The sequence below is a fragment of the Vitis riparia genome, chromosome 4 (genome assembly GCF_004353265.1).
Source record: "Vitis riparia cultivar Riparia Gloire de Montpellier isolate 1030 chromosome 4, EGFV_Vit.rip_1.0, whole genome shotgun sequence".
Classification (NCBI taxonomy): Eukaryota; Viridiplantae; Streptophyta; class Magnoliopsida; order Vitales; family Vitaceae; genus Vitis; species Vitis riparia.
Window position 1 is genome coordinate 4,268,615 of NC_048434.1, and position 144,179 is coordinate 4,412,793.

The 144,179-nt window shown below is 34.8% G+C and overlaps 12 protein-coding genes, 1 non-coding gene and 4 pseudogenes across 21 annotated transcripts; 10 read left to right on the forward strand and 7 right to left on the reverse strand.

The window, feature by feature from the left end:
* Positions 1–7,692: 7,692 nt before the first annotated feature.
* Positions 7,693–27,287, reverse strand: LOC117912664. Its single transcript, XM_034827350.1, has 8 exons — positions 26,246–27,287; positions 24,603–24,747; positions 21,392–21,670; positions 21,077–21,244; positions 18,301–18,516; positions 13,722–13,816; positions 9,366–9,540; positions 7,693–8,146 (listed from the first exon to the last, which is right to left on the reverse strand). The coding sequence occupies exons 1-8, from the start codon at positions 27,139–27,141 to the stop codon at positions 7,718–7,720; spliced, it is 2,403 nt and encodes an 800-aa protein (XP_034683241.1). The 5' UTR covers positions 27,142–27,287; the 3' UTR covers positions 7,693–7,717.
* A 3,742-nt stretch (positions 27,288–31,029) lies between these two features.
* LOC117912342 (DDT domain-containing protein DDR4) lies at positions 31,030–38,736 on the forward strand. The gene is made up of 11 exons (XM_034826895.1): positions 31,030–31,343; positions 31,631–31,741; positions 34,105–34,191; positions 34,283–34,320; positions 34,427–34,508; positions 34,734–34,840; positions 34,920–35,079; positions 35,151–35,243; positions 35,417–35,540; positions 37,388–37,430; positions 37,660–38,736. Exons 1-11 carry the CDS (start codon positions 31,170–31,172, stop codon positions 38,465–38,467), a joined length of 1,827 nt encoding a protein of 608 aa, XP_034682786.1. The 5' UTR covers positions 31,030–31,169; the 3' UTR covers positions 38,468–38,736.
* A 3,893-nt stretch (positions 38,737–42,629) lies between these two features.
* TRNAL-CAA lies at positions 42,630–42,713 on the forward strand. Its single transcript has one exon. It is a non-coding gene; the product is annotated as a tRNA-Leu (tRNA).
* Positions 42,714–46,432: 3,719 nt separating this feature from the next.
* LOC117913488 lies at positions 46,433–51,846 on the forward strand. Its single transcript, XM_034828472.1, has 2 exons — positions 46,433–46,674; positions 50,946–51,846. Exons 1-2 carry the CDS (start codon positions 46,503–46,505, stop codon positions 51,695–51,697), a joined length of 924 nt encoding a protein of 307 aa, XP_034684363.1. The 5' UTR covers positions 46,433–46,502; the 3' UTR covers positions 51,698–51,846.
* An 84-nt stretch (positions 51,847–51,930) lies between these two features.
* LOC117913487 (pentatricopeptide repeat-containing protein At2g20540-like) lies at positions 51,931–53,919 on the reverse strand. The gene has a single exon (XM_034828471.1). The coding sequence runs from the start codon at positions 53,697–53,699 to the stop codon at positions 52,074–52,076; it is 1,626 nt and encodes a 541-aa protein (XP_034684362.1). The 5' UTR covers positions 53,700–53,919; the 3' UTR covers positions 51,931–52,073.
* Positions 53,920–56,522: 2,603 nt separating this feature from the next.
* Positions 56,523–57,338, forward strand: LOC117911988 (EG45-like domain containing protein). Its single transcript, XM_034826388.1, has 3 exons — positions 56,523–56,655; positions 56,746–57,025; positions 57,133–57,338. The coding sequence occupies exons 1-3, from the start codon at positions 56,541–56,543 to the stop codon at positions 57,137–57,139; spliced, it is 402 nt and encodes a 133-aa protein (XP_034682279.1). The 5' UTR covers positions 56,523–56,540; the 3' UTR covers positions 57,140–57,338.
* A 1,112-nt stretch (positions 57,339–58,450) lies between these two features.
* On the reverse strand, positions 58,451–60,101 carry LOC117913521 (annotated as a pseudogene).
* Positions 60,102–61,344: 1,243 nt separating this feature from the next.
* Positions 61,345–69,008, forward strand: LOC117912317 (EG45-like domain containing protein). Of its 5 annotated transcripts, XM_034826863.1 has the most exons (9): positions 61,345–61,433; positions 64,819–65,184; positions 65,286–65,348; positions 65,443–65,589; positions 66,442–66,559; positions 67,549–67,609; positions 67,716–67,995; positions 68,117–68,242; positions 68,381–69,008. In XM_034826863.1, exons 4-8 carry the CDS (start codon positions 65,567–65,569, stop codon positions 68,121–68,123), a joined length of 489 nt encoding a protein of 162 aa, XP_034682754.1. In that variant the 5' UTR covers positions 61,345–61,433; positions 64,819–65,184; positions 65,286–65,348; positions 65,443–65,566; the 3' UTR covers positions 68,124–68,242; positions 68,381–69,008. The 5 variants fall into 5 exon arrangements, with proteins under 5 accessions (XP_034682754.1, XP_034682753.1, XP_034682756.1 ...); XM_034826862.1 differs by having other exon boundaries at positions 65,286–65,589; XM_034826865.1 differs by having other exon boundaries at positions 65,298–65,589.
* Positions 69,009–69,967: 959 nt separating this feature from the next.
* LOC117912721 lies at positions 69,968–70,903 on the reverse strand (annotated as a pseudogene).
* A 26,405-nt stretch (positions 70,904–97,308) lies between these two features.
* LOC117912722 (EG45-like domain containing protein) lies at positions 97,309–97,937 on the forward strand. Its single transcript, XM_034827415.1, has 3 exons — positions 97,309–97,426; positions 97,516–97,795; positions 97,916–97,937. Exons 1-3 carry the CDS (start codon positions 97,309–97,311, stop codon positions 97,920–97,922), a joined length of 405 nt encoding a protein of 134 aa, XP_034683306.1. The 3' UTR covers positions 97,923–97,937.
* A 908-nt stretch (positions 97,938–98,845) lies between these two features.
* Positions 98,846–100,797, reverse strand: LOC117913268 (annotated as a pseudogene).
* A 3,694-nt stretch (positions 100,798–104,491) lies between these two features.
* On the forward strand, positions 104,492–105,345 carry LOC117912723 (EG45-like domain containing protein). Its single transcript, XM_034827416.1, has 3 exons — positions 104,492–104,573; positions 104,671–104,950; positions 105,071–105,345. The coding sequence occupies exons 1-3, from the start codon at positions 104,492–104,494 to the stop codon at positions 105,075–105,077; spliced, it is 369 nt and encodes a 122-aa protein (XP_034683307.1). The 3' UTR covers positions 105,078–105,345.
* Positions 105,346–105,984: 639 nt separating this feature from the next.
* Positions 105,985–107,871, reverse strand: LOC117912812 (annotated as a pseudogene).
* Positions 107,872–108,699: 828 nt separating this feature from the next.
* On the forward strand, positions 108,700–122,367 carry LOC117912813 (EG45-like domain containing protein). Of its 4 annotated transcripts, none has more exons than XM_034827544.1 (9): positions 108,700–108,782; positions 112,114–112,479; positions 112,562–112,644; positions 112,739–112,885; positions 120,275–120,392; positions 120,681–120,741; positions 120,826–121,105; positions 121,235–121,354; positions 121,489–121,595. In XM_034827544.1, the coding sequence occupies exons 4-8, from the start codon at positions 112,863–112,865 to the stop codon at positions 121,323–121,325; spliced, it is 573 nt and encodes a 190-aa protein (XP_034683435.1). In that variant the 5' UTR covers positions 108,700–108,782; positions 112,114–112,479; positions 112,562–112,644; positions 112,739–112,862; the 3' UTR covers positions 121,326–121,354; positions 121,489–121,595. The 4 variants fall into 4 exon arrangements, with proteins under 4 accessions (XP_034683435.1, XP_034683434.1, XP_034683436.1 ...); XM_034827543.1 differs by having other exon boundaries at positions 121,484–121,594; XM_034827542.1 differs by lacking the exons at positions 108,700–108,782; positions 121,489–121,595 and adding exons at positions 108,868–108,961; positions 121,597–122,367.
* On the forward strand, positions 121,592–127,539 carry LOC117912814 (EG45-like domain containing protein). Of its 2 annotated transcripts, none has more exons than XM_034827547.1 (4): positions 121,592–121,684; positions 125,954–126,071; positions 127,045–127,345; positions 127,467–127,539. In XM_034827547.1, exons 1-4 carry the CDS (start codon positions 121,607–121,609, stop codon positions 127,471–127,473), a joined length of 504 nt encoding a protein of 167 aa, XP_034683438.1. In that variant the 5' UTR covers positions 121,592–121,606; the 3' UTR covers positions 127,474–127,539. The 2 variants fall into 2 exon arrangements, with proteins under 2 accessions (XP_034683438.1, XP_034683439.1); XM_034827548.1 differs by lacking the exon at positions 121,592–121,684 and adding an exon at positions 125,765–125,843.
* LOC117912081 (pentatricopeptide repeat-containing protein At2g20540-like) lies at positions 123,219–124,356 on the reverse strand. The gene is given in 2 exon segments (XM_034826543.1): positions 123,219–124,322; positions 124,324–124,356. Coding segments are annotated over 2 exon segments (1,137 nt in total).
* A 6,244-nt stretch (positions 127,540–133,783) lies between the features above and the next one.
* On the forward strand, positions 133,784–136,214 carry LOC117912587 (EG45-like domain containing protein). Its single transcript, XM_034827235.1, has 4 exons — positions 133,784–133,928; positions 134,021–134,145; positions 134,243–134,543; positions 135,918–136,214. Exons 2-4 carry the CDS (start codon positions 134,022–134,024, stop codon positions 135,922–135,924), a joined length of 432 nt encoding a protein of 143 aa, XP_034683126.1. The 5' UTR covers positions 133,784–133,928; position 134,021; the 3' UTR covers positions 135,925–136,214.
* Positions 136,215–144,179: the final 7,965 nt, after the last annotated feature.

The following is a 144,179-nucleotide window of genomic DNA, read 5'->3' on the forward strand; positions in this document are numbered from 1 at the left end:
TCCTAAGCTTCTCGCAATGCTGTCCGACATAGCTTGGATTTTTGTCTCCTGAATACAAATTACATCCACCCTCTGGTTCCTTATGAACGTCTTAATAACTTTTCGTTTAGAGCTATCATTTGCTCCCCTCACATTCCAACTCAGAATTTTCATCTTCATTGGGCAATCACAATCTGACGCCCTTTGCCTTAATGTTTGACACAATAGCATTGATTAAATAAAGAATGATCATACATGCATATAATAAACTAAAACTACTTGTTTTGTGCTTTTTTTGGCATAGGCAAAAAAAAGAGCCTAATAAATTTAGAAAAAATCTGATGTAACCACACCAATTCAGGGATAGAGGATTTTGAATGTCTTATGTCTATTCTCAATTGTATAAATCTTTCATCGTCTTCCCCATATGTGAGAATTTGGCTATTATCGTCCTCTTGACTTATTTTCAATCAGATCTTTCTTCTTAGCCCTATCTAATCAATCCACACCAATTTTCTTCTCTCTAACAAAATTCATATGAAAATTAAAAGCTCCATCAAAGGTCAAGGCATTTGCTTGGTTACTGGCCAACAAGAGGGTTAATACTAATAACTTGCTTCAGATGAGAAGAACTTTCAAAGCCTTTAGTCTAGATCATTGCACTTTGTGTATGGGCAATAGAGAATCCATAGATCACCTTTTATACATTGTTGATGATTGGAGTTTTGGCACATTTTTTTACATTGTTCGATGACTTTAGAGGTTTTTTTTTTTTTTTTTTTTTATAGGAAACAACAAATATATACATTGAAAGAAAAAGAAGTACAAAAGAAGGATGAGGAATCCTCCCACCAAAGATAAAACTAAACAACACAATAAAAGAACAAGAAACTACACAATGAAAACTACGAACAAGCTCTCTTGGCTAAACCATCCCATTGGAACTACACACTGCTAGTCAATCTATTTGTAACATGTTAAGGGGAATGCCCTTCAAAACCACGGAACAATAAGCCCAAAGAGAAGCTAGGAAGTGAATGGAATCCCATAAATTCTTTGAATTCCTAGCTTTGTCCTCAAATATCCTAACATTTCTTTCCCACCACACATCCCAAATTAAAGCAATGCACGCATTTTGCCACAAAACTATCCCTCTTTTGGAAGTGCCAAAACCTTTATAATTGATAGACATCATGTCTGAAATGCTTCTCGGAGGAACCCAATCCATCTTGGCTAGCTGAAATAATTTGTGCCACAACCCCATGGACAAGGAATAATTTTGGAAAAGATGATCTGTTGATTCTCCTTACTTCATACACAACTTAGAAATGTTAGGACTAAGAGCTTTGTAGGGTCTTCTCAATTGCAGCAAGTCATTAGTGTTTACCTTCTTGTGTGCCACTAACCAGACAAAGGACTTGACTTTGAAAGGATGACTTGAGAATTCCATACAAACTTAGTAGGAAAACAAGGAGATAAATCGGGCACTTGGGACAAGGCTATAAAGAAAGACTTGACTGTAAACTATCCTGAAGAAGATAAAGACCAAGATCTCGCATCTGAAGCCGAGGTGGATAAATGCATACAATCAAGAGATCGCATGAGGCATTCTAGATCTTCTATCTCAGAATCGGAAAGATTATGACGGAAATTAAAGTTCCAAGAGAAAGGGCGAGCAGAACCGAGAATTGAAGAAATAGGACTATTTTTATCCGTGACTACTCTAAATAGTCTTGGATATTGGGATTTCAAAGGTTGGTTCCCCCCACCACAAATCTTCCTAAAAGCGAATTCTTTCCCCATCTCCTACCACAAACCGAGTATATTTGGAAAAATCCTAAAAGACTTGTACAATAGCCTTCCAAGGACAACGATGTGACCATCTGACTAAAGTGTTGGCATCCCAACCAATTGTATGTGTCCCATAAATGCTTAGAATGACTTGATGCCACAGAGCTGTACTCTCCCTAGGATACCTCCACAACCACTTCCCTAAAAGAGCGAGATTCCTCAAAGAAATCTTCTCAAACCCCAAACCCCCTTTTACCCCAGCTTACACACTACATCCCAACTAACAAGATGATCTCTTTTACCTTCCCCAACCCCTAACCAAAGGAAATCCCTTTGCAATCTCTCAATTTTTGCAGCCACTGAAGTGGGAATCTTAAATAGAGAGAGAAAGTAGCTAGGAATGTGGGAAAGGCAAGAGTGGATAAGAGTTATCCTACCTCCGAGAGATAAGTAAGCCTTTAGCCACCCATCTAATCTCCTTGAGATTCTCTCAATCACTGGATCCCAAAATCCACAAGCAATTGGGTTCCCTCCTAAATAAAGACCCAGGTAGAGTATGGGCCAATCAAAAGCCTTGCAATCAAGCAACAAGGCTAGCCAAGAGAGATGATTCTGATCAAGGTTGATGCCAAAAAGATTACTCTTGTCACGATTGACCTTAAGCCCAGAAATTTGCCCAAACACTAACAATAAACTCTTACTAGTTTGCAGTTCTTCCGCGCAAGAGTTAGAAAAGAAGATGGTGTCATTTGCAAATTGCAGATGGGACACCCTAGTTCTATTCCTACCTACCCTGAAACCCTCTAACAAACTTCTTTCCTTAGCTCTCAACATCATTCTACTCAACACATTTGCGACGATAGTGAACAAAAAAGGAGATAAAGGGTCACCTTGCCTTAATCCTCTATATGCCTTGACTCACCCTTTAGCATTTCCATTCACTAGAATAGCATAAGAGACCGAAGATAGACAACCTCTCATCCAATTCCTCCATTTAGGACTGAACCCTTCATCTCCAACATGTGATCCAAAAAATCCCAATTCACATGGTCATAAGCCTTTTCAAAGTCAATTTTGAAGACAACTCCTTCCTCCTCTGATCGCCTTTTCTTATCCACTATCTAATTGGCTATAAGAACTGCATCCAAAATTTTCTCCCTTGAACAAAAGCACCTTGAATAGAGTGGATAGTTTCATGTAGTACTCCTCTTAATCGCCCTGATAGAACTTTGGCTATTACTTTATATAGGCAAGTGATCAAGCTAATAGGTCTCAACTTTTTTTGGGCAAAAGAACTATGAAGGAGGCATAGGTGCTTTGATTAATAATCCCGCTATTGTGAAACTCTGCAAACACCCTCACTAAGTCTTCCTTGATCACATCCCAACAATCCTAAAACACTGCTATGGTAAAACCATCAGGCCCCGGCGCCTTACCCCTATCTAACTGAAAAATGGCATTAAAGATTTCTTCTTCGAAGAAAGGGGAATCCAGCCTAGACGCACTCTTTCTGAGATTGGGGACCAATCTATGCCTTCGACTCTCCAAGACTCTCCAGGAGGACTCGAGTAGAGCTTTTTAAAATATAGTAAGATCTCCTCTATGATGCTCTCGGAATTATCCAACACCAAGCCTCTTTCATTCTCCAAAAACTTGATGAAATTCCTGTTTCGTCTACCATTAACCACTTTATGAAAAAAATTTGAATTGCAATCCCTGTCTTTAACCCATTTCACCTTAACTTTTTGTCTCCAATGAATTTTTTCCCTCAATATTAATTCCTCTAGCTCCCCTTTTCTTAAAACTGTTTGAGCAGAAAGATCAGAAGAAAGAACCCCTTCTTGCTCAAAGGCATCAATGTTAGATATTTCATCCAAGATGCTTTTTTTCCTTTCCTTTAGCATTCCAAAAGTATTCTTATTCCAATCTTTCAATTTTGCCTTAACAAATTGTAACTTCCTCATGAACCTATGACCTTCCCAACCATTGCCTTCAAATTCTCTCCACCAACTACTAAAGCACTCTTTGAAACTTGGATGTTAGAACCACATATTCTCAACCTAAAAGGTGTTGGGCCCCACTTAAAAGGATTGGTATCCAAAACAATCGGCCAATGATCGGATGTCCATCTAGGACGAACTTCTTGAAGGCTTTAAGGGAAGAAAAGCTCTCACTCATTTGAATAAAGAAACCGATCCAATTTCTTGCACATTGGTGACTCTTGCATGTTTGACCAAGTGAAAGGGGCATTCCGTAAGGGAGGATCAAGTAATTCACAATCTCTTATAAAACCATCAAAATCCCTCATGCTAGAAGTGAAACTAGAGTCACCCAATTTTTCTGAACTTCTCCTTATAACATTAAAATCACCGCCCACACACCATAATGGAAAAGAAAGGCCAAAAATGTCTAACAGCTCCACCCAAAAACCCTTCTTAAGTAAGGGACTGTTTGGGCCATAAACTGCGGACAACCACAAAGGTCCGCATCCATCCAACAAAAACTTGACTGAAACAGAAAAATATCCAATTACCACCTCCTTACTGCTCAATTTCTTTGAGTCCCAAATGATCAAAATCCCTCCTGAAGCCCTGCACACCAGAAGAGCAGCCCACTCCTTATTCCTAACCGACCAGACACTACCTACAAACCTTCTGTCGCACACCTCTCTTTTCGTTTCTTGGAACATTACTACATCTGGATTCTTGAGCCTTAAAAAATCCTTAACCACCCTTCATTTTTTCCTAGAACCCAAGCCCCTAGTATTCCAACTGATGATTTTCATAAATACAACTCACTGACCCTAAACTTCCAAACCAACGCCAACAGATCTCAACTATCTGTGTAAAATATGTTCTTCCGCCTTGAATACACCTTAATGTCCAGGAACTTAAGACCTCACAGACTTTGGCCATTTTGATGGGGGAAAGGCCTTCAATTTGGAACCCACTCATCGGGGGGACTCCGCATCACCCTGGCTAACTGTAACCAGGTTAGGGGCCCCAAGAGTCGAGTTGGGATTGGGCTTAAAGGATTTAAAACTCTCGGACAAATGGTTCAGACTAACTAACTGGGACACTGCAACATCTCAGTTAGGATTGCCAACAGACCCAAGACAAAAAGCCCCATCGTCATCTTTTTTGGAAAAAATTTCATATATAACTCAAGGTTTCGTAGGAAACTAAGACTGAATGGCTGAATTGGAAGAACGGGAACAGAAGGACTCAGGTGTGTAAGAGCCAAGCCAGAGGGAGGGGGAGAAGAGACAGAGATGACTGAGAATGTTGATAAGAAGATACCTCGAGGTTTTCCACTACCATCATTCCACAAGACCCCATAGAGTTGAGCCCTTTTTCTCTGGTTATTGGATAAGAAGGAAAAACCGCGTCTAATGAGCCATGATGAGGAAAACCCACAAAACCCCTAAAACCTGCTCTGTCTCACCTTTAGAGAAGTTGCGCAATTTCTCCTTCCCTTTTGAAAGAAAAGGAGCCTTAAGAATAGACCTTTGATCCTTGTCTCCACTCGGCGACGACGTTCCTTCCCAATCCCCGGAACACCTTTTTGGACTCCCCGACAAGCGACTTGGACTCGCACTGAAGCTCCGTTCCAACTGTGTTCCCGCTTCGAAAGAATCTTCCTTCGAAAGATCATCGCTAGCTGACGAAGGTCTCTCAAGTGTTAAAGGCTCGCTTCGACTTCGACCCCCTTGTCGGCAACCAGAACTTGGAGGGAACAGGGCATTCCACAGCTTCTTTGAACCACACTTCAACACAGAACCCCTCAATTGAGCTCCAAAATCCTCATAGCCTACCTTCCCCTTTCCCTTTGCAAAGGGGTCATCTCTGCGTAAAGAGCCCTTCGCAGAGATGGGTTGTTTGCCTCCCATTTCTTGGCCAAACAACGAAAGCGGGCCAATAAAAGAAAGACCGTCTCCCCTCTTCTAGCCCAAGTCAGTTTCAACCTGTGGACTGGGCTTAAGAGAAGATTGGGCCCTTTTCCCTTGTTTGGAGGCCTGAAGCCCATCCTCAACATTTGATTGGGCTTTGTCCCTTCCATCACAAACATCTCCATCTTGCCTTGGCCCGACATACCCTGTTCTCAGAATATTTGAATTCAAACTGAAAGACTGGGATGGTTGGGACAAGTTGTTCCCCACTGTCGGTCTTCTCTTGCCACGTGTCCCCACAGGAGCAAAATCAACCTTTTGACAAACTTTTCCCTCTTTCATTCTGCCAACTGCCCCACCAAAAGCCCTACCTACAGCCGTTGATTTAGCCTCCTCAGCCCTCTTTCTGCCACCTGTCCACAAGTGAGGTTCAAGCTTCTGTTGAGTTGACTCACCCATTTCTCTTCCTCGCCTAACGTCTTCCTCTCCAGCCACTGCAACTGAAACTGTGAACTCCCATCCCCTATCTAATACCTTGATCAAAGCTGGGAGAATTGATCGTTCCTTCATTACAACTCTCACCCTTGCCTTGCTAAGATCAAACAATTTCATTGTTCTCCAATCGGTCACTGTCACCGTCCCCCACTACCCCATAATTTTCTTCAAATGTACCTCAGACCATAAATGAAATGGCAAACCCCGTAATTCTATCCAACCTTCTCTGAATTTCCCCTCTATTACTGAATTTTCCTTTGGCGACCATCTTCTTAACAAGACTGTAAGCCCACCCTTGATCCAGATAAACCTTAAATCCCGAAGTGATAAAGCTTCCTCTATGGTTTCCACAAAAAATAATCCTTTTCCACCAGAGAAGGGGATGATAGTCACCACACCTTTATGCCCTAATCTTTTCGCCAAAGCCCGGCCGACCTCGGCCCAGTTAACAGAACCAGCATGACATTCGCACACCACAGCTCTTGCCCATCTCCTGACTGGAACAAGGCCTCCTCTCCTCGGTCCTTCTTCTCTAACTACATTCGCGAAGGATCGGCACAAAGGACCCACATGTTTGTGAAAAGTCCTTTTTTCCCTGCACTGTCTTCCCTTTTCAACAGTACTCGAGGAGGGGACCACCAACATTGAAGACAACGTAATCTTTAGATTTTCTCATCCCCTACCATTCTCTCCCTCAAGTATTACCAGGAAAGTTGACTTTCTATTAGAAGCGAACTTTGAGAGCCTTATAAACCTACCATGATTGTTGAAGCAAACCTCCATTAAATGTACTCTGGTTTTTCCTCTGAATTTTCTGTTGAAACCCATGAAATTCTTCATCTCAATGGCCTTCGTCAAATGTTCTATCATCCAACCAACCTCTTCCTTCTCAAAACCTAAGGCGAAAACAGAGCCTCTACTGTGCTCTGAAAGCGAACACCATTTTCCCCCGGCCTCACCTTCGAACCTAACCAAGAAGGTCTTCCTCTCCACAGAGACCTTCAACGTCCTTGGCATTGTTTGTTACTCCCTGATGACTTTAGAGTTATGGCACAAGCTATTTAGACTAACCAGATTGGATTTGCTTCCTCCTACAAGTATCAGTGACATATTAACAATTTCCTTTAAGGATTTGGGAAGCACTACTAGAGGCAAAGTTCTTTAGCCAATCGCTTGTGTTACACTGATTTGGATATTGTGGTAGGAAAGAAATGCAAGGATCATTGAGAACAAGAGGAGGACTTTAGAGATGATATGGGATCTAGTCTACTTTTATTCATCTTTTTGGACCTCTACTACTACAATCTACAGATTTCAAAGGCATTCCTCCTAACATTATTCCAACTAGATTAGATTTCAATATATATATATCAAAAAGGTTAAAATAGCAGTGTTGGATCATTTTAATGTCTATTGGAGCGTACTTCTTTTCCATTGTTTTTTATCAGGTTTTTTAATTTAGGGAAGGATTTCTTATCCTTCTCTTGTAATCTCATTTTTTTTTTATGAATATGTCCTTGTTTATGATAAAAAGACAGAAAAAAAAAAAAGAAGCCATCAAACTCACAGGTTAAGTAGCTCAGATGGAGCTGCACGCAACACAGTTAATGCTTCCTTCCATCTCCACTGGCGTTCAGATAAAGGTAAAAGACTTTGCAAAATTGACAAGCGCCATTCCCAATCATCAATGAAATGTCTAGCACTTGAGAGTTTCCATTCTAAGGCCTGTCTTCCACCAGTAGTGACACCACCAGCCAATGCATGATCTTGTTCCAACGCAGCAGATGGTAAATTATTATGTAATACATCAAGTAGCAACTCTATGAAAGATGTGACCATTTTGTTACCCCCTTCATAAGTAGAAAGATCAGTACGTTCCCAAGCAGACTTAATGTCCAATTCAGAATAGCTCCCAGGTGAGGCACAATTTGTCAAATTGAGAGAGATATCATCCATATGCAAAAGTGAGACAATAATGGTCACCATCAATATCTGCATTATTGAATAGATCCACCTTCAAGTTAGTGTAGAAAATAAATATTAGGAAAAGCAGAAGAACAAATTTCAAACACTTAAAGACACAACTTGAGAACATCTGGGGGGTTCAAAAATAAATATTCAAATTTATGGCAATCTTAATAGAACATTGTTATACAGTTTATTCAATAGGAACTTAATTTCTAGAATTTAAAGTAAAAGAAATGCCGTTGTGGGAGGAATCCTAAAGGAGAAGTGCTGCAGAAGCGGCTATGCTTGCCATTCTTAGGATGATCGGATTAAAGGAAGAACATCAGGATTTTTGAGGATGAGTGGAAGCCTTAGGAAGGTTTGCAGGATGCTGTCAACTACCTCGGTTCTCTTTGAGATTCACTAAAGAGTTACTAGGGACACCTTTAGTAGGAATTTGCTGGAAGCAAGAGAGGTATGCAGCAATGTTAGTAGTACTCTATGGGTGAGGGCGAAGTGGCTCTCCTATTAGGTTATATTTCAACAGTTATTCATCAGAAAACTCAGTAGATTCCCATTGGAGGAGTTTTCAGAGATCAAGATGGGCAGTAGTGTGATTACCTAGTCAGTTGGCTTCAGTTTGGAATTGAGTTGAAGATCCCAGTATTGTTAGAAGGTTTGATTGACACAACTTCTGCAGGCCTTAGGCACTTCTTGTAGAAGGGCATTCGGCTACTGTTCTCACATGGATTTCAGGGGAAAAGAAAACCTTGAAATTGGATATGCATACTCTAGACACTTTTAACTTCTTAAGAAGCTTTGTTGGTTCCCTTTCTTAGAGGCCTCAGAGACAGATGCTTTGGCTAAAGATTCTTCCATCCCTCAATTTCCCTTATTTTTCCTTCAATTAGATGCTTTGTCAGCTCCTGAATGTTGGTTAGTAGTTACTGGTGTTTCTTTGTCATGTTTGTCTTGAAGAAGAGCTCATGCCCCTTGTGCTTATCTATTTCCTTGATAAATTGTTGTTTCCAGCTTTAAAAGAAAAAGTAGGAAAAGTAAAATAGCTATTAGATAAATTTTTCTAAGAACTTCATCTTTCAACTCTAAGAACCATGTGATTCCATTTTTGACAGAGGTAATGTGTCATTTTCCTTGGTTTTTTTGGGAACTGGACTTCAAACACAAGAAAGAATAAAGAGAAGCACAGCCTTAACAATTCCAGAAGTACAAGACATCCAAAGAAAGCAAAAATCAGAGGGATGACCTTGCGTGGGATATTATTAATGGCCTCCATATGGTTCCTCATGTCTTTCAAATAGTATATAGCTTTTTGGTGGTAGCTTTCTGTTTCATCAATTGTACTCCTTTCCATAGCTCCAAGTGCAAGCACAACAGATTCCAGAGCATATCGCATGTGCATAAGTTCAACATCTTGCATTCTACAAAAATAATTTCACAGACCATATCAGCACATATTGAATGGATAAAGATGTATAACAAAGAACAAAAGCTCTAATGTCAAAGTAGTCCATAGTTGGAAATTTTTCTTGAGCTACAGACAGTAATAGTCAAGTATCCTTTTTGTACAGAAATTTCCACCAGCACATTAAATCAAAATACCATTAACTGTAGAGGCTCACTCTCACAATACTAGGAATCCCTCAAACACACTATGCAAAGACAATACTTTTTTTTTAATTTAAAAAAATAAATAAATAATAAAGGATAGCTCCATCAAAAGTAAAGACCGTGTCTGGTTTCAAAAGAAATAAACAGCACACCATGTCAAAGTAAAACATTATTAAACAAGATTCACAACAGTCAACATCATAAGCAACACTAGCCAACAGGGAATAAAATCTCAACTGAGAAAGCACACCCAACCACCAAGACATGGTTGTAAATAAAAAGCCTAAGGGGTTGATGTTAAACTTCAAATCATATACTTACACTTTTTTATAGTTTTTAATTTTTTTTTTTTTGATAGGTAAATAAGATGATGTGTTAGTAATGCCTAGAAGCGGCCAAAAAAGTACACACAAAGTATACAAACAACGCCCAAGAAACTAGGCAAAAAGAAAGACGAAAACCTTTCTCCTAACTAGACAAAAGCCACTATATAAAATCAATCATGGACAAAAAATGATCCTCTAAATACACCCTACCCCAATTCACAAAAGTGTACCAAAAAAGAAAATTTTAAAGCTTGGTCGAACCATTCCGTTTCATTGAACACTCTTTCATTTCTTTCCTTCCATAAGGTCCACATTAAACAAAGGGGGGCAGCCCTCCAAGCCTTTTCCTTTCTCTTACTCACAAAAGCACCATGCCAACCAATCAAATTCCTTTTGATTGAAGAGTGCAGGACCCACTGCATATAAAAAAGGGAGAAAAGCAAGCTTCATAGCATTGTAGCCTTCTTGCAAAATAGGATCAAGTGGTCACCAGTTTCCTCTTCCACTTTACACAAGTAACACCTATTCGGCATATTCTAGCCCCTTCTTTTGAGCTGATCAATGGTCGAGATTCTGTTCCAAGACGCTTCCTAAGCAAAAAAGCTTACCCTCATCGGAGCCCAAAACCTCCAAATAATACTCCAAGGAAATTGGTCACTAGAAGCTCTTGTGAAGGAACGGTAGAGTGATCTAACATAAAGGAGTTGTTCTTGCTATTCTTCCAGCTCAAGACATCCTCCACATCTCTATTCAAAACCAAATGATGCAGTTTCCAAACAAGCCCTCCACCTCTTCCATTTCCCAATCATTAAAGTGTCTTGAAAACAGAGGATTCCAACTGCCCACCTCCTCGCCCTCCTCCCAAGCATCAAACACCCACTCATCCTTGTTGACCGCCAACCAGAACAAATTAGGGAAAGCATCTTTCTACGTTTGATCCTCACACCACAAATCCTTCCAAAATTTGACCTCTCTCTCATTCCCTATGACAAAGCGGGATCTAGAGCAAATACTTTCTCAATCATTTCTAATAGCTTTCCACACTCCCACACCATAGGCTCCCCTCGCTTCTCTCGAACACCAACCTTCTTCCTCTACCCCAAATTTGTCTATGATGACTTGTTTCCACAAAGAATCCCTCTCTATAGCAAATCTCCAACTCCACTTCCCAAGCAATGGCATTGTTTAGGGCCACAAGGTTGCGAATACCTAAGCCTCCCTGCCTCATATCAACAGAAACCGAACTCCAATTCACCAAGTGCAATTTTTTCTCTAAGGCACCACTGTCCCATAAGATGTCTCTTTGAATCTTTTCAAGTCTTGTACACACCTTCCACGGAATGACAAAGAGAGACAAAAAGTAAATTGGGAGACTTGAAAGAGTGCTCTTTATCGAGGTAAGCCTCCCCCCCTTGGAGAGATGTTGCCTCTTCTACAAGGACTAACGTTTTCTGAATCTCTCTTCCACTACGTCCCACACCCTTGATGATTTGAAAGGGGCACCCAAGGGAAGACCCAAATAAGTAGGAAGTTTCCCAACTCTACACCCCATCACTGAAACACTATTCTCCAAAGAATCAATACTTCCTACAAGGATAGCCTCACTTTTATCCCTGTTCACTTTTAAACCAAAAATCGCCTCAAACCATAAGAACACCCAACTCAAGTATCTCAGCTGCTCACTATTGGCCTTGCAAAATAAAAGTGTGTCGTCAGCAAACAGAAGATGGAGCAAATCCCTTCCTACTCCACTATTACTTCCCACCTTAAACCCCTCAATGAAACCCCCGCTTCTAGCTCTAAATAGCAGCTAGCTAAGAGCCTCCATGACTAATATGAAGAGATAAGGAGACAACGGGTCGCCTTGTCTCAAACCCTTAATGTTGCGAAAAAATCCTAAAGGGGTTCCATTAATTAAAATTGAAAAATTAGTTGTGGAGATGCACCACCTGACCCAATTAATCCACCTTTGCCCAAAACCCATCTTGGACATAACTGAAGGCAATCCCAATTGACATGATCAAACGCCTTCTCAATGTCCAATTTCAGAAGAAGACCAAAGAAATCATCCTTCAACCTGGAGTCTACAGCCTCATTTGCAATGAGTGTAGCATCCAAAATCTGTCTATCCTAAATGAAGGCATGCTAGAACTTTGAAAACACCTTCCCATAGCTAGTTTCAGTTTATTTGCCAAGACTTTGGCGAACAACTTGTAAAGGCTCCCAACCAAACTAATCTTTTTGAAATCTTTCAAATCTTCCACACCCCCCTTTTTTGGGATCAAAACGAGAAAGGTGGAGTTTAGACTCCTCTGAAAAGTGCCAAGGTGGGAAAAGTCACCAAAAAAGGCCATAATCTTGTATTTGGTAAATTCCCAAGAAAATTACCAAAATGCCATGGTGAAGTCATCTGGACCAGGCGCTTTATCACCGGAGAGGTTGCACAAGGCTTCGAACACTTCTTTTGAGAAAGGCACCTCTAAACTTCTGGACCTTTCTGTCCCCAGAACACGAAACTGTAGATCCCCAACTCGCGGTCTCCAATCCTCATTTTCCGATAACAAAGTCTGATAAGCCCTACACACCCCAGACTTGATATCTTCCTCATCAGTAAGAGTGACCCCATTAATTTTCACCTTGGATAAAAAGTTTCTTCTCGCCCTAGCATTGGTCGTCTTATGGAAAAAACCTAGTATTCTTATCTCCCTCTTTTAACCAGGGTTCCCTAGATTTTTGTCTCCAGGAAGTTTCTTCCATTAAAACACAATTCTTGTACTCCTCCAAATCCCCTATTCAAGCCTCTGCTTCCTCAATAGACAGGGGATTAACACTCTCCTTGGAATCCCAGAATTGAATTTGAGAGAAGACTTATGATTTTCTAACAGAGACATTACCAAAAACTTCTTTATTCCATCTTCTTAGATCCCTTTTAAGAGCCTTCAACTTCTCAGAGGCAGTGGCTATTGGACCCTGCAACCGAGTACCCAGTCCACCACTCTCTTACTAGCTCTTTGAACCCATCTGACAAAAGCCACATATTCTCAAGGTGGAAAGGAATCTTGCCTTTTTTAACCCTCCCACCCTCCAGAGAAATGGGGCAATGATCAGAGACAATTCTAGGGAGAGTACATTGAAAGACACCCGAAAAATGGTCCTCCCACTCATCGGAGACTAGAAAGCGGTCCAACCTTGATGCTACTTGAGAATTAAGACCACCGTACCACATGAACTGACCACCAGAAGAAGGCAAATCCTTTAGACTCAGCTCCTCGATGACCTCAGAGAACCTTCTCATCTCTGCTGTCAAACTAAGCTCATTCCTTTTTTATAGTTTTTAATCAGAAAAGTAAATTCTTGCATCATGAAGCAATAGCATGAGAAAGATGAGTAATGAGTCATACTTCAAGAATGGAGAAGTTAATAGCAAAAAAGACACTCTAAAGGAAAGCCAGCGAAAGCCCAATACAAAGAACAAAAAATACTTTATAAATAAAACTCCCCTCCAAAAACCTCTAGCCTAAAAAAACACATCAAGAGTGAACAAATGATACATTTATTCTTATTTCCTATGAATCCAGTCATAAAGGTTGAAAAGTGTAAATCAAGCATCAGGGTAAAAAATAAGCACTTATTAATAGCTAAGGACAACAAATTTGCTTACACACCTCTTCCAGGCTGCTAAATTAGAAGCAATTGGCTGCATACTTATCAGTTCAATAGCATCTTGAAATTTGATGCCAGGGACTACATCGAATAATACCTACAGAAACAACATCCAGTTACAATTCAATACCAAAAATAGAAAACATGGTATTTAATATGCATGCTACATTTGCATTCCAATAGAATGTTTCTGATGACTGCTATGTTCTATACCATCTAACAGATGGCTCCATAAAGGAGCATCTAGTCCAATGTTCACCTGACAGTGTTCCCACATATCATAGGATTAGACAAATCAACAAATAGTTGCTTTCCTCGAGAAGAAACTACTTACATATTTAAAACTAAAAGGTTTTTTTTTATGAGAAACAACAACGTTATAAATTATGTTTGGAATCAAAAGGTACAAAAATAGGATAAGGAATCCTCCAAAAAAAAAACTAAACAAAAGGTATGTAGTAACCTCCAAAGTACAAAGTAAACCTAATCAACTGTGAATAATCACCACCCATATGGTTATAATTTATAACACATAAGGTTTAAGATAGATAACTGTGATAAGTGAGTCATTTCCTCTTCTTTTTAGCAACACAAAATTTTTCAACATTGGAGCTGCTGTCATGGAAATCCAGTAGTGTACAACCAGTCTGAATAATTCAACACCAAAAGTGGCAGGTATATTTTTATAAGCAAATAAGGTCGTATTGAAATGCACAAGCAAAAAAAGGGTTGTATATCCTATGTCAATAGGAAGTATACAAAAGGCCCCAAAATAAAAACCAACTAAACCTTCCACATATACAAAAAAAAACAAGCAATACAAAACCCCCATGAACCCCAATGAGACACTAACTGATGGATGCTTCAATGTAATGCCTCTGTGTTTTTTAAATGGAAATCGATATCAAGTTTTGCTTATACAAAACATGGATGAAAATTTCAACTAATTTCACTGAAATTTTGGTCATCTGGCATGTTGGAAACAAAATATACTGCAGATATTTGGCCGAGTGGAAAATCACTATTTTTTCATGATTCTTGCAATTTTCCCGATTTTCCAGCTTAATCACCAATTTATCAGCGCTTTATCATGTCACTCGCTGATTTATTGGGCACCATGTCAACAAGATTTTAGCTGGCTTTTGAATATTTCAACTGCATGAGTTTGGTGGCAAAGTGCCACTAGGAAAATGTTGCCCCTATTTATATACGTGTGTGTGCGTGCACATAAAAAATATTATATACCTCAATTGTGTCTCCTATTTTTTTTAATATATTCACACAAAAAAAATATTTTGATCATCTTATTTTCAAATTCCATTTAATTGTTTGTTAAAAATATAATAATCATCATGATAATTTTTTTAATGAATCTTTTTTTACATCGTTTGTACACTAATTAAATACAAGAGAAACATAAACTTGTAAATAAAATTATAAATACTTTTAAATGAGCCAATTTAACAAGTCATTCTCGTCTGACTCGAAGATCAAAACTTCAACATTGAGATGCTCAACACTGTCATTCCAGTTTATTGCACAACAATCAAAGACACTTTGGCATGAGCTGGAAAGATAGGTCCCAACTCGACAATGTCAACTCAATCATGTTTATATTGGCAAAAGGAGGGTGGTTGTAGGTCAGGTAGGAGGTTGATTGGTAGTGACGTTGGGATGGTTGGTTTGCCCTTGGTGGCTCAATTTTCCCTGAATCAATAAAGTCTTGGATGCCTTAAACACCCTCAAACACCGGTCAGTACTTTGGCTATTTGTCTAATGTTACTTGCACTAGGCATTGGCTTTGTACCTAGTAAGAAGAGGATTTGGTGGCGAAGATGGAATAGGAGGCAAGAGTACACCATGCTTCTGAGGCTTTTTCAAGGTGCAACTAAATAATCATGCATATATGATCGTTTCTTTTACATCATTGAATACATCCAAACTAAATAGATAATTATTCTACTATTAAACGTGTTTTCAAATTCATGACATAATTATCTAATGTCACAAATTTTATTATGTGTGTATTATTTTCTTAAGTAAAACAACTTTAATATAAGTATTATTGTTTATTTATTATTTCTTTTAGTTTTTCACAATAGCTCTATGAGTTTTAATCAATTTTTGTCCTACCGATATTTTTTTTCGAATTTCCATCTAACATTTTCGTAAAATCCAGCCACCGATATTTTCACATTCTTCGATAATTTGATCCTTGATAAAAAATACACTCAAAGCAAAAGACAACATAAATGTCATACAAAAATGAATAAAAGAAGGGACAAGGTTTTTGTGGCTTCTCTTTTGAGGCCTTTCCTTTAGGTGCCTCTTTTTTTTTTTTATAGGCAACAAAATCATGCATTAAGAAGCACCTAAAATGAGGAGGGTTTCCTACGTATATAGGTAGTATACACATAATAGTCCAAAGTAAGCATCAAACAAAGTTAGCCTACAAAAATAAGGCAAGGCTAACCATGATAAAGAGCATTTAAGAAATTCAACATAGAGGGGTTCTCCAACTCCAAAGAATCCTAAGACCACTTTAAAAGCAATCGTATGAAGAAAGTCTTTAATCTCTAATCTAAAAGCTCTTCATTTTCGAAAGTCCTTTTGGTTGTGTTCTTTCCAAATACACCAAAATAAGTAAATCGGAGCCAAGCGTCAAACTGCTCTTTTCTTCTTATTTAGCCTCTTAAATTTCTATTTTAAGAGGAGATTTCACACTGAAGCCAGAAACACCCAAATCACACTAAATACAGTAAACAAAAAGGTTTATAGTTCTCATAATGAATCAAAATGTGATCGATTGATTCTTCACTATCTTTACAAAGGCTACATCTGTTGACCATTTGACATCCCCTCTTCATTAAAGTATCTACAGTTAAGATCTTCCCCTAAACAACTTTCCAAGCAAAAAACCAAGATGTAGGAGGAGCACAAGATCCCCATATCTTTTTTCTTGGAAAAACTAAGTTATTCTCAACCCTTAGGAAAGTGCAATACAACTTGACACTAAAATTTCCCTTCCTATCATCTTTCCAAATTAAGTGTCCTCTCCTTCTTGCGCTTTTAACAAGTGAAGAAGTTCCAAAAAAGGGGTCACCTCATCTATCTCCCAATCTTGGAAGGGTCGTCTAAATTGAACCTCCCAAAACCCTCCCCCCTCTTCGACCCTTTCTTTTTCTCATAAGATTAAAATTGTAGCATCGTTGTGGGATGTTATCCTAAAAAGAGTAGGGTATACATCTTTCAATTTAAACTCCTTTGCCCACCTATCTCACCAAAATCTTGTATATCTACCATTTCCTCTTCGAATAGAAATTCTCACATTGAACTCTTCCCACCCTTTTCTAATGTCTTTCCAAAGGTTCATCCCAAAAGATCCTTCACCCCTCTAGTAGTCCATCCCTCCTCCATATCCCCGAATTTTCCAAAAATGATCTTCCTCCATAAGCTCTCTCACTCAAAAGAAAACCTCCATAACCATTTTCCTAGCAAGGCTTGATTGAGACCCTCCAACCTTATTCCTAACCCTCCATATTTTTTATCCTTGCACACATCCAACAATTTACCAAATGGATCTTTCTCCTTTCTCCCGAATCTCCCCACAAAGTCTTTTTGAATTCTCGCTAATCTGATCCTCACTTTTCTAGGAATTGCAAAGAGGGACATAGAATAGATGGGGAGGTTTGATAATGTGCTCTTAATAAGGACAAGTCATCATCCTTTGGATAGATACTGTTTTTTTCAAGTAGACAATTTCCTCTTGAACCTCTCCTTGATTGAATCCCACACATCACAATGCCTGTGAGGGGCCCCAAGGGGTAAGCCTAGATAAGAAGTAGGAAATTTTCCTATTCTGCATCCAAAAAGAGAAGTCGCTCTATCTACATCCTCCATCTCCCCCACTAGAATAATTTCACTTTTTTGCATATTTATTTTCAAATCTAACACCAATTCAAAGCAAGTGACGACAATCACTTCCAATATTTCAATTGATCTACATTATTCTCACAAAAAAAAAGGTATCATTTGCAAACAATAGGTGTGAGACTTGAGTCTCTTCTTCCCCTTTACCCTCAATCTTGAAGCCCCTAAAGAAACCTCCCTACTTGGCTACTTGGCCTTTGCAATTAAGCTGCCGAGGGCTTCCATGATCAACACAAAAAGATAGGGTGATAAAGGGCCCCCCTACCTCAAACCTTTAGAGGTGATTAGGCGCCTCTTGTATACATCATATGTACTCCGGAACTTTTTTGTTATGATATCATATATACCTTTCTTTGCTTATCACAAAACTAAAAAATAAAAGAACAAAAATTACTCAACGCAGAAAAAAATATTTTCATTGGAGGCACTCTTATAGATAAGTATATGTGCATAAACATTTTTTGGTTTCCCTTAGATTTTGATTTCCTTCTCTTGGTACAGAAATATGCAGAAAGGGTCTTTTGAGCTTTTTCATCTATGTCAATAAATTTCAACAAAATATATATATATATATAGACGAAATTCTGTTAAGAAACTCACAATGCCAACTGCTTCAAAAGTACAACTAGTTACAATATGATAGATGCTTACCCGCAGAGAACTTTGAACAGAAAGTCTTTCCAAAACAAAATTTTCAACAAAAGGGTCAAACTGATTGTCTTCTTCTCCAATTGCCATAGTTTCTCTTCCAGACAACAGCAATGAGGATTTTGAATTCCATGATTGACCAGAATTGACACATGCAACAAAAGAGGCAAGATCAAGCTGATAACATAAAGAATCGCAAAGATGTTCTATGCAAGATACCTGCAAAATCAAAAGTGATGTGATATATTCTGCCAATTGCTTATAAAAAAAATGACAACACTCTTATGCTACAAGTGATTTGATATATTCTGCCAATTGCTCATAAATCAAAGCACCAATGCCACTTTAATTGCCCTTGTACCAAAAAAAAGCCAATCAACCAAAATTTCAAATTTTAGACCTATTAGATTGGTTACAAGTTTATATAAGATTTTTTTTTTTGATCAGACAAGTTTATATAAGATTGTAGCTCACGTCTTGTCAGGGCACTCAAGAAGAGTGCTTAATGAAACCATTTTTCTCTCTCAAGGAGCCTTCCTTGAAGGGAGACAAATTCTAGACGCAGTGTTGATCACCAATGAAGTGATGGATGAGAAAAGTTGGTTAGGGGAGGAAGGGGTGGTATTCAAAATTGACTTTGAAAAGGCCTACGATCATGTGGATTGGGGATTTTTGGACCATGTGCTTGAAAGGAAAGGTTTTAGCACAAAATGGAGATCTTGGATTAGGGGTTGCTTGTCTTCAATGAGTTTTGCAGTCTTAGTTAATGGAAATGCCAAAGGTTGGGTTTAAGCCACTAGAGGGTTGAGACAAGGTGACCCTCTTTCTACTTTCTTTTTTACCATTGTAGCTGATGTACTTAGTAAGATGATGATTAAAGCAAAGGAGAGGGGTCTGCTTGAGGGTTTCATAGTTGGTAGGGGGATGACTAAAGTGTCTCTTTTATAATTTGCAGATGACTTTTCTTCTCTAAAGCTTCTCCAGAAATTCTACAAAACCTCAAGCTAATTCCGTTAGTTTTTGGGCAATTGTCAGGGTTGAAAATAAATTTAAAGAAAAACACTCTATCTGGTATTAATGTAAACCAAGAGTTGACTTCCAATTTGGCTTCAAGTCTTGAATGTAGAGTTTCAGAGTGGTCACCATCTTATTTGGGTCTTTCTTTAGGCAGGGAATCCACAAACAATAAGATTTTGGGACCCAGTGGTTGATAGAATTTCGAGGAGGTTAAACAAGTAGAAGAAGGCTTTCTTGTCTGAGGATAACTTAATTCATCCTATTTGTCTCACATCCCTAACTATTTCCTATCTCTTTTCAAGATCCCAGCATCAATAGCCTTAAAGATTGAGAAAATGCAGAGGGATTTCCTGTGGTCTAGGACTAGGAAGGGGAAGAAAGATTATCTTATTAGTTGGGACGTGGTGTGTAGACCAAAGGAGTTTGGAGGGCTGGGAATAGGGAAAACTGCCTTGAGAAATCGTGCTCTCTTAGGAAAGTGGCTTTGGAGGTTCCCCAGGGAAAGTTCTGGCCTATGGCATCAGGTGATTTCAAGCATTTATGGGGCATATACTAATGGATGAGACGCCAACATTATGGTTAGATGGTCACACAGATGTCCTTGGAAGGCTGTTGCTCAAGTCTTTCAGGACTTTTCCCCTTACATCCGTCTTGTGGCAGGGAATAAGGAGAGAATCCAATTTTGGGAAGATTTATGGTGGGGAGATCAACCTTTGAGCTCACAATTTGCAGGCCTTTACAAAGTTATTTCAGTAAGAAATATTACCATCTTTGGCATCCTTGGAAATTCCTACTCATCTTCTTAGAATCTTAATTCCTGACACACTCTCACTGATTTAGAAATTGAACTCCTCAAAAGACTCATGTCTTCACTTAATTAAGTGCATTTATCTTTTTCTACCACTAACTCAAGAGTTTGGTCTTTATCCTCCACTGGCTCATTTTCAGTAAAATCTTTTTTCATGGTCTTATCCAAGCCCTCTAATCCAATTCCATTCCTTCCAACTAATTTTGGTTGGAAATCAAAAGCCTCATCAAAGGTTAAGGCCTTTACGTGGTTAGTGGTGCATCAGAAGATTAATACCAATAACATGCTACAAGTGAGAAGACCCTACAAATCTTTTAGTCCTCATTGTTGCATTTTATGCAAAGAGAGTGGAGAATCAATTGATTATCTTTTTCTACATTATCCAATAACATCAGGGCTTTGGCATAAGCTCTTCACTATAGCTAATTTAGATTGGGTTCCACCAAGGAGTATTGAAGATATGATAATTATTTCATTTAGAAGCTTAGGGAATTCAATTAGAGGCAAGACGCTTCGACATATTGCATGTACACTATATTGTGGGTTGTGTGGTAAGAAAGAAATGTTAGGATTTTTGAGGATTAGTGTTGAACAGAAGGGATGTTATGGGATCTTATTCATTTCTACTCCTCTTTTTGCGCTTCTTGTACCGTCGCTTTTAGAGGAATTCCCCTTAATGTTATTCTACTTAGTTGGCTTTCGGTTTGTAATTAGAAAGGGGTAGATAACTTTTGAGAGAGTTTGGTTTTGATTTTTGAGAGATTTTGTACATGCTTTTGTTGGTATTTCTCCTTGTATGGTGGAGGGTATACTCTTACTTTGATCAGGTTTTGTACATTGTGGGAAAGACCTCTCATCTTTCTCTTCAACTTTATTATTATCAACATATATTTTGTTTCTAATCAAAAAAAAAAAATGACAACATTGGTTTTTACTTTTTAAGAAAGAAATTACCTCATCTGATTGATTACCATATAGAGAAGGCTCTTCCAACCGGAGTATTTGGGACTTACTTGTCCACAGAAGCTGCATCAATTTCCTTCTTTCTGCTGTTTTACCAGCCAATAGATCCCAACCCATGACAGTTACCAATGGCTGAAGCCGTGGAAATAGTGTAAGAACCTGTCATATAAATGATTAAAAGAGATCAGTGAAAATAGAAGAAACCAGCAATTCAATTTAGAAAAGAAATTACTGTTTTCATACAAGAATGAACACTATTATTTCCATACTCACATATTTAATTTAAACATATTACTGGACACATACATTGCTAGCTTCTTGAAGCTGCTCTCGCTTTATGGTGGACAGGGCTGTATCCATAACACATTCTAGTACATGCAATTCAGAAACACGAGCATAATGGTACATATCTCTCATGCAAGAATTAGTTGCCATGCTCGATGATGAGATCTTGTCATTCGAATTTGCATCAAGCTTTGATTCTGTAAAGGATCTTTTAAAACGCTCCAGAGGGGGTGGCATTTGGTTGTTATCAGTAGCTCTGTACATTTCAATCTCTTCAGAGAGAAATTCATCTTGAATGACCTGAAGTCACCAAGCTATCAGAAATAAATAACCTGATTAGAAAAGTTCTGTTTATCACAAAATTCAATCCTCTAACACATAGAACTAATATGTCTAACTGTTTTAGAACGATTATCTGTACACAGAACTTTAATAGGTAAACTTTTTTTCCTTTTTAATGTTGCATGGAACTGAACCTAGAACCTTACCTTTCCCAACCCAACTGCTTGCCACTTGAACCAAACACAAGACAACTGTATGCATACAAAACTTATAGATAGTACACTAACTAGAAACTATAGATAGTACGCTGCCAACTATAAGTTGCCAGTAAGCAGAAATTGAAAGAACGTATGGACACGTTGTGTGTTTTCTGGACTTTGTGGAAAAAGAGAAACCGAAGAGCATTTGAAAATACATAACAATCAGTTCATTCTTTGAGGAGTTCGTATGATAAATTTGTTGTCTTAGGATGTACATCGCAGAAAGAACTTTGACTTTATTTGGTTTTGTAGATTGAGTGGGGTCTAATTGAGGGAGGGAGCAGTTTTTTGTATTTTCCCTCATGGTGGCCATGCATTTTGTTTTCCCTTGTATGCAACCAATGTAACTTGGTGTATAGCTTTTTTCGTTAATATATTTTTTTCTCTTGCTTACTTATTTTATATATTTGCTTGAACAGTATAAATCCATCATCCGAAGAGATGACAAATACGAGCTTGAGGAAACTTTTTCTTCGGTCCCTGCTTGAATGGTCTCAACAATTTGGACTTGACTGGACTATCTCTTTTCGATTTTGGTGATAGGGTTGTTTAGCTAATCTTATAGACTTATTTTTCTTTTGTTTTTGGCTTTTGTATACAGCTGTTATTAGAGCCCTGTTTTCTTTTTTTATCTAATGTTCTTTGTCTATCAAAAAAAAATCTAGTAATAAGAACAAGTCTAGAATTTATTAAGATGGTTTAAAAGAACTAGAATGGAATCAGGAAAGTTTTATTGCAGAACAGCTTAGTGTTTACAACGAAAAGACTACTCCCATTTGCAAGAGAAACAAGCAAAGTACCCACCACATTCAACACCCAAGAGTTCAAATCATTCATCCAGGAACCAAAAACCTTGGTTCTCCTTGATGATGTAGTGTTAAAAGACCATTTTAGTAGAGCATCTTAGAAAATGAACTCTACTGCAAGAGAACACAATGTACATGGAAGTCCATTGACCGAAAATCTAAAAACTGAATAGTATTAACACTAGTGGTTTAAACGTATTGCAGGAATGAAGCATTTTTAGAGATGATGTTTCAAAAGAGTAGCCTAATCTAATTTAGTCTAACCCTTGTCAAAACTGTGTCAGAATATTATCGATACAAAGGGACATCATCTATCAATTTGTCAATATATGTCAATATGGTTAATTCTTAACATGAATGCAAGAAAAAGATGCTCCCATGTATGCTGTAACCCTGCCCCCCACCCAAAGGTATACCAAGAGACACACTTCAGATATGAAAAGAAACCTCAAGGGCATAATCTTGGAAAGTTACCACATTTTAAAGCATTACCAGAGCACAAATAATAAGGACTTTCATGAAATAACTCAAATGTAGACAAAAAGCTGAAGACAATTTTTCAATAAAAATAACCTTCTCATTTATAGGTAACATTTATTTATTCCTTTTTGTCCCTATTAGGACTCAAACCTGGGTCCTCCCACATCCTCACTTGAAGCCACATGAGCCAACCCTCAAGTGCAAAGAAATATCCATGTTATTCATGGATAGTGTTAGAGAGTATGGTATGCATTGTGAACTCAAATCCTAATAACTTAAGTTTTTAGGCAAATTAGTTGTTCAGCATGGCATCAAAGTCTTTTTTAATGGGAGGCCTTCCAAAACCTCACAGCATGATTGTTTCCCCAATTATAAAGTCCACATGTAAGCCCAAAGGAGGTTGTTTGTAGTTTAATTGCCTATGGGCCTATATGTCTCTCTACGTGCAAGTATGGGCCATAAGGAATGGTGCAAGAAAACGTGATATACATTGTAAGCCTATATCCTAACAGCTTAAGCTTTTAGGAAACCATATTACCATTATTTTGGCCTTTCTTGGAGCTTAATGGCTCATTTCCATTGTCCCATTTTTTTATGAGAAACTATCCTCGTATTCTTTTAGATAAAATAAGAAAATACACCAAAGAAATAAGGATGATAAATATGTCAAAAAAAAATGAAAAATGTACAAGAATACATAAAGAAAAGGGGAAAAAAGAAAGAAAACCTCCTTTATCATATCTTTCATATTTTATAGGGGTATCTCATCCTTCTTTATACCTTCTGTTTCACTTCTAATAAAAAAATAAGGTAACAAGAAGAGAATGAGAGAAAAGTAAATTGTTCTATGGTGGCAAGTAATGGTGTTTCACATAGACAAACTTTTCTGAAATCACGCAATGACGCTAACAATTACAGCAACTCCTCAACAGTTTGCAACAAATTGGATATATCGATTCATTGATTAGCAAAATCTTCTCTACAAGCACAATTAATATCCATCTAATACTGCTCAGTACAGGACCTTACATTTCCTCAATGAACCAATGTAGAAAGCCACCATTTACAGTCACTTACTCCTCAAAAATAAAACACAAAATGTATAGCCTTCTCAGTATTGAGTCTTGAGAACGTTAATATCAAACCATTTCACTATGTCATAAACCTTTCATTTCTCACAAGAGAACAAAGAAAGTAATTAGATCCTGTCATTGATAAGATCCAGGAAATTCAAGCACAGGTTTTGACCACAGCATTATAAGAGAACTCACTCAGCTTAATTCATCTCCATCATTTACTAGAAAAAGAAATAGGTAAACAAAAAAAAGTTGATGTAATACCAACCATTTTTTTACCAAGAGCTCTACACCAAGATCACATATCAGAAAGGAAAAAGGTTACCACCTGAATCATTTGAACAAGATGTGTACAGTTTGATGAAAGAGCTCCTTCATAAATCTGCAGTAACTTTTCTCGCATCAAATGCCAAGAGTCTCCCAACCCCTCCCTTCTTGACAATACACTCTTGAGGAGTTGTTGCAAGCCCGCTCTGTTAGCAGCAAAAGAAAATGTAATAAATAATAAAGATAAAGAATGGAATAGGAGGGAAAGAAGCAAAAATCCAGTCACTTGTTTTGGGGTGAGGAGGTGGAAAACATTATAAATAAAGGAAAAAATGGAAAGTATAAAGAAGGATGATAGACCATTTAAAGAGAAATGGTGATAGATAAGCAAGAATAGAGTACAAAAGACCACCACATCCAAACCAAACAACCCTCCAGGGCAATACTTCCCCACAAATCTAAACACAAAAGGGGCTCTCCTCGACACAAAACCATCAACCTTTTAATTGGTCAATCTAAGATTCCAAGTGGAAGAAATCATGCCCTTTAGGGTGTACGATGTGGCTCAGCTATCATTGATAAGTCCAAATGCAATCCCCTTCCCTTGGAAGCTCGAGACATGACCACAGAATTCTTTCCACCCTGAGGCTTCCAGCTTGCAGGGCAAAGGTCACTTTAAGGCCCTCTAGCAAAGTTAACAATCCACTTCAACGGCCACCCCAAAACTCATGGGCTTGAGGAAAACCCCATCAACTAAAACACCCATGCTTTCTGATGATAACCCCCAATGCCCAGTTTGCCCATGTAGGAAGTGGGAAGTGGGAAATAGGAAATGCAGAAATGAAAGTAGAAACAATGTCTAAGTCTGGTGTATTTAACAATGCACTTTAAGACAAGCACATGATAATAAAAATGTAGTCACTACTAAAACATATCTTGGAAGGGAAAAAGTGGGGTTCACATCTAGTAGAAACTGAGCTCATGAACTTTTTACAGCATTTTGTACTTCTCAAAATAGAAGAGAATATTGTTCTTCCATTCATAATCCATGGTGGGATGAGCTAAAAAAATACATTCCTATTCTTTGAAAGACAAAGCAAAAATGAATTAGAAGGTATCTATCAAACAAGGGGCACAACCCATGTACACGAACCATACTAGTCCACAGAGTACTATGTTACTATTGTTTTAAATTTTTAATAGAGAAAACATCCAAGCATAAGCATACTAAAAAGGCCATTACCTAGTGCAAGCTCATTTCTGGGGTTCTAAAAGTAATGATTCCACCCTTTAATATTTTTGCATGAAGTGTGGGTGCACATAGATCTTAAGGCTTGGGAAGGAATATATTTCAAGAACCACACCCAAAAGCCACTTTAGATCATTTACTCATTCTTGCATGGTGCAATATAACATACAGGTGAATTCATTCTGGCCACAAATATAAGACCTAATCATTAAAGTTCTTAAGTACACATCCATGTGATTATACATGCCAAAGCAATAGACACAACACCCCGAGGGTGAATAAATCATTAACCTTGATTTTTCTAGCCTGGTTTAAAAATGTTATTGACATCTTATTACTAATAAAAGAAATAAGATCAAAATGAAGAACCTAGGTTGAAGTAGATAGAGTCTTTGCAAAAGTCATCACTATCATAAGCCTTTACTGAGTTTGAAAAGTGAAATAAGTCCATGTACCGATACTCATCCTCTGCTACTCCACAATCAAAATGCAGATACTGAATATGGGAAATTGCCCTGTCCACATCACCCTTTTCCATGCTTTCCTTCATAGCATCCAAATGGGTTATTTGAACACTCCTTAGTATCAAGCCAAGAAACCTAGCATCCCCCTCCTCCAAATCCACCATCCCCTTCTCTTCGTTCCTTATAGTAATTGCTAAACCTGTATTGGATCCTTCGGTCCACTGAAACTGCCTCTGAATATTCCAACACAGTGCATCAAAAATCTCCGGAAATTCTAAAACTACATTCCTCAAACCCATGAACTCCGTTTCCTCAAAAATCGTATCTCCCTGATTTGCATTAATTCCACTGCCATCACCAACGCCTACGTCCGGCTTCAATCGCCTCAGCCCCAAATCCGCAATACGATCCAGAACCGGCACCAAATCCACCAACCCATCACTGGTATCCCGCAATTCTTCGCGCTGCTCCAATAACTCAGCGCGTGATTCAAAACCCTCGTTCAACCCATCCTTTTCAATGCTATCCAAATCAATCACCTTCCTGGCACTCTCCGAAACCCTAGAGCTCACAGTATGAACCAACAAGAGAAATTCAGCGCGAAGCCTCAGGCTTTCGGAATCAAAACTCCATAGAGATGAAGAATCGCTAAATTGGAGGAGCTCGATAGTGGATAGCCATGTCAGTAGAGATGGCGAGGGGCAAGACTGTGACCAGAGGATGGAATCGAAGCGCGCGCCATGGGCTACGATGGTTTGCAGGATGGCTCGGGCGAGGCTAGGGTTTCGGATTTGGAGAGTAAGGAGAGCAGCTCGGAAGGGTTCGAATTGGGCGAGGAAGAGGTGGTTTACGGCTAGGCGCGAGAGGAGTTGAGATTCTTTGTCCATTGATGATTAGAAGAACACTAATGTTCTGGATTTGAAGGCATTTCTGTGGGTGATGTGGCCTGTACAGTGTCATAAGCTAGGTGTTTGGTTCTCGGGAAAATTTTCAGTTCAAGTTTTTATGTAGACGTGGAGAGAAGGGCAGTGATCATTTGAACGTTGTCGCATCTTCTTGCTTCATTCAAAACGCATCGTTTCGATCTACAAGTTAAAAGTTAAAACACGAACTCCGTTTTACCCACGTCCCCCGCTCGTTACGCTGCCCGTCGTTTTTCTATTTCCGCGTCACCCAGAAAACGACATCGTTCTACGTTTTGCTATTTCCGCCGTTTTGCAATTTAATGATTTTCATCCGACAAATCTTATATAGTCTTATAAGATCATGTTTGGTTGTGGAAAAAATTGAGAAGAAATATGAGGGAAATAAAATTAAGAAAAAAATGTATAAGGAAAAAAAAATTCAAATATATATTTAAAATTAATAAATTATTTTTATATAAATTTTTAAATTCATTTTATTTTATTTTTTATTATATAAAATTTAATAATTTAAAATATATAATTTTTTAACTAATTTTAATTATATTTAATTTTTTTATATTTTTTTATCGGGAAGCCAAATATTATTAAATAAATTTTCCTAATATTTTTTTCTTTAATATTTTTTAAAAATCAAACAGACCATGAAAGAATTTTTCAAATGAAGTGATATATTCCTTGTAAGGTAGGTTTAGGTGCAATCAAATAATTTTGATGCCCAATTGATTTTCAACCGCACCATTGACCTTTTTATAAAAAAAATGCTAGACTTTAATATTTTCCATGAAAAAATAATATTGTATTTTTAGAAATTATCTTACCATTTTTTAAAATTAAATTAAGGACTTTATGGAAAGCTTAACATTAAGGATTTATGAGTTGACTACTATACGAGGAGGAAAGTGTAGTCAACTCATAAATCTAAAAAACACGAGTTATTTTTGTCATGCACAATAGCGAACGGGCTATTGACTAGACTATTTGCAACACATGCTTTGGCAATTTACCAAGTCAATTGGTTAAACGATGATTGTTACCCAACAACTAATTTGCATTGAAACTTTATATAAATGACTTCTAAATTCATCAAAGTTATATTTGGTTCTCAAAAAAATTAAAGGAAGATGCAAGGAAAAAATAATAAATAAATTTAAAGTCAATTAATCGTTTTCATATACTATTTCAAACTTTTTTTTTTCCATTTATTCAACTCTTTTATAAAAAAATAAAAATAATAATTTTAAAATATACAAATTTTTTAATAAGTTTAATTGTATTTGACTTTATTTTACATTTTTCATAGTAAAATCAAATATGAAAATTTATTTTTTTAAATAATTTTTTTATTTTCCTAGTACTTTATGATAATCAAACATAGTCTTGCAATCTTCCAGCGATCAAAAGATCTTCATTTTTATTGTAAGATGTTTAAAAATCTTCTAAGTGCGTTTATTCTACCAATTACATATTTAGTTTATTTCACCTTAGGTTTAAAGTGTTTAAAGAACACTTTTAAGGGATTCAAAATATTTATTTGGATCCCCAACTCCAAGTGTATAAAGACGTCGTAGAACTTCAATAGGATGAACCTCACATCAAATGCAACATATAATTTTTCTAATTGTTTGCTTATACAATCTACAAAAGACTCGTTAAAACGGCCTTTAATTTATTATACAAAATTGTTTTGTATTTTATAATAGGATTTATTACACTTTTCCCCCGACTTATAGCATGTTTTGCACATTCCCTCATCAAGTTCAGAATCAAATAATGTACCTTCATCTTTTATAATTACATGTAATGTGCATTTTTTTTTAAAGAGGATGTTATTTTTTTGGACTGAAAGGCATGTGCTCTCTGCGTGACCAAGGGCAAAATGGACATTTTTCTCAATTTGTAGTCCTCCTCTTTCTAATCGACCAACTGTTTCTTTCATTGTTGCTGTTGGTGAAGCCCTAAGCCGAAACTCTCATTCCTCGTTATTTTTCCTTTCGAAGCCTTAAAATCCTAATCCCACAAAGTTGCTGCCACCCCCACATAATTTCTCATTGTCCATTGTTCCACCTTGTCCGTTGGTGGAAATTTGCAAAATTGCTAAATAATTCATCTAATCCTAAAATCCCAAAATTTCCCTTAAAATTTCTCAAAAAATTATTTCACTTTTTTGAAACATAAAACGAACCCTAATCCTCAATTTGATCGAGTTTTATTCTCCTAAAATTTCTCAAATTTTTTTGAAAAATCAAAACAAAACCCTAACCCTCTCTCCCTACATGTTTCTACCCATTAAAGAATTGGAAGTCAACAAATTACCGCCGAACCCTACGTTTTCTCTTAGATGTCAGCTTTACATAAGCTTCCTTAGGGATGAGGGTTTTGACTTGGGCCTTCACCAGGCAACAAAGGAAGAAATGAACGATGGGAAATAAGAGACATGGAATATGAGAATTGTAGATTAATGTTAAAATTGAATGACCCTTTTGTCATCACTTATTGAAAAAATACCATTTCGCCCTTGGTCATTCGGAGAGCACGTGCATTTTCGTCTAAGAAAAAACGTCGTTTTTAAAAAATGCACATTGCATGCAATTATAAAAAATGGAAGGTACATTACTTGATTTTGAATTCAATGGAGTAATGTGCAAAACATGATATAACCTTTATAATAAATCATTAAAAATTTGTTTTATTAATAATTTGCCAAACATATTTTTGAAATTGAAAATTTATAAAACTATATTGTTAGAGATTGTAAAAGATAATTTAGATTTCACATAGAAGACATTACTAACATAGAAGATTTATCAATTTTACGAATGATTGTTGATGCATAAGGTTCTTGTTGTATTCCATATTTTTAAAAGCACCTTATTTATTGAAATGTTTGAATCGGTTTTGTATTTTTGTAAATGGGATGAAAATTGTCGTTATTTTTCTTGCTAGAGATAATCAAGAAATAGGTTTAGATCTCCAAAACCAATTAAGGACATTAGATGGGAGAAGAGAATTCACTTGGCCTTAATTATAAGGCCCATTTACTAGAGTTTTACACTTTTAACTATGAAGATTTTACATCTTTACAATTTTAACCATGAAATCGAAGTAATTAAACCCATCCTCAAATCCAAACCTAACTCTCTAGCTTCATGGTCTACTCCACAAAATAATAATAATAATAATAATAACAAAAGGGCATTTCATTAACTTTGTAGTGGGGAGTTACATGATTTTTTTTTTTAAATATCAATGTGGTATCAACAAGTTTGTAATGTTGATTATTAAAATTATATGCATGCATTTGTATTTTTCATGTGTATTTCAATTAAATAAATACAGGTTGGAGTTGTTATTTATTTTATAAATAAAAGTAAAATTAAATAAATAAAAACAAAAACAAATTATAAGTTTAGGGCAAATTTTGGGGTTTATAATATGGTAAAATTTAAGTATTTGGATGATGATATAAATATTCAAAATGAAAGTATAAATTAGTTGTATTGAGCATAACTAATTGAAAATAAAATAAAAATGAAATTAAAAGACAAAGAAAATAACAAGATATAACTTGAATATAAAATAATAAAATCAAATTATATACATAGTCATTTGTCTCGGTTTTTCAATAGACACTAAATCGAGGTTGACTTAATTTTGACTATTGATAAATTTTGGACGTGATGCTTATAGAAAAACGGAAATTACTATAAACCCTAAAAAACGAGACATATACCATTCCTAGTTTGTTGGAGAATGAGAAAAACTCATTGAAAAAAAAAAAAAAAAAAAAAATGGAGAGAAGAAGTGAAAAGCAACCAAAACGAGGGTAAAAGAAAGCCTGAAATTAACCCTAGAAAACTAAACCCAACCACACCCGAGAGTAAACAAATTTTGGCGGGAAGGCTCCAAAAAATTAACATCACCTGTCAATTTCTCAGCCTCTTCGCATTCTGATTTCTCACCATTTTCTCCCGGTTTCTCGCTACAGAACCATGTCCGGGGTTCGACGCCGGCGCGATGCTGCCGGAAAAGGAAGGCGGCTTGTGAAAACCGATAATGGCGAAGACCCAGCGATCCTTTCGGACTCGCTAGAGTCTGAAACGGGGAGTGCGCGGATTCGGCTTCGAGAGCGGTGGGAACTGGCGTCTGTTCTCAATTTCTTGAACGTGAGTCTTTGTTTTTCCTTGGTTTATTTTTATTTTTGTGATTCGTGGGTCTGTTTGGATTTGAAAATGTGGGGTGTGGTGACGATTTTGGCGGAGGGTTTGAGGAGAGGCTTGTACAGAGAGGAAGACGGAGTTTTGGAGAGGGTTCAGTGTGAGAAGAAAGAGAAATATTGGCAGAGTCCTATAGAGAAAGATTGCGTGATGCATCAATTGCGTGTGACAGATCATGATGAATCAATGATCTGATTTCGTTTTTATGGTTATTCACTTATTTGACATGCCTTCAGGTTTTTGAGCCAGTCATTGGAAGCAATTCAAAGATATCAGCTGAAGAGATTGAGATGGGCCTTATCAAGCCGGATAGTCCTGTTGCTCAGCTTCACATTGACCTGTTGAAGGTTTTTGATTCACATTTTTTGTCCATTTCATTATTTCTTGAGTTTGTTGGCTGTGCACTTGATAGATAGACACCAACCGTAAAGATATTGTCCACTCTGGACCCAAAGGGGTCCTTGTGGCTTTAAAACGCGTCTACAACATTACAATTGGTGATTGGCCTATCAAAAAAAAAAACATTACAATTGGTGATTAAAACACACGGGGAATATACAGAAAAATTAGGAGACTCAAGTAATCCAATAAAGCTATATATTTCATCTTAAAATTTCAAAAGTGTTTATACATTCATGGAATATATAGCAGAATGTTTTGTAAAATAAAATAGAATTGAACGGTTACGTGGTACATGCAAGTAAGTTCATAAAAGTTAAAACCATGCATGGGCGATTGCATTGTCATGGTCTTATTGTTGAAGCATTTGTGCCCTAGGAAATGTTATGCATATATGAATAGAATATTTAGGCTATGTTTGGTTTTTAGAAAATTTTAGGAAAAAATGCGAGAGAAATAAAATAGTGAGGAAAAAGTAGAAGAAAATAAAAAGTAAAAGAAAATAAAAAATAGATTTGAAGTCAACAAATTATTTTTATATGCTACTTCAAATGCATTTCACTTATTTTAACTCTTCTATATAAACATTAAATAATTTGAATTTGTATAAGTTTCTAGTTAATTTTAATTATATTTGATTTTCTTTCGTATTTTCCATAGTGAAACCAAACATAGCATTAGTGAAGTCATGTTTACATGATCGCAGTTGTGAACAAGATGTGTATAGCAATAATAACATACACTATCGAGTTTGAGATGCAGCTGCATGAAACTTTAATTCTTTTGTCGTTGATATTTGTTTACTGGATTATTTTGTTTCCTTCTGGAGACTATAAATTGCTACTTCAGTATACCATAGAATACAGAAAGTTCCAGCTTAATAATTGTACTCTTTCTTTCAATCATGATTGCATGAATAATTCCATTTTAGTCTAATGTTGTATGAGTTAAAAATTCGGTGCACTTTCCTTAGTATTTCTGTCAGATGATGTTCTCTCTTTGTTCAGTTAATTATATGTTGGATTACATTGTTGTTCCTGTATGAAAGCTTTTCTTGATTAAGAGTCAATCTGGAAATCATACCTGAGATTATTGGTGAAGGGAAAACAAAGATGGTTTCATCATACAGTTCTTTATACTTTTTATGTTATTTCTGTGCAATCTCTGCCTGTTTCTGTTGGCAGACATGGTGACTGTGGACACAGAGTTGTGATTATTTTTTCTTTTCACACACACACACACACACATAAGCTTAGAAAATACGTTAAAGGCTCGAATTCCATTTTTTCTTTCTTTACGTATTCATGGATGTTTATTTGTTCATGCATTTAAGTCACTCAATTCTCTTTCATGGGATTTTCTGTTGTGTTTCTTATAATTTGAGATTTCCATATTGTAGCATCGTTTGAATTTGGCAAATGTTCATAATATAGAAACTAGAAGCTATTGTTATTTTATTCTGTTATATCCATTTTTGTGTGAAAGAACTAAGCATCTCATGCATCGTCTGTCAAGACACAAAACATCAACTAAAGGCTCGAATTCCATTTTTTCTTTCTTTACGTATTCATGGATGTTTATTTGTTCATGCATTTAAGTCACTCAATTCTCTTTCATGGGATTTTCTGTTGTGTTTCTTATAATTTGAGATTTCCATATTGTAGCATCGTTTGAATTTGGCAAATGTTCATAATATAGAAACTAGAAGCTATTGTTATTTTATTCTGTTATATCCATTTTTGTGTGAAAGAACTAAGCATCTCATGCATCGTCTGTCAAGACACAAAACATCAACTAAAGGCTCGAATTCCATTTTTTCTTTCTTTACGTATTCATGGATGTTTATTTGTTCATGCATTTAAGTCACTCAATTCTCTTTCATGGGATTTTCTGTTGTGTTTCTTATAATTTGAGATTTCCATATTGTAGCATCGTTTGAATTTGGCAAATGTTCATAATATAGAAACTAGAAGCTATTGTTATTTTATTATGTTATATCCATTTTTGTGTGAAAGAACTAAGCATCTCATGCATCGTCTGTCAAGACACAAAACATCAACTAAATTACTCATTGCTATTGATAATAATTACTATTAAAAACTTGTTTCAAAGTCATGTACATTATCACAAGTTTGTGCATATGATTAACTGGGTTGATAATTTTTGCGTGGACTCATTCAAATAGTTCGGATTTATATAGCGTGAAACCAAAAGCATGCCGGTAAAATTGAGTCATGGCCAAATTCACCAAGATTATGAGTGTTACCTTCCATTCAGTCATCATTACTAATATGACCTAAATACTTACCAGGGAATTCCACCAGTAAATAAAAATTTGAATGGTTCTGATGCATGGGTGACGGTACTTTGCAAGAAACTCACTATGTGGTGGCCATGGGTAGGTCACTCTAAAGTCCGAGTTCCGCAGTTTACTTTCTTTGGTCTTTTTTAAATAGGATCACACTATTGGATTTGGGTGTGTCTTGCAGGTTGCTGAAGGGGAGATTCCGCTAACTGCTAATAAGGGGTACTAATGATGCGCTTCTCATTTTTGTTGACTTCATTTAATTCCTGTTGTTGTTCTATACTGTTGCTGAGGCTATTTGGATTTTTTGCTGCATTGGCTTGTGTAGAGAGGAGATAAACAGATACAAAGAACTTGATCCAACAATTCGTTTACAGATTTTGAAAGCACTTTGTGAAATTCGAGCTGAGGTAATGCATCCACCCTTCTCTTTGGTTGCTCTGCATGCTGCCTCAGCTGGTGGAATCTGTGACAGTTTCTGCTGTAATGCCAAATTATTGTACATGTTTCACATTTGTGTGATTGATTCTATCTCCCATCTTAGCCTCTAGGTGTCTGATTTTGTCCTATATTTAGTTTTGCTAATGATATTCTTTGAATAAACCCTTAACTAACCTATTTCCTTTTTATCACAGCAAAATGATACCGTTTCCTACATCAACGATGCAATAAAACATGGAACTGAACTTTCTTGTTTTCGCAAAAATAATATTGGTGGAGATCGAAATGGAACTACTTATTGGTACTTTCTGAATTTATTGTGGTTCTTACATAATCACTAGCATGATCAATTTCAACAGCCTCTTTATTTTGTAATTTAGGTATGATGGAAATACAGTTCTTGGTCATAGATTGTACAGGGAAGTAAAGAAGTTTGACCCCAAGACAAAAGTTAGGGGAAAAGGTTGTTTGGCTCCTCCACTTGCCAGTTTCAAGTGGGAAACACTAGCAACCAATCTTGAGGAATTTCGTAAAGTTGCGGTAAGATCACAGTTTTTTTTTGTTTCAGGATAAGAACCCTCATTTACTGTGTTTTTCACTGATAATGGCAGGATGATTTCTCATCTAGCAAAGTTACTGTACAAGTTGCTGTTAGTAAGATTGTTCAAACTGATGCAATTCCTGTTCTTGAGGATCTTCAGAAGGTTAGTTTTCTATTTGATAATTTCATCATCAATAATAATAATAATTCTTATTAGGGTATGGCATCAGTGCCTGAGGAATGTGGGCCTAATATTGTGATATTGTGTACTGAAGTTGTAAACAGTATTATGCTTCTAACTTATCTTTTCACATTTTTCCTTCTTACCCTCAACAGAAGAAAGAAAGGGCATTGAAACGGAAACGGAGGCAAGAAATGCTTCTGAATGATTCACAAAATTCCTATAGAGTTGAAAGTACTCGTTCCTGTCGCAATAGGAGGCCTGTCAGTTACACATTTGGTATGATGTAAATTTTTTTCTTTATGACTTCTATGATTTGGTTATTTAAGAAGATCCTAAAATGTCTGTTCAAAATTGGTTATAAACTTGGACATAGTGAGCTCTCCTTCGATGCAGCGCTGTAAATCCAGCATTGGCAGACATGCAAGAATGTTAGGACATTCCATTTAGTCATATCTAGTAATATACATATACAAAAGTTTAATTGGATTAAGTGATCAGATTGTTATGGTGCCTTTATTTCACATCTCAGATTTGGGAAAATTTTAAGAGTGAATCTGAGAACAATTATTTCAAGGACTAGATTCTACTTTTACTCGACCGTAGATAGCATATTTGCATTGAAATATGATAGTTGAAGATGTGATCCTAGATAAAGGGGAATGGTGGAGTAGGATACATGCAGTAGCCAACCCCATTTAATTGGAATGTAAGTGGAATGCATAAAAAATTCTTGTTCATGATTTTGATTTTTACTTACAGACCACATTATTTTCTGCTTCTTCTTCTTCCAGTTTTTTCTTTCTTTCTCCTCTTCCTCCTTCTCCTCTCTCTATTCAAGGAGGCTTCAGGTTGGAACTTGTTTGGTTGGTCAGAAGTGTAAAATGATTGTTTTCTAAGGCTGAGAAAGGCTTGTTTGAAGTTACATCCTTAAGTTCAGCTCATGTTGGCTTATCAGACCTCAGTTTATTCCATGATTGCTTTGAATAGAGGTCATTCATGATTACAGTAGTTCTTCTGAGTAATCAAAATAGGTTAGATTGTAGTTTTGACTATTGTAATTGTCATTGAAAATCTGTCCTCAAATTTCATTCCTAAACCTCCTCTGAAAATTTATATTGTGCTTTCACCGAAAGAAACCTGACAACAGTCTTGTGAGACCATTTTTTGATTTCTATTTTATTTTTGCTAACCTGACAACCCAAAGTGTCAAGACCCTCAGCCACTGAAAAGTTATATTTTCCCTTCAACAATAGAAATCGGACAAGAAACTCCTGAGATCTTTTTTGATTTGTATTCTTTTTGCAAACCCTACTGTCTGAATGGACAAGAGCCTTGTTGAACGGATGCTTGGAATGGAACATGTCGAGTTCAATGCTTGATACCCTTTTGAGACAAGTTTAAACATGCTTGGATAAATTTCTGTCAGGCTTAAGCTTAAGCCTGGGTCGAGTATCGTCTAGGTCAAGTTTGTAAACCTTGATACTTGGCCCATCGCACCTTCCCATAAGCAAATATATTCACATCAAATTCCTCACTGAGACAAGAACACTAAGTATGACTGATGAATGTTGTTCTTGTGCTTCCTAGAAGCCATTCTTCTTTAGAGTTGCTTCCACATCAGTCTTGGTGAAATTATATGTAACTATTATGGGCCTTTATGCTGAGTGGTGCATGTGAAATCTTCCCTCAGTGGTGTTCCATTGATCAAGCACTAGGTTCTATTCATTTGATCATGTTTCTATAAGTGATAATCACTGTCCACTGCAGTTCACAGGAGAAACAGCATGTGAAATGGTATTTTCTAGTCATTGGGCACCCTGTTTTGCTCCATTGTTTTTCAGAAAGAATGCAAGAAGCCTTTCTTGTAGCAAATTCTTTTATTTTCTCATTCAAGTAAATGCATTAATATTATGCAATGGAGTCTTATTTGGTATAAATCATGGAATAGATGGATAATGATCAACCAGAGGAGTCCTTCAGGATTTGGTGATTCTCTTGATTCCAAGATATTGCTTCCCAATTTGAATTGTTATGATTTTTATTTTTTTTCTGTTGGATATTTCCTTGATTTTTTTCTTCGTACTTGTAACGAATCTTTTGTTATTTTGGAAACTCACCTGCAGATGAATATGACCGGACCATTAAGGAGGCTATACAGATGACAAAGTAAGTTTTTATTTTAACAACTGCTATCTGTTTACTTTGCATTTTGTCTCACATCAGGGAAAGTTTTTGTGGATGCAAATATTCTTGCTGCGTTTTTTTGTGGGCCATGGATTTGACATGATAAGAACATTCTGTTATGGCAAATTCAAGAAAAGAGACATTTAAACAGCAGTTAAAGAAATAAATAAAGTAATTTATAATTGATTGTGCCTTTTAACTTGTGTTTCAGTAAAAGAAAGGCTACTGAAGATCAAAAGTGTAATGGAAAGCATGGAAATATGAACGGCATTGCATCTGATGGGGACTCAGACACAGACACAGACACAGACACAGATACCCAGTTAAGAGATAGTTCTGTTAATAGTCGTGACTCCATGGAAAGTGACTCTGGCAATGTCAAGCCTCATGAAGATGATGGTGACTATGAAGACAAGGAAAGTGATGAATATAGTATCAAAAAGGAGGATGAAAATGATGAAGTTGGCAATGATGACAAAAACAATCAATATTACATGAAAACCAAGGATGATAATGAAGATGGTGATGACTACAAAACTGACAGAACTGCAGAATTTAATATCAAAAAGGAGGGAGATGAGTTTAATATCAAAGAGGAAGAGGGTTCTGAAGATGGCAATGATTGCAAAGATGAAAAAGCTTATCAAAATCACATGAAGGAGGTTGAGAATGACGATGGCAGGGACTTGAGCAGTTCCCATAAGAAAATTTTCAATCTCAGCAAGAGGAACCATGCAACAGCTCAGTCGAAGGAGCAGTCATGTTACTCTCCCAGTAAGCCGGGTGGCTTGCGCTGGAGCATCAGACTGGCTGAGACCAGCAGCCATCCTGTTGCAGGAACCAGAAGCCCAGGCACGAAGAACAGGTTGAGGCAAAGACCGACACGCAACACTGCCTTGGAGTCCATCATCATCCCTGATTCAGAAGATGGCAACTCATCAGAAAACACAAACAGTGGGATTCCAGGGGGTGAAACTTCATCTCCAACTGCTGATCTGGAAGAGGAGAGTGATTGCTAAACACATCTAAAAAAACAGATATGGAAAATTTTCCATATGCACACAATGATCTTCCTTGAATTTTCTGGTGCAAGGATCCAACATTGATTTTGTTTCCTGCAATGTGCTTCCAACAATTATGTCTTTTGATTTGTGAGAAAATGGTTAAACAAAATTGGCCTCATTTGGTTGATTTAAGGATATAATCCTTTTAAGTGACTGAGACTTGTTCTTCTGTACAGTGGCAGTGAACGCATGATGCCTTTCATGCATGTTCAAGTTTCTTCCTTTTCTAATTTAGCAAGGAACTGTTTATTCTTTTAATTTTTTTTTCCCTTTAAATACATTTTTGTTTTTTATTTTTAAAATAAAAAATAGTTGTATTTTTTTATATGAATACCTTCAAAGGTTGAAAAATTAATAATTTTAAAAATAATTAATTTCACTTAGTCTTTGATCATGTAAATATAAAGGTATTTGTTTTTTATTTTTTATTTTTTAATACTTAATAAAAATAAAATATTACAAGAAAAACAACTTAATATTATTATATTATTAGACATTATTTAGTTTTAAGTTTTTATTTAAAATTAAATAAAAAAAAAAACAAATACCACCTAGTCATTATTGATTTCATATTTTATAGATTAAAAAATCTATTTATATTTTTCTATTTTTAGTATAAAAAAAATTTATATTAAATATAATAACTCTTAAAGTATTATATTAATAAGCAATGATTTTAAAAACTATTTACAGAAATTGAGATAAAAAAAAAAGATATTATACTTTTTATATAAAATTTATTACCATGTTTTAATTTAAAAACAAGATACCGCAAATATATCTAAAAAGACACTTAGATATTATTTGATTTATTTTATTTTCTATTTTAAAAATAGGAAATAATAATAACTTTTGTTTTTTCAAACTTACAATAAAAAAATAAAAAAAGTAATAAATTTGAAGAATCGGATGGTTCGTCCAGGAGGGCGATTTAGCGCCGATAATAAATTTAAAGTAATAATTTTAAAAAATATAAGGTAAATGTATATTGTTTATATAAAAGTTTATTTTTAAAAAGAGAAAATAAGAAGTGTACGAGGAATCACTTATTGTTTTATTTTTATTAATGGATAAATAATATTTAAGGTATGAAAATGGTTAAATTATTAAAAAATATATATATATTTATTTTTCATTTTTGTTATGATATCTCTCAAATTTTTCTACGTTTAATCTTCAATCATCTGAAAAAAATAAATATTATACCTAATTATATATAGAAAAAAGCTCTTTTCAGAAAAGAGCCATTTCCCAGTTCATGTGTGCTTCTTTTTGTAACCAAAAATACAGAAGGCGTTAGTTCTTGGATTCAACAATAAAACGACACCGTTCCATAATGCGTCGTCTTCCGAAGTTGCGATCGTCAGGAGTGGAGACTAAGCCATTTCCGGTTCTCTTCTTAGGCTACGAACCCCGGTAGCCGCATTCTACAGCGATTTCGTCGGGATTTCGCCGGAATCTCGCCTTGAATATGGCGCAAGGGCACGATGAGGTCCACAAAGGCTTTCAATATATACTTGCGAGCCTCTTTCTCATTCAACTCCACGTAACACATCACAAGCTCCACCAAGTAATCCCAATCAACGGCCAGGTTTTGCTCCAATCTCGACCTCACCATCTCCTCCATCGACCGCCGGAACTCGTCGCGCGGATCCGTCGAGTACGTCGGAACGGCGACGCTGTCCCTCGACATCCTGAGGTGGCTGTCTCTTCCGGCGGGCCCCAGACCGCTCGTGCTGTCGGACAGCCACACGCACATCCGTGCTTCTTCGACGAGTGAGTTCGACTCGCCAATGGTGACGAAGAACCTGTGAGTTCCGTGGAGGCCTGGAGGAGTATTGGTCAATGTCGGTGATTCTAACAGAAACCCCCTCGGCGATTCAACTTGATCGTTGATCTCACCGGTAGCAGAAAGACCGTTCCGTTGGTCTCGCTTCACGGTGATCGATGGGGGTTTAGGGACCTCACATCCAGATAAAGGGCCCTTACCAGAGCTCCACCAGCGACTGGGAGGGGCTTGAGAGCGAGGTTTATTTTTTTTGTATTTCGAACGAAAAATTCCAAAACTTCTGGGCATTTCTGAAATTTACGACAAACTACAATAGGGACTTATGAGTTATGACTTATGAGTTATGACCGATGAAATTGAAAAAAAATGTGAACCTAGGGTTGGGCTTATATACACAAGGCGAAGGGTATAATTGCAATAAAGTTTAATATCCGACGGCCAGAAATCATATACCAAAAATTTGAATTTGTGCAAGGTGTAGATATAAAAAAATTCAAAATCCAAGCATATTGGTGGAGGATCTGTTTGGATTCTGCCCACTGATTATTTGAAGGCTTTAATGTGCATCAATAAGGTAAAAATACAAAGGTGTTTTTGGAAAAATAGTTAAGAAAAAGGTCACCAAATATTGGATATTGATGGTTAAAGTATTTAATATTCTATGATTTTATCATTAATTATATTGTGGTCATTTATTTTTTTTTTAAGAGAAAATTGTGGAGAAATTTTAAGCCATTAAGATCTTGTCTAGAAGATGAAGAAGAAAACTAACAATGTAGGGATTAATTTTATTTTTTTCTATTTCCTTTTTACATGTATCATGAAATTACGAGTGATCTCAATTAGATTCGTCCTCTACCAGGTAAATTTTTTTTTAATAAGAATTGGTAATATAGTTATAAGAAGGCTGATGTGAAATAATTAAAAACAATAAAAAAAAATAATATGATTGAAATGACTATAACTAATAATATTGTATAAAATAACTAAAAATGATAATCTGATTAAAATACCTATAACTATTAACGTTGTCTAAAATAACTAAAAACGATAATCTGATTAAAATGATTATAATTAATTATATTGAATAAAATAATTAAAAACGATAATTTAATTGAAATGACTATAATTAATAACATATTATAAAATAACTAAAAATAATAATTTGATTGAAAGACCATAACTAAAAACATCATACAAAATAACTAAAAACGATATTTTGATCGAAATGACTATAACTAATAATTTCGTATAAAAACCTAAAAACAATAATCTAATGGCACTATAATTAGTAATCCATGATCCTTAATAACATGGAAAATAATATAAAATAGCAATACAAGTTGATTAAAATTTAATTTTGGTTGTAAATTTGTAATGCCCATTGAGAACTATTATTATTATTATTATTTTATTTTTTATTTTTAAGAAAGGGATTAATTATATTCATGTAAGACATTATATTATATTATAAATGGACATATGTAACATGTGTGAATAAAGGTTTTAAATAAATAGAAAGCTATATAACATGTGAGATTATAAAGGGATTACAAAAAGGAGAGAGACATGTGAAGATGATTTGCAAGATTATTGTAATATTAATATTATATTTAAGAGGAGATAAGAATTGGATACTTTTAATATAAGGCATATATAATTAATTAATTTGCTTATGGAAATAAAGATTCTTATAGCACTTTTTTTTAATATAATATATATAGAAATATAATATTAAAAGTGATTAAATATAAGACGATGATAGAAAAATTAATGGAGGGTATTTTTTATCGAAAAAAGGATAGTATCTTAGAGTTTAAGAAGATGGATATTATTCTTAATAACATGCAATTATTTTAGAAATATTTATGATAAAATATCAAAATATTTTGTACTTAAAATTGTAAATATAACATTAAATAAATCAAAATAATGAGTTTTCTAATATGGAAAAATAAAAAATAATAAAAATTGATGGAGGGTATTTTTATTAAAAAAATAGAATATTACAAAATAAGGTTATATTTTAATTCTTTTAATTGAATATATTATTATTATTTAATTCCTTTTAATCAAACAATCCTAATATATATGATATGATTTTATTTTTTACTTTTTAAAAATAAAAAATAATAGTAATTTATAGAAATATAAGATTTTTTATACAAAAATCAAAATTTTTGTAAATTGATATGGTAATTTTTTTTAAAAAAGTTGTATTGAGAAAGCGTATTTGATATCTCTTAATAATAGAATTTATTGTTTTGCAAAATAATATTTTCTACTTTAAAGTCTATATTTACATATTTGACAAGATATAACCAATATGTCAGGATGGCCGAGTGGTCTAAGGCGCCAGACTCAAGTTCTGGTCCTCGTGAGAGGGCGTGGGTTCAAATCCCACTTCTGACAATAATTTTATTATATTTTAATTCAAATTAATAATTCTTTTCTTCTTTATACTTTTTTTGTTTAATTATTTTATGATAATTATTTATTTATTTTCTAATTTTCAACTAATTGCTCATTCTTCTTTACACTTTTTTTTATAATTATTTTCTGATATATGTATTTTTATTTTTTAATTAAATTAGTTATTTATTTATTTTTTACATTTTTTATTATTTTCTGACAATTATATAATTATTTTTAAAATTTTCGATTAATTATTCATTTTTTTTCCTTCACATTTCTTCTAACAATATTTTTATTATTCTTCTTTATACTTTTTTATTTTATTATTATTATCTAATTATTTTTTTAATTAATTTTCAATTAATCATTCATTTTTCCTTACATTCTATTTATTATATTTTTTTTTTCTATTCTCATTACCTTTATATTAAACTTCAAAGGAAGGGAATTATAGGAAAATTCCCTTCTTCTCCGTATCTCATTCTTTTATCCTTAAATGTTCATATTTTTTTGGGTAATTTAATCATGGACAAATTTTTCATAATTTTTCTATGCACATGCCCATAGAGGAGACACTACTACGAGCTAAGTGAGGTTGTATCTTGAAACTGCTATCAATCATTCATACGCACACATAAAGAGACCATTGTGGTTTTAGAACAATGTGTTCTACAAGTGCCTTATCTAATCAAGCTAGTTTACTAGCAATTTCACAAACTAAACAAAGTTGATTATATTTGTCTCTATTTTATGAGCTTATGATATATTTACTAAACTTCAAAGGAAAAGGAATAAAAGAAAATCGGATTATATTGATATAACATTAGTCCACGACTTCATTATTTTTTAGGTTCATTACATTTTGTTGTCACCATAAAAAGGAATGAAAGGAAAATAAATTTGAATGGAAATTTTATTGAAGTGTTTTCCATATTTCTAACTTCATTGCACTTTCCTCTACTTTTATCACCTTATTACATGTTTTCCAAACTTCAAAAAGGAAAGTAAATCTTATAAAGGAAATAAAATGAATGAAAAATAAGGAAAATTAATGAAAGGAAATAGAATTTGAATCAAGAGTTTGATTGAAGTGTCTACTTAATCCATGAACATCAATGAAATTGATTATTAAAGTATTTTGAAAAATCATTTTTCTAACATTTTCATTTATTTAAATCATGATATTATTTTTAAAATTTTGAAATATTTGCTATGAATTTGGCTTTGAAGAATCCATGACATTTTTGCACACTCTACATAAAGTTAGCTATATTCTCAAACTTATAACATAAACACTTATGTCATGTTTGATTGGTGGAATATAATACGAAATAGGATAAGTAAGGAAATAACATATCCTATCCTATGTTTCGTTAATGATGTGATATGATAAATTATCTCATCGTTTATTCTATTTTATGTTCTATTAAATATGAGATATAATAAATGATAACATATGTTATCCACCTTTTATTTTATTTTTATTTTTATTTTTTATGTTTCTATATGTGATATGTTAATCATAAATTAAGATATAAGATATGTACTTCATATATGCCATAATTGTTTTTGTTATTTCTTTTATGTTACTTCTTTTGCAAAATAAAAAATTCTAATTAAAAAATAAATAAATTTGTGCTTAAAAAAAGATAAATTTATAAAATATATTGTTAAATAATACTAATACGTGTATTATTATTATTATATTTTTATATATTGAATAACATAATATAAAAAAATTTATTCATAAATTTTTAAATATTTTAATCAATGAATATTGTGAAACATAATAGAAATTTCATATTTTCTAATATCAAATATTAGAATGTAATATAGTTTTATTTTATACAAATATCCAACATTAATAAGTAATAGATATTCTATTTTATTTATTTATTTATTTTACAAGCTAAATATAAGCATGTCATATCCTGTAATACCTTAGGATATCATGTCAATTCAATATAATATTTAAGGATATCATATCCAATTGACATCCTAGAATATATATTTTATATCTAATGAGATATAATATATAATGATATACATATTCTATTCTATCCTACCTGCCATAGTCTTAGATTATATTTGATTGGTAGAATAAGATAAGATAAAATATACAATCATAGGACTTTCATTTACAACGAGGTTTAATATCCTTAAATATTATATCTAATGAAATAATTTATATCATTGTCATGTTTGGTTTATAAAAATTTGCCCAAAAATATATTGTATTTTAATATTTGATGTTTGTTTAATATAAAAACACATTTTATATCAATGTTGGCTCTTATAAAAATATGAAAAGTCTCTCATGTTTAGTATTATTTGGAAAGCATTCTATAATTTACTATTTAATATCCGTTTAGATTATTACATATATTTGCATAGTATTTGCTATTTTAAAAATATGAAAAGTTCCTCATGTTTAGTGTTATTGGTATATGGAAGGTTAGTTGCGTTTATCAGCTCTTCGAATGTTGTGGGTACTTGGATAAATGCACTAATGTACTATAAGGTTAGTGTATGCACATTTTCTAATAACAATTACTTTTAAGAGGGTTTGTAGCGTCTAATAGGAAGTTACATATTTTAAAATTATTTAATCTTCCTATAAAAAATTTAAAAATAAATAAAATAAATTTGAAATAACATATAAAAAGTAGTTTAATAATTTTAAATTTATTTATTTTTATTTTCTCTCATATATTTTTTTAAAAATTATTTTCTCTTTATTTTCTTTTCCTCGTATTTTTGGAAACCAAATAAAACCTAAATTTTCATTTTTGAAATATGTAATCTCACTTATAAAATCTAATAAACTCCATAAAAGTGATGCACTTGTTCACTAATAAAAGAAACAAATTTATAGACTTATGGAAGACCTTAAAATAGGTGTGCAACTTGGAAGGTTGGCTCAACCCAATTCCATATTTGGGCTAGATAATCATTTTTAATATTTAAATTGGACTACGTTTAATTTCTTTTCCTTTCATATTTGTAAAGAAAACATCACACTATAATTATATTATATACTTTTTATTTTTAGAAAGATTTATAAATATATTTTTATTATTATCTTAAAATTTCATTCCATTTACTATTTAAATTTTGGTAAACAAATAGAAAAAGAGTTTTTAAAAAATGTTGTGGATGATTTTTAAATTATAATTAAGATGATGTTTGTTATTTGGACAAATAGAAATAATCAAAATATTTAATTTTTTCTATTTAACTAAAAATAATACATTAATATTAATCGATATAACTAAATTGAGTTTATTAATAATAAATTGACTTTAATTACATGAATTAATATCAACATGTTATATTTAATTGAATAAAAAAAATAAAATATTTTAATTTTTTCTATTCAGACAAAAAACAAATATTACTTAATCTAATTTAATAAACTTGAATTAAAACCCAATTTAAAAATATGATTTTGGTTTGAATTTGGGTTAGGCAATTTGAGTTGGAAGTCAGGTTGACTCACGATCGGTTGTTTCTTAATTCGAATTGAGTTAGTGAAATTTGAACCCCACCCACGGGTAGAAAATGAGAGCATCAGGTACGGGTCCGTTCAGCCCCGGCACGCAGCCCCTGACCCATATTGTACGTTCAGAGTTCTGTCCACAAATGTTGGGCCGCTTGGAAGTTTGGATTTACTTCTAGAAGCCCAAAGCTCTATTTTAGGCAAAACGGTGATCACCCAAAGGCATAGGGGTCCTGAAACTGTGTACGAGGTTAGCGTTTCGAGTCTTTCGACAGGAAAATTGAATTATGGAATCCAGCAGAGAAGCCAGACGACGTCGTATTTTGGAGAGAGGGTCCGACCGTTTAGCTCTCATCACCGGTCGCATCCAAACCCTGCCATCTCCTTCATCGTCGCCCGCCTCATCACCACGACGATCCGATCAAGATCCCCGATATCCTCTCCCTAGTCCAAGCTCCGGTACCTCCTTTTCTTCCCTTTATTTCCCCTGTAAATTGTTCCCAGAAAAAAAAAAGACTGATTGTTGGTGTTTGCGGCCAGATCTGATTTTGTTGCTTCCAACCGGATGCTTGGAATGGCCTTGAAGCAACAAAACGGCTCTGATTTTCCCCCAATTTTTGTAACTAGAAAGGAGGAAAAGATTGTGTTAGTGTTAGATATGTGCAAGTGTTAAAGGATTTAGAACCTAGAGAATAGTGCTTGTGATTTTCCACTTATTCTGTGACTCAAATGTGAAATTTTAGGGAAATTATATGGGATTGTAGAAGAAATTCACGGGAAAATTTGATGATAAAATTTAGCAAAATCTGTATACTGTAAACCAGAATGCAACCCTTAGACTTCATTCGAATCTTGGAAATAGTGGAGGAAGGAAAAAGTGACAGAGATAAAAGGAGAGTAAATGAAAAACGTAGGAAATTAAAACGTGAGTTTGAGTCCAGTGAATTTTTTCTTTACTATTTATCTAACTTTGTTCTTTCTTTTCAATGTAACAAAGAATCTGGAGTTTTATAAATTTTTATACGATTTTATGTTTTATTTTCCTTCATATTGTTCATCAGAACCAAGATTTTTATTTTTTCCTTTTCCTCATAGTTTCCAAGATCCAAATGGAGTCTTAGGATAATTAGAGAAATGGGATTGAAAAAAAGGAAAGAAATGAAGTAATTTTTATTTATTTATTTATTTTTTATTTTAAAGTTTGAGTTTAACCATTTCTCTCTAATGCTATTCCCTTTCCAAATACAGTATGTAGTGGGCGACGTTTGCGACCAAACAAGAAAGTTTAAGATTTCTTCCAATTTTTTTAATTTTCCTAAATGGAGCTTAAAGTGCATTTGGATATCATGAACCAATGAGAAAGTGAAAGAAAACAAAGGAGAATGACTTCCCATTGTTTATCATATACTAAAAAAAGGGTGGGGAAAATAAAATACTAGTTCATAATAATAAAATTATAATTTGTCATTGTTAGTAGTTTCTAATTTAGTTATTTTTTTCTTACTTCTAAAATTTGACCCTCTCATGGCTTTATCAAATAATTTTTAGCTCTACCATGACTATCACTTATAGGATCCTTTAAAATGCTTAAAATTATAAGGATGTTTCAATAGTGGAAGTTTGGGAGGAGGTGGGAGATGATAGGCATTGGAGCCCTTATTTTCTCGAAAATGTTCAAGATTGGAGGTAGAAATGGTGGAAGCTTTCTTTAAGTAGATCCAAGATACGATAACGCAAAGAGTTGTGAAAACAGTTAGTTTATAAATTGAATGAGGATGAGATGTTATCTCTAAGATCCTATTTTAATTCTTTGGTGCTAGTTTTTGAAGATCCTAGTTTAATTTAAAGAAGTTTGTCATTCTTGGGCTCCTCCAAAGGTGGTTTTCTTTTGTGTAGGAGGTGGTTTGGAGAAAATTATGATATTGGACTAGTTAAGGAGGGGAGGTGAGGTTATAGATAATTGGTGTTGCTTGTGCGAGAGCAATGAGAAGTCCGCCAATCATATCCTTCTTCATTGTGGTGTATCTTATAGTCTTTGAAACCTATTATTTATTTATTTATTTTTGAGTTTTGCCTTTTATGGTGAAAGATGCATTGTTAGGATGGTGTGGGCTTTTTATTTTTATTTTTTTATTCTTTTATGTGGATGTTCTTTCTTGAGTCTAGATTTTGCTAGGGAGTGGCTTGCTTATCATTGGTTGATTTTGTGGAGTAGGTGGGGTTGCACTAGTGTGTTTTTTTTTTTTCCTGTTTTTTTGCTCTTTGACAACCTTTATATACTTGTTATGTTTTTAATAAATTGTTCTTTTGTTTTTGTTTTTATTTTTTTATATTTTATTTTTATAATTTGGAAGGCAAATGGCAGCATTGTTTTAAGAATTGGATCGGTCATTGAAACAAAAAAGTTATTGATTTACGAATGGTCGTACCAGTGGTTGAATTGCAATAGAATTGATGACATCATTAATATATAATTTATATATTGTTAAAATTTAATATTTTAAATAAATTAAAAATCAATAATATCTATTTTTTTTTTATCTTTGATACTATCAAATTAAATCATGCATAAGTATAAACGTATTAATATTTTAAATTTTATTAAATGAAATATGTATAATATTTAAATGTGAATAGATTAAAAATGAATTTAATTTTATAATTTTTTTTTTAAATTATATTATTTTTATTTAATATTATAAATTTTCTTAGAAAAGAATATAGGTTTTTTGTTTGCTATACTAAGCATCAAAATGTATGTAGCTGAATGGTTCTCCATCCTTTGCCTAAGCTTCAGGTCTTGAGCTCAAGTATTTCTTTCATTGATTTTTCTTGAGTTCTATTCTTGTCAATCCCAATCAATACTACATCAGATGAAGACAAGAATAAGAAGGCCCTTAAATATAGTATTCACCCAAGACAAGCTAAACGCGTGAATTCAAGGAACAACCCAACCTAATTTGGGCTTTTGAATTAGGCCTGTTCGGATGAAGAAAAATGGTGGCAATATGGGGTGGAGTTAGGCCTGTTTGTATGAAAAAGAGGGTGCATTGAACTATTTGGTTCTTAAAGAACTGCCCGGTTCATCCAATTTACTAGTCCAACTGTTGGTTCAGGTTGTTTATGGTTTGTTCAATAGCCAAACAATTTAGAAAAGGGACCGGACCAAAAAAGCCACTGGTTGATGGTTGAACCGGCTGATCAGGTCCATTTTCAAAACATTGGATGGTAGTTGTAGATGATTGACTGTAATGATGGAAGTGAAGTGACAATGTATAAATGATTATATGGGGCTGGTGGTGTTTAGGTACTCTCTTTTTTCTTAATGCCAATTTTCTCCTCTAATTTTGCTTCCGATGACCAAACAAGGGAAATTGATCACTTTAGGAACTTATTTTATCTTTCATTCTCTGTGTACAACCAAATAACAGAAAGTTTTTAATTTTTTCCTTTACCTTTTCCTTCCCTATGGTTTTAAAAGGTGTAAGGTGTACCAAAGGTTCAAAAGTTTGTCTCCTATAGTTTAGGCACAAGGCACACGCCTGAGTAAAGTGAAATGTGATCTAGGATGCATATCAATTTTATAAAATATGATTCAAAATCTAGTCCTATAAATTAAAAAAAAATTAAGATTCCAAATATTTAAAAGAAACATTCAATAAAAAAGTAATGAAATTATATAAATTTTAATATAAAACTACAAATTTCAAGAATAAAAGTGTTTAAAAAGGAAAAGTAAAGTCAACAAGATGCACCTTTTTAATAAGTTGCATGTCTTGGCAAGCGAGGTGCTACAACTATAGAGTGGTTGTGCCTTGAGTTTAGGCGCGTCTTTTAAAACTGTGTCCTTCCCTTTGCTTTTCCTTTCACATTTGCTTGCCATTTTCTGCTATCCAAATGAAACTAAAGGATTTAATTTGTTAAGTTGGCTGATTTTCAGCTCATACTGTAAGTTGCCCTTAGGCTGATAGTTGCTAAAACAACATATTTCTTAATAACAGTCCATCACAGAAATGCGTTACTAATGGAATCTAGATGATGTGGCCTTCTGTTTTCTTCTTCATTGAGAGATTGACAAGTGACAATGAAGAAAATATTATAAAAATGACTGAAATTAAGTTTCCCATCTTATAGATAGTAAGTGTCCGTTCGATTGGCCCTTTTCTAAAAATATACTTGTAATACATTTATCACCTTGTGTATATGTGTTAGAAAATTGGAAGTATCAATATGTGCTTATTTCTTATGGTTTTCTAGTTAGCTTATCAACCTGCAATATATCTGAGTCACTAGAAAATGGATACTAGTAGTTTAGTAGCTCACCACATGTTCCAAACAAATCAGCAAAAGAAAAAACCTAACATGTTAAGAATTTGGTCCATTTGTTGAACTTCATTTTTTGGTTGAAAATATCCCAACTCATTGGTTTCTTCAATATTTCACTCTTAAGCCTTATTGAGTAACTTATAATTATTATTTTCCAAGAATATACACACTAACAATTGATTTATCTGGCCATGGATATGGATCTTATGATTTAAGAACCACAAGGTAAGAGAGGAAGACTGTACATTTCATATACTAAAATAGCAGGATTTTTTTATTGCTTGTTGAGATAAAGAAAGAGAAGTTCTTATTATTGCCTTTATGGCTTATTATTGTTTTTATGGCTTGTTGCAAATTGGAAATCCTATTTTTGCATGTTGCTCAGTGTCCTATTCATGCTGCAGTGCCTCCCCATGGCAAGGATAGCTTTCGTCCTACGATGTCAAAAAGTGATTCCAGCACTGAAACAGGCCATATGAATGCCTATAATGGTGGAAGTGGAGTAGAACCTCACTTACGCCATCCTGACACAAGCAATGAAGCCTCAAAAGCTCCTGCTTTGGGACTCAATGAAACCTCAGAAGCTCCGGCTTTGGGACTTGATGAAACCTCAAAAGCTCCTGCTTTGGAAACCAATCTCATAAAGGAGTCACCTGTGGGCTCATCAACCATTCAAACCTCATCTGTTTCTACTGCTGACACACACCAACAGTCTGAACCACATACCCATCAGCATAGATTTTTCACACCAGCTCAAATAAGTTCTGCTGTTGCAGCTTCAGAGAGCACCCGTATTCTGTGTTCAGTGGCAGCAGCCCTCTTAGTAGTTCTATCAAATTTAGGATTTCCTGGGTTGGGCAGCAACATCATAAAGAGCATCACAGCCACCAGGCCACTGTATCTACTTTTGCTGGCCAATCTAACGGTGGTGCTTGCACGGCTTCTTTCTGATAAGCAAGGAGGTTCAAATAGGGCAGGGAAAGTAGTTAATAAGGCTCCTTTGGAAAGCGGAAATGGTTGGGCTGACCAAGTAAGTAGGGCTTTGGAGGCAAGTTTGTTGTTGCAGAAGGTGGTCGATTCAGTTTTCATGGATTGCAGTTTCTACGCAGTAGTTGTCATTTGTGGCCTCTGCCTAAGAAACTTATTCAGCTTCTAAATGCTCTTCTGATTTTGCTTTTACAGATTTACCAGTTCGGTGAACTTGTTTAACTCTTCCTGGAATGTAATTTTTTCCCCTTCAGTTGCTGAATTTGATATTTTAGCATGGTATATTTCATGAGTTCACAAAAGAAATTGTTTAGCATATAGCAGGCACACTGTGTAATTTAGTAGAGGTCAGATGCTGGGGATAATATCACAGGCAGGGTAATGCGAGAACCTCTTCGGTTTCGAAGCAGGTTATGCTTGTTATTTAGAGCCATTGCGGGCTCTGGGTATATGAGCCACAGTTAATGAAATTGCCCAGAAACAATCATACTGGTGGATATAGATAGCATTTCATCCCACCAGACTGTCTTGATTTTAAAACAGAACTAACTTATGTCATGAACCATAATTTCGATGATATCATCATCCATTCTGCTCTGATGCATAACCAGCAGCTTTAGTACCCTATATATAGCTTTGGAAAATGGTTTTGAATCATCACCCGATGCAAATTCTTGAACCATATTGTCCACCTCAATTGAACTGCACCCTGGTGTCTTCTTCATGCTCTTACTTCTCATGAGTTTCCTCATCCTCGATACACCATCCCACTTTCCCAAGTCTGCATAAAGATTTGAAAGCAAGACATAGTTCCCTGTATCGGCTGGTTCAAGCTCTAGCAGATGCTCCATTGCAATGACTGCAATCTCAAGATTGCCGTGACTTCTGCAGGAACTCAATAACGAACCCCAAATAGCTGAATCCGGCTTCATTGGCATCTTCTTTATGAGTTCAAGAGCCTGATCAAGGCGCCCAGAAAGACCAAGAAGATTGACCAAACAACCATAATGCTCAACCCCTGGTTCTATATTGTAATCCCTTTTCATGGACTCAAAGTACCTCAATCCCTCATTCAAAAGGCCAGCATGGGCACAAGCCGATAAAAGACCGACAAAGGTGATGATGTTGGGTTCAATCTTTGCCTTCTGCATTTCTTGAAACAATTCAATAGCTTCATGAGCTCTTCCATGATTTGCTAGCCCTACGATCATCGTACTCCAAGATATCACATCCCTCTCATTCATCCGATCAAACAAGCGACGCCCTTCATCTATACTTCCACATTTTGCATACATTTCGATCAAAGCATTACAAACACAAATGTTGCGCAAAAACCCGGCTTTATCTGCATAAAAATATATCCATTTCCCTAACTCAAGAGCTCCCAGCTGGGCACAAGCTGGTAAAACAGAAACAAGACTGATCTCATCAGGCTCAATACCCACCATTTGCATTCTCCGGAAAAATTCCAATGCATCTGCATAGCACCCAATTCGAGCATACCCGGAAACGATAGCTGTCCAAGAAAAAATGGTCTTGTCCTGCATCTCCTCAAAGATAGCTCTTGCCCTTCTCATCTGCCCTAATCTAACATGCCCTGAAATGAGGGTATTCCAAGAAACTGCATCTCTTTCAGTCATTTCCTCAAACACCCTATGGGCATCATCCAAGCTATCACATTTTACATACATTTCCACAAGTGAATTTTCAACGACTGTATTGGACTTTTGCCCAAATTTGAACACATGCCCATGAACTTGCTTTCCCAGATCATAACACATAAGCCCCGCACATGATTTAACAACAAATGGGAAGGTGAATTTGTCAGGAAAAATGGGGTTTTCACCATGGGAGTGTCCAAGCATTTGCTTGTAAACAGTGATTGCTAGGCCGTAAACTTTGTTATGCTTATAAGCTCTGATCATTGCATTGTACAAGAAAGCATTTGGGTCAGCCACCCTTTTGAATAACAAATTCGCATACTCTGTTTCTGCATGGTGATTACACACATCCACCATTTTTGTGACCAAAAAGCTACTTTGTGAGAGTGAAAACTTGACCATGTGGGCATGGATTTTCTTCAATTCTACTATGTTGGGGCAGTTTTTCAAGATGGGCACAAACATATCTTCCATTTCTCTGATTTTCAAGGCCCTGAGCTTCCTGGCCATTGATGATCATGTGGCCAGTGAGTTCCAGTCTGAATACTGTCAAGTTCTTGAGGTTATCATGGTCACAAAGTTTCTGACAGTGTTTTCAAATGGTTATACTCCATTCTGGGGTTTCTGACAGCCTTCAACTTTGAACCTTCAAAGGAAAACTCAAGAAGGAATCAAGCACTTTGGGCATTTGATTAAAAGGGTGATTGAGAACATGATGTTGGAAGACTGATCAAGCTGCTTTGGAGAATTGAAATATAACTATTTTTGGATACCTTATATCTCATCAAACACTGGTTAGATAAAAAATTTAAGCAAATATCTCAAAATGATGTTATGTATAATTTTCAATACATAAAAAAATGATTTTTTTATAATATTTTATGACTAAATATAAATTACAGAATACAATCCTCTCCGTGTTCAAGAAAATAAATGCCAAGCAACATGTGGTTGGTTGATACGGTATAGGACCAAACCTACGGGAGAAGGACCTGGTTCCATGACTATGTTCCCAATCGTGCCTCGGTCATAATTGACGTCCAAACCCAAGAAGCAAGGAATTCCCCACCAAGGCTTATTATGCTGTTGAGGAAGTTTAAGGGTTACACAGAGAGCAAGAGAAGTTCCAGCGGAGAGAAGGGGGGACTTGGATAGGAGATTCAGCAGATATTGTTCTTAATGAGACCATGGTTGGTGACTGATGACAGCCGAGTACTCAGCAGAATTGATGGGTTCTTTTAGAGCAGAGTAGTAGTTTGAAAGTGGGAAAGAAAAGTTTCATGAAGGAGATGGCACGCATTCGCAGGAAATTGGAACACTTTTGGCCCCAACTCCTTTCCATTCACTCTACCACTTCTTAATACCCGGGTTTTCCTAAAATATTCAGAATCAAAAAAGTTTTTATAAAATTATTACTCAAATGGTAAAAAAAAAATAGTGAAAAGCACGTGTTAATATTTAATTAATTTTAAAAAAAAATTATTCAAAAATCAATAGTTTGAAAATTTTACCACATCAAATGTAAAGAGTGGAAATTTCAAAAATTAAATTTAAAATTAGTGAAAATTTTAAATATCAAATAATTGAGATTAAATTTTGAAATTTTGAATATTAAGTATATTGTGACAATTAATTTAATTATTATTAGGTAATTATTAGAGAATCGTGGGGAGAAAAACTTGGTAAAAATTTATATTATATCGAATTGTTATAATGAATAATTAAAAAAATTGAATTTAATTTTATAACAAACCAATTTAATTTTTATAATTGAAATTAAATTTTATAGAATTACAAAACATCAAACAGAATTGAATTGAAATTAAATTATGATACGTGAATTTAAAAAAAAATATAGACAAAAAGGTAAATTAATTAAATGTGAATTTAATGAACTTAACTTTTGAAAGTTTGATGGAACGGAAGAATTTGACAAATGAAATAAATTAAATAAAGGTTATAACAAATAGTTGAGAATTTGATTTTTATAAATTGAATGACTAAATAATTTATAAAATTAAATTTTAGAAGATTGCTTAAATTTTTGTTGGTAAATAAATATTGGTAAAATTAATGAGTTAAAGTTTATTCTTTAGTTCCTTGGATGTCAAAGAATTATTTTATTTTTTTTATACATTTTACGACATTGATTTTTTTTTAATAGTTAATGAAATCAGGTCCTAAATTAATTTTAGAGTAAAAATGTTTCAGGTAATTAAAGTCAAATCATTAGCTATTAAGAAAAAAACCAAATAATTTTCACAATTTTAATTTTGAAACCCAAATAAAAATAATAATAAAAGCAGAAATCAAATACATCCTAGGTTATATGTTTTTAGAAATTAATGTAAAAATTCTTTTTTTGGAATTCAAAGTAGTGTCTCACGATGATTTTAAGAAACATTTTTAACTTAAAAAGTGTTTTTGAAAAAAAAATATTAGAAATATTACACTTTAAAAATACTTTGAATCTTAGAACACGTTTAATAATATTTTTACTCAAAATGTTTTTAATAAAAATATTTTCTTTGAAAATATTAGAATGTATTTGGTAATAATTTTAAAAAATATTTTAATCATTTCTAATATTGAATAATAAAAATTTTCAAGCATAAAAAAAATTAAAAACGATTTTTAAAATTATTATTAAATAGACTTTTAATAAGATAATCACCTATAAAGTATTTATTCAAAAAATATTATAAGTGATTTTTTAATGTTAAAGTGATTTTTAGATTTTTAAAAATATTTTCTAAATTTTATTAAATACTTATTTTATTTTTTTTCAAAAGCATTTTTTGCATACGCTAAAAGGACTTTCTAGAACCTCGGCCAAACCTACTTTAATTGAATTTCGGTCCAAACATATTAAGAAAATACACATGAAAAATATGAAGGTCAAGAATGTGGAGTGTGGTGTTAACCAAAATATGATTAGGACTAAAAACCACACGCTTCAATGCCTTGAATGAATACTTGCTTTGGAGACAAATTCACTGACATCACAAATAAGACAACAAGTGAGAGAATTGACAAAAATAATAATATAATATTATTAATGTAGAGGATATGATGAGCTTTGGTCAAACCTATGTATTAAAAGAAATATAACATCTAACCACTTTTTTAAACTTATATTCAAATGATTCTTTTTGGTGTCACATAAACCTCATTTAATGCCCACTGCTTCTGACCAACACCACTCTGCATTAAATGCATAAGTTATTTTCGGTAACTGGCACCCTTTCCAATTCCATTGTAGAGCTTCGAGAGAGGGTTACTATCTTTATATATTGGAGATGTGATGAATTTGATAAGAAACTGCCAGCGATTACATTACAAGCTCTCTACATGGCGAAGAATGAACACCTCCAATTGGCGGCCTTGCTTCTCATATTTTTATGGCTTCTTCATGTCTGCACAGGAGATATTGGGACAGCAGGCCAATACGCTCCCCCATATCTGCGTAAGCACCAAAGATCCATATCTGTAATTCAAAGCTTCCACACATTCTTTTTTTTTTTTTTTTTTTTTTATAATCTGGGAATTGATACAGCAACTGCCTGCTACGGCAACGATCTGTCAAAGTTCCCATCAAACAACTTATTCGCGTCAGCCGGAGATGGGCTATGGGACAATGGAGCAGCGTGCGGCAGGCAGTACTTTGTCAGGTGCTTGAGCGCAGAGACTCCGGGGATATGCAAACCTGGTCAGATCATAAAAGTGAATATTGTGGATAAAGCCTCTAGGAATGGAGTGATCCTTGTTCTTTCTACTATTGCATTTGGGGCTATTGCTAATCCTTCTGCTTCTTTCGTTAACATAGAGTATGCAGAGTAAGTGTCATCCCTTTTAATATTAATTACATTGAATCATCCCTTTTAAGAAAATTATTTCTGCTGGAAGTTTTAATGTTTTTGTGGGGCGCTTGATGTGCGCGCAGGGCTTGAGGGTTGCAATGGATATTAATGCGGATATACATCTCGGAGCTTTTTGTTTATCTGATGGCTTGAGGGAGAAGGTTTTTTGCTTTTTGTTATTGAGGTTTCCATTCTATGTCTTTCAATTTCGGTTTCTGTGATCACATCGCTGTGTTTTTTTTGAATCAATGTGAGTGGAGTTCTTTTGAGTTTTTGAAAGAGAGGAATATCCAGAGGCTAACCTTTTCCGATGAGCGGTAGAAGCAGAATTCTTTATATATATATATATGCTTATTGGAAAGATGTAATTCTTTATATTCCAACATTATACAATGCAACCTTAGTAGAAGCAGAAGTTCTATTATTGAAATTTTCTTACCCTGCCTTGGTTGCTTTTTCCTTTCCTGCTCTTAAATTTAGCTAGAATTTTCCTACACTTTGCTGGGTTGTTTCGTTTTTGCTTTCAAAATCACAAATGATTTTTGAGTTTTTGATTTAAATCCAATGCAAATGCCCCCACTAACTCTTTTACAATTAATTTTTATTCTTTTATTTTCGCTTCTAAGGCTGACTGATTCAACTTACTTTATAGCATAGCGTGCAACCAACGCACCGCCCTTCTCCTATTATCTCAGCCTTCTTGTTTTGTTTTTCTTTTGTTATTATTATAATATAGTAAAAATATTGCTTCAAAATAATTCTTTTATATTTTTAGATCTTGATTATCTATTGTTTCTTTTTTTTTTTTTTTTTTGAGAATTTTCTTTATTATTTTCTAAAATTGAATCTTTCAATTCCTTGTTTGGTTCTAAACAATGAATGTCTAAGAATTATGCCAATATTGCTTCTAAAATAGAATCAATCTTTTACATTAAGACATGTATATGTTTTATGATTTTTAGCATATCCCAAAGACATCGATTTGATACCTTTAGGACCTACTTTATTTCAATTAAATAGGCTAAATTTGGTTCTCTTTTTTTTTTTTTTTTTTTTTTTCCAAAGCTTTATACCATAGATGACGACCAATTAGGAAAACTGCACTAGCAATTTCTGTTGGTGTTGTATTCTTTAATTCTATTCTACCATTTTGATACACGCGATGATCAATTAATTAAAAGCCTGACACATGGAAATGTAAGAACCCCTTCATTTTCGAAGCAGGTTATGCTTGTTATTTAGAGCCATTGCGGGCTCTGGGTATATGAGCCACAGTTAATGAAATTGCACAGAAACAATCATATTGGGGAATATATAGATAGCATTTCATCTTGATTTTAAAACAAAATTAGCTTATGTCATGAACCATAATTTCGATGATATCATCATCCATTTTGCTCTGATGCATAACCAGCAGCTTTAGTACCCTATATATGCTTTGGAAAATGGTTTTGAATCATCACCTGATGCATATTCTTGAACCATATTGTCCACCTCAATTGAACTACACCCTGGTGTCTTGTTCATGTACTTACTACTCATTAGTTTCCTCATCCTCGATACACCATCCCACTTTCCCAAGTCTGCATAAAGATTTGAAAGCAAGACATAGTTCCCCGTATCGTCTGGTTCAAGCTCTAGCAGATGCTCCATTGCAATGGCTGCAATCTTGAGATTGCCGTGACTTCTGCAGGAACTCAATAACAAACCCCAAATAGCCGAATTCGGTTTCATTGGCATCTTCTTTATGAGTTCAAGAGCCTGATCAAGGCGCCCAGAAAGACCAAGAAGATTGACCAAACAACCATAATGCTCAACCCCTGGTTCTATATTGTCATCTCTTTCCATTGACTCAAAGTACCCCAATCCCTCATTCAAAAGGCCAGCATGGGCACAAGCTGATAAAAGACCAACAAAGGTGATGATGTTGGGTTCCACCTTTGCCTTCTGCATTTCTTGAAACAATTCAATAGCTTCACGAGCTCTTCCATGATTTGCTAGCCCTACAATCATTGTACTCCCAAGATATCACATCCCTCTCATTCATCTGATGAAACAAGCGACGCCCTTCATCCATACTTCCACGTTTTGCATACACTTCGATCAAAGCATTACAAACACAAATGTCGCGCAAAAACCCGGCTTTATCTGCATAAATACGTATCCATTTCCCTAACTCAAGAGCTCCCACCTGGGCACAAGCTGGTAAAACAGAAACAAGACTGATCTCATCAAGCTCAATACCCACCATTTGCATTCTCGGAAAAATTCCAATGCAACTGCATGGCACCCAATGCGAGCATACCCGGAAACGATAGCTGTCCAAGAAAAAATGGTCTTGTCCTGCAGCTCCTCAAAGATAGCCCTTGCCCTTCTCATCTGCCCTAATCTAACATGCCCTGAAATGAGGGTATTCCAAGAAACTGCATCCCTTCCGGTCATTTCCTCAAACACCCTGTGGGCATCATCCAAGCTATCACATTTTACATACGTTTCCACGAGAGAATTTTCAATTACTGTATTGGACTTTGGCCCAAATTTGAACGGATGCCCATGAACTTGTTTTCCCAGATTATAACACATAAGTCCTGCACATGTTTAACAACAAATGGGAAGGTGAATTTGTCAGGAAATGGGGTTTTCACCATGGGAGTGTCCAAGCATTTGCTTGTAAACAGTGATTGCTAGGATGTAAACTTTGTTATGCTTATAAGCTCTGATCATTGCATTGTACAAGAAAGCATTTGGGTCAGCCACCCTTTTGAATAACAAATTTGCATACTCTGTTTCTCCATGGTGATTACACATATCCACCATTTTTGTCACCAAAAAACTACTTTATGAGAGTGAAAACTTGACTATGTGGGCATGGATTTTCTTCAATTCTACCATGTTCGGGCAGTTTTTCAAGATGGGTACAAACATATCTTCCATTTCTCTGATTTTCAAGGCCCTGAGCTTCCTGGCCATTGATGATCACGTGGCCAGTGACTTCCAGTCTGAAAATTTGCCAAGTTCTTGAGGCTATCATGGTCCCAAAGTGTCTGACAGTGATTTCAAATGGTTATACTTCATTCTGGGGTTTCTGACAGCCTTCAACTTTGAACCTTCATTAAGGAAAACTCAAGAAGGAATCAAACACTTTGCATCTGATTAAAAGGGTGATTGAAAAAACATGACGTTGGAAGAATGATCAAGCTGTTTAGGAAAAATAAAATATAACTATTTTTTGGATAAAAATACAATTTAGTAATTTTTAAAATCTTATATCTCATCAAACACTTATTAGATAAAAAACTTTAAGGATAAATATGTCAAAATGAGGTTATATGTATAATTTTCAGTAGATAAAAGTATATTTTTTAAATATAATTATTGTCCCCTGTTTTTAATCAAACATTTCTTTTAACTTAAAAACCCTAATAATTCTTACCCATTTCTTTTAATTTTTTAATTGATAATTAGTGAATTTAGTCTTGGATGGGAGACCCTAATTCAACCCGATCAAATAAATAGAGAATGGGGGAATAGTTTACCCTCATTATTAAAATATACAAATATAAATAAAACAAAGTATACATTTCTCTCCGCTAGAAGGGCCCTTAATAATAAAAAAAAAAGAGACTTTTTTTTTCTCTCTTCTTAAATACCTGAAAACCCAAAAAGGACATGATTCTTCTTTTCCAAAAACAAAATTCTCTTCTCTTTTGAATTTTCTTTTTTGTAACTCGAAAAAATAATCATATTTTTTTTATTCATTTATAACTTGAGGCTAAAAAATTTATCAGCTAAACAACTTATGGAAATTCTTGAGTATCTAAAAGTTAGAAAATCTTGTTTCAATTCTCATTCCTTTTATTTAGTTTGTTTACTTTCTTTGCCAATAATTTAATAAATATATCCTAAAGATGACCAATTAAATTGATTTTATATTATCTTTTTATAAAAGTAATAATTTTAAAAATAAATTTTTTTATAATATTTTATAACCTAATATAAATTATATAATACAATTCCAATCAGGTTTAAGAGCTCATTTGATCATGATTTTCAAAGTATGTTTTTAAGTGTTTTTAAAGATAAAAATAAGATGTTTAATAAATTTTAAAAAACACTTTTGAAGATATGCATAAATATTTAAAATGATTTGCAGGTGTTTTCTAAGCAAAACACTTCAAAATTTTAAAATATTCCAAAAATGCCCCCAAAAAATATTCCAAAAATGCCCCAAGTGATTGCCGATACCTTCCTTTCCCTTTCCCTCATTCTCTTTTTCCATCGCTCTTCATTCTCTCCTTCGTTCTCTTCATCCATCGCTCTCATCCGAGACTACACAATAGGAAAGACGCTCCACTTTCATTCGACATCGTTGATCTGATCGAAGGTAACCCTCTGTTCTTTTCTTGTTGTTTTTTTTTTTTTTTTTTTTAATGTCTGATTGTCTTGAAATATTAGTTAGGGTTTTGGGTTTTAGGATTGTTTGGTTAGGAGGAAAGTATGAGAAAGCATTTCCAACTGTCTAAGATACATTTCTTCTCTATGTTCTCTCTTGATCTAGTTTTCTCAAGGTACGTCAAGTTTTTCTTGGTTTTTTTTTTCAATCTCTGATTTGATTGTCAGGAAAGATGAGGAAAGGATGAGAAGATTAGGAATATTTGGAATATTTTCCTTCCATTTTCTCTTTTGGTGTTTTGGTTGCAGAAAAAATTAGGGATCCTTGTCTGGTCATTTGTTTGATCATTTGCAACTCATAATTTTGCTTAATAGCTTCTGATTCAGGGTATATGTCAAGGTTTTAATGGTTCATGTTTTCAGAGGGTATTTTGATTTTGTTTGTATGATTCCGTTTTCCTATGTCTTCTTAACAAGCAGGGAAGCATTGTTTTTCTTTTTTGGGATTCTAATGTTGATGCATTGTGTGATGAAAATGACTATACAACTTTGAAACTTCATGAAACCCAAACAAAAGCCAAAACCATGTTTGGTGAAATTAGGAAAGTAGTGGAGAGTAAAAAGATTGCCTATATGTAAGCAGTGAATGAATTTCCTATAACAGAGGATAAGGATTTGTTTGAGTGGGTTGGCCCATTTTATATTTGGGTAAATTTTATTTTACTTTAGGCATTAGACAGATGTTGACAGGCAAGACTGGGAGGAATTTGATCTCTTTTTACTTTGAGTGTCTAGCCTGTGATGCTTTGTTTGGTCTAATGACAGACAGTTTCTGATAATTAAGCTTTGAAAGTGAAGAATTTTGCAAACTTTATTGACTAGTAGAGTCAGTATTTTGCACCTTTTTATTCTTGGAAGTTGAAGTTCATGTTGAAATATTCTGGTATAAGGAGTGAGTTTCTAGTTTTGGAATAGAGTTGGGCACTCTGGATTTGTACTTTCTTATCCAAAAGAAAATGCCTTGATCCATTTCTTTTTTTATACATATGGTTTGACAAAGCTAAGATAAATTATTGCCTTAGCTTTATGCAGTTCCACTGAATTATGATAATGAAGAAACTACTTTATACATATGGTTTTCAGAATTTTTTCATGGAATGTTGTCTTGATTGAACTTTTTCTTGTGCCATTTGGCCTTAACTGTTTCTGGTTTGGGATTATGATTTTTGGTGCAGTTTAGGGCTAAAATCATTTACTAATCAAATGGTTATCTTCTATAATTATCCTGTGTGGCTAATGTTTGGGTTTTGAAAATGTCTCTTGTAGAATGTTATATTGATTGAAGTTTTTCTGGTGCCATTTGGTCTCAAATGTTTCTGGTTGCATAGTTTTAAAATGGTTTATTGATAGTGTTTATATTCATTGTGATGATTCTTTATGATCCTCATTTTTGGTTGATGCTAGGGTTTTGCAAATCCTCATCCTCTTGCTAGGGTTTTTCATGTCATTAACCACCAGTGGGTTTATTTATTTATTTTTTCCTCTCTTCTTATTTCTATGCAAAAATTTCCAACTAGTTATGAGCGCGTATCTTCAATTGGTTATACCATCCACTTGACGTATTTTAAAGCTTTTGTAAGACTATCTCTTGCTAGGGAATTCTTCTTTATCTAAGCCATCAAAGAGATTTTACTGCATCAATCAAACATTGGCCCAGCATGTACCGAAAAAGTAAGATAACAACAAAATTTTATTGTTGCTTCTATATAATTTATGTCAAAGTTCTGCACAAAAATTGAGGTCTCTACTTGCCCCTCTCTTAGAAAAGCAATCTTGATATAATTTCATGGTTGTTTCATTTCCTTATTACAAAATACAAGATATTTCTCTACCAGTTTCCAAATGAAAGTTTTTTTCTACTTCTTTCTACATCCAAAAATGGGCAATATAGTTTATTCTTTTACAAATCTTGAAGAGTCAATGTTTCTTCTGCATCTATCATTCTTTTTTCTTTTTTTTCTTTTTTGGGTGTTATATTGGTTGAGGAGTAGTTGGAACTTTGGTTATCAGTTGCAGTCCAGCTGGAAAATGTTACAAAAGTTTGTGAAGTTTATTTTCCTGAGCTTGTATTGAATTAGCAGGAAATGACTTGTTTGTTAAATATAAATTGTTTAACCTTTAGCAGTCAATGATTACTTATTCATGATAGTGATGAATTCATGTGTACTGCAAAGTATCTTTCTTAAAATTGATTACATGTTCTTTTATGCTTCATTCCTGTATACATATGTACCTATTTTTTCTTTCTTTTGCAAAGATGTAAACAATCATGCTGTCAACTTTTTTATGCTTGGTTGGGGAAATTAAGGCTACAAATGGGAACATAGGTTGCTAGAGTGTAAGGGGAAGTTCATATAGTTTTGACTGCTAGGGACTAAGGGAGTAGGAAAAGATAAATAAGCAAAATCATAATAAAACCAACATGGAAAAAGAAGAAGAGTTATCACCTAAATTAGAGAAATATATCCTATATTCAAATATTTATATATAAAAGGAGAGAGTGAAGCAAAGAGAAAGGGGGCATAATTCTCTTTTAACTAAGGATTTTGGGTATAGGGGCATATCAGGATACTGGGATGGGGTTTGATTTAAAGTTGAGTCAATCTTAGTTTAATCAATCTAGAACAATTCCAAATGGTAGGATTAGTACTTCCAATAGTCTTGTTGTTACTGGTAACATAATGTTGGTGCTGGTTACATAATGGCATATTCCTGGATTGTACCTTTGTAACACAATTATTTTTTGTAAGAGAATGAAGTACAAAGCATTTGCCTGAGGGATTATTCAGGAGGGACTGGTAGGTTTTAACTTCATTCTTTATGACATTTCTAGATAAAAATAAAAAAACCTTCTAAATTTAAACATGTTTAAACAAACATTAAGATTGAAATCTCTTCATAAAGGGGACAGAAATCTTATACATAACTAGATATTTATGGTAGACTAAGCTAAAGTAGCTAAATTGGAAAGTATCTAGTTCTTCTTGAACTTCTTTTGAAACTAGTTTAGCTAGAAACTTCAACTGCCTGAATGAGTGATATTAAGACTGATACAACTATCAATGAGGATTTCTTTTCAACCAAGAATATTACACTTGAGGATTATTTGTTTATTATGTTTTACAGAATCTGCCTATATGATGCTCAATACCGAGTTTACATTTAAAAAATTTAATCATACCAAGTATTGTTTACACTAGATAACCATATTTTCTTGATGTTTTGTTCCTTAATTCTTTCTTTATTCTTCATTTTAATTGTGTGATTCTTTGTTTGAAAATTATTATTTCTCTAAAATATATATTTTTTTTATATAGAGGATGTCTAGCAATATAGTTCAACCATTACAACAACCAAGTGGTGAAGAAAGTGAAAAACAAAGTAAGGCTTATTGGGATGATATTACAATGGATGCTTTTATCAAAGTTTGTGTGATTGAGACTTCGACTGGAAATAGACCAAATAGTCATTTTAGCAAGTTGGGATGGAAAAATGTGATAAAAGCCTTCAACAGTTTGATTGGAAGAAACTATCAATATAGGCAACTTAAGAATAAATGGAGTTCTCTTAAAAAGGATTGACAACTTTGGAATACCTTGATTGGGAAAGACACTGACCTTGGGTGGGATCCTATGAGACAAACCATCAATGCAAGCAATGAATGGTGGGATAAGAAATTGAAGGTATGTTTTTTTTATTCATTAAATTTATTTGATTAATTTATATATTGGTTACGAAATATGATAAATTAATACTCTTGTAAGAGAATCCTGAAAAACTATAGGTCGTTTTGAAGAATAGATGGAGAATGCTACGAGAAATGCATAGTTTTCCTCTTGAAAAACAAGTAAAGACTGTTATTGCTTCAGTGGCTCTTCACAACTTTATAAGGATTAATGCTAGAATGAATATGGAATTTAAATCTTATGATGATGATCAAGGGTTGCTTCCACTTAATGAAGAAGAGAATAGAATGGATTCACTTGTTGAGGAAGATGGTTCACATCATACAAGAGAAATGGAAGAAGAATGTGATCGAACTGCAAATCTTCTTATATCTCATTGATGTTTGATTATGACTCTAATATGTAAGTATATAATTTTCCCCCTTTTTTTGTTATGAAAATATTTGTCATTCTTATTTACTTTTAATTAGAAAAGTTTTTTTTTTTTTTTTTTGAGAAATTAATAGGTAATCATATATTGTTTTACTTTGAAAATTTTTTTTTCAATGTTCTATTTTATTGATTTAGATGTTTTTTGTAAATATTTTTTTAAATTTTATTATAGTGATAAAAAAAATTATTAATTTTAATTAGAAAAGTCTTTTTTTTTTTTTTTTTTTTGAGAAATTAATTGGTAATCATTTATTGTTTTACTTTGAAAATCGTTTTTTATTCAATGTTCTTTTTTATTGATTTAGATGTTTTTTATAAATATTTTTTTAAATTTTATTATAGTGATAAAAAAATATTAATTTTAAACTAATATATAATCAAATAATTTGTTATATCATGATTGATATTTATTTATTAATCAATTCGTTTTGTAAACATTTTTTAAAATTTTATTTATATCATAAATAAAATTATTTTTAGTTTTTTTTAACAATATAAATGTGTATATATATATATATATATATATATATATATTCTTTTAAGATAGATGTTTATATAGTTTGTTCTAATGAAAAGTTTTTTTGTTTATCATACTATTTTCTTTTAGTAATTAAAATTGTATGTCATTTTTGGTAATTTATTAATATTAAAAAGTGTTTTATATTTATACAACATATTATAAAAAAAAAATCATTTATTAATACTAAGGTATGTTAATCTTTTCTGGTTTTTTTTTTTTTTTTTTTTTTGAATAATTTCTTATTGCAGTATTTAAAGAGGAATCATATTTTTGTGATCAAAATTATTTGTCTTCCTGTGCAGGAGATGTCTAAGGCCCAAGTATTCCTCCAATGCCTCCTGCTCCTCCTATGTGCAGAGCTCTTCCATTTCACACTTGCTGATGTTGGTGTGGCAGCCCAATACAGACCCCCATATCTGCGTAAATATCCCTTTCACAATCAAAAGCTATTAACCTTGTTAATTGACCAGGATGCAACTTAGGCAGGTTAACTCAAACCAACCCGACATATAGGCAGGTTTGGATTAAAGTAAACTTTGATAGTCATTTTTAATATTTGAATTAGGTTTGAATTAAGTTTTTTCAACTCAAATTCAAATTGGGTTGAGTTCAACCAAGTTTGGACATACCTAACCCTAACATAGTTTAATATTCATTCAATTTGTTTTAGATTTTAACATTGAGGCAAACTTGAATTTAAGCAAGTTTGGATAGTCATTTTTAATATTCGAGTTGGATTTAGGTTAAGTTTTTTCAACTCGAATTCAATTTAGGTTGAACCCAACCAAGTTTGAACAACCCTAATCCTACCCCAATTTAATATTTTTTTAAAATTTATAATACATAATATTTATTTTGTTTTAGATTTTAAGAAAAATATCTTATTATAATTATAGTTTATATTTTTTTTACTTTTCTAGAAGACAATTTTTTTTTTTTTTTGTAACCTTAAAATTTTGTGTCATTCACTATTTAAATTTTAGTACATATACTTTTTATTTTTTTATTTTTAAAATGATGTATCTTAAATCATAGAATCTGACCAACTTTGAGTTTAATATTACTAATTTGAGTATAACTTGATCAATCTAAACTAATAAAAATGAATACAATTTAAATTGAGTACCTTTAGAAACTGTGTTGAGTTGGAGGTGATTGTTCATTAATATCGGTTGACTTTGGGTTAACCATTAATCCTGTGCAACTAGCCCAAGGTCGGATTTATGGTTAAGCCAAGTTTAACCGGATCACCCTTAAAAAATGAGATTAAATTAAATGATGGTTTATTAATTCCAGTAGAGTTTGGATTAGCCATCAATTTGATTCAATCTGTACAAGTTGCAACCCAATGCTAATTAACCTCCATAACCGAAATTAAACTAAGGTGCTTGCGGGTTTTATGAATGCAGCCACAGCCTGTCTGCTCAGGAGATACTGGCACAGCAGGCCAATATGCTCCCCCATATCTGCGTAAGCACCAAAGACCCATAACTGTAATTCAAAGCTTCCAAACTGACATTCTTTTTTTTTTTTTTTTTTTTTTTTTTTTGCTTTTTTAATCTGGGACTTGATACAGCAACTGCCTGCTACGGCAACGATATGTCTAAATTCCCATCAAGCAACTTATTTGCGTCAGCCGGAGATGGGATATGGGACAATGGGGCAGCGTGCGGCAGGCAGTACTTTGTCAGGTGCTTGAGTGCACAAACTCCAGGGACATGCAAAGCTGGTCAGATCATAAAAGTGAAGATAGTTGATAGAGCCTCTAGGAATGGAGTGATCCTTGTTCTTTCTACTATTGCATTTGGGGCTATTGCTAATCCTTCTGCTGCTTCGGTTAACATAGAGTTTACCGAGTAAGTGTCATCCCTTTTAATATTAATTACATAGAATTATCTTTCAGGTAATTAATTTTTTTTAAGAATTATTTCTGCTGGAATTTTTAATGTTCTTGTGTGGTGCTTGATGTGCGTGCAGGGCTTGAAGGTATCAATGCGGATCTAAGTCTGAGGGAGGTTTCTTTCTGCTAGTGAGGTTTCCATTCTATGTTTTTCTTGTCCACTGCAAACCCTAAGCAAAAGCGACTTTCGAATTTTGATAAAGGTACCAGTTTTAGCTTGAAGTCTTTTAAATTAAAATACATAGATTTTTGGCGAAATTCAACTTCGGTTTCTGTGATTACATGGCTGTGTTTTTAGTAAATCAATTTATGTGAGTCTTGCATTTTGGTGGTTGTGTTAGTAAGTGGAGTTCTTTTGAGTTTTTGAGAGTTGAGGAATATCCAGAGGTTAAGCCTTTCCGATGAGCGGTAAATGCCAGAACTTTCATGATTGTCGTTCATGCCTTTGTCTGATGAAGATCCAGGCCAATGACTAGCCCTAAAGCACCTAAATGCCAACCCACCAGATTCAGTGGTTTTTTTAGGCCTATACGGCCGGATAGAAAGGTACTTTCTCTCTCTTTTTGGCCTATACATTTTGCTGGGTTGTTAGTTTTAATGCTTCTTGTGCTAGATGAATTCATTCTCTGCATAAAATGGTTACATGTGAATGGTTACATACACGCACACACGCTCTCGAGGTTTTATGACACCATATCATAATGTATGCAATTAGTTGAGTAATTTTCGTAGTGATGGTAAAGCTGGAGGAAAAGAGGAGATATTCAACCAATGTCATGCAAGATTAAGAAATGCCATTGAACGTGCTTTTGGTGTTTTTAAGTCGTGTTTCCCAATATTGAAGAGAATGACACCTTATTTGTTTATTACTCAAAACAAAAATTGTCATGACATTCGACAAATCTCATTTGCGGATAGATTATTTTTTGAATATGACAATGAAGTGGAGTTGAAAAGTGACAATGCAAATCAACTTCAAAACTCAACTACAAGCAGTTTTTTTGCAGCATCTGATCAAGAATTCATGCAACAGTTCTGAGACCAAATTGCAAATGAGCCCTTTCAAGTATTTAATTAATTTGTTATTTTTAGCTTTTTACCATTGGAAGAAATGCAATGTTTAGATATTAACATATAATGTGATGTCTTTGGATATTTGAAAATATGTACTTGAATTGTCATGTTTTTTCTTTAATTTGATTTGGGTTTTATCAATCCATTATTTTTCAGATTATCAAGTTTAAATATTTTATTTTACTTATATAAAAAATAAATATATTAATTATTTTTTGTAAGGATGATAATAATAAATTATTTATTACAATAATTTTATGATTTTGAACTTTTTAGAAATATGTTAAATTATATTTTTTAATACATTAAATTATTAAGTGATTGGTATTTAGTACATAAAAAAAATAAATAGGTTAATACTTAATAGAAATAAAATAATAAAAAAACAAAAAACTTAATATTTAATACTATTAAGTATTAAGTTAAATATTACTTCTAAAATAGAATCAATCTTTTACATTAAGAAATCTATATGTTTTATGATTTTTAGCAATTCAAAATGTATTCTTAAATAGATTAAATTTGGTTCTCTGTTTTTTTTCCCATAATTCATAGGGTATTTTTTACAAAGCTTTATACCATAGATGACGACCAATTTGGAAAACTTCACTAGCAATTTCTTTTAGTGTTGTATTCTTTAATTCTATTCTACCATTTTGATACATGCGATGATCAATTAATTAAAAGCCTGACATATGGTAATGCAAGAACCCCTTCATTTTCGAAGCAGGTTATGCTTGTTATTTAGAGCCATTGCGGGCTCTGGGTATATGAGCCACAGTTAATGAAATTGCACAGAAACAATCATATTGGTGGATATATAGATAGCATTTCATCTTGATTTTAAAACAAAATTAGCTTATGTCATGAACCATAATTTCGATGATATCATCATCCATTTTGCTCTGATGCATAACCAGCAGCTTTAGTACCCTATATATGCTTTGGAGAATGGTTTTGAATCATCACCTGATGCATATTCTTGAACCATATTGTCCACCTCAATTGAACTACACCCTGGTGTCTTGTTCATGTACTTACTACTCATTAGTTTCCTCATCCTCGATACACCATCCCACTTTCCCAAGTCTGCATAAAGATTTGAAAGCAAGACATAGTTCCCCGTATCGTCTGGTTCAAGCTCTAGCAGATGCTCCATTGCAATGGCTGCAATCTTGAGATTGCCGTGACTTCTGCAGGAACTCAATAACAAACCCCAAATAGCCGAATTCGGCTTCATTGGCATCTTCTTTATGAGTTCAAGAGCCTGATCAAGGCGCCCAGAAAGACCAAGAAGATTGACCAAACAACCATAATGCTCAACCCCTGGTCCTATATTGTCATCTCTTTCCATTGACTCAAAGTACCCCAATCCTTCATTCAAAAGGCCAGCATGGGCACAAGCTGATAAAAGACCAACAAAGGTGATGATGTTGGGTTCCACCTTTGCCTTCTGCATTTCTTGAAACAATTCAATAGCTTCACGAGCTCTTCCATGATTTGCTAGCCCTACAATCATTGTACTCCCAAGATATCACATCCCTCTCATTCATCTGATGAAACAAGCGACGCCCTTCATCCATACTTCCACGTTTTGCATACACTTCGATCAAAGCATTACAAACACAAATGTCGCGCAAAAACCCGGCTTTATCTGCATAAATACGTATCCATTTCCCTAACTCAAGAGCTCCCACCTGGGCACAAGCTGGTAAAACAGAAACAAGACTGATCTCATCAAGCTCAATACCCACCATTTGCATTCTCCGGAAAAATTCCAATGCGACCATACCCGGAAACGATAGCTGTCTTGAGATTAAATTTAAAAAAAAAATGAGTCAAAAATCAATAATTTGAAAATTTTACCACATCAAATGTAAAGAGCGAGAATTTCAAAAATTAAATTTAAAATTAGTGAAAAATTTAAATATCAAATAATTGAGATTAAATTTTGAAAATTTGAATATTAAGTATATTGTGATAATTAATTTAATTATCATTAGGTAATTATTAGAGAATTGTGGGGAGAAAATTTTGGTAAAAATATATATTATATCGAATTATTATAATAAATAATTAAAAAAATTAAATTAAATTTTATAACAAATCAATTTAATTTTTATAATTGAAATTAAACTTTATAGAATTACAAAACATCAAACGGAGTTGAATTGAAATTAAATTATGATGAGTGAATTAAAAAAAAAATATAGACAAAAAGGTATATTAATTAAATGTGAATTTAGTGAACTTAACTTTTGAAAGTTTGATGCAACGAATTTGACAAATGAAGTAAATTAAATAAAGGTTATAATAAATAGTTGAGAATTTGATTTATATAAATTGAATGACTAAATAATTTATAGAATTAAGTTTTAGAAGATTGCTTAAATTTTTGTGGGTAAATAAATATTGATAAAATTAATGAGTTAAAGTTTATTCTTCATTCCTTGGATGTCAAAGAATTATTTTATTTTTTATACATTTTACGACATTGAAATTTTTTAAGAGTTAATGAAATCATGTCTTAAATGAATTTTAGAGTAAAAATGTTTCAGATAATTAAAGTCAAATCATTAACTATTAAAAAAAATCAAATAATTTTTATAATTTTAATTTTAAAACCAAAATAAAAATAATAATAAAACCAGGAATCCAATGCATCCTAGGTTATATGTTTTCATAAATTAATGTAAAAATTCTTTTTTTGGAATTCAAAGTAATGTAAAAATCGAAATGTTTTTAACTTAAAAAGTGTTTTTGAAAAAAAAAATATTAGAAAAATTACACACTAAAACTATTTTGAATTTTAGAGCACGTTTAACAATATTTTGACTCAAAATGTTTTTAATAAAAATATTTTCTTTGAAAGTATTAGAATGTATTTATGGACCCCGCATTTCGGCTCAATGCGTTTATCACTCGATGACGAGCTCGACTTTTATTTGAAAAATGATTTTTATTGATTAAAAACTGACTTGGAGTCACCACTTATTTTTGCTCTATTTTTAAATGGGTAAACAAAATAAGAAAGAAAACCCTAAGTGTGACTCCTTGTTTTGGAAAAGGCTGTCTGTGAAAAACCGGATCGGGCTTGGGGGTTAGGTTACTAATTGGGAAGGTACGGTATGAACCGTAGCACTCCTCTAAGTCCCTAGAGTCAGGTCTCTACTAATAGAATGAAGCTGACGTGGTAGTCAATAAGAAAGTCAATGGATACTCACATCAATCATGCGTATATGGGAATTAGAATATGTATAGTGAATGATCAAAATGAGTGAATGCGTACCTGGGCAGCAAACAACACTGCGCTATCATGGAATGAGATTAGTGAATAAACACAGAATGATTATATGTATATCAAGGAACAGAGTAAATCAATAATGCATGACAAATAAATAAATAAATAAATCAATCAATTAGTCATGAAATCATGTATGTGGGGCCCCCACCAAAGCCCGATCTATCTTACACGAATTAGTCTCACAAATTCCATTATTCTTGAATTATGAAAATTGCATTCATGCTTATATAAAATTAAAAGAAAAAGAAAATTATTTGAAAACCAAAGTGAAATTAAAATTGTTCGAGTGAAAATTGGATTTTTTGAGGTTTATTTGAAAATTGAAGTCCCGAAGATTATTTTATAATTGGAGCCTTGGGAATTGAATTTAAGAATGAGAATTGGAAGTTAAGTTTTGAAAAGTGGGATCCTGAAGAATTATTTAAAGATTGAGTTTAAAAAATAAACGAATAAATAAAATAATAATGATTAAATAAATCGATATGAAAATTAAAATTTTCGGAAATCGGAATTTAAATTTAGAAATCGGGATTTTGAGGAATTGTTTGAAGATTGAATTTTAAAAATAAATAAATAAATAAGATAATGAGGATTCAAATAAATTGATGTGAGGATTAAAATTTTGGAAATTGGAATTTAAATTAGAAAACGGAATTTTGAGAGATTATTAAAGGTTGAATTTTAAAAATAAATAAATAAATAAATAAAATAATGACGATTAAATAAATTGATGTGAGAATTAAAATTTCAAAAATTGGAGTTTAAATTTAGAAATCAGAATTTTGAGAGATTATTAAAGGTTGAATTTTAAAAATAAACAAATAAATAAATAAATAAAACAATGAGATTAAATGATTTGATGTGAGAATTAAAATTTCAAAAATTGGAATTAAAATTTATTGAGGAATTAATATTTTTAGGAAGATAAATCATGCAAATTGAAAACAAAAGGGCTAACTTGAGGTGGGTAAGGGTTTGGAATGGGCATGGGCCAACTTAAGGTGGGTGAACAAAACATGAGGCCTTCCATCAACACGTATGGGCCTGGGCTTCAACTCAAGCCCATATCCATTAACATAATGACCCCAAACCTAAACGGGCCCAAGGGCCTCACAGCCCACAACTTGCTTTATAATAACCAACTCAAACCATGCCCAATTGCACCTAGGCCCAAGGGCTCAAAGCCAATATGCAAGACCCACAAACAATAAAAAAAACGTCCACTGTAGAAATTAAAATGAGCAAACTTACCAAACCTTTCCTAGGATAAAGGACAAGGAAGTGGGGTGGTGTGGATAGAGGTTGCCACGGTGGTGAGGGAAAATGGGTATGAGACTAGTGGAGCGGGTGATGGAGGTTAGGAAAATGAGAAAGGTGATGAGTAAGAAAAAAGAGTATCAATAATATGATGAGGGAATGGGTTAGTGGGTGTTGATATGGGTATGGTGGTATGGTTCCCGGAAAGCATGAAGAATGAAGGTGCGGAATGAGAGATAGGTTAATGAAAGAATGGGTAAGGTGGGCATGAGAGGGTGGTGATATGCATGGTTCCATGCCTGGTTTCATGCATGTGGATAGGAAGTGGGCATGAAGAATGTGGTGTAGAGAGAGAAAGGTGGTAAGAAAGAATGGGTAAGGTGGGCATAGAAGGGTGGTGACATGCATGGTTCCATGCATGGTTTCATGGATGTGGATAGGAAGTGGGCATGAAGAACGTGGTGTAGAGAGAGAAAGGTGGTAAGAAAGAATGGGTAAGGTTAATGAGAGAGAAGCGGGTTTATGGGAGAGGTGAGGAGTTTGATGAAGCATTAGGATTGAATGGGAAGGGGGTATGATGGTAGAAGAAATGGGTTTAATGGGTATGTTGAGGTATGGGGTTTTGAAAGGTCACGAGAGGGAATGGGTACGTGGTTAGTGACATGGGAAGAATGAAAAAAAAACCGGATATGATGGTGGAGCGGGTTAATAGATATTGGAATAAAGGCTTGTCATGCACACAATGAGTTACTTTGCATCATGGTTGAATAAGAAACGAATGGGTGGTGAACAGGAAAGGATGAGGAAGATGATGGAATAAGTGGTGGTGAGACAAAGTAAGGCAAATCATGGATGGAAAGTATCGAGCATGGGATGATGATTGGTGAAAGGGACACAATGATGTAATGAGTTGTGGGCAGTGGGTATATATGAAGAAATATGGGGATAGGAATGGCGGCCAGGCTTTGCATGATTCCATGCACGTGAATGGGAGAAGCTAGGGGCTTCCATGAAGACTTTGGGTGGATTTTGGGCAGTCGTGTAGAGAGAGAGAAGACGAAAAATCATCATTTTTAGGAGAGCAGTACATGCTGGAATCCATGTCTGCACCAAGCACCACATCAGTGTATTTCCCATCAAAAGCTTCTCGTCAGGCTTCATGGTCACACCAAACTTCCACGACATAAACCATAGTCCCTCATTCTGATCATTTTTACAAGCATTGATGGTCCCAAAGCCTTGCCATCATCTTAGACTTACCAACCAGAACCACTCTCATGACCCACTCCATCAAAACGGAGGCAAATGTGAAATGAGCATTTACAAAATAGAGTTCAAAGACAAGGAAAGCAATGATTCTAGACCCATTTCATTGTTTCATCCATGGGTTTGCAAGAAGGTGGAGAGATCCAGGGGTTCACACAAAAACAGGGGAGCAAGCTTTGAGATATCTCACACTGGAGCTAAAACAGAGCCAAGATCTTTTCAATGAAGCCAAGAGAAAATCATGATATAACAATGACAACAAAACCATAATCGTCCCAAAGATCAGTAAAAGCAAATCTTATGGCCTGAGATTCATACAAAAAAAAAAAAAACAAATAAAGATATCCCGTAACAAGATAGTGAAAATAATGAGCAAAGTCCATACCTCAAAAGCTTCTTTACAAGCAAACAGAAAAAAAAAATGCTTCCTCGGAAATCCCTCGACCTCCTGTAACAGGTATCTCCTTCTCGTCTGAGGATTCTCTCCAAAATCTCTCTAGTAGCTTCCCCCTCTCCCAGAAAACTCGTTCTCCAGACGAAAAATCCCCTTCCCCCCTTCAGTCTTCCTTCACAAGTCAATATCCACTCTACTGTTCACCTGCTCAACACGTCTGGAGCCCCAACCACCACCATAGCTGTGGCCAACTGCTCCACCAGGTGTTCCACGCAGCTCATCTCTCCAAGCAGCCAGGTCCTCCCACTCATTCAAGGCACTAACACCTCTTCCGGTTGCTTCCGAAGTGGCGGGAAAAAGCTAAAAAAAAAGGAATGAATAAATATATATATATATATATATATATATATAAAGAGGGGTCTACAGTAGTTGATAATAATTTAAAAAATTATTTTTAATACTTGAATAATAAAAATTTTCAAATATAAAAAAAATTAAAAATGTTTTTTAAAATTATTATTAAAAATACTTTTAATAAGATAATCATTTATAAAGTATTTATTCAAAAAACAATCTAAGCTAAAAGGGCTTTCTAGAACCTCGGCCAAACCTACTTTAATTGAATTTCGGTCCAAACATATTAAGAAAATACATATGAAAATATGAAGGTCAAGAATGTGGAGTGTGGTGTTAGCCGCCAAAATATGATTAGGACTAAAAACCACATGATTCAATGCCTTGAATGAATACTTGCGTTGGAGAATAATCAACAGACATCACAAATAAGACAACAAGTGAGAGAATTAATAATATAATATTATTAACGTAGAGAATATGATGAGTTTTGGGTAAAAAATGACCCACTTATTAAAAGAAATATAACGTACAACCACCTTTTTTTTAATTTATGTTTAAATTAGTTTCTTTGGTGTCAAATAAGCATTATGTTATTAAAAAATATTATTTTTATTATTTTAGTTTATACCGCAATTATCAATTGATGCTTTATTTTTGAACTAAAATTGTAATTATCAAATGAGGCTCTACTTATTTTTTTTTTAATTTAAAATTTAATTAAAAATTATTTAATTACAATTTAGGATTGAGATTTAAAAAATATACTTAAATAATAAATTATTTATATTTAAATTTAAGAATTTAGTATTATTTCAACAAACATAAATTGATAAATAAAATATATTATTGTGGACCCCGCATTTCGGCTCAATGCGTTTCCCACTCGAATGACAAGCTCGATTTTTATTCGAAAAATGATTTTTATTGATTAAAAAAATGACTTGGAGTCGCCACTTATTTTTGTTTTATTTTTAAGAGGGTAAACAAAATAAGAAAGAAAACCCTAAATGTGACTCCTTATTTTGGAAAATGTGATCTGCGAAAAACCGGATCGGGTTCGGAGGTCAGGTTACTTATCGGGAATGTACGGTAAAGACCGTAGCATCCCTCTAAGTCCCTAAAGTCGGATCTCTACTAATAAAATGAAGCTGACGTGACAATCAATAAGAAAAACAATGGATACCTAAATCGATCATACACACGTGGGAACCAAAACATGCACAATAATCATAGTGAAAGTGGGTGTATCAAACGATTAATGCGCTATCAAGAGAGGGGGGTTAGTGCACAATTAAATAATAATCTCATGCATGTCATAGAGCAGAATGAATCAATCAAGTGTGACAATCAAGTCAATCAATCAATCAATCAATTATAAATTCACTTATGTTGGGCCCCTACCAAAACCCGATTTATATTGCATGAATTAATCCCATAAATTCCATTATTCGGAATTACGGAAAATTAATTCTCGCTTATTTTAATATATTTTTAAAAACGAGGAAAAAGATTTGCCAAATAAAAAATGGCAAGGAAGTTTTATTGGAAATGGGATTCTTGGGTGATCCTAAAAATTCTAAGGATGAAAGATGTGAAATTTGGGATTATTTTGAAAATCAGGATTAGAGAAAGATGTTTATAAAATGAGATAAGAAAAAAAAAAAAAAAACATTTTCAAAATTGAACAATAAGTAAACCAAGAATGTCATATGGCCCAAAGGTGGCCATGCAAGGTTGGTATAGTCTCCTCAATCGTGTGGGCCAGCTGAAAGCTTCGGGTTCAGTGCCATCGGGTTGTCATTTTATAAATTGCAAAAACACCACGTCGTTGACTGCATTCTGCACATAGGAAGGTGCTGCACGTAACGTCTACAGCCACTCAAGTTTCTGGTCATTTCCAGGTTAAAGAACCATGATAATATCTGAGACGCAATTGTGAACGATCTGACCGACATGAAGAAGAGCATTAATTCCGCCAATGCTGATGAAGACACCATGGGATTTCAGACTTCGAACAGTTCCAATAACCTCTGATCCAATTCCAAGCTGAGCCGGGCTGTCTACTATGTAAGCGCCGGGAAAGTTTTCCGGCAATTTTCACCACTAGCCAGCCAGGTGTCTATGCGCATGCTAGTAAGAAACTCCACAAAGTTGCACCGCCCGCAGATCAAGAACATTACGAACCATGAACCTCAACCGCGGTGCAAGTTGGGGGTTTGCCGTCAGCTCCCTCAACTTGCTGAAGTAGAGATCATCAACTCGCTATGATTTTTGGCTCTCGTCCAGCCGCTTGCCAACAGTATTAGAAAAAATCGACATATAGCCTCCACATTCTCCTCAGCCGGGTATCCTTTTTCGAATCTATTAATCTCTGATACAGCGCCCTGGTTCCCAAGAGCAGTAGCTCTTAAAACCACTGAAAGTCTCGCAACTTGATGTGAGCCGTTGTGGAGGTCTCTTCAACGCTAAACCGCTTTCCTTTGCCATCGTGGATGACCATGCAAACTGTCACAATTGGATAAACCCGACTCATGGTCAGATTCATGTGATGCCACGGCTTGCTAACTTCATGCTTGGTTCAACAAATTTTTAATAGGACTCATGCTCACGGGGTTGCTTCCACAGAGGATGCCCAGATAGCCTGCACTTCATTCGGTCATGGTAGGATGGGTTCTTAATGAAGACGTGTGGGTAAGATGGATATTGGAAGGATTGGCAGCATGCGCGGGTATGAGAGGATGGTGAGGTGCATGAAGCATAGAAAGTGGGTATGAATGAGTCTAGAGAGAGAAATGGGTGTATAGGTGTGGAATGGAAGAGGTTCAATAGACTTAGAAAGAAGTGGTGACGTGCATGGGGGGTGAGACATAGGTGCAAGAAGGTGGATGTGATGAATGGTGCATGGGGACTAAGGTCTTGGGGAGTAGCATAAGCATGCATGGACATGCATGGCCATGCAAACGTGGTCGGAATGAACGTGAAAGGCATAAGGGTCGTGCTTCAATGGGTATGGGTATTCGTAGAACTATGAGCTTGGCATGATGTCTCAAGCATGGAATTATTCCACATGGAGCTTAGACATGGCAGAAAATGGACTTCAATGGAGGGCTTGGAGGTGGGTTTGGGGAGGTCCTTGCATGGTGCGGGGGATGGGTAGTGGTCATGAACGAAGATGGGTATATGATGTGGTGAAGTGCATGAAGAGTATGGAGGGTGGCCATGCAAATATAGTCTCCATGCATGTGAATAGGTGGATCTTGGGATTTTAATGGAGGCCTTGGGGAGAGCCTCGGGTGGCCATGCACGCGTGGAAAATGGGTTCAACAGAAAACGGGCATGAGGTTAAAGGTATGGAGGATGGGTATGTAGATTTAGAGAATGAGAAGGATGATAAGTGGGGGAGATGGGTATAGAGATGTTAGAGAGAGAAGTGAGTTATGGGGAACGTAGAGAGAGGAAAGGTGGTGGCATGCATGGGTATCATCCTATTATGAAAGGTGGGCATGGGTTGTGGAGAAGGGTACGTGGTACGGGTGTGAAGGTGGTTACGCATGGCCGTGCATGGCCATGCATGGGTGGGAATTATGGACTTGAGGGGCACTTGAAAGAGAGTGGGTGAGTGGTGTGGTGTAGAGAGAGAAAGGGTGGTGAGTGAAAGAAAGAAGGTGAGGGAATAGGGAAGATGGCTGACATGGGTATGCATGGGGTTCGGATGGGTTAATGGGATGGCGGGTTGGAAGAATAGGGTGGGGGGGGGGGGGGGGGGTGGCCACGACGGGATGTAGGAAATGGGTATGAAATGGTTTTAGAGAGATGAACATGTTTAGTGATACGGTTAGAAAAAAAAATAGGCGTGAGTGGTAGTGGGTATGGATTATGGCCATTACCGCAGACCCTTCAAATGTTCTTTTCTTTTTACCATTTTGGCAACCACTTCCCTTCCACCAAGCTCATCAACATAACTAGACTGTGGACGAGATGGACCCCATGAACCATGAGTCATATGAAGTGAGATGATAAGAACTTTATCAGAATGGTAGAAGCCCTCAGTTGTCTCGTCCATCAATGTTAATAACTGTAACCTTTGCACACCCGGACTTTAAAGCTAACTGAACAACCAGACCCGCATGATTTTAGGAAGCAATATCCATCAACTTGACCGGGTTGAGCATGATGATCAGGAGGTCCGACCAATGCCTATGCAATTTTGCCATGCCCATAAGTATATGCATCTTTGCTGATAATGCAGTACCAGCAGCCAGAAATGTATCATCCCATGACCCAGAATTTAAGAGAGTTCCTGAACAAAGCTCCTTTCCGCCATCCCCATCTGCTTGCACTAGCTCATCTATGCATTCTCTTTTAAGGACACATACCCTATTCTTTAGCCTCTCAGAGTTTTCTGGGTACTTTCCAAGAATTAGATAAAGGAAATGGTTACAGGATAGCACCATTAATTGTCTCAACAGTCAAGCCCAATGAATCAACTCTTTCATTAGTGCATACGGCTTATCAATGGCGGCAAAGAAATCTCCATATTCCATTGCTCCACCATTAACAAATGCCAACTGCATCCAATGTCGTGTCACCTTTCGGAATCTCTCCAGATGCAATCAACTGATGATATTCTTCACGAGTTACCCATTAGTCCAGCTTACATAAACTTTGGTCAAAGACACCTTTGAGCGGACCTCAGCATAGAGCATGGTAACAGAAGTCGCGACGAAATCAGCTGTAGCCATGATGGGAGAAAAACCTCATCTTAATCTTCCATCTACTTGACCAACATTTCGGGTGCCCAAGAAAACGAATGGATGAGGTATTAACAGCTCAGCATTTCCCACGCTGTGCATACATACCTACCAGCGGATTCCTCGAATATAAACCCAAAACCTTTCCCTCTGGCTGATATTCAATCGATCCATACCCTAGATCGAGCGCATAAAAAGAACAACAAAAAAAAGAAAACAGAGCCCAGAACAGAGGAGAGCCAGGAAAAGCAAACAAATAATATATGAATGAAGAGAAAACCACATCTGATGCTTCTACAATGGGCTTGCATTGGTGGGAAAGGGTAGCAAACAGGTTCAAACGAGGAAACATCAATTAATATCTTCACATAGAGCAAAATGAGACAAAACTCTCCCAGGTTAAAACCAATACTAGGAGGGATAATGAATGAAATGATCAGTTAGCATGTGAAGAAACCAGAAAGCGAGGCTACTCAGATATAACTCCTGTTATTCCTAAACAAGCATGAAAGCGGAACCCGAACAACTAGAAGAGAAAGAGAAAACAGTAATGGTAAAAATAAAGCAAAGGATACGTGGTGAGCTTACCTGGATGCTCCCTTGATCAAAATATTTGGATCTCACAAAACCTCCACCTCTATTCAGCCTCCTCTCCGAGAAAAGAAACTCCTCCAAGATCAATGGAACCCTCTAGCTCCCTTCTCTGTGACTTTTTTTTTGGAAAAAATTCCTCTTTTACCCCGTATATGCTTTTTCTCTCCTATTTCTATCTTCCCCCGGAAGCCACTACCAGCTCCACTATTCCTCGCAGCAGCATGGCCCTCTAATCACCAGCATGGCCCCTGCCATCTTGACCTGCTACACATCCCATCTCTCGTAGCTGCTTTCATGTCGAAAGGGAGGTCCCCCCCCTCCTCACTAAATCCCACTCCGGGATCCCCCTTGAAATGCCACCTTGCTTCAAATTATAAAGATAATAAAAGATGGCAATAATAATAAAAATCATATCATTGAACCAATACAATTGGTTTAAAACAGGGTCTACAATTATAAATAAATATTTTATTTATTAATAAAATAATAATCTTAAAATAATAAACTTATATAACATATAAATAATATATAAAATTGTATAATTTATTAATTTAAAATATTTAATTTATTGTTTTTTAAGATATTAATTTATTTGTATTGTGATAAATTTATTTTTATCGAAATAATAATTTAAATATAAATAATTTATTATTAAAGTATATATTTTTAATTTTAATAATAAATTAATAAAAGAGTTTATAGATACAAAAGGATAAAAAAAACATGAAATGTTTTGAGACTTAATAGTATTTGCCTTTTGTCCTTGATAATATTCTTTATAGTATATAATGAAATGTGTGGATCCCCTTGTTTGGCTGGAAATTGAAGCCCAGGAAAATATTATCTTTTGAAGGGAGTGGGTGAGAGTGAAGTGAGGGAGAGGACGGGCAGAAAGCTGGACTTTTGGGGGGAAAAAAATCTGAAAAAGCATAAAAGAAAACAGGGGAAAAAAATATATTTGAAGAGAGGTAGGCGGGAGACGGGGAGGGGGAAAAAACAGAGAGCAGCTGGGGGAGATAAAAGAGAGGACTTCTGGGGCAAAAGATTTTTTTTTGGGGGGAGAATTTCGGGCAGCAGCTGGGAGCAGAGGGAATAGAGAGCAGAAAAGAAAAAAAGAGCAGCTGAAGGGAGGAGTTTTTGGGGGGAAAAAGAAAATCTGGAGAGAGGACGGGCAGCAAGGGCGGGTTTTCTTTGGGGCGTCTGAATTTTTTTCTGGAGAAAGAAACAGGGAAATAAATAAAATAAAATAAAATAAAATGGAGAGTTGAAGTGAAAACGGGCAGCAGCTGGGCGGTATTTTAGGAGCGGATCGGTTGATGTTGGAATGAGCATTTCCGGAGGAATCAATCTGCTGAAGCATTTGCCTCCAACAAAGATCTGGTTTGTTTTTCTTCATTAATCTTTTAGGCCGTGTTATGCGAGGGAAAGAAAATAGAAAGGAAAAGTAGAAGGCAGGGAAAAAAAATAGAAAGGAAAAGTAGAAGGAAAGGAAAAATAAGAGAAAATAAAAAATAGATTAAAAGTTGATAAATTATTTTTTTTGTTACTTCAAATTCATTTTATTTATTTTAACTCATCAATATAAAAATTAAATAATTTAAAAATGTATGAGTTTTTAATTAGTTTTAATTATATTTGATTTTCTTTTATATTTTTTTATAGGATAATCAAACATGAAAAAATTATTTTTCTTTTGTATTTTTTTTTTTTTTAGTATTTTTCAGGAACCAAACATAACTTTAGGATTTTGATAGCTTTGAGTGTAAGGGAAATGTACTAAACATATGAAAACATTTGTGCTGCCTAGTTATTATTTGTGCTTTGCACAGTGATGATTTTTCGTGATATTGATATTGGGTTTTTATCTTGTTTCTTCGTGAATGGTTTGGTTTGGGATTAGCTGAATGAAATATTACCCTCCAGCCACGTGCCATCTTTTTATTTTTATTTTTATTTTTATTATTTTATTATTTTAATGTTAAAAGTTTTGTTTCTTTGATTATTTTATTTATTCTTTTTTACATATATATATTCTCCAATAACTCTTTAAAATTTTCTAAAATTTCATTCTCAAAATAGTTTTCTAAAATTTGATTTTAAATTTAGTTTTTAAAACTTTAATACTCGAAATTCACTCTTCCAAAACTCCGTTTTTTTTTTAAATTTAATCCTTTAAAATTCAATTCTCGAAATAATTTTCTAAAATTCTAATTTTGAATTTAATTTCCCAAAATTCAAATTTTTAAAATTTAATTTTCTAAAAATTCCACAACCCTGAATTTAATTTTTACTTTTATTTTTTACTTTTATTTTTTACTTTTTTATTTTTATTTATTTATTTTTTCTCTATTTTTTTTATGTCATCTTCAAATAAATTTTTGAAACTCCAATTCATTTTCAATCATTTACTTATTAATTTTTTAAAATTCTATCTTTTAGATAATTCTTCAAAATTTCGATTTCCGAATTTGACTCTCGATTTGAAATTTCAATTTTCTAATTTTTCGAATGTAATTTTTAATTTTTAAAATTCCAAATTCTCAAATAATTTTCAAATTTTCAATTTCTTTCAAATTTAATTTCTGAAATTCCAATTCTTAAGTCTAATTTGCGAATCTTCAATTCTCGAATAATTTTTGAAATTCCAATTTCTTTTAAATTTAATTCCTAAAATTCCAATTCTTAAATTTAATTTCCAAAACTCTAATTTCCAAATAATTTTCGATACTCCAATTTTCAAACAAATTTCAAAAATCCAGTCTTCACTCGAATAGTTTTAATTTCATTCCGGTTTTCAAATAATCTCATGTTTCTCTTAATTTTACATAAGCGTGAATGCAATTTTCATAATTCCTAAATAATGGAATTTGTGATGTTAATTCATACAAGATTAATCGAGCTTTGTCATGATTGCTCCATTTTATTAGTAGAGACCAAGAGGCAGTTGTCAACCGATGCTTTATTTTTTAACTAAAAACGCAATTGCATTTAGTAAAGTTTTTTTAAAATTTAAAATTTAATTAAAAATTATTAAATTATAATTTATGATTGAAAAATTAAAAATATACTTAAATAATAAATTATTTATATTTAAACTTAAGAATCTAGTATTACTTCAACAAACATAAATTGATAAATAAATGAATATTTTATTTATTAATAAATTAATAATATTAAAATAATAAACTTATATAACATATAAATAATATATAAAATTGTATAATTTAAGATATTTAATTTTTTGTTTTTTAATATATTAATTTATTTATATTATGATAAATTTATCTTTATCGAAATAATAGTTTAAATATAAATAATTTATTATTAAAATATATAATTTCAATTTTGATAATAAATTATAATTTAATAGTTTTTAATTAAATTTAAAAATAAAAAAATTATAATTAAAATCCTAATTAGTAATTATAACTTAAAAATATACTTATTATTTCGTGATATTGATATTGAACATAAATTTTAAAAGATGATTAGATATTATATATATATATATATATATATATATATATATATATATATATATATATATATTTTTTTTTTTTTTTTTTTTAATATATAGATCGTTTTGACCCAAAACTATAAAATGATGTCCCAAAATCTAGCTTCTCTTTCCATCATCATTGTGGTGCCTTGCTTTTCCGTGACTGAATTCCACTGCTTTAGATTCAGTCAAATTGTGGGCCATGACTATTATTAGAACTGGCGCAATTCGCAGATTTAGAATCAATCTACGTGCTATCTCACCAACCGCCTTTCTACTGTTCTTCTCTTCCTTCATGTTACGAGTTCCCATTCACCAAACTTTTTCAAACTAATCTTAATTATTCAAAACTTACAACCCATCAACTCTTGGCCACAAGCACACATGTTTTTCGTGGCTGTTCAAGTTGTCAAACTACCGCACACAAATGTTTTGATTTGTCATCCATAAATGTTTTGAAAATTAAATAGAAAAATTTTCAACATTGTCAAATCATTATTTTAAATGCAGGTATAATTTATAAGGAACTACATGAATATAAGGAAGTATTTTAAAAAGCCCCATAAAGTAAGAAAAAAACCATAATAAGGATTATTTTTAATTTATATTATTTTTTTGATATGTAATAATTTGAGTTATAAGAACTTTTGTAACTTAAACTATATTTTATTAATTTGTAAAAATTTTTTGTAAATATTTAGGTTATCATCTTAGGTGGTAAGATGATAGATAAATTTATTATCATTGTGAATAGGTGATAGTGCAATGGTTGGTTTAGAGAAAAAAAAATCAAGTTATTAAGATTGACTATTAACTTGAATATGTGTAATCCTTAGGGTCAAACTTTTGACTTAGGATCATGAGTCAAACTTTGAGTTATTTGGAATTTGGGTTCGCCTCACACTACTACAAAAATTGAAATTAATGACGCTTTATTTTATGACGCTTTCTAAAAGCGTCATTATTGAGGGTATACAATGACGCTTATAAGAAGTGTCATAGTTGTATTATTTATCTTGATACTTATTATAAGTGTCATTATTTGATGTCGTCTTTTTCCTTATAACTGTGTATATAATGACGCTTATAAGAAGCATCATAGTTTTATTATTTACCTTGATACTTATTATAAGCATCATTATTTGATGGGTATGTAATGACGCTCCTGATAAGTGTCATAGTTGTATTGACTCTTAAAATTTTTGTTTTTAAGTTAACTTATACAAATTTTGATATTAGAATTTTATTCTATAAATTAATTATGATAAATTGACATTAATATTAATGACATAAAGTTGCTACATTAAGGTTTTTTAAAAAAAATTGGATATAAATAAAATAAAATCCTAATAAATTATTTTTTATTATTTGATATTAATTTTTTTATAGTTTGTATCAATACAATCTATTTTCATAAACTATTTTTCATTTTTATTAAATTAGAAATTGTCTTATATTTCATTTAAAAATAATTTGTTAATTTATTTGTGGACCACAAAAAAGTGGCCTATTTTGAGCACTTGTTCGGGCCTTGGGCCACATTTATTGGGTTTAACCCTTTTATTTGAGAAGGTTTTATAGTTAATGAATATAAATTTGAAATTATTTAACTAAAATGAAATAAATTAATATTTAAATTAATTTAATGATGATTAGACTCACAATAAAACTAAATGCAATAAGAATATTTATAAAAATTTTCTAATATTTATGGGAATTAAGCTCATTCTATTAAATTAGTTTTTTTAAAAAATATCAATATTCAAATTAAACCAACATCAACCTAAAATATCAAATAATTAAACAATATAAATTCATTATGAGTTCAATATATAAAAATTATTATTGAAAGATGAAATAAAGAATACTATTTTTAATTTATTGAAAAAGGACATGCATGGTATTTTAGAATTTGTTATAAAGTCTCCATTGAAAACCCTAACTTTTGGAAGACAAGAAAGAAGGGAGAGAGCCACCGGTTTTAGTGAGAAAGAAGAGAAGAGAGAAAAACGCAAGTTTTTCTCATCATGCCCAGATTTCATCAAAGGTCCGATCCCACTTCGTCTGTGATCCGATTGAGCTGAAATTTGGAGGAGAGTTTCGTGACTCATTTATCATATATATATATATATATATATATATATATATATATATTCAATCTGAACGGTGAAGATCGGATTTGGAGTTTCAGAAAGTCATTATAAAGAAAGAGGAGAAGAGAGAAAACCCACGTAGGTTTTTCTCATCATGCCTAGATTTCATCAAATGTCCAATCCCGCTTCGTCCGTGGTCCGATCGAGTTGAAATTTGAAGGAGAGGTTCGTGGCTCATGTATCTTCAATATTAACGGTGAAGATCGGATTTGGAGTTTCGGACAGTCATTAGAGAGAAAGAGGAGAAGAGAGAAAAACAACGATTTTTTACATCATGCCCAGATTTCATCAAAGGTCCGATGCCGCTTTGTTCATGGTCTGATTGAGCTGAAATTTGGAGGAGAGGTTCATAAGTCATTAATCTTAAATTTGAACGGTGAAGATCGGATTTAGAGTTTTGTAAAGTCATCTTTCAGCCAAAAACAGAACCTTTATTTTGGTGGGCTTTTTTCAGCCAAAGATGGCGCTTCCTGAAAGTGTCATTGTTGCCTAAGACATACAATGACAGAGGCGAAGAGGACGCTTTAGAGAAGCGTCATCTGTTACCTTTCTTGACGCTTAAAAAACATCATTGTTTCCCATTTTTCTTGTAGTGTCACCCATGCAACCCCCTCTCAGTCATCTCTAGTGATTGATCTCCTTGACCTTCCTTGCGCCAGTTGACTCCATGATTTGGATTTTTGGGACATCAAATCGCTATAACCAAGAAAATGAAAATGAATGTGCCTTCATCCTTGACCCAGTAACAAGCCATTCTCATCTTAATCATGGAAAATGTTTCACCACTATCACAAGAATGGGAGAGGGTGAGATGTTAATGTTTGGATCCAAGGAAAAAGTGGCACAGTTACACGGGAATGGGCCCAGGGTATAGCGATAATGCTTTGAGCGGGTGACTAGACCTCGTCGGTGCCACTCAGCAACATGCACGCATGGGTTTTGCGGCTTTTGCTTTACTTTCCCATGTCCCTTGTCTCCACCATTTTTCTCCGTTGTCCTCGAATCCTCGATTTAGATTTAAGATTTAGAAGATACCATAAATGAAATATATTTTTTGGCGACAAAAATAAATTTATCACTAAAAGTTACAATTTTTTGTTTATATTTATTGACAGAGATTTGTCATCAATGATGAATTGAAGAATTTTGTTATTAAATAATATTATTAAATTATGACATTAAATAATATTCATAAATAATTGGATGATATATTTAATAATTAATTACTATATTTTTAATTTTTATACAATAGTAGTACTATTATGAAATAATATATGATTTCAGTAACTAATACTGTATATTATGATATTTTATTTATATTATTGTATATGAGTAATAATAAAAATAGTTAAATATTATAATGTAGGTATATTTGAATGCTTTGTTATGAAATAATATAAATAGATATTCTTTTAGTAATTAATATTCATAAAATGATATATTATTTTTATTATTTTATGTAAATAATGATTACAAAAGAATAATAATAATAATTGAAGATGTGCAAGATTACATCTTCCCTTTTTCTCACGCTATAAGATTTCGTCCTATCCATTCATCCCATATTCTTTTTTTCCATTTTTGTTTCGAAACACTAAAAGAGCTAAAAACAGTGGAGCCTGTCTTCCCACTCACCCCACACCTACCCCATCTTTTTCCTCCTTTGCGGCCTCTCCCATTTTCCTTTTCTTATCCTCCAAACACCCCTTTTCTCTCTATTTTCTCAACCCCCAAACACCCATTTCTCTCCATTTTTTTCTCAATTTCTTAATCCCGAAACACCCATATCTCTCTATTTTCTCTCATTTTATCAACCCCTAAACACCTCTCTCATTTCTTTTCCCCCTCTCTTACATTTTCTTTTCTTCCCACATTTGTTTGTCTCCTTTCATAATTTCAGCATTTCTAACACATAGATCCACCCATGACAACTGTCATGGATAAACCAATCCGGCACCATGGCTAAGACTCCATTCATGGCACAACAGACAGCCACACTCCACAAATGATCGGATCTCGCAATGCCATTTTTTGTTGACCACTACATCTTTTCATTATGGTGTAAATAGATTTGAATGCAATTAGGTTTTTATTTTTTAGTTTTCTAGCTTATTATTGTGTAGTTGGACATGGATGTATTGGAATTTTGATATATTAGTTTTAATGGGAAGACTTTGTGATTTAATTAAATTTGTTTGGTTGGTACCTTTACAACCTAGGTAATGTTCGATTTTCTATGGATTGATTAATGACTTTTGGGACAAATTATGTCTATTTTCAATGATAATACTTTTTACTTTTACCAATGAAATATTTCATTGGCAAAAAGCTTGAGAGATAAAATTTCAATTTTGTTGGAGAAAACTTTAGACGAACATGAGACGAAATATATCATCCCTCAAAGCCTATCTTCTTGTAGTGACTTCTGTTAACAGAATGAAAGAAAGGAGAACAGTGAGGCTGAGAATGGGTAACATGATGTTTGAGGTGTTAATATCCTGTCAAAGTTTAACTGGTTTAGTCTTTAGGAATGTTACAAGGTATAACAGTCCTCCATGTACTATTTTGTTTTGTGTTCCCCATTACCAATAGAATGTTTGGAAAGGAATATGGAAATTGAATACATTTTCCAACTCTTTGATAAAGGAAGTGAGAACATTCAATATGTTCAAGTCTTCAAAAGAAAGGATCATCAGTTACCAGCCTTCTGACCATATTTGAAAAGATGAATTTGTTTCTTTTGCATTAGTTGAGTTTCAATAGGTCGTTTTCATCTTTGTGATTTAAAGTTGCTCATCTTTTGTGGCTCTACGTCCGGTGATGAAACTGCAGATCAGGGGCCTCTCTACTTAGTACTACTGATTGTTTATCACAAAAGCAAAGGAGATGGCCAGAAGATATGGCCTGGCACCCAGAAGGAAACAGCATATTTTATGTATTTTCTATGTTAATTTCTTTACTTCTGGAAGGGAGTTCCAATGCAGCAGCATCTATAGCTAGCTAGCTAAAATGGCGAAACTTCATGATGACATCCAGGACGATTTTACAAGAAAGAATCCACTCTCGGTCCTAGATGTTCAATCTATCAACTTGAAATTTAAAATGCAAAAGCTATATATGAGCACTCTTCTCAATTACTGTTGGCTACATAAAGCCTTAATGCCACCTGTGGGGTTGATTAATATGAATCCTTTCATGCTATTCGCCTTTATTTACTAGTATAATATGATATTAATCCCATCAATATTCTAACCTCCTCATTGTCTTGTCACTTCTCTGTGCTAGTACCCTTTATGATCTTCACTGTACATGGTCAAACTATCTTCCCGACTCTCCCGTATGTCGTCTCTAACACAAGTTGCCTCACCACTGATTTCATCTTCTTATTCTAGTACCCTCTATGATCTTCACTGCATGGTCAAACCGTCTTCCCGACTCTCCCGAATGTTGTCTTTTCTTCAAATTGATAAATTATAGTTTTTTCATTCATACTTTCATTCGTTCATGTACAGAGTATATATAGAGGGTAATCATCATTCTAAGAATGGGAAAGAATGATACAAGGAAAGAATGATATAAGGAAATAACAACTAATATCCTAATATCTCAACTTTTCTAATATCTCAATATTCCTAATATCTTAATATTCCTAGTATCTCAATATTCATAATATCTCAACTTTCCTAATATCTAAACATTCCTAATATCTCAAAACTAAATGATATAAGGAAATAATGATATAAGGAAAGCATTCCTAATATCTCAACACTCCCCCTCAAGTTGGTGCATAGATGTCACACATGCCCAACTTGTCTAAAAATTTTGAGAACACTTGACTTGAGACAGCTTTGGTAAGGATATCGGCCAATTGATCTTCTGATCGAATCTTAGGCAATTCCACAATCTTATCATCCAACTTTTCCTTAATGAAGAATCTATCCACCTCGACATGCTTTGTACGATCATGTTGTACTGGATTATGAGCAATATCACATGCGGCTTTATTGTCACAAAATAATCGGATTGGTTGCCTAGATAGATAACCTAAATCCTGTAAGAGGAGTCTTAGCCATAATGCCTCACAAAGTCCTAGAGCCATACCTCTAAATTCTGCTTCTGCACTTGAACGAGCGACGACATTCTGTTTCTTACTTTTCCATGTCACAAGATTACCACCTACAAAGGTAAAGTAACCAGATGTAGATCGCCTATCATCCACTGCACCAGCCCAATCAGCATCAGTATATACTTCTATACTCTGATGATCAACATTTTTTGCGAATAAAATTCCCTTCCCAGGAGCATTCTTCAAATACCTCAAAATACGCATGACTGCATTCATATGTTGTTCTCCAGGATTATGCATGTATTGACTCACTACACTCAATGCATAAGCAAGATCTGGTCTTGTATGAGCTAAGTACATTAATCTCCCCACAAGTCTTTGGTATCTTCCCTTATCGGTTGATACTTGATTAGGCTCAACACACAATTTCAGACCTTCTTCTATTGGTGTATTAATAGGTTGACATCCCGACATTCCAGTCTCCTGTAAAAGATCTAAGGCATACTTTCTTTGAGACAGAAAAATTCCTTCACTTGATCGAGAAACTTCAATCCCAAGAAAGTATTTCAGATGACCTAGATCTTTCATTTCGAATTCTCTAGATAGATAATTTTGTAGAGCTTTTCTTTCTTCAGGATCATTTCCTGTAACTACCATGTCATCCACATATACGATGAGTGTCGTAATCTTACCATGTTGCTTTTTTAGGAACAAAGTGTGATCTGAATTACTTTGACGATAGCCAAAAGCTCTCATTGACTTTGTGAACCTTCCAAACCATGCTCTCGGGGATTGCTTCAACCCATACAATGACTTCTTCAATTTGCACACCTTCTGACATTGCTTTTCTGACACCATGCATCCTGGTGGAAGATCCATATATACTTCTTCAGATAACTCGCCATGCAAAAAGGCATTTTTCACATCAAATTGTTGTAATGGCCAATCTAGGTTTGCAGCTAAAGACAGTAATACTCGAATTGTGTTGATCTTAGCTACAGGTGCAAATGTCTCTGTGTAGTCAATTCCATAAGTTTGAGTGTACCCTTTTGCTACCAGTCTTGCTTTAAATCGTTCAATACTACCATCTGTCTTGTATTTCACAGTATAGATCCAACGACACCCAACTGGCTTCTTTCCTGGTGGACATTCTACGAGTTCCCATGTTTCATTCTTCTGCAATGATTTCATCTCTTCATTCATGGCTGCTTTCCACCTTGGATCAACTAAGGCTTCCTGCACACTGTTAGGAATAGCTACAGTAGATAATTGATTTACAAATGACTTATTTGATTCAGACAAACGATGGGTAGACACATAGTTGCTCATGGGATATTTGACTTTAGTAGACAATTCAGGTTCATATGTGGGTTTAGGAATACCTCTATTATGACGATGTGGTAACCGTTTCATGAATGGATCAGACTCCAAATTAAGAACACCCTCAACAGACGACGATTGGTTTGGTATTTCAATGAAGACATCTTCGGACCCAAATTGTTGACCACTCATATCCAACTCACCCACTTCCTGGTTCACTAGTTCAGATTGTCCAGATTCATCTTCCTCAGAAATATGATAATCATAATCGAGAGTCTGAATTTCCTTATGGTACTCCCCCTGAAGTTCAGACTCAGATGAAAAATACATTGAATCTTCATGAAACACCATATCCATTGTAATATACATTTGTCGAGTTGGAGGATGGTAACATCGATATCCCTTTTTGTGCAATGCATATCCAACAAACACACATTGCAATGCATGGGAAGTTAACTTGGTGCGTTGGTGCTTGTGTAGATGCACAAATGCCACGCAACCAAAAACACGAGGAGGTAGATTTGGGACGGTTGGGGCAACTACGACATTAGTAAGAGCTTGGAGAGGTGTTTGAAAGTTAATTGAGCTAGAAGGTACCCGATTGATCAAGTATGCGGCAGATGTGATTGCTTCTCCCCAATAAGATATTGGTGTTTTTGCTGCTATCAAGGAAGCACGAACAACCTCTAACAAGTGTCGATTTTTTCGTTCAGCGACTCCATTTTGCTGGGGTGTATTGGAACAAGTAGTCTGATGAATGATGCCATGTCCTTCCAAATACTTTTGAAGATCAGAACTTTGATATTCTCCACCATTATCACTACGCAAAACCCGAACCTTTGCATTGTATTGAGTTTCAATCATTTTATGAAATTTTTGAAACAACAAGTTCACTTCATCTTTGGTCTTCATCAAGCATAACCATGTCATTCTGGTACAATCATCAATAAAAGTAACAAACCAACGTGAGCCACTCAAAGTTGGGACTTTGGATGGGCCCCAAACATCAGAATGTATAACCATAAAAGGAAACGGACTTTTATTCAAAATTAACGGAAACGAAGCACGATGACTTTTAGCCAATTCACAAATATCACAACGGAAACCAGAAATATCACTCTTTGCAAACAAACTAGGAAACAATTTTTTTAAATAACCAAATGAAGCATGTCCCAGACGTCGATGCCACAACCAAATTTCAGACTTTTTCTTCTCCTTCTCAGATCCATCTGCCATCAAGGCTTGTTGCAACTTATTTGAATCCTTTGACTGCAAGTCCAAGTAATAGAGTTTTTCCCGTTTAATACCACAACCAATCGTCTGTCTTGTTTGGATGTCCTTAATCACACAAAATTCAGGCCAAAAAATGACAATACAAGATAAGGCTGTAGTGATTTGAGAAACTGACAAAAGATTGTAATCTAAATATGGAACAACTAAAACAGAATCCAAATTCAAAGTATCAGTAAGAGTTAAGGATCCTTCCCCAATAACTGGGGTTGTGTTACCATTGGCTGTGGAAACAATTTTTTGTGAGGAAGGTCTAAGGGGTGAAACCTGTCTAGAATCAAAAGTCATATGATCTGTAGCACCAGAATCAATTATCCATGTACTATTAATAACAGGTATAAAAGTATTTAAAACTTACCACCATGATCAGTAGCGGCTACCAATGCAGAGGCTTTCTCAGCAACATTAGCCTCTGTTTTTATTTCGGCAACAATTGCAGTCGAGGTTTTCTTGGAATCCTTTTTCCGTTGATCACGATTATTATAATTAATAACAAAGTGTTGATAGCCTAAACATGATCTAAAGGTCCATAGTTCAAACCCTCGGTTCCTTATTGTTTTCCTGGTCATACCAAGAGTCGTTGCTTTGAAATTGTGGGATATCCAGACTGGTGGGACCAGTCTTATTGCAGTGAGTGCATTTGAAGGTTGACTTATCAATATTAGGGTTTGTCTTAGGATGGTTAATCGCTGTCGGACTACCATAGCGACAAAATATCCAGGATTTAAGTTCCATGGCTCTGATACCATCTTCAAATTGATAAATTGTAGTTTTTTCATTCATACTTTCATTCGTTCATGTACAGAGTATATATAGAGGGTAATCACCATTCTAAGAATGGGAAAGAATGATACAAGGAAAGAATGATATAAGGAAATAACAACTAATATCCTAATATCTTAATATTCCTAGTATCTCAATATTCCTAATATCTCAATATTCATAATATCTCAACTTTCCTAGTATCTAAACATTCCTAATATCTCAACACTAAATGATATAAGGAAATAATGATATAAGGAAAGCATTCATAATATCTCAACATCTCTAACACAAGTTGCCTCACCACTGGCTTCATCTTCTTATTACAATATCTTTTTCTCGCATTGCTTTTCATTCAACAAGAATGGGTTCAAGGAATATAAATTTTTATTGAAACTAGATAGAAAAGATGGATGAATAGTGTGGAGTAATAGGGCGTTGAACAAAGCAGGAATAAGAATACAAGAAATGAAATGTGTGCCTGAAGTACCAGCTGATCAGCCATTCAATCACCACCAAAGGAAAGAAAAAGGAGAGAGATAGAGAGAGCATCCAATACATATACATACAAACCAAATAATTGTACATGGAATAATGCGAAAATAATATAAGCAATGCAGTTAGCCTGCAAAGGACAAATACAAATGAGAGAAAACATAATTTCAAAACTGCATGCCCTTGTGTAAATACCTTCTGAGCTAATTGAGTAATGAACAGTGGGGTATTAGCTGAAATGGGGGTACTGTAAGCATATGCAAAAGCAAGACATTGAATATTAAGACTTGGGTTTCTCGTACAAATGACAGATTTCTTACTATGATTCTGTGATTTATAATAGTATAAAGAAGAAAAGGCATCCTAAAAACTCGTTTGCCTTTTCATTTGATGGTAGGTTTGGTCCACGTGCCGACCGCATGCAATTACTACCTTGCACGTGATGGGTTAGGTACTAAAAAGTTGATGTCATGTAAATCAATAACGTTAATGTTATATAATATTTTATTCATTTAATAAAAAAAAAAAATTATAATAAAATCAAACAAAAATTTTAAGGGTCTATTTAATTATAAAAAAAAAACATGTTTGATGAATAAAAAAATTGTTTTTTGTTTTTTATTTTATGTTTTTAGAAAATAAAAATATATTTTTTAATTATCTTTTATTTTTTAATAATCATTTTTAAAAATAATTATATATAAATAACGGAGAATGATAAAAAATAAAGTGCTAGCCCGAAATGTGGCATAGAGACCACATGGACCCCTCCCTCTACCCCTCATGCCACCTCCATTCCTTTCCTTACTTTTATATTGAAGTTTTTTATTTCAAAAACAAATGAGAGGAAGTGTATCCAAAGGACACTTAATTAGATGTTTAGTTTCTTATTAAATTTCTTGGAACAACATCACAACAAAAACAGTGCAGTCTTTCGTTAAATTGAATCTGTGCTTATTTCAGAACCCTTTCTTAGTATTTTCTAGTATTTAAGAAGAGAACCAACAAATTTCTTAGCAGTTTTGTACTCTTGTATCTCTCGAGGAGTGGTGAAAGTGATTATTTGAATCAGCCACCTTTAGCTAAAACTACTATTTCCTTTCTGCATGCATTCTTTTCATTCTCTTCGACTTTTAACCATTTTCTTGATTTTTAATAAATATGAATAAATTTCATAATTTCAAAATAATAGAATTTATGGAATTAATTCATACAAAAATAAATTGGGTCTTTGTGAGAGCCCAACATCCATGATACCAATTCTAATTGTTTTGCTTGATTAATATTAATTGATTTTGTCCCACTTCGTGAATGACATGAGATATTTTGCACTTGTATTATTCATTGACCTTGTTTTCAATGGAAGCACATTTCGACTTGTTGCTCAATTATACTCCTTTCCTCCTTTTCTCATTCAATTATCCTTTGATATATGCTTTGTCCGTTATATATCTCAACTCTTACTAGGTATCCATTGATTAACCAATTAATTGTCACCTTTTACTAATTAATAGAGACATAACTTTAAGGCTTAATATCGTACCTTCCTAATAGGTAACATAATTTTCGAATTTTAACTCGATTTTTGCAGACCTGTATTTCTTTTCAAAAGACGAACTTAAGGTTTTTTTTTTTTCTTATTTAATTTTTATTTAAAAAAATAAAACAAAAATAAATGGTGACTCTAAAGCTTTTTTAAAATGTCATTTTTTTTATAAATAAAAAGCGAGTCGCACCATATAAGAAATGTTTGTCTAAGAAAATTAAGGATAAAAATATCAGTAATTACGGATATATCAGTATTTCAATTTTACGGATATTTTGAAAAAAAAATATTGATAAGCTTAAAATTGATCAAAATTCATAAAAATGTAATAAAAACCTCATAAAATGTAATTAAAAGTATAATAGACATTTTAAAGTGGTTTTATTGAAGAGTTTGATATATGTATAATATGATTTATCATATTTGATAATAATATCATATGCATCAATAAAAAATATGAATTTTATAAGTGTACATTTATTATTAAATTATATAAAATATTATTTGTGATATTTGATTATAATATATCTAATTTTAAAATATATTTAATATTAAAATTATAATCCATTTAATTCAATTATATTAAATGATATCATGACTTTGGAGATCTGGCGAAATATCGTAAACTGCCAGCCATGTATCGGAGATGTGATGAGAATGACATATTAATAACAGAAATGTCTGAAGACAGTGACTCATAGCACCAAAAAAAAAAAAGATCTGGTGAAGATACGTATAGTATTGGAGACGTGATGAGAATGACATATTAATAACAGAAATATCTGAAGACAGTGATTCATAGCACCAAAAAAAAAAAAGATCTGGTGAAGATACATATAGTCTTCTCATGTGAGAAATTAAATGATCACTACATTACATATAGTCTTCTCATGTGAGAAATTAAATGCTGCGGATTGTGCTGCGGATTCCTTACGTACAAGAAATTAAATGCTAATGAAAGTGTTCTTCCTGTTTCCGTACATTACATAGAGTGAATGTTTTCTTTCCTACTATTCCTTACATATTATATATATATATATATATATATATATATATTCCCTATTCCTTACATTATTCCCGTGGATGTTCCTATTCCTTTCATTACAATTTACAAGCTCTACATATATAGAGAGAGAGAGGCATGTCGGAGAGAGAGAGTGAACACCTCCAATTGGCCTTGCTTTTCATATTATCAGGGCTTCTTCATGTCTGCTCAGGAGATGTTGGCACAGCAGGCCAATATGCACCCCCATATCTGCGTAAGTGCCAAAGACCCATAACTGCAATTCAAAGCTTCCAACACATTCTTTTTTTTCTTTTTCTTTTTTTAATTTGGGGATTGATACAGCAACTGAGTGCTACGGCAACGATGTGTCACAGTTCCCATCAACCAACTTATTCGCGTCGGCCGGAAATGGGATATGGGACAATGGGGCAGCGTGCGGCAGGCAGTACTTTGTCAGGTGCTTGAGCGCGCAAACTCCAGGGACATGCAAAGCTGGTCAGGTCATAAAAGTGAAAATAGTTGATAGAGCCTCTAGGAGTGGAGAGATCCTTGTTCTTTCTACTATTGCATTTGGGGCTATTGCTAATCCTTCTGCTGCTTGGGTTAGCATAGAGTTTGCCGAGTAAGTGTCATCCCTTTTAATATTAATTACATAGAATTATCTTTCAGCTAATTATTTTTTTTTTAAATTATTTCTGCTGGAATTTTTAATGTTCTTGTGTGGTGCTTGATGTGCGCGCAGGGCTTGACGGTATCAATGCGGATGTACGTATAAGGGAGCTGCCTTTTTGCTAATGGGGTTTCCATTCTATGTTTTTAGCTTGAGGTCTTTCAATTTCGGTTTCTATGATCACATGGCTGTGTTTTTAGTAAGTCAAAGAATGTGAGTCTTGCGTGTTGGTGGTTGTGTTACATAAGTGGAGTTCTTTTGAGTTTTTGAAAGTTGAGGAATATCCAGAGGTTAAGCTTTTCCGATAAGCGGTAGAATGGTCCTTTCTCTCTCTGGATCATAAAAGATGAAAATTATGGTGGGATCATAAAAGATGGAAATGATTGTGTCATGTGATATTGGTTACATCTGCGATGCAACCTTGGTAGAAGCAGCATTAACTGTTTTACAATTAATTTTCTTTTGTTATTATTATAATATGGTAAAAACATTGCTTCAAAATAATTCTTAGGCTCAACCTTTTCCTTTTCCTTTTCCTTCTAGATTTTGATTTATCTAATATTTTTAGATCTTGATTAGCAATTGTTTTTTTTATTATGAGAATTTTCTTTATTATTTTCTAAAATTGAATCTTTCAATTCCTTGTTTGGTTCTAAACAATAAATGTTTTTAATTACTAAATGTTGGAAGAATTATGCCGATATTGCTTCTAAAATAGAATCAATCTTTTACATTAAGAAATCCACATGTTTTATGATTTTTAGCATATCCCAAAAACATGGTGGTATTTTTTTCCAAAGCTTTATACCATACTCTACGACATAGATGACGACCAATTAGGAAAACTGCACTAGCAATTTCTATTAGTGATGATCAATTAATTAAAAGCCTGACACATGGTAATGCAAGAACCCCTTCATTTTCAAAGCAGGTTATGCTTGTTATTTAGAACCATTGCGGGCTCTGGGTATATGAGCCACAGTTAATGAAATTGCCCAGAAACAATCATACTGGTGGATATAGATAGCATTTCATCCCACCAGACTCTCTTGATTTTAAAACAGAACTAACTTATGTCAGGAACCATAATTTCCATGATATCATCATCCATTCTGCTCTGAGTGCATAACCAGCAGCTTTAGTACCCTATATATAGCTTTGGAAAATGGTTTTGAATCATCACCTGATGCATATTCTTGAACCATATTGTCCACCTCAATTGAACTACACCCTGGTGTCTTGTTCATGTACTTACTACTCATGAGTTTCCTCATCCTCGATACACCATCCCACTTTCCCAAGTCTGCATAAAGATTTTGAAAGCAAGACATAGTTCCCCGTATCGTCTGGTTTAAGCTCCAGCAGATGCTCCATTGCAATGGCTGCAATCTTGAGATTGCCGTGACTTCAGCAGGAACTCAATAACAAACCCCAAATAGCCAAATCCGGCTTCATTGGCATCTTCTTTATGAGTTCAAGAGCCTGATCAAGGCGCCCAGAAAGACCAAGAAGATTGACCAAACAACCATAATGCTCAACCCCTGGTTCTATATTGTCATCTCTTTTCATTGACCCAAAGTACCCCAATCCCTCATTCAAAAGGCCAGCATGGGCACAAGCTGATAAAAAGACCAACAAAGGTGATGATGTTGGGTTCCACCTTTGCCTTCTGAATTTCTTGAAACAATTCAATAGCTCACGAGCTCTTCCATGATTTGCTAGCCCTACGATCATTGTACTCCAAGATATCACATCCCTCTCATTCATCTGATCAAACAAGCGACGCCCTTGATCTATTCTTCCACATGTTGCATACATTTCGATCAAAGCATTACAAACACAAATATTGCGCAAAAACCTGGCTTTATCTGCATAAATATGTATCCATTTCCCTAACTCAAGAGCTCCCAGCTGAGCACGAGCTGGTAAAACAGAAACAAGAATGATCTCATCAGGCTCAAAACCCACCATTTGCATTCTCCGGAAAAATTCCAATGCATTTGCATAGCACCCAATTCGAGCATACCCGGAAACGATAGCTGTCCAAGAAAAAATGGTCTTGTCCTGCATCTCCTCAAAGATAGCTCTTGCCCTTCTCATCTGCCCTAATCTAACATGCCCTGAAATGAGGGTATTCCAAGAAACTGCATCTCTTTCAGTCATTTCCTCAAACACCCTGTGGGTATCATCCAAGCTATCACATTTTACTTACATTTCCGCAAGTGAATTTTCAACGACTGTATTGGACTTTTGCCCAAATTTGAACACATGCCCATGAACTTGCTTTCCCAGATCATAACACATAAGCCCCGCACATGATTTAACAACAAATGGGAAGGTGAATTTGTCAGGAAAAATGGGGTTTTCACCATGGGAGTGTCCAAGCATTTGCTTGTAAACAGTGATTGCTAAGACGTAAACGTTGTTATGCTTATAAGCTCTGATCATTGCATTGTACAGGAAAGCATTTGGGTCAGCCACCCTTTTGAATAACAAATTCGCATACTCTGTTTCTCCATGGTGATTACACACATCCACCATTTTTGTCACCAAAAAGCTACTTTGTGAGAGTGAAAACTTGACCATGTGGGCATGGATTTTCTTCAATTCTACTATGTTGGGACAGTTTTTCAAGATGGGTACAAACACATCTTCCATTTCTCTGATTTTCAAGGCCCTGAGCTTCCTGGCCATTGATGATCATGTGGCCAGTGAGTTCCAGTCTGAATACTGTCAAGTTCTTGAGGTTATCATGGTCACAAAGTTTCTGACAATGTTTTCAAATGGTTATACTCCATTCTGGGGTTTCTGACAGCCTTCAACTTTGAACCTTTAAAGGAAAACTCAACAAGGAATCAAGCACTTTGGGCATTTGATTAAAAGGGTGATTGAGAACATGATGTTGGAAGACTGATCAAGCTGTATTGGAAAATTGAAATATAACTATTTTTGGATATCTTATATCTCATCAAACACTGGTTAGATAAAAAAATTTAAGCGTAAATATCTCAAAATGATGTTATATGTATAATTTTCAATACATAAAAAAAAATATTTATTTATAATATTTTATGACTAAATATAAATTACATAATACAATCCACTCCGTGTTCAAGAAAATAAATGCCAAGCAACATGTGGTTGGTTGATACGGTATAGGACCAAACCTAGGGGAGAAGGACCTAGATATTCACGGACTGTTCCATGACTATGTTCCCAATCGTGCCACGGTCATAATTGACGTCCAACCCCAAGAAGCAAGGAATTCCCCACCAAGGCTTATTATGCTGTTGAGGAAGTTTAAGGGTTACAGAGAGAGAGCAAGAGAAGTTCCAGCGGAGAGAAGGCGAGGACTTGGATAGGAGATTCAGCAGATATTGTTCTTAATGAGACCATGGTTGGTGACTGATGACAGCCGAGTACTCAGCAGAATTGCTGGGGTTCTTTTAGAGCAGAGTAGTAGTTTGAAAGTGGGAAAGAAAAGTTTCATGAGGGAGATGGCACGCATTCGCAGGAAATTGGAACACTTTTGGCCCCAACTCCTTTCCATTCACTCAACCACTTCTTAATACCCGGGTTTTTAGTAATTATATTATTTTAGTACTTAATATTCATAATATGATATATTATTTTTATTATTTTATGTAAATAATGATGATAAAAGAATAATAATAAATTAATAATAATTGAAGATGTGAAAGATTACATCTTCCCTTTTTCCCATTCTATGAAATTTCGTCGTAACCTTTCATCTTATATTCCTTTTTTCCATTTTCGTTTCAAAACACTAAAAGAGCTAAAAATATTTGAGCCTCTATTCCCACTTGCCTTCACACCTACCCTCTTCTTTTTCCTTCTTTGCGGTCTCTCCCACTTTCCTTTTCTTATCTTCCCAAAGCCCCTTTTCTCATCCTCAATCACCCTTTTCTCTTTATTTTCCATGGTTTTAAAAATTAGACCTGATTGGTTGGTCACGGTTCCGATTTGGTCCGATTCGGCGAATTGGATTGGAAAGTGATCAAATCGGAATCGGATTGAATGAAGCAACGGTTCGACCAAGGAGTTGAATGAACTGATCAGTTCCCTCTGAACCATCTAGTTCAAATTTTTTTTCCTCCCAGCATCCATACGGTTGTTCCCATTGTCGCTGACCACTGGAGTGTCATCCCACTGGCAACACCATGGCCAAGACTCCATTCATGGCACAACCGACAACCACACTCCACGCATGATCAGATCTCACAAGTCACAATGCCATAGTCTGTCGATGACTCATGGTTGGTACCTTGGATTACAACCTAGGTAATGTCTGATTTTTTATAGATTGATTAAGCTTTATCTGGGCTTATTTGAGATTTAATATGAATTTTTATTTTAGGGATTAAGAATAATTTTCAATGTTAATTTTGTTCTACAAAATTTAGATATTAGGTTTTGTAAACAAAATGAATTTGTAATAGGAAATTGCTAATGACTTTTGGGATAAATTATGTCTATTTTCAATAGGAATGGCAACGGGACGGGTCGCTCCCATCCCAACCCTGCCCCATTTAGCAAAACCAATTCTCATCCCCGTCCCGTTTAAAAAATTAAACGGGGCGGGGCGGATATGGGAAATTCCCATACCCGCCCCACCCCGTTTAGCTTTTTTTTTTTAAAAAAAAAAAATTACTTTAAAAATTTTAATTACATTAAAATAAATATATTTTATAAATAATAAAATTATTATATTTTTTATAATTTATTTTATTAAAAAAATTTATTATTATCTATATATTAAAAATAGTAAAATAAAATTTTAAATTAAATTAATTTTAAATTTTAAATTAAATTAAATTTTAAAATTAATTTTATATGTAAACGGGGCGGGGTGGGATGGGGCAATACCCGAACCCGCCTTGGGTTTAAAAAAAAAATCTCATACCCATCCCAAACCCGTTTAATAAATTTTAACCTCGTCCCATTAGGGGCGGGGCGGGGTGGGTACCCGAAAAAACCCGCCCCATTGCCATCCCTAATTTTCAATTATAAAACTTTTTACTTTTACCAATGAAATATTTCATTGGCAAAAAGCTTGAGTGACAAAATTTGAATTTTGTTGGAGAAAACTTTAGGTGGCGAAATGAGATTTTTTTCATTGGGATATTTTTAGACCAACATGATATGAAATATTTTTTGTCAAGAAATGTTTTTGGAGATGAAATTCTTATTTTCAATGACAAAATATTTTGTCCCTAAAAGCCTATTTTCTTGTAGTGACTTTTGTTAACAAAATGAAAGAAATGAGAACAGTGAGGTTGAGAATGGCGCTCGACATGTAAGTGAGCATTGAATAGGTAACAAGTTGATGTTTTAGGTGTTAATATCCTATCAAAGTTTGACTGGTTTAGTCTTTAGGAATGTTGCAAGGTATAACCGTTCTCCATGTACTATTTTGTTTTGTGTTCCCCCGTTACCAATAGAATGTTTGGAAACGAATATGGAAATTGAATACATTTTCCAACTCTTTGATAAAGAAAGTGTGAACAATGTTTTCAAAATTAAACTAGTCATCGACCCGGAAAAGTTACCATTCATGGTTCATTGGTTGGATCGCGGTCGAATCGATGACATCATAAATATATAATTTATATATTATTAAAATAAAATATAATTATATTATTATCAAATATATATGAATAAATTAAAAATCAATAATATTATTTTATATCTTTAATATTATCAAATTAAATAATATTAATATTTTAAATTTTATTACATAAAATATGTATAAATTAAAAATAAAAATTTAAACTAATTTTTATTTTTTAAAAATATTATATTATTTTTATTTAATATTATAAAAAAAATTTAAATCCAATATATATTATTTTGTTTGTCATATTTAAGTACAAAATGCGTGTAGCCGTGTGGATTCAGGTCTAGAGTTCCACTTGGTGGATTTGATAATTTGTTTTCATTGATATAGTTAGCAATCCCACGTGGGATTATGAGAGGAATAAGGATGCCTATAAGAGCTATCCTCATTGGCTCAAGACTCAGCCCCAAAATTGTTGGGTGTGGGCATTTGCCAAAAATTTATACAAACATGAACAAGTGGGTCATTTGATCGTGACAGTTGTGTGATGATGATTGCAGATTCTGCAAGGGCCCGTGGGTCATCTCATCGTGACAGTTACATTTATAGTTTCATTTGTGTGATGTCACATCACAGCGCCATATCAGTCTAATACCATACCTTCAGAACACCGGATATTTCTCTCCTTCTCCCCTCAGAGTGAGCCAGTCACATCACAGCGCCATATCAGTTTAATACCTTCAGAACACCTCAGAGTGAGTCGTAAAAAGTCAAAAAGCGAAGGCCAGTCTAATACACAAAGTCTAATACTTCTCATGATGTTTCATTTTTTCTGGAACAATCACAAACACTTTTTTATAAGAGATCTACTAACAGAGATTCAATACGTAATCTCAGCATTCAATGTATATTCCTGAATAATCTTCAGAGTGAGTCGTAAAAAGTCAAAAAGCGATGGCCAGTCTAATACACCGTCGTGGGCCAACATCACAGCGCCATATCAGTCTAATACCTTCAGAACACCGGATATTTCTCTCCTCAGAGTGAGGGGTATTCTGAAAACCAGAGACATGCTTTTCATATTATCAGGGCTTCTTCATTTCTGCTCAGGAGATGTTGGCACAGCAGGCCAATATGCGCCCCCATATCTGCGTGAGTACCAAAGACCCATAACTGTAATTCAAAGCTTCCAAATTTACACATTTTTTTCTTTTCTTTTTCTTTTTTTTTAATCTGGGAATTGATACAGCAACTGCCTGCTACGGCAACGATCTGTCAAAGTTCCCATCAAACAATTTATTCGCGTCAGCCGGAGATGGGCTATGGGACAATGGAGCAGCGTGCGGCAGGCAGTACTTTGTCAGGTGCTTGAGCGCAGAGACTCCGGGGATATGCAAACCTGGTCAGATCATAAAAGTGAATATTGTGGATAAAGCCTCTAGGAATGGAGTGATCCTTGTTCTTTCTACTATTGCATTTGGGGCTATTGCTAATCCTTCTGCTGCTTGGGTTAAAATAGAGTATGCAGAGTAAGTGTCATCCCTTTTAATATTAATTACATTGAATGATCTTTCAGGTAATTAATTTTTTTTTAAATGATTTCTGCTGGAATTTTTAATGTTCTTGTGGGCCGCTTGATGTGCGTGCAGGGCTTGAGGGAGGGAGCTTTTTGAAGATCGGGCTGGGTTTGCGATGAGGGAGAAGGCTCTGTTTTTTCTTAATGCTTTTGGAAGGGGGTGAGTGGTTTTGTGTTTTTCCTCATTTGTTTTGGATCTTTTTGTAAGGGGTGAGTGTCTCTGTACCGAAATTCTGTGGGTCGCTTCAAGGCAATACAATCCTTTTGCTCATCGTTCACAAATAAATAAATAAAAATGTCTGAGGAGCTGCCTTTTTGTTATTGAGGTTTCCATTCTATGTTTTTAGCTCGAGGTCTTTCAATTTCAGTTTCTGTGATCACATCGCTGTGTTTTTTGTAAATCAATGAATGTGAGTCTTGGTTTGTGTTACATAAGTGGAGTTCTTTTGAGTATTTAAAAGTTGAGGAATATCCAGAGGTTAAGCTTTTCCGATGAGCGGTAGAAGCAGAATTCTTTACACACACACACACACACACATATATATATATTATATATATATATATATATGCTTACTTTTTTCATTAGAAGTTCCATTATTGAAATTGATTCCTTGTTTGGTTTTAAACAATGAATGTCTTTAATTACTGAATATTGGAAGAATTATGCCGATATTGCTTCTAAAATAGAATCAATCTTTTAAATTAAGAAATCTATATGTTTTATGATTTTTAGCATATCCCACAAACATCAATTTGATGCCTTTACGACCTATTTTATTTCAATTCAAAATGTACTCTTAAATTAGCTTAAATTTGGTTCTCTGCTTCTGCTTTTTTTTTTTTCCCATAATTCATATGGTATTTTTTCCAAAGCTTTATACCATACTCTATCACATAGATGACGACCAATAGGAAAACTGCACTAGTAATTTCTATTAGTGTTGTATTCTTTCATTCCATTCTACCATTTTGATACATGCGATGATCAATTAATTAAAAGCCTGACACATTGTAATGCAAGAACTCCTTCATTTTCAAAGCAGGTTTTGCTTGTTATTTAGAGCCATTGCGAGCTCTGGGTATATGAGCCACAGTTAATGAAATTGCCCAGAAACAATCATACTGGTGGATATATAGATAGCATTTCATCCCATCAGACTGTCTTGATTTTAAAACAAAATTAGCTTATGTCATGAACCATAATTTCCATGATATCATCATCCATTCTGCTCTGATGCAGAACCAGCAGCTTTAGTACCCTACATATAGCTTTGGAAAATGGTTTTGAATCATCACTTGATGCAAATTCTTGAACCATATTGTCCACCTCAATTGAACTGCACCCTGGTGTCTTCTTCATGCTCTTACTTCTCATGAGTTTCCTCATCCTCGATACACCATCCCACTTTCCCAAGTCTGCATAAAGATTTCGAAGCAAGACATAGTTTCCTGTATCGGCTGGTTCAAGCTCTAGCAGATGCTCCATTGCAATGACTGCAATCTTGAGATTGCCGTGACTTCTGCAGGAACTCAATAACGAACCCCAAATAGCTGAATCCGGCTTCATTGGCATCTTCTTTATGAGTTCAAGAGCCTGATCAAGGCGTCCAGAAAGACCAAGAAGGCCAAACAACCATAATGCTCAACCCCTGGTTCTATATTGTAATCCCTTTTCATGGACTCAAAGTACCTCAATCCCTCATTCAAAAGGCCAGCATGGGCACAAGCTGATAAAAGACCGACAAAGGTGATGATGTTGGGTTCAATCTTTGCCTTCTGCATTTCTTGAAACAATTCAATAGCTTCACGAGCTCTTCCATGATTTGCTAGCCCTACGATCATCGTACTCCAAGATATCACATCCCTCTCATTCATCTGATCAAACAAGCGACGCCCTTCATCTATACTTCCACATTTTGCATACATTTCGATCAAAGCATTACAAACACAAATGTTGCGCAAAAACCCGGCTTTATCTGCATAAATATGTATCCATTTCCCTAACTCAAGAGCTCCTAGCTGGGCACAAGCTGGTAAAACAGAAACAAGACTGATCTCATCCGGCTCAATACCGACCATTTGCATTCTCCGGAAAAATTCCAATGCATCTGCATAGCACCCAATTCGAGCATACCCGGAAACGATAGCTGTCCAAGAAAAAATGGTCTTGTCCTGCATCTCCTCAAAGATAGCTCTTGCCCTTCTCATCTGCCCTAATCTAACATGCCCTGAAATGAGGGTATTCCAAGAAACTGCATCTCTTTCAGTCATTTCCTCAAACACCCTGTGGGCATCATCCAAGCTATCACATTTTACATACATTTCCGCAAGTGAATTTTCAACGACTGTATTGGACTTTTGCCCAAATTTGAACACATGCCCATGAACTTGCTTTCCCAGATCATAACACATAAGCCCCGTACATGATTTAACAACAAATAGGATGGTGAATTTGTCAGGAAAAATGGGGTTTTCACCATGGGAGTGTCCAAGCATTTGCTTGTAAACAGTGATTGCTAGGACGTAAACTTTGTTATGCTTATAAGCTCTGATCATTGCATTGTACAAGAAAGCATTTGGGTCAGCCACCCTTTTGAATAACAAATTTGCATACTCTGTTTCTCCATGGTGATTACACACATCCACCATTTTTGTCACCAAAAAGCTCCTTTGTGAGAGTGAAAACTTGACCATGTGGGCATGGATTTTCTTCAATTCTACTATGTTGGGGCAGCTTTTCAAGATGGGTACAAACATATCTTCCATTTCTCTGATTTTCAAGGCCCTGAGCTTCCTGGCCATTGATGATCATGTGGCCAGTGACTTCCAGTCTGACAATATAATTATTGTCCCCTGGTTTTAACCAAACATTTCTTTTAACTTAAAAACCCTAATAATTCTGACCCATTTTTTTTTTTAATTTTTTAATTGATAATCAGTGAATTTAGTGTTGGGCTTTTTAAAACTCCTCTCCTTTTGACTAGGCTTCCGATCAAATAAATAGAGAATGGGGGATTACCGTCATTATTAAAATATATAAATAAAAATAAAATAAAGTAGACATTTCTCTCGTCTAGAAGGGCCCTTTAGAGAAAAAAAAAAAAAAGACTTTTTTTTGTCTCTTCTTAAATACCTGAAAACCCAAAAAGGATATGATTTTTCTTTTCCAAAAACAAAATTCTCCTCTCTTTTGAATTTTCCTTTTTGTATGAAAACAAGGTAACTCAAAAAAATAATCATATTTTTTGTTTCATTCATAACTGGAGGGCTAAAAAATTTATTAGTGAAACAAGTCATGAAAATTCTTGAGTATTTAAAAGTTCGAAAACCTTATTTTGATTCTCATTCCTCTTATTTAATTTGTCTACTTCCTTTGCCAATAATTTAATAAATATATCATAAAATGACCAATTAAATTGATTTTATATTATTTTTTTACAATAAAAAAAATTATAATACTTTATAACTAAATATAAATTATGTAATACAATTTCAGTCAAGTAATTTCATTAAAAACCTTAATTTTCAAAAGTATGTTTTTATCTTTAAAAACACTTTTAAGTGTTTTTTTGGATGAAAACGAGGTGTTTAACACTTTTGAAGATATGCCTAAACACTTAAAAGTGATTTTTAGATTATCACTTGATAGGTGTTTTCTAAAAAGAAAAATACTTTTTTAAAATATTCCAAAAATGCCCCCAAGTGATTCCTTTCCCTTTCACTCACTCTCTCCTTCATTCTCTTCATCCATCGCTCCTCATCCATCGCTCTCCATCTGACCGAAGGTAACCCTCTGTTCTTTTCTTGTTTTTTTTCTTTTTTTTTAATGTCTGATTGTCTTGAAATATTAGTTAGGGTTTTGGATTTTAAGATTGTTTGGTTAGGAGGAAAGTATGAGAAAGCATTTCCAACTGTCTAAGATACATTTCTTCTCTATTTTCTCTCTTGATCTAGTTTTCTCAAGGTACGTCAAGTTTTTCTTGGTTTTTTTTTTCAATCTCTGATTTGATTGTCAGGAAAGATGAGGAAAGGATGAGAAGATAAGGAATATTTGGAATATTTTCTTCCATTTTCTCTTTTGGTGTTTTGGTTGCAGAAAAAATTAGGGATCCTTGGCTGGTCATTTGTTTGATCATTTGCAACTCATAATTTTGCTTAATAGCTTCTGATTCAGGGTATATGTCAAGGTTTTAATGGTTCATGTTTTCAGAGGGTATTTTGATTTTGTTTATATGATTCCGTTTTCCTATGTCTTCTTAACAAGCAGGGAAGCATTGTTTTTCTTTTTTCGGATCCTAATGTTGATCCATTGTGTGATGAAAATGACTATACAACTATGAAACTTCATGAAACCCAAACAAAAGCCAAAACCATGTTTGGTGAAATTAGGAAAGTAGTGGAGAGTAAAAAGATTGCCTATATGTAAGCAGTGAATGAATTTCCCATAACAGAGGATAAGGATATGTTTGAGGATAACAGAGGAATTTGATCTCTTTTTTACTTTGAGTAGACAGGCTGTGATGCTTTGTTTGGTCTAATGGCAGACAGTTTCTGATAATTAAGCTTTGAAAGTGAAGAATTTTGGAAACTGTATTGACTAGTAGAGTCAGTATTTTGCACCTTTTGATTCTTGGAAGTTGAAGTTCATGTTGAAATATTCTGGTATAAGAAGTGAGTTTCTAGTTTTGGTATAGAGTTGGGCACTCTGGATTTGTACTTTCTTTATCCAAAAGAAAATGCCTTGATCCATTTCTTTTTTTATACATATGGTTTGACAAAGCTAAGACAAATTATTGCCTTAGCTTTATGCAGTTCCACTGAATTATGATAATGAAGAAACTGCTTTATACATATGGTTTTCAGAATTTTCTCATGGAATGTTGTCTTGATTGAACTTTTTCTGGTGCCATTTGGCCTTAACTGTTTCTGGTTCAGGATTATGATTTTTGGTGCAGATTAGGGTTAAAATCAGTTACTAATCAAATGGTTATCTTCTATAATTATCCTGTTTGGCTAATGTTTGGGTTTTGAAAATGTCTCTTGTAGAATGTTATATTGATTGAAGTTTTTCTGGTGCCATTTGGTCTCAAATGTTTCTGGTTGCATAGTTTTAAAATGGTTTATTAATAGTGTTTATATTCATTGTGATGATTCTTTATGATCCTCATTTTTGGCTGATGCTAGGGTTTTGCAAATGACTAGTGTTTTGCAAATCCTCGTCCTCTTGTTAAAATTGTATGTTTTCATGTCATTAACCACCAGTGGTTTTTTTTTTCCTCTCTTCTTATTTCTATGCAAAATTTTCCAACTAGTTATGAGCGTGTATCGTCAATTGGTTATACCATCCACCTGACGTATTTTAAAGCTTTTGTAAGACTATCTCTTGCTAGGGAATTCTTCTTTATCTAAGCCATCAAAGAGATTTTACTGCATCAATCAAACATTGGCCCAGCATGTACCGAAAAAGTAAGATAGCAACAAAATTGAATTGTCCCTTCTATATAATTTATGTCAGGGTTCTGCACAAAAATTGAGGTCTCTACTTGCCCCTCTCTCGGAAAAGCAGTCCTGATATAATTTCATGGTTGTTTCATTTCCTTATTACAAAATACAAGATATTTCTCTACCAATTTCCAAAGAAAGTTTTTTTCTACTTCTTTCTACATCCTAAAGGGGGCAATATAGTTTATTCTTTTACAAATCTTGAAGAGTCAATGTTTCTTCTGCATCTATCATTCTTTTTTTTCTTTTTTGGGTGTTATATTGGTTGAGGACTAGTTGGAACTTTGGTTATCAGTTGCAGTCCAGCTGGAAAATGTTACAAAAGTTTGTGAAGTTTGTTTTCCTGAGCGTGTATTGAATTAGCAGGAAATGACTTGTTTGTTAAATATAAATTGTTTAACCTTTAGTATTCAATGATTACTTATTCATGATAGTGAAGAATTCATGTGTACTGCAAAGTATCTTTCTTAAAATTGATTACATGTTCTTTTATGCTTCATTCCTGTATACATATATGTACCTATTTTTTCTTTCTTTTGCAAAGATGTAAACAATCATGCAGTCAACCTTTTTTATACTTGGTTGGGGAAATTAAGGCTGCAAATGGGAACATAGGTTGCTAGAGTGTAAGGGGAAGTTCATATATTTTTGACTTCTAGGGACTAAGGGAGTAGGAAAAGATAAATAAGCAAAATCATAATAAAACCAACATGGAAAAAGAAGAGAGTTATCACCTAAATTAGAAAAAATATATCCTGTATTCAAATATTTATATATAAAAGAAGAGAGTGAAGCGAAGAGAAAGGGGGCATATCTCTCTTTTAACTAAGGATTTTGGGTCTAGGGGCATATCAGGATATTGGGATGGGGTTTGACTTAAAGTTGAGTCAAATCTTAGTTTAATCAATCCAGAACAATTCAAAATGGTAGGTTTAGTACTTCCAACAGTCTCGATGTTACTGGTAACATAATGTTGGTGCTGGTTACATAATGGCATATTCCTGGGATTGTACCTTTGTAACACAATTATTTTTTATTAGAGAATGAAGTACAAAGCATTTGCCTGAGGGATTATTCAAGAGGGACTGGTAGGTTTTAACTTCATTCTTTATGACATTTCTGGATAAAAATGAAAAAACCTTCTAAATTTAAACATGTTTATACAAACATTAAGACTGAAATCTCTTCATAAAGGGGACAGAAATCTTACACAACTAGATATTTATGGTAGACTAAGCTAAAGTAGCTAAATCGGAAAGTATCTAGTTCTTCTTGAACTTCTTTTGAAACTAGTTTAGCTAGAAACTTCAACTGCCTGGATGAGTGATATTAAGACTGATACGACTACCAATGAGGATTTCTTTTCAACCAAGAATATTACACTTGAGGATTTCTTTTTCTTATTTGTTTATTATGTTTTACAGAATCTGCCTATATGATGCTCAATATCGAGTTTACATTTAAAAAATTTAATCATACCAAGTATTGTTTACACTAGATAACCATATTTTCTTGATGTTTTGTTCCTTAATTCTTTCTTTATTCTTCATTTTAATTGTGTGATTCTTTGTTTGATAATTATTATTTCGCTAAAATATATATTCTTTTATATAGAGGATGTCTAGCAATATAGTTCAACCATTACAACAACCAAGTGGTGAAGAAAGGGAAAAGCAAGGCAAGGCTTATTGGGATGATATTACAATGGATGCTTTTATCAAAGTTTGTGTGATTGAGACTGTGACTAGAAATAGACCAAATTGCCACTTTAGCCAGTTGGGATGGAAAATTGCGATAAAAACCTTCAACAATTTGACTGGAAGAAACTATCAATATAGGCAACTTAAGAATAAATGGAGTTCTCTTAAAAAGGATTGACAACTTTGGAATACCTTGATTGGAAAAGAGACTGACCTTGGGTGGGATCCTATGAGACAAATCATCAATGCAAGCAATGAATGGTGGGAAAAGAAATTGAAGGTATGTTTTATTTATTCATTAAATTTATTTGATTAATTTATTTATTGGTTATGAAATATGATAAATTAAATACTCTTGTAAGAGAATCCTGAAAAACTATAGGCCGTTTTGAAGAATAGATTGAGAATGCTACGAGAAATGCATAGTTTTCCTCTTGAAAAACAAGTAAAGACTGTTATTGCTTCAGTGACTCTTCACAACTTTATAAGAATTAATGCTAGAATGAATATGAAATTTAAACCTTATGATGATGACGAAGGGTTGCTTCCACTTAATGAAGAAGATAGTAGAATGGATTCACTTGTTGAGGAAGATGGTTCACATCATACAAGAGAAATGGTAGAAGAACACGATCGAATTGCAAATCTTCTTATATCTCATTGATGTTTGATTATGACTCTAATATGTAAGTATATAATTTTCCCCCTTTTTTTGCTATGAAAACATTTGTCTTCTTATTTACTTTTAATTAGAAAAGTTTTTTTTTTTTTTGGAGAAATTAATAGGTAATCATATATTGTTTTACTTTGAAAATTATCTTTTATTCAATGTTCTATTTTATTGATTTAGATGTTTTTTGTAAATTTTTTTTTTAATTTTATAATAGTGATAAAAAAATTATTAATTTTAATTAGAAAAGTCTTTTTTTTTTTTGAGAAATTAATTGGTAATCATATATTGTTTTACTTTGAAAATTATCTTTTATTCAATGTTTTTTTTTATTGATTTAGATGTTTTTTTATAAATATTTTTTAAAATTTTATTATAGTGATAAAAAATTATTAATTTTAAACTAATATATAATCAAGTAATTTGTTATATCATGATTGATATTTATTTATTAATTCAATTCTTTTTGTAAACATTTTTTAAAATTTTATTTAAATCATAAAAAATATTATTTTTAGTTTTTTTTAACAATATAAATGTATATATTCTTTTAAGATAGATGTTTATATAGTTTGTTATAATGAAAAGTTTTTTGTTTATCATACTATTTTTTTTAGTAATTAAAATTGTATGTCATTTTTTGTAATTTATTAATATTAAAAGTGTTTTATACTTATACAATATATTATTAAAAACAATCATTTTTTCTTATTCTCTAAATGTTTATTTCAAACCAAGTTAGCATTTTAGTAAATCTAGAATTAAATCCATAATTTCAGTTCTTCAAATTAAATCTATAAAATTCAAAGAAAAAAAGAAAAAAAAACACATTAACTATAAATTTTGATGATTGAGCGCATATATAAATAAAATTAGGCAAAAAGCCCCAAAGCATACAGGGAGTATACGTAGAAGCTTACGCCAAAACAAAAACAAAACTCACCATCCCTTAGGGAGTGGCAAGCCATTCCAAAAAGCCTAAAAGCGAAGAGGACTCCTCTCCCATATACACCCTAGCCCAACTCCACAAATTACAAACAAACGAATTCTTTAATTTCTGAATAGCTAGAGATCCCCCCTAAATGCTAATCTATTTCTCTCCTTCCAAACCGTCCAAAAAATACACAATGGAATGGAAGTCCAAATCCTTTTCCTCTTTTTCCCCACAAAAGGGCCCCTCCAACTTTCTAACATCTCTTTAACTTTCTCTGGGAACACCCAATTGGCCCCAAACAAGGCCAAGGCAATCTCCCACAGAGTCTTTACAACTGTACAGTGTAAAAGAATATGATTTACAGATTCCTCTTCACAACCACACAAAAAACACCGGTTTGGAAGCTGCCATCCCCGTCTTTGAAGGTTATCCAAAGTTAGGACCTTCTCCCAAGAAGCCTCCCAAGCGAAAAAAGCAACTTTGGTTGGGACCTTGTCCACCCAAATGCTCTTTTTCGGGAAGGTAATGTCATTTGGCCCTGTCAACAACTTGTAGGCATCTCTAATCCGAAAGCGACCGTGTCCCTCTCCTTTCCAAATCACAGCGTCCTCTTCACTAGTGATCCTCAAGTCCCTCAACAAATGCAACATCTCTCCCAAGGCATCCAATTCCCAATCATTGGAATTTCTTGAGAGTCTTATGTTCCACCCTCCTTGACCTAGGCTCGAGTCCCACATCTCATTTACCGAAGCATACCTGTGAACCGCCAGAGCAAACAACTGGGGAAAAGCTTGGGACAACGCCTCGTTGCCGCACCACAGATCAGTCCAGAACCTTACCTTAGTCCCCTTGCCCACTTTGAATTCTATGTTCTCCCAACACCAAGATGACTCCTTCAGAATATCCCTCCAAACCCCCACCCCAAACGTTCCGCGGGCCTCCTTAGTTCTCCACCCAAAGCCCAACTTGCCATACTTCACCCCAATCACCTTCCTCCAGAAGCTATCTCCCTCAAAGGCAAACCGCCAAATCCATTTCCCCAACAGGGCCTTATTCAAGAGGTCAATTTTCCGAATGCCAAGACCCCCACTCTCCTTTTGGGTGCACACCACCTCCCAATTGATAAGATGGATTTTTCTTTCCGTACTTCCTCCTCCCCAAAGAAAATCCCTCTGGATTTTTTCAAGTCTCTTTACAATTAGCTTAGGCATGCGAAACAGAGACAACTGGTATATGGGCATGCTAGCCAAGGTACTTTTGATAAGGGTAATCCTCCCGCCCTTTGACAGATATTGTCTTTTCCACAAGGCAAGCCTTCTTCTCAATCTAACCTCAACCCCATCCCACATTGCCCTAGCCTTGTACTTGGCTCCCAAAGGCAGCCCCAAATAGACAGAAGGGAGGGTCCCCACTTTGCACCCCAACTCCACCGCCAACATCTCTATATCTTCCACTTCCCCAACCGGGATTACTTCACTTTTATTGAGGTTTATTTTGAGACCAGAGGCTGCCTCAAACCACATCAAAATCCAGCTTAGGTGGGTCATGTGACTTTGTCTTGCTTCACAAAAAATGATCGTGTCATCAGCAAATAGAAGATGGGATACATTTATTTCCATTCCCCCTCTCTCTTGAATGTTGCAACCTGAGATGAAGCCCCCATCAACAGCCCTTCTTAACATAGCACTTAGGACTTCCATTCCCAACACAAAGAGGTAGGGGGAGAGTGGATCTCCTTGGCGTAACCCCCTAGAATTGGGGAAATAACCAGCTGGCACCCCATTCACCAGAATTGAGAAGCTTGCCGATGAAATGCACCACCACATCCATTTCATCCAACGGTCCCCAAATCCCATCTTTCGCATGACCTTCATGAGGAAGCTCCAGTTCATGCTATCATAAGCTTTTTCAATGTCCAGCTTACAAATCAGCCCTTTCTCCTTACTTTTGAGCCAATGGTCAATCACCTCATTGGCTATGAGTGATGCGTCTAAAATCTGTCTACCCTTCACAAAAGCGTTTTGGTCCGGCGAAACCACCTTGTCTAACACCCCCTTGATTCTATTGGCTAGCACTTTGGCCAAAAGCTTGTACAAACCCCCAATTAAACTGATTGGTCTGAAATCCCCCAAGTCCTCCGCCCCCCCTTTCTTAGGAATGAGGACTAGGAAGGTAGAATTAAGGGACTTGGCAAAAGATTTTTCTTCAAAAAATTCCTGGAAGAACTCCACAATTTCCTCTTTCACAAACTCCCAACAGGATTGCCAAAATGCCACTGTGAACCCATCCGGGCCTGGCGCCTTATCACCATTCATCCCCATCAATGCCGCATAAATCTCTGCCTCAGTGAAAGGCTGTTCTATACCATCAGCTTCAGCCTGGCTTAAACTTTGCAGCTGCAGCCCTTCAATATCAGCTCTCCAAGACTGTTCCTCCGTCAGCAGCTGCTTGAATTCATGCACAACCCCCTCTCTTACCTCCCTCTCCTCCTCCAGCCACCTCCCATTGATTCTGATCTTATCCATGGAATTATTTCTTCTATGGGCATTAGCCATCCTGTGAAAGAATCCCGTGTTCTTGTCGCCTTCCCTCAACCACAATTCCCTAGATAGTTGCCTCCAGTGTGTTTCTTCCAAGATCACCCATTTTTTGAAAGCATCCTTAGCCTCTGTTTTCATCTCTGTCTCTCTTTCAGTTAGAGCCCTATCCCTTTCCACCCTATCCCAAAATTCTACTTGTTGCAAGGCAAGGTTTTTGTTAACTTCAACCCTCCCAAAAACCTCTCTATTCCAGATTTTTATCTTCTCCTTCAGAGACTTCAATTTTGTGGCCACTCTGAAGCTGGCCCTCCCCCTCCCCCCGGCCTCCTGCCACCAACCCCGAAGGAGCTCCTTAAACCCATCCACTTTGAGCCACATATTCGCAAACCTGAAGGGGGAAGGGCCCTTCCTGACCCCTCCACCATTCAGAAGAATGGGGAAATGGTCGGATGTGGGTCTGGGCAGCCTACACTGACTAACCCCACTGAAACAGTCAATCCAGTCCTGAGACACGAGAAAGCGGTCCAATCTAGCCCAAGCTTGGTTATTCCTTCCCCCACTCCACGAACCCACCCCCCCTTGCATAGGAATGTCCAGAAGCTCTAAATCATCCACTACCTGAGCAAACCTCCTCATGGCGCCAGACAACCTCCCCTGATTGCTCCTTTCCTCAAGGGATAGAGTGACATTGAAGTCTCCCCCTACGCACCAAGGATCATCCCAGATTCCCCTTATAGCCCCAAGCTCCCCCCAAAGGGTCTCCCTTTCATCTTTGGTAAATGGACCATACACCCCTGTAAAAATCCAAACCTTCCCATCTTCTACATTCCTCAGTCTGCACGAGATTGAGAACTGACCCCTTTCCAACTCAATGATTTCCAGTGTCCTTTTATCCCAGCAAATCAGGATCCCTCCTGCGGCTCCCTGAGCATCCAGAGCACCCCAGCCAATGAACCTCCCGGAGCCCAAACTCCTCACCAACCCCTCATTCATGGACTGAATTTTCGTTTCCTGTATGCAAAACAAATCCACTTTCTGTTTTCTAATTATAGCTTTGATCATTTTCCTCTTGGAGCTGTCATTAACCCCGCGCACGTTCCAACACAAGAGCCTTATTTTCATTGGACTTCCAAGATTTGGCACCCTCTTCCTTGCCCAGTACACTTTTTCTTCCTCCCTCCCTCATAGTTGACTGAGCATTCTAGTCTTCTCAACTCTCTTTCAAATTTTGATTTCTCCAACAGGGCTTTGTTATGGATTCTTTCTCTCCTTTTCCTGATTTTGCCCATAAACTCCAAAATGTCTTTCTCCAAGCCCTCCGTCGAGAAGCCAAGGAATTGACTGAACCTGGCCAAGTCACTATCCTCCCATCTCGCTTCCACCCATCCACTCTCTTCTTGACATAATGACCGGGCTAGGCACAGTGCCTTGCTGTTATCCTCCCTACAATCTTCACTGATCTCTACCAACTCCCACCGTTTCCCTTCATCCTGCTCTGAAATCCCAATTCCATTGCACGGAATATCCCCCTCGGTTGAATCATCAAAAGCCCCAGAGCGGTCGAAAGACTTCTTCACAGAAGTCTGACCAAAAGGAGAAAGGGAGGAGGAAGAAGGTTCAAAGGCCACCATTCCAAGGGAAGGAGGGACAAAATCATACCTTGCGTCTTCCTCCAGCAGTGCGCAGTCGGTCCTGGAGATCCCCCCCCGCTGATTCTCATTTCCATGGGTCCCCCACTGACCATCCTTCACCCAGAAGGAGGAAATAGCCGCATCTGGGCCCCTTGACGGCCTTTGAATGCACTCCGCATCAGAGAGGCCCTTCTCCGCCTGGGCCTTAGCTGGAGAAGCTGGGCTTTGAGGAACCAGCCCAACCTCTTTAGGCAGGCTTGAGGGCGATGCTATTTCCATGGGCTTCCCAGGCCCGTATTTAACTAGCCCAGCCAAGTTTGTTTCAGGGGACTGGTCCTTAGTCCACCCAGTTGGCCTTGCTTGGCCCAATAAGTCCAGCCCACCCAAAGCATGAGCCTTTTCTGAAGGCCCATCTTCGCACCGAGATGGGTTTGAATTTTGGCCCGGTCTGCTGCACTGACCACGCGTCCCATCAACAGACAGCAGAACATCCTCGGGCCTCGGGCCCTCCATCACCCCCTTCACGCGCACCCTCGCGCGTGCGCCCTCGTCACCCCCTTCCTCCGTTCCCATCGCGACAGCCTTCCCTTTCATTACAGTCGCCGGAGCCTTCATGACTGGCCTGGTTTCCCACCATAGAGTTATCAAAAAACAAATCCCTTCGACCCAAATCTCCACCTCAGTAGGACGAACCTCACCGTTCCGCTTCACCAGGAGACGTGCCCACTGTAGTTCTTCCATTTTTTCCATTTGATTATCCATCGCAAGAAATCCCCCACACGCATCCCCAATCCTCCTCAGAATACCCTGCTCCCACAAGGAAACAGGTAGGCCTACTACTCTCACCCATGCTTCACTACACCTATCCCCTTCCCTCAGACATCCTAACTCCGGCCTCCACTTCTCTAATCGGAGGATTAGCCCCCCGACCGACACACTTCCGCTCTGTGCAGCTTGCTCTGCCTCTGCCGGGAGCTCAAACTCCATTAAAACCTTACCCTTCTCCATTTTTGCAAGCCCTAAATTTCCTTTGAGCCTCCAGATTCTCGCTAATTTGGTTCCCCACCCTCTGAGCTCATCCCCCTTTCCTGCATTAGGGTTCCAAGACCCAACAATGCAATGTTCAAGTTTGGACAGATTCCGACCCACTTCCTCCTTAGACGCCTCTACCCTTGCTACTGATCGTTCCTTCCCATTCCCCATTTTGATAGCATCCACATATGTCTTCGCCAAAAAATGCTTCGGCCGTGGCTCGTCTTCCTTCTGCCTCTTACTGCCTCCTTCTACACAGCCCAGTCTCCGGAGTAATTCCACCATTGAAGCCCAGCCACCCTTTGTTCCTCTGCCTTTGGGGATAAAGACGCTGAATCTCTTTCTTTCCAGATCCGCGACCCCCAGCCGGAGAAAGCATCCCCCTCTATTAAAATCACGCGTCAGAGAATACTCCCTCCCGTTCTCCTTCCACTCTCGGACCCACCTCACCATCCTTGCATTTTCGATACTCAGAGTCAGGCACTCGAATACTATTCCAAGGCTCACCGGGCCTAGTCTAACCCACGACGAGATCCCTCCTTTTCGTTCTACAATCGTGGCTTGCAGTCTGTCTCTCCTCTCCTCCACCTCGACCTCGAACATTTTCGATTCCACGCTGAATCTACCCCTTCTGACCTTCTTCTCGGGCCTCGCATGGCGCTCGCCCCCTGCAAGATCTATCGCTCCCCCTTCGTCGCCGTTAACTCTCTCTCTCGCGAACTTTCTCTCTCTAACCCTCACTCTCTCTCTCTCCTCCATTTTTTGCATAATACAAGCATTAACCAAAGACCTCTTTGTCCCGTCCCTATTCAGATTTGAGACTAACACATTAACTATAAATAATCAAATTTTACATTGTACTAAGCTTTCTCCACAAAAGGAATTTATCAATATGGGTTGACATCAAGTCCATGAATGGCATTATAGCAAGGCTGCCAAATTTAGAATTTTTTACCATAATTTGATTACCAGAGAATAAGATTTTCTTTTTCCCTTTTTATCTGTTTTGCAATATTTGAGAGAGATTTGTTTTGTAATGATGGCATAGATTTGTTTCCTCCCTATCTTTGGATGGTAGGGCAACGTTTAATTTGGTAGAGAATCCAGCATCATCAATCATTACCATTGCATATAAAAATCATGCCCTAAGGTAGGTTTCTCTTTTCTGGTTCCTTTTTTTTTATTTTTTTATTATTGAATCATTTCTTATAGCAGCATTTAAAGGGAATCATATGTTTGTGATCAAAATTATTTGTCTTCCTATGCAGGAGATGTCTAAGGCCCAAGTATTCCTCCAATGCCTCGTGCTCCTCCTATGTGCAGAGCTCTTCCATTTCGCACTTGCTGATGTTGGCGTGGCAGCCCAATACAGACCCCCATATCTACGTAAATATCCCTTTCACAATCAAAAGCTATTAACCTTGTTAATTGACCAGGATGCAACTTAGGCAGGTTAACTCAAACCAACCTGACATATAGGCAGGTTTGGAAGGTCGGATTTATGGTTAAGCCAAGTTTAACCCGATCACCCTTAGATTAAATGATGGTTTATTAATTCCAGTAGAGTTTGGATTAGCCATTAATTTGATTCAACCTGTCCAAGTTGCAACCCAATGCTAATTAACCTCCATAACTGAAATTAAACGAAGGTGTTTATGGGTTTTCTGAATGCAGCCACAGCCTGTCTGCTCAGGAGATACTGGCACAGCAGGCCAATATGCTCCCCCATATCTGCGTAAGCACCAAAGACCCATAACTGTAATTCAAAGCTTCCAAACTGACACATTCTTTTCTTTTTTTAATCTGGGAATTGATACAGCAACTGCCTGCTATGGCAACGATGTGTCTAAGTTCCCATCAAGCAACTTATTCGCGTCAGCCGGAGATGGGCTATGGGACAATGGGGCAGCGTGCGGCAGGCAGTACTTTGTCAGGTGCTTGAGCGCACAAACTCCAGGGACATGCAAAGCTGGTCAGATCATAAAAGTGAAGATAGTTGATAGAGCCTCTAGGAATGGAGTGATGCTTGTTCTTTCTACTATTGCATTTGGGGCTATTGCTAATCCTTCTGCCGCTTTGGTTAACATAGAGTTTACCGAGTAAGTGTCATCTCTTTCAATATTATTTACATTGAATTATCTTTCAGGTAATTAATTTTAAAAAAAAATTATTTCTGCTGGAATTTTTAATGTTCTTGTGTGGTGCTTGATGTGCGTGCTGGGCTTGAGGGTGTCAATGCGGATCTACGTCTCTGAGGGAGGTTTCTTTCTGCTAGTGAGGTTTCCATTCTACGTTTCTCTTGTCCACTGCAAACTCTAAGCAAAAGCGACTTTTGAATTTCGATAAAGGTACCAGTTTTAGCTTGAAGTCTTTCAAATTAATGGCAAAATTCAATTTCGGTTTCTGTGATTACATGGCTGTGTTTTTAGTAAATCAATGTATGTGAGTCTTGCGTTTTGGTGGTTGTGTTACATAAGTGGAGTTCTTTTGAGTTTTTGAGAGTTGAGGAATATCCAGAGGTTAAGCTTTTCCGATGAGCAGTAAATGCTGGAATTTTCATGATTGTCATTCATGCCTTCTTCCGATGAAGATCCAGGCCAATGGCTAGCCGTAAAGCACCTAAATGCCAACCCACCAGATTCAGTGTTTTTTTTTGGCCTATACGCCCCGATAGAAAGGTACTTTCTCTCTCGTTTTGGCCTATACATTTTGCTTGGTTGTTAGTTTTAATGCTTCTTGTGCTAGATGAATTCATTCTCTACATAAAATGGTTATACATGTGAATGGTTACATACTACACACACACTCAAGGTTTTATGGCACCATATCATAATGTACGCAATTAGTTGAATGATTTTCGTAGTGATGGTGAAGCTGGAGGAAAAGAGGAGATACTCAACCAATGTCATGCAAGATTAAGAAATGTCATTGAACGTGCTTTTGGTGTTGTTAAGGCGTGTTTCCCACTATTGAAGAGAATGACACCTTATTCGTTTACTACTCAAACAAAATTTATCATGACATGCTTCTCCATTCACAATTTTCTTCGACAAATCTCAGTTGCGGATAGATTATTTTCTGAATATGAAGTGGAATTGGAGAGTAACAATGCAAATCAAAATCAAAACTCAACTACAAGCAGTTTTTTTGCAGCATCTGATCAAGAATTCATGCAATAGTTTCGAGACCAAATCGCAAATGAATTCTTTCAAGTATTTAATTAACTTGTCATTTTTAGCTTTTTACCATCGTAAGAAATGCAATGTTTAGATATTAGCTTATAATGTGATGTCTTTGGATATTTGAAACTATGTACTTGAATTGTTATGTTTTTTCTTTAATTTGATTTGGGTTTTATCAATTCATTATTTTTCATATTATTAAGTTTAGATATTTTATTTTAATTATATAAAAAATAAATATATTAATTATTTTTTGTAAAGATGATAATGATAAATTATTTATTATAACAATTTTATTATTTTGAACTTTTTAAAAATACGATAAATTATATTTTTTTTTAAGACATTAAATTATTAAGATATTGATTTTTAGTACATAAAAAAACAAATAATTTAATAGTTAATAGAAATAAGATATTGAAAAAACAAAAAAACTTAATACTTAATACTATTAAGCATTATTTAGTATTAAGTTAAATATAAGTTGTATTTAGAATTAAACCAAAAAAAATAAACGCCACTTAAATGTTGGAAGAATTATGCCGATATTACTTCTAAAATAGAATCAATCTTTTACATTAAGAAATCTATATGTTTTATGATTTTTAGCATATCCCAAAAACATCGATTTGATACCTTTAAGACCTATTTTATTTCAATTCAAAATGTATTCTTAAATAGATTAAATTTGGTTCTCTGTTTTTATTTTTTTACCATAATTCATATGGTATTTTTTCCAAAGCTTTATACCATGACGACCAATTAGGAAAACTACACTAGCAATTTCTGCTAGTGTTGTATTCTTTCATTCTATTCTACCATTTTGATACACGCGATGATCAATTAATTAAAAGCCTGACACATGGTAATGCAAGAACCCCTTCATTTTCGAAGCAGGTTATGCTTGTTATTTAGAGCCATTGCAGGCTCTGGGTATATGAGCCACAGTTAATGAAATTGCCCAGAAAGAATCATACTGGTATATAGATAGCATTTCATCCCACCAGACTGTCTTGATTTTAAAACAAAATTAGCTTATGTCATGAACCATAATTTTCATGATATCATCATCCATTTTGCTCTGATGCATAACCAGCAGCTTTAGTACCCTATATATAGCTTTGGAAAATGGTTTTGAATCATCACCTGATGCATATTCTTGAACCATACTGTCCACCTCAATTGAACTACACCCTGGTGTCTTGTTCATATACTTACTACTCATGAGTTTCCTCATCCTCGATACACCATCCCACTTTCCCAAGTCTGCATAAAGATTTGAAAGCAAGACATAGTTCCCCGTATCGTCTGGTTCAAGCTCTAGCAGATGCTCCATTGCAATGGCTGCAATCTTGAGATTGTTGTGACTTCTGCAGGAACTCAATAACGAACCCCAAATAGCCGAATCCGGCTTCATTGGCATCTTCTTTATGAGTTCAAGAGCCTGATCAAGGCGTCCAGAAAGACCAAGATGATTGACCAAACAGCCATAATGCTCAACCCCTGGTTCTATATTGTAATCCCTTTTCATGGACTCAAAGTACCTCAATCCCTCATTCAAAAGGCCAGCATGGGCACAAGCTGATAAAAGACCGACAAAGGTGATGATGTTGGGTTCAATCTTTGCCTTCTGCATTTCTTGAAACAATTCAATAGCTTCACGAGCTCTTCCATGATTTGCTAGCCCTACGATCATCGTACTCCAAGACATCACATCCCTCTTATTCATCTGATCAAACAAGCGACGCCCTTCATCTATACTTCCACATTTTGCATACATTTCGATCAAAGCATTACAAACACAAATGTTGCGCAAAAACCCGGCTTTATCTGCATAAATATGTATCCATTTCCCTAACTCAAGAGCTCCCAGCTGGGCACAAGCTGGTAAAACAGAAACAAGACTAATCTCATCAAGCTCAATACCCACCATTTGCATTCTCCGGAAAAATTCCAATGCATCTGCATAGCACCCAATGCGACCATACCCGGAAACGATAGCTGTCCAAGAAAATATGGTCTTGTCCTGCATCTCCTCAAAGATGGCCCTTGCCCTTCTCATCTGCCCTAATCTAACATGCCCTGAAATGAGGGTATTCCAAGAAACTGCATCTCTTTCAGTCATTTCCTCAAAACACCCTGTTGGCATCATCCAAGCTATCACACATCCACCATTTTTGTCATCAAAAAGCTACTTTGTGAGAGTGAAAACTTGACTATGTGGGCATGGATTTTCTTCAATTCTACCATGTTTGGGCATATTTTCAAGATGGGTACAAACGTATCTTCCATTTCTCTGATTTTCAAGGCCCTAAGCTTCCTGGTCATTGATGATCACGTGGCCAGTGACTTCCAGTCTGAAAATTTGTCAAGTTCTTGAGGCTATCATGGCCCCAAAGTTTCTGACAGTGATTTCAAATGGTTATACTCCATTCTGACAGCCTTCAACTTTGAACCTTCGTTGAGGAAAACTCAACAAGGAATCAAACACTTTGCATCTGATTAAAAGGGTGATTGAAAACATGACGTTGGAAGAATGATCAAGCTGTTTAGGAAAAATAAAATATAACTATTTTTGGATAAAAAAAACAATTTAGTAATTTTTAAAATCTTATATCCCATCAAACACTTGTTAGATAAAATAAATAAATAAATAAAGATTAAATATGTCAAAATGAGGTTATATGTATAATTTTCAGTAAATAAAAATATTTTTTTCAGATATAATTATGGTCCCCTGGTTTTAATCAAACATTTCTTTTAACTTAAAAGCCCTAATAATTATGACCCGTTTCATTTAATTTTCTAATTGATAATTAGTGAAATTTTTTTATCAAAAGTCTCCTCTCTTTTGAATTATTATTATTATTTTTTGGTATGGAAAGGAAGGTAACTAAAAAATATAATAATATTTTTTGTTTCATTCACAACTTGAGGCAAAAAAATTTATTAGTGAAACAACTTGAATATTTAGAAGGTAACTCGAAAACCTTATTTTGATTTTCATTCCTCTTGTTTAATTTGTTTACTTCTTTTGCCAATAATTTAATAAATATATCATAAGGTTGACCAATTAACTTGATTTTATATTTTTTTTATAAAAATAATAATTAAAAAAATCAAAAATTTTCTAATACTTTATGACTAAATATATATTATATAATACAATCCAAATTATGGTAATTTCATTAAATGTTTATCAATTTGGCTTTATTCAAACCAAGTAAGAATTTTAGTAATCTAGAATTAAATCCATAATTTCAGGTTTCTTCAAATTAAACCTATAAAATTCAAAAAAAAAAAAAAAACACATTAACTATAAATAATCAAATTTTACATTGTACTAAGCTTTCTCTACAAAAGGAAATTATCAATACGGATTGACATCAAGTCCATGAATGGCATTATAGCAAAGCTCCCAAATTTAGAATTTTTTACCATAATTTGATTAACAGAGAATATGATTTTCTTTTTCCCTTTTTGATCTATTTTGCCATATTTGAGAGAGATTTGTTTCCTCCCTATCTTTGGATGGTAGGGCAACGTTCTGTTAAGCTTAATTTGGTAGAAAATCCAGCATCATCAATGATTACCATTCTATATAAATCATCTCTTTTCACCTAATTGCTATAGCAGATATCAATCATACCCTAAGGTATGTTTCTCTTTTCTGGTTTTTTTTTTTTTTTTTTTTAATAATTTCTTATAGCAGTATTAAAGAGGAATCATATATTTGTGATCAAAATTATTTGTCTTCCTATGCAGGAGATGTCTAAGCCCCAAGTATTCCTCCAATGCCTCCTGCTCCTCCTATGTGCAGAGCTCTTCCATTTCACACTTGCTGATGTTGGAGTGGCAGCCCAATACAGACCCCCATATCTACGTAAACCCCTTTCACAATCAGAAGCTATTAACCTTGTTAATTGACCAGGGTGCAACTTAGGCAGGTTAACTCAAACCAACCCGACATATAGGCAGGTTTGGATTTAAGTAAGCTTTGATAGTCATTTTTAATAATCGAATTAGGTTTGAATTAAGTTTTTTCAACTCGAATTCAAATTGGGTTGAGTTCAACCAAGTTTGGACATACCTAACCCTAACACAGTTTAATATTAATTCAATTTGTTTTAGATTTTAATATTTAGGCAAACTTGAATTTAAGCAAGTTTGGATAGTCATTTTTAATATTCGAGTTGGATTTAGGTTAATTTTTTTCAACTCGAATTCAATTTAGGTTGAACCCAACCAAGTTTGAACAAACTTAATCCTAACCCAATTTAATATTTTTAAAAAATTTATAATACATAATATTCATTTTGTTTTAGATTTTATGAAAAATATCTTATTATAATTATAGTTTATATATTTTTTATTTTTCTAGATGACAATTTTTTTTTTTTTTTTGTAATCTTAAAATTTTGTGTCATTCACTATTTAAATTTTAGTATATATACTTTTTATTTTTATTTTTATTTTTAAAATGATGTATCTCGAACCATAGAACCTGACCAACTTTGAGTTTAATATAACTAATTTGAGTATAACTTGATCAATCTAAACTAAAAAAAATTAATACAATTTAAATTGAGTACCTTTAGAAACTGTGTTGAGTTTGAGTTGATTGTTCGATAATTCCAGTTGACTTTGGGTTAGCCATTAATCCTATGCAACTAGCCCAAGGTCGGATTTACGGTTAAGCCAAGTTTAACCGGATCACCCTCAAAAAATGAGATTAGATTACAGTTGGGTTTGGATTAGTCATCAATCTGATTCAATCTGTCCAAGTTGCAACCCGATGCTAATTAACCTCCATAACCGAAATTAAACAAAGGCGTTTGCGGGTTTTATGAATGCAGCCACAGCCTGTTCAGGAAACGATCCATCCCCGTTCCCATCAAGCAACTTATTTGCAGCAGCGGGGGAGGGAGCGTGGGACAATGGAGCAGCTTGTGGGAGGCAATACCGGGTTAGGTGCATAAGCGCTCCAACTCCAGGGACATGCAAAGCTGATCAGACTATTGTAGTGAAGATTGTTGATAGAGCCCAAACCTCTGTGTCTAGACCTTCTAGGGATGGTGCCGCCCTCGTCCTTTCTACTACTGCATTTGGGGCTATTGCTAATCCTTCTGCTGCTTGGGTTAACGTAGAGTTTGCCCAGTAAGTGCCTTCTTAATTAATCTCTTTGGCTTTTTAATATTAATTACATTGAATTATTAATTTTATTCAATTATTTCTGTAGGAGTTTTTGATGTTATTTTGTGGTGTTCTTGATGTGCAGGGTTTGAAGGTTGCAATGGATGTTAAAGGCCATCTGGCTTCTCTTTCTCTTGAATATATGTATTAATATGTGGAATGTTAAGTTTCCAATTAGTTGAATAAAAATTGGATCAACTACCACTACAAATTCAAGAGATTAACATATCTTACAGATTTGAAGGTTTTGATCCTACTTTTTCCATGGCAGGGTTTGGACATATGATAGATTGTTTTGGGAAATTAAAGTCTTGTTTGGTGACTATTTTTTAAAATAGTTTTTATTCTTTAGAACAAAAGAAAAAAAGAAAATAGAAAATATGTCTTTTTTTTAATTGTTTTCATCACAAATAAAACAATTAAATTTTTATTTGTTATTTTTTTTATTTTTCTTCTAATTTATATAACTATTAAATTTTTTTCAAAGATTCTTTATTAAGATTTTTGGCTTTTCTTATATCACAATCCAAATAAGTACTACATTTTTCTAAAAAAAAATTATTTTTTATTTTTAAATCTCATTTTTCTTTTATTTTTTTAAAATATTTATTTTAAATAAAAATTATGCAAATAAGTGTTGATAATTTTATAAAATTTGTTTAAAAATATTTAATTCTTTAAAGTTCCTACTCTTCATTAATACGAGTATGGAAAATAATTATAATCTAAAATAAGTGTAAAAATAGGAGAAATATTGAACTCAATTAAAAATTTGTTATATCATACAACAAAAGTTATAAAGTCATAGTAACAAAGTTATAAAGTCATAGTAACTTATAGGGTGTGACGATGGATTTCAAAATAGAAATTCATGTTTGGGCCTAAAATTTGGTTTGTTATATTTGAATTTCCTTTTTAGTAAGAGCTTTTGGATATTTTTAGACAATTTTTTTTTTCTTTCAAAAAACATTTTAATGGAAAGTAAAGACAATATACTTAACATAAAGGTTATTTTGTTTTTATTTTTATTTTATTATTTTTTTGCTTATGCTTCAAGTTATTATATGTTTAATTAAACTTTTATAACATCAAAATCATCAATTTTAACTTCAGTTTAACCTTACATCGAGATTTAAAAATATTTAAGAAGTTATACTAATCAAGATTTAAAAAGAAAGTCAATGATCATCACTTATTATCATTAATATGTTTACATACAAACATTGGATCACCTTCAAACATGTGAACCGAGGCGGGTTTTCAAACGATAAAAACACATGACTTGACATTAGTTAATACATAAGCTACAAAGAAACTCAATACAAATCCCCTCATGATATTAAGAATGTCAATTTGGATCATTTTCGATATGAGAAAATCTAAATTAGATATACAAATTAAAATGAGAATTTCAAACTAATTGTCTATCTATGTAGAATAGCAAAACTAGTTGTACCAATTTATGTTATTAGTTGGTTGTTAGTTATATTGTTATCCTTTGTATATTATATATGTCATTCATAATGAATAGAAAGATATCTCTTCAGCTCAAATATACAAAGTTGTTATTCTGTTAAGTTGGTATCAGAGTGCAGAACTGTTCTTGCTTCCATGGATGCTTCTTCTTTTGCTCCGTTCAATATCGGCGCTAATTTTCAGATCTCAACAATGCTTCCTCCATTGCATATTCGACTCAGCCACACCAATTATTCATTTTGGAAATCACATATTCTTTTTGCAGTCCGAGGGTATGGTCTTGAAGGATTTTTAACCGATGATTGTGTCTGTCCACCTGCCATGGTAGCTGATACAAAGGATCCTCAAGTGTTTGTTGAAAATCCTAATTTCCTCTACTGGACTCGTATGGATCAATTTCTTGTTAGTTGGTTAATTGGATCCATTTTTTAAGCAATGCTTGGACATGTTATACGATGCACTTCCACAGCAGAGATTTGGAGCACACTTCATGAGGTATTTGGAATTCAATCTAAGGCAAGAATTCTTCAGTTGCGTCAATAATTAAAACTTAAGAAAGGTATTACACCTGTTGATGAATATGTCTTTAAAAAACTGAAAAAAATAAGGCTATGCTTAAATGAGAAAAACACCCAAGAGGGAGGTGAATTAGGTTTTTCAAAAAAAAAAATTAGTACAACAAATTCAAGCACAATATAATAAAAAATAAAGAGATAGAGTTAGAGAATTCAAACTCGATATTTATAGTGGTTTGACACTTCCTTATCTACGTCCATTCTCCTCAAGCTCCTAACCGAGTCAGAGTTCTACTACCTTGAAGCTTCAACCAAGCTTCTAAACTTCTTTACACTTGGATTCCAGCTCTAATGGGCTCTTACACAAACTCTTCAAGATTCAAACCTTTTGAATGCTTTAACACTCAACTTTTGCAAGAATGAATTCCTCAACTTTGCTCAAAGATAGCTCAAATACAAATCAAAGCTCAAATGCAAGTGAGGATTTTATGCACTAAGAAATAAATGAGAGCTTTTAAGGCAAAAACAAGTGGGTAGACAATTGATTGCAAGTGTTCTCTATGTAATAAATGAAGTGGAGCTCTCAAAATATAGGTTTCTAAGCTCGGGAGCCAAAAACAGAAAAAAGCAGCCTCAATCGGTCGAGCTAAGGGTCGACCGGTTCATTAGCCGTTGGACCATTTAATGCTTTGGCAGGTTACCGCTGCCTCGACCGAACCTCGATCAGAGGTCGACCGGGAAGGAGGAAACCTCAACCGAGAAGGGAAGGCTACTGAAAGAGAGAGAGTGTTTTTGGCACTCCTTGACCGGACAAAGGCAACCGATCGACCGGTTCCCTGGCCGGTTGAGCCAGTTGGCCTATGCCTCAACTGGTTCAGCCTTTTGGCCCCGAAAACCTATTTTTTTCAATTAATTTTCTTTCTAACACTTAGGCAAGGTCTTTAGGTAAATTAATATGTCAATTTTGAAACGTTTTGCCTAAGGTACATTTGATAAAACTCGAGTTTTAATGAAATCGAAATTTTAAAGAATAAATCAAGTTTTTAAAGATGCATAAAAAGATATGAAAACCCTAAGTGCACCCATGCATTCATCTTACATTTGTTTCATATGATCAAAAGTCTTCTAAAAGTCTCGATCTTGTATCCATTTGATTATTTGATGAATTTCCAAATTTATACCTGAGATTTTTTACCATTCAAACCAATTAGTCACTTAACCATGGTTTGTTATCATCAAAACCTGATTAGGAGAACCCTTTGGGCTAACAAAAACGTACATTAGCAAATTGTTTAATTGCTGCTGGTCAACCAATATCTGATTATGAGGTTATTCTTTACATTTTATTGGTCTTGGTCCAGAATATGAGTCTGTTGTGGTGAATATAACCTCTAAAGATCATATAACACTTCAACGTGTTATGTTCATGTTGCAAAATCATGAACAAAGAATTGAAAGTTGTGAATCTACTACACGAGTGGATGTTAATGGCACTAGTGCTCACTATGCTGCCAATGAGAACTCCTTCAAACGCTGGTTATAACAGAGGCAATGACAATTACCGTGGATGACCTCATGGTTCACGAAGTGGAAGAGGAGGACGGAATCGGTCCAAGAACAAACCGATCTGTCAGGTCTGTAGGAAACCTAAACACATAGCATTAAAATGCTATCATCGGTTTGACCTTAGTTATCAAGGTCAAGAAGCTACTGCCAATGTTTATTCAGCTAATACTTCATCTACAACATATACCAATCCTCAAGCTTACATGGCTGCACCAAGTTCTGGTGATCCAAACAACAATTCTTGGTTTCTAGACAGTGGAGCTACGCATCATATTACAGTTGACAACTCTAATTTGGCTAGCAAGAATGATTACAATGGCAAAGAGAAATTGGTTATTGGTAATGGTTCTAAACTTCATATTAGTCATATTGGCAATTCCAAATTTCTTTCTAATCATTTTGACAAATCTTTACGTCTTAATAACATTTTACATGTTCCTCATATTACCAAAAACCTTGTTAGTATTTCCAAGTTTACCACTGACAACTCTGTTTCTGTTGAATTTACACCTTCTTGTTGTTATGTTAAGGATCTTATCACGGGGGCCACTTTACTGAAGGGAGTACATGATCATGGACTTTATCACCTTGAGTTGTCTCCTACTCGTACTACACAAGCGTTCCTTGCTCATTCTAGTCAACCTGGATCTTGTTCTTCATGTTTTTATAATAAAAACTGCTTCTTTTCACTCTTTTGTGGCTTGTAACATTTCCTTTCCAAATAAATCACATGACAATTGTAATACTTTTGCTGTTCTTTGGATAAATTCAAAGCCAGATTGGTTGCTAAGGGGTTTCAACAACATGCTGGTGTAGATTTCTCAGACACATTTAGTTTAGTTGTCAAAGTCTCTACTATTCGAATAATTTATTGTTGCTTACAATTGGGACATACAACAAATCAATATCAATAATGCCTTTCTAAATGACATTCTTCATGAAGATGTCTATATGTGTCAACCTGAAGGGTTTGTTAGTTCTACTCATCCTACTCATGTCTGCAAGCTGATTAAGTCACTCTATGGGCTTAAACAAGCTCTTCGAGCTTGGTTTGTTCAACTTCGCAATGCTCGAGTCTCATGAGGATTTTAACCTTCCATTTCTGATTATTCCTTATTTCACTCTTGGAAGAATGGTCATTTGGTTTTGGTATTAGTATATGTTGATGATATCCTAATAACTGGCGACAGTTCTGCACTCATTCATTCTATGATTTAGGCTCTCACTTCTCGGTTTGCTTTGAAGACTCTTGGTTCTATTGGTTACTTTCTTGGATTTGAAGCATTTAGAGATAACTTCGGTCTCTATCTCAATCAGGCCAAATATATTTATGATTTACTTGTCAAGACAAACATGGTCCATGCTAAACCATCCTCTACACCAATGGCTCTTGGTTAGAAACTTGCTCTTGAAGACAATGCTCTTTTTCTTGATGTCACCTTATATTGCAGCACCATTGGTGCTCTCCAATACTTAACTTTAACTCGGCTTGACATATCTTTTTCGGTTAATAAGTTGAGCCAATTTATTAAGGCTCCTACACAACATCATTGGAGTGCTTGTAAACGTCTCTTGTGCTATGTTAGTGGTACCCGCACTCTTGGTTTATCTTTCCGACCTACTACTTGATTTACACTTGAAGGCTTCTCGGATGCGGATTGGGCGTGTAATGTTGATGACAAAAGATCTACGACCGGTTATTGTGTTTTTCTTGATGGCAAAATAGTAATTTGGAGTTCTCGCAAACAATAGGTTGTTGCAAGGTCCAATACTGAATCCGAGTATTGGGCGCTGACTTGTGTTACTATGGAATTAATTTGGATAAAATCTTTACTGGATGAACTTCAACTTCCATTACAGCATCGTCCCATAGCTTGGTATGATAACCTGGGTGCGCATGCTCTTGCCCACAATCCTATTTATCATTCACGGACTAAACATATTGAGGTGGATGTCCATTTCATCTGAGAAAAGATTCTCCACTGTGCTCTTGAAGTTTGCTATATACCCTCTCAAGAACAACTAGAAGACTTGTTTACTAAGTCTTTGTCTCTTTCTTAGTTTCAGTTTCTGTGTTCCAAGCTTTCGATTTCCTATTCGCCGTTCAGCTTGGGGGGGATGTTGAACAGCAAAACTAGTTGTACCAGATTCTGTTATTAGCTGGTTGTTAAGCTGATTAGTTTGGTTATTAGTTATATTGTTATCCGTTGTATATTATATATATACCATTCATAATGAATAGAAAGATATCTCTTCAGCTCAAATATACAAAGTTGTTATTCTGTTAAGTATCTAAATCAAAATTCAGAAAGACATTATATGTACACTATAAGAAAAAAGGGAAATGATGACACTTTTTTAAGTGTTAAGAAATAAAAGATGACGCTTTCCTAAATTCAAAGATAAAATTGTAACGCAAGACGTTGGAATTGGCTTAAGGCACGAAACACGTGTACAAAATCATGCATGTAACATCAAGTGAATCCACCCACCAAGGATGAAATTGAGGGGCACAAAACCTTTACTTATAATAAAAAAATGGAAAAATTATTCTTTTCATTGAAATAATGAAGAACTAGTATGCAAGTAAGGTTCATATATAAAACATGATCTTCACTCCCAACTAAGCAAAGGAGGTGTCTCACACGGGGACGGCATGACCCATTCCAAACAGATACCAAGTAATGGCATGCACATGGGTGGCATCGACCGGAAAGTCGGCACCGCCCGGGCCACACTGACTGGTCAATGAATCTCTTTAGATTATTAGGCTTCAAAATTTTAACCCCTTCCCATCCAACAAATATCAGTTGCCCATTCGATCTACGTACTTCTTTTTGTTTTTGTTTTTGTCTTGAGCTGATTTTATGATGAATAAAACTGTCAGCTGGCTTTACCTTTGGAATTCTCATCAGCGGTTTACCTAATTAACAAAGAGCGGTTGACTTTGAATTATACAAGTATATCTTCTTCATACATCTCATATGCAGGTATATCTTCTTCATACATCATATATATATATATATATATATATATAGAAGATTCATCAAACCCGTCTTTCAAATTCTTTTATTTCCTGCAGGATGTCTACCTCTCCACATGAACTACACCTCCAATTATTGGCCTTGCTCTTCATATTAGCAGGGCTTGTTCATATCTGTTCAGGAGATGTTGGCACAGCAGGCCAATATGCTCCCCCATATCTGCGTTGAGTAGCATGAAAATCAGAAAGACCCATAACTGTAATTCAAAGCTTCCAAACTGACACATTTTTTTTTTTTTTTTAAATCTGGGATGGATACAGCAACTGCCTGCTATGGAAACGATGTGTCTGAGTTCCCATCAAGCAACTTCTTCGCGTCGGCCGGAGAGGGGATATGGGACAATGGGGCAGCTTGTGGGAGGCAGTACCTGGTGAGGTGCATAAGCGCAGTGGTGCCCATGACATGCATAGCAGGGCAGACCATTCAGATTAAGATCGTTGATAGAGCGGTTACATCGGTGTCTAGGCCTTCAAGGAATGGTGCAACCATGGTGCTTTCCACCACTGCATTTGGGGCTGTGGCTAATGCTTCTGCATCATCCATTAACATAGAGTTTCAACAGTATGTCTCTCTTGGCCTATCTCTTCATTCTTTAGCCCCTCAACAGTTTCTTTTAGTTACTTTTGTGCTAACTCTTTTTTCATTCTGCTATTTTCATTTTTGGGATTGGTTTTTGGGTTTCTGGTTTTCTTTAAGCAACACCAAAAAATTTTCCCCAATATTTTTTAAAAACTTGTACATATTAATTCACCTTCCCTGAGGTTTTAGTTAAATATATCCAACCTCCGTAAGTTTGAAATTTTATCAAATATCTTTCTTATTTTGGAGGGAAGGCCAATGAAAATTATAAATGAGAATGATAAGGGAGGTGTTTGATAGAATTTGAAATTAATGAGAGCTAAGTATATTTAGATAAAACTGTACGGGAGGTGAATAAAATTAACCCAATATAAATATTTGAATATGTTTATATGTGAATAATAATCTTACTTAAAAAGACGTTTTACTAAGCACAATATAAGCAATGATATTTGTTGGTGTGACATTACTAATGAAGGAAGAAACATTTTTGGTCCATACTACTTCTATTAGTATTTTTTCCATTAAAAAAACCATTTAATGATTAGAAATAAATAGAAGAATGTGTTATATAATGAATAAGTGATTTTTCCAATAAGAAAAAAGAAGAAAAAAACACCTATCTTATAAATGATTTTTTAAAATTTACTTCTAAGTAATTCTTTAAGTTTTTAATAGTGATTGATAAAAGTTTGTTCAATACTTATTTTTATAATAAAACATCTTTTGGCGTTAGAAAACACTTCTATCTTTCTCAAAATCATTCGTACATTTTAATCAAACTCGATGATCTTCATATATCATTTGATGATATAAATATTTTCATGTAATACTCTTACATTTTTGGGTTAGTCTTTTGATAAGGCTAGAAGTCTTAGCTTGAAAAGCTTTTTTCGGGTTATTCATTATGATTATTTAGCTTTTCTTTGTTAAAGGGGAAAAAAAAAAGATCAATACTCTAATAAATCTAGCTTAACACTACAAAAACCAAGAGTTCAGTTACTATCATTTACCTAAAAGTGACCTATTAGTTATCCTCCACATTGTGCAGGATGCCCCTAATGTGCATTTACAAGCATTAGTCTTGAAATCCCTTTTGAAGTTTGTAAGTGGGAAAATGTAAGTTAGCATAGTATGAGATCTACATTGTTATCGAGGGTACAAACAAATAAAATCAAGATAAAAGGTATGAACAAATAAGACTATAAGGTACAAATCATGAGACCTAGCATCATTTGATTGATGATGTCTTTTTTACTATAAAAATAAAAAGGAATTGTTTGATATTGTAGATGAAGTTTTTTACCACTTCTCCTCTGTTCCTCGTGACATCAATATTTTATTTTTCACATACAGGGTCTGAATCGGACAACACAACTCATTCTTAACGTTGTGGAAGGGGAAAGGGTCTGAATCGGACAATGGAACTCATTTATAACGTTGTGGAAGAGGGAACTGACCTTCTGTTTCTAGAACTTCATATGGAGAAATGTCAATGGCTTGAGTGGTCCGCCATTGATTTATTGGAACGATAGAATGCCTTTCTGAATGTTCAGCACCTAATAAATTGAATAGGATTTAATTCTATTTATTTTTCTGATGGACTTTCTCTCCTGTGTGGTGCAAATTCAATACCTGCCTCATTCTTGATTATTGCTGCCATATTAATGTTCCTGAAAACGTGTTTTTCTAGAAACCATCTTCTCAAAACACCTAAAAACATAGGGTTTTGAAAAATGAAATGTTTTGAGATCACTGAGGGAGTGAGGGAGAGAGAGAGAGAGAGAGAGAGATAGAGATTTGGGCACTAAAGCATCATGATTTGGGCAACCCCAAAGGATAAAGCCCTGTTTGGATTAACTAATACTCTAAAAATTGTCTCTTTGACTATGGCGATAGTTATTGTTTCATGCCTTCGACATGAAAATTTTAAGAAGGAAAGACGAGAGAGGAGACATGGAATCCGGGAAGTACATGCATAAAGACACAAATTCATATCCCTGAAATAAGTTTCCAATCAGCAAGTGGACCAAACACCATAACCCATACCAATAAGTTGGTACACCCATCAACAAATCGGGTTGAAGAAAACTACAAGTAGACACAACAAATCATGCAAAAGTAAGAGAAAATTGAAGCTGGTGGGGCAGTGAACATGGGAGAGAGTGAACAACTCCACTACCTCCGGCAAAAATACATTGAACCAGGGACTGTTGGTCAAGTAGTTCCAAACCAGGAAAGATTTAAGACATAAATCAAGCATAAGACTAACAAATAAAACAAGCATTAAAATGATTAAGTATTAGCAAGTTCAGTACTGGGAACGTGGCTCCATGTTACTCTGATTGACAATCCAGATAATATGGTATCGAAGTTTCTGTCTTTATGGAAGTTCAGGCATGAGATACAAACAAAAAGTCTTCAAGGGTTTTATCCTAGCCATACTCCAAGTCTCATTTTGAAGGGTCAACTGATTGGCATATATTACCGACTACTATGCTATTGCCATATTCTTAATTGAATCGTTGTCAACCTGTAGGTGCCCTACTGTTTTACATTGTGTACAAGCATATCCTAGTCTAAACTTCTAGAGAAGATAAACTAGTCAAATAATAATAATATGGTTTCTCTACCAAAAAAAAGGAATATGTCAACACAGTTGGATAATCTATTAGGTCAACTTAATTATTATGGAAAACAAAATTCAGTTTTTCTAATTCAATTGGTATAAATCCTTTAGGCAAGTAGCTGGGTGAACATAAAATTATGCAGAGGTAAAAAGGAAACTAGATGCATATAAATTTGAAATGCGGAAAATATAATTGACAACAGATGGGCAGATGTTTTCCAGCAACTAAAATTTCGTGAGGCGAGTGTGAAACAGAGTCAAGTCCTTGTCGGGGATGGAAGATAACTATTTTATCCTTTTACAAGTTTAAAGTACAAAACACAAGCAATAGAAAGTGTTTACTTCCACAGCTTCCGCAAGGACATGTTTTTCTCTGTCTCTTTTTCATCACCTTTGCCACTGCCATCTCAAAATCTTCTTGTGTCACATGTACTCTCCTCTCCCTTAGAGCAAACATTCCAGCTTCTGTGCATACCGCCTGCAAACAATAATATAAAAGTTTAGTTAGACATGCTTGATGTTAGAAGACAAAACAGATAACCGACCACACTTGATATGATGAAGAATAAGGACTTAGTCCCACTTATGGACACACATGCAACTTTGTCCAGTGTATCTGAGAACGGAACCAAGCCATTGGTTAATTCAGTGTGGGCCTGCATTAAGATATTAACTAACTTGAACTTTGTGCTCCTGGTTCATTGATCACTTAAACTGAACCAACTCTGGGTCAAGATAATGACCTCATGAGTCATTGGTTTGAACTTTTCCTTCTTTTTTTTCCGAAGGCAATGAAAGATGTATTAAAGGAGCCTATGGAAAAAAGGGAGCACCTATGTCCACAAGGAGTATATAAGGGGAGCCACCCAGACAAAAAAGACGTGGCACCAAGCATAAAAACAAACTAAAAGCTGCTATCTACAATTAGGTCATCCATAAAGTCCAATAGAGAGGCACAATCCCTTCCCAACAATATTCCAAACCAATCCATAGGAGACATGACAACCGATTCTTTTAGGTTCAGGTTGTTGAACTCTACCCTATCAAAGATCCTTCTATTTCTTTCCTGCCACACAACAAACCAAACAAAGAGGGGCCATACTCCACACCCTCCTATGCCCTTTGTCCATGAGCTTCACCTTCCAACCCAGGAGGAGCTCTTTCACAGATTCTGGAAATTCCCACTGAAGCCCAAAGATTGCTAACATGTCCCACATCTTTTTGGTTCTTTTGCATTGGTTCAAAAAAAATTTCTTAGTTTTTAAAGTTACACTTGCAGTGATGCCATGTAGCAAACAGTAGAGAGTTCTGTTTTATGAAGACAGGTCTATGTTCTCCTGACCAAACTGAAGAGAAAACAGAGTATAATAGACCAGATATTTTCTAAAGAGGTTACCAACCATGCATACTAGTATACATCAGCTGGACAAGATGAATTTCCTATCCCTCTTCTAAACATTCCCTCCTTTGCATTGTGTCTTGGACCAAGTTGTAAGGTTGTCTGAAGTGGCCTGGCCACTAAGTTTCACCAACTAAACCTAAAATTTATAGTGAAACAGAATATGAAGGTTGGTTTGAGTTTTTTTACCCTGGCTTGGTTTTGGGTTATACATTTGTGAACTGACCAATCTAGAGTAGGCTATAAATTAAACGGATTTGCGAATGCCAATGCTAATATACATGAATTAAATGAGAAGGAAGAATCATGGACCATCATAAGCAAGTCTCTCAAAACCAAAGAGCAAAACAGGAGACCATTCATATAGAGTAACTGTACGCATGACTGATTAATATACCTTAAGCTCTGCACCAGATGCACCATTCATCTTCTCTGCTATCTTCTTCAGATCAATCCCGCGCATTAAGTTCATTTTTCTTGAATGGATTTTCAAAATATCAAAGCGGGACTGAAAAAAAAGAAAAAAAAAATCAGCATGTGCTTCACCATTGCAGTTGATAAAAAAAAAATGCCATATCAGAATGAATATCGAATTTATAATCATAACTTAAAAGAGCATCACTTCAAAATGATTTCTTGCATATTCATATGACTTCAGTCCATCTAAGCCCTTGAGGCTTGGCTCAAGTGGTAAAGGATTGTTATGGGTTTATGGGAGGTTCCAGGTTCAAATCCCAATGGGGACCAAAAAAAAAAATCTATTAAAAAAATGGCTTCAGTCCATTTAATAATCCACAGTTAATGAACTTGTTTTTTGGGTAAGTTTTACAAATTCACTCGTTTTATTTTTTGATAGGTAAAGATAATTCATTAAGAGCCAAAAGGCTAGAGAAAGGGTATACACGGAGTATACCAAGATGCAAGGAGGCAAAAAACAAAAAGATAAACAAGCTTGACCCTTACTTGGTGGCTAGCCAGTTTACAAAATCTATCAAAGAGAGAGTGTGTTCCTCTATATACACCCTAGCCCAAATCACAAAAGTGTACAAAAAAATGGATTGAATAACTTGGTCATTCCTCTCAATATCATCGAAGGCCCTCCTATTCCTTTCTTTCCAAATGGTCCACATTAGGCAGAGGGGGGCAGCTCTCCAAGCTTTCTCCCTTTTTTCTTGCCCACGAAGGATCCATGCCATCCAAGGAGGTTCCTTGTCACAGAGGAGTGCATCACCCATTGCACCCCAAAAAGGGAGAAGATCATAAGCCATAACATTCACTCGTTTTATGGATTGAAAGCAGTTGTGAAACCTCAGAATACCACTGTTCCCACATTTAATGGAACAAAAACAAGCTTGAGCTTTTAGCTTAAGTTATTAGGAGGTTCGGAACTTTAATATATATATTTTTTTTTATAGGAAACACAAATATATATATTGATAGAAAAAGAAGTACAAAAGAAGGATGAGGAATCCTCCCACCAAAGATAAAACTAAACAACACAATAAAAGGAACTTTAATAATATTGACCATAACTCATTGTAGACCAAAGGCTTTTTCCCCTCAGAGGTCAAAGTTGAGCAAAGTAAGATTGATGAATCAAGATACTTTCAAAAGCACACTTAGTAAGTGTTATGAAACTGCCAAATACCATCCAAACAAGTATTTCTAAGTATTTCTAAAATCATTTATGAATATTTATGAATAATATTGACCATAACTCATTGTAGACCAAAGGCTTTTTCCCCTCAGAGGTCAAAGTTGAGCAAAGTAAGATTGATGAATCAAGATACTTTCAAAAGCTCACTTAGTAAGTGTTATGAAACTGCCAAATACCATCCAAACAACTATTTCTAAGTATTTCTAAAATCATTTATGAATATTTATGAATAATATTGACCATAACTCATTGTAGACCAAAGGCTTTTTCCCCTCAGAGGTCAAAGTTGAGCAAAGTAAGATTGATGAATCAAGATACTTTCAAAAGCTCACTTAGTAAGTGTTATGAAACTGCCAAATACCAGCCAAACATTTATGAATATTTATATAGCATCCATAAAATCTTTTAATTATGAATCAGAATGTTAAAACCCCAAAAAACAAGTATTTCTAAGACAGGAGTTACAAAGACAAAACACAGGCACCTCTAAATAGATGTGGAAAAACAAACAAGAGCTGAAGCAAATTTTCATCTCGTAAGTGCATAAATTGAATACGGTAATGAAGAAATATACCTCTTCGTTGGGATTTGGGAACTCAATCTTCCTGTCAATTCGTCCAGGCCTAAGGAGGGCTTGATCCAAAATATCAATGCGATTTGTAGCCATCAAAACCTGTAATAAATGGTCATCTCATATAATAGTTATTTACAGAGACAAAATTTAACTTACTACCAACAAAGAGAAATTATTGAGGAGTACCTTGATCTTGTTTGAGGCTTCAAATCCATCCAGTTGATTGAGAAGCTCCAACATAGTTCGCTGCACTTCACTATCACCATTTCCAGTTCCAGATTCCATTCGAGCAGATCCAATACTGTCAATTTCATCCATGAAGATGATTGATGGAGCATGCTCCCTGTAATAAAGCAGCAGAGAAGAGACCATAAGAACAAGATAAAAGGGAGATTTAAAACAAAATTCAATAACCCAGGAAAAAAATGCGACTGTAAACAATTACCCAGGAGAGGTAACATATAAAATATTATCTTATGAGTGAAAAATAAATCCTCTAGGTGTATCACAAGTCATGGTTTCCACTAAAGATATTAAACAAACCTTGCCATAACAAACAGTTCTCTAACCATTCGAGACCCTTCACCAATATACTTCTGAACTAACTCAGAGCCAGAAACCCTTATAAAGGTACAGTCAGTGTGATGAGCCACTGCCCTTGCAAGAAGTGTTTTCCCTGTACCAGGAGGACCATAAAGCAGGACTCCCTATTAACACATAAAAATAGACTATTAGAACCGAGTTTTAATGACTTCCAAACAGTTGCAGCTAGTCAAACAAATTAGAAGTTGCTAAGGAGGAAATAACTGTTTGAACAAAAACAAACAACACAATTTAGCTCTGCTTCCAGGACTCAGTCATTCTTAATGTTTAAAAATAAAAAAAAATAAAAAAATTTGGAATATTAAATTAGGCCAAAGAATCCATGCAACGGGATCCGATCAAATAACTTTAAATTTCAAAAAATTTCCTCACAAAAAGGTGGAAAATAGTTAATTGGAGGTTCTTGGTTCAGGCAAGGTCAAAATTCAGGAAAGATTTTGATGTTCCAAAAGAATTAGCAAAGTGTAGATACATGAAAATAATGCCAACAATGATAATACAATAAAAGCATCTTTGATTGGGCTATTTCAAAAACAAGGTGTAAGTCCTTCGAGACATGAATAAGATACACATGATGTAACTACAAATAAAGGAAGTACCTTTGGTTGAGCTATACCAAGACTTTCAAATAATTCAGGATGCTTGATTGGAAGCTCAATAACCTGAAGGGTTTAAGACAGCATAAGACAGAAGGATTTCAACCAAAACAAATAAATCAGAAGAAGCTCTCATATAGCTAACCTCCTTTATCTCTTTGATTTGCTGATCAAGACCACCAATCATATCATATGTAGAATCCGGAACTTTTTCAACTTTCATAAGGTTTACCAGTGGATCTACTTTACTGGGCAATATCAAGTGAAGCACATAGCTGTCATTGCGAAGAGCAACTCGGGTTGAAGGTGTGATCTTAGTGATGTCTATGTTCTTATCAATATCAACAACATACTTCCCTTCTGGATGAACCTAAAAAGAAGGAAAATATTATCAGCCAAATCATCTGAACTCACATTTCATACATCACAACATTGTTAAATTCAGCCGTAAAAGAAAATGGTAGAGAAATTCAGTACACACAAAGCCACATAGAAACAAAAGTTGGACTGAAAGTAAAAAGAGTCTGTAATCATAATAAATTCCAGAGTTTTGAATACTTATTTTCTACAAATTAATATTTTTGACCCAATTCCCGTGGTTCTTTAATAGAAAAGTTCGCTATCCGGTGCTACGTATTCTTGATTATTTTTTTGATCCCTACTAAGAATTTTTTTTTTTTTTTTTTGATAAGTAAATGAGATATGCAATAAAAAAGGCTAATCGCCACAAAGCATACAGGGAGTATACAAAACGGCAAACGCCTCAAAAAGAGAAAAGGACCAAAGAGAACAACCTCCCTTAAGTGGAAGCTATCCACTCCAAAAAACCTATAAGGGAGACATACTCCTCACCTAAATACACTTTGGCCCAATTCCACAAATTACAGACAAAAGAATTCTTTAGTTTCTGAATATTCAACTCACCCCCCCTAAAGGCTAACCTATTCCTCTCCTTCCAAACCGTCCAAAAAATACATAACGGAATGGATTTCCAAATCTGTTTCCTTTTCTTCCCTACGAATGAGCCCCTCCAAGAGATAAGAGTCTCCTTTACAGTTTCTGGGAGGACCCACTTAACATCTATCAACCCAAAAATAATGTCCCATAGGGCTCTAGTCACTATACAGTGTAAAAGAATATGATTTACATTCTCTTCTGCACAACCACACAAAAAACAACAGTTTGGGAGTTGCACCCCTCTTAACTGTAGTCTATCCAGAGTAAGCACCTTCCCCCATGTAGCCTCCCACGCAAAAAAACATACTTTGGTTGGCACCCTATCCACCCATATTCTCCTTGCGGGAAATATTGTGGCATTAGGCTTGTCTAGCAGCCTGTACGCTTCTTTGACTCTGAACAAACCCTTTCTTCCCTGTTTCCACATAACTGAATCATCCTCCCTGGAGGGCCTATGACCCCTCAAAGTATGAAGCAGCTCCCCAACCATATCCAACTCCCAATCATTGAAGTCTCTCACAAAGACAAGATTCCAATCTCCTTGACCCGAATCCTGATCCCACATCTCCTCAATCGTAGCATCTCTATTCACAGCAAGGACAAAGAGATGATTGAAACATTGGGACAACGGAGTGTCAGTGCACCAACTATCTTTCCAAAATTTGATTTTGGAGCCCTTTCCAACTATAAAAGCCAAGTTTTCCCAGCACCAATCCGCTTCTTTCATAATCTCCTTCCAGACCCCTACTCCAACCGCCCCAATAGCCCTCTTTGACCTCCAACCATAAACCTCTTGCCCATATTTCGAAATGATTACTTGTTTCCAAAGATAATCCTTTTCACAAGCAAACCGCCAAATCCACTTGCCCAGCAGGGCTCTATTCAAGGTGGCTATTCTCCTTATTCCTAGCCCTCCCTTATGTTTTTCTGTACAGACCGCATCCCATTTAACCAAGTGGACTTTTCCCTCCAAGTTTCCTCCCCCCCATAGGAAATCTCTTTGGGTTTTCTCCACTCTCTTAGCAACAGACTTCGGCATTCGGAAAATAGACATTTGGTAAATTGGCATGCTAGCCAAAGTACTTTTTATGAGAGTGATCCTCCCCCCTTTGGAGATGTACTGTCTTTTCCACAACGCAAGTCTCCTCCTGACCCTCTCCTCTACTCCATCCCACATAGAAGAGGCCCTAGCTGGAACCCCTA

Bases quoted from the DNA above. Each gene is read 5' to 3' on its own strand.
- LOC117912664 (XM_034827350.1), bottom strand. From the start codon at position 27,141: ATGGACAAAGAATCTCAACTCCTCTCGCGCCTAGCCGTAAACCACCTC. The intron at 21,245-21,391 runs GTATGTGTCCAG...TTTATATGACAG, and splicing joins AGCTTCAAGAAGCTAGCAAT to GTTCTTACACTATTTCCACG. The intron at 13,817-18,300 runs GTAAGCATCTAT...TTGTTTCTGTAG, and splicing joins CTGTTCAAAGTTCTCTGCGG to GTATTATTCGATGTAGTCCC.
- LOC117912342 (XM_034826895.1), top strand. From the start codon at position 31,170: ATGTCCGGGGTTCGACGCCGGCGCGATGCTGCCGGAAAAGGAAGGCGG. The intron at 31,742-34,104 runs GTTTTTGATTCA...AATACTTACCAG, and splicing joins TTCACATTGACCTGTTGAAG to GGAATTCCACCAGTAAATAA. The intron at 35,541-37,387 runs GTATGATGTAAA...ACTCACCTGCAG, and splicing joins GCCTGTCAGTTACACATTTG to ATGAATATGACCGGACCATT.
- LOC117913488 (XM_034828472.1), top strand. From the start codon at position 46,503: ATGGAATCCAGCAGAGAAGCCAGACGACGTCGTATTTTGGAGAGAGGG. The intron at 46,675-50,945 runs GTACCTCCTTTT...TTCATGCTGCAG, and splicing joins TCTCCCTAGTCCAAGCTCCG to TGCCTCCCCATGGCAAGGAT.
- LOC117913487 (XM_034828471.1), bottom strand. From the start codon at position 53,699: ATGGCCAGGAAGCTCAGGGCCTTGAAAATCAGAGAAATGGAAGATATG.
- LOC117911988 (XM_034826388.1), top strand. From the start codon at position 56,541: ATGGCGAAGAATGAACACCTCCAATTGGCGGCCTTGCTTCTCATATTT. The intron at 56,656-56,745 runs GTAAGCACCAAA...GAATTGATACAG, and splicing joins ATACGCTCCCCCATATCTGC to CAACTGCCTGCTACGGCAAC.
- LOC117912317 (XM_034826862.1), top strand. From the start codon at position 65,567: ATGTTTGATTATGACTCTAATAT. The intron at 66,560-67,548 runs GTAAATATCCCT...TTATGAATGCAG, and splicing joins ATACAGACCCCCATATCTGC to CCACAGCCTGTCTGCTCAGG. The intron at 67,610-67,715 runs GTAAGCACCAAA...GACTTGATACAG, and splicing joins ATATGCTCCCCCATATCTGC to CAACTGCCTGCTACGGCAAC.
- LOC117912722 (XM_034827415.1), top strand. From the start codon at position 97,309: ATGTCGGAGAGAGAGAGTGAACACCTCCAATTGGCCTTGCTTTTCATA. The intron at 97,427-97,515 runs GTAAGTGCCAAA...GGATTGATACAG, and splicing joins ATATGCACCCCCATATCTGC to CAACTGAGTGCTACGGCAAC.
- LOC117912723 (XM_034827416.1), top strand. From the start codon at position 104,492: ATGCTTTTCATATTATCAGGGCTTCTTCATTTCTGCTCAGGAGATGTT. The intron at 104,574-104,670 runs GTGAGTACCAAA...GAATTGATACAG, and splicing joins ATATGCGCCCCCATATCTGC to CAACTGCCTGCTACGGCAAC.
- LOC117912813 (XM_034827544.1), top strand. From the start codon at position 112,863: ATGTTTGATTATGACTCTAATAT. The intron at 112,886-120,274 runs GTAAGTATATAA...CTTCCTATGCAG, and splicing joins TTTGATTATGACTCTAATAT to GAGATGTCTAAGGCCCAAGT. The intron at 120,742-120,825 runs GTAAGCACCAAA...GAATTGATACAG, and splicing joins ATATGCTCCCCCATATCTGC to CAACTGCCTGCTATGGCAAC.
- LOC117912814 (XM_034827547.1), top strand. From the start codon at position 121,607: ATGGCTAGCCGTAAAGCACCTAAATGCCAACCCACCAGATTCAGTGTT. The intron at 121,685-125,953 runs GTACTTTCTCTC...CTTCCTATGCAG, and splicing joins CTATACGCCCCGATAGAAAG to GAGATGTCTAAGCCCCAAGT. The intron at 126,072-127,044 runs GTAAACCCCTTT...TTATGAATGCAG, and splicing joins ATACAGACCCCCATATCTAC to CCACAGCCTGTTCAGGAAAC.
- LOC117912587 (XM_034827235.1), top strand. From the start codon at position 134,022: ATGTCTACCTCTCCACATGAACTACACCTCCAATTATTGGCCTTGCTC. The intron at 134,146-134,242 runs GTTGAGTAGCAT...GGATGGATACAG, and splicing joins ATATGCTCCCCCATATCTGC to CAACTGCCTGCTATGGAAAC.